The following is a 134,729-nucleotide window of genomic DNA, read 5'->3' on the forward strand; positions in this document are numbered from 1 at the left end:
TCCCACTGTCCCTTCCCACGAAGACACCTTGGATGGGTGTGTTCTGGGCACAGGTGAGGTATCTGGGAACTACATACAGGTGGGAGCCACCTGGTTTGGGCAGGTCCGGTGCCCACCCATCTTGGGAGCTGGTCCAGGAACCCCAGGTTAACCTGGACTGAACAGGTTGGAAGGGCAGGATCGGGGCCTAGGTGACTTCTTGTGGTTGGGGGTCAGGGAGAGGCCTTGAGGAGCACACCCCGAGGGAGCCCAGCCCAGCAGACAAAATTTGAGCTCTGGGTCATTTGCACCGAGTCATTTGTTCATTCATTCAGACAGCATTCAAGAAGCATCTGGTCTGCACCAACACTGGGCTGGGTCATACAGCTCATTTATCTTTTTCTTTTTTTTTTGAGATGGAGTCTTGCTCTGTCGCCCAGGCTGGAGTTCAGTGGTGCCATCTCAGCTCACTACAACCTCCACCTCCCGGGTTCAAGCGATTCTCTTGCCTCAGCCTCCCGAGTAACTGGGACTACAGGTGTGTACCACAAATTTTAGTATTTTTAGTAGAGATGGGGTTTCACCATGTTGGCCAGGTTGGTCTTAAACTCCTGACCCCAGGTGATCCACATGCCTCGGCCCCCCAAAGTGCTGGGATTACAGGCGTGAGCCACCGCACCCGGCCATTTATCTTTCTTGATACTTAATATAGACTATTGTTACCTTTGCTGATAGTTTGTTGATATTGGAATGGATTGTTATGGATAATTACCATGTTCCAGGCCAGGCTCTGTGGTGAACAAGGCTCTCATGGAGCTTATAGTTTTATGGGAGATAATGAAGTAACCAGCAAATTCCAACACTGACCTGGGGTCTATGAATGGGCTTGGAAGAGGGGTGTCTGTAAATCCTCTGCAGCGGGGATTGTGTGTGTGTGTGTGTCTCAGGAGGGGGCTCCCAGGCTAGGACCTTCCCAAAGTCCAGACACAATTGCAATAGAGTGTAATCAGTGTGATGACAGGAAGTTCAGGGTGCAACAGACGGGCTGGGGGTGCGGGAGGGTTCCCAGGAGAAAGGAAGAGTGGAGAGCAAGAATATTCTTGGCGAAAGAAACAGGCCCTGGAAACTTGAGAGGGCTGCTGGAGTTGGTGGTGGTGGTTGTGGGGTGATAGCAGGTGCAGGAACAGACGGGCCTAATCAGGAAGATATGTAAATAGTGACTTTAAGCGTGGCTCTCTAGTTAAGCACATAAGCACATGTTGGTTGAGTGAAAATGATCAGGAGACAGGAAGCTTGCACCTGAACGTCTACAAGGGAGGAATGAAAGATTCTTGAATATCTGAGGACACCCTTCCTGGGGAATTTCATCCAAACCCCCTTCTTCTGCCCCCTCCTAGCTGAAATCCCCTCACAGTGTTCTGCACCCCCACCCCTTAGGTAGCTAGATTTAGCAAGTATACAGGTCACTCAGTTAAATTTGAATTTCAGATAATCCATAAATTTTTTTTTTTTTTTTGAGATGGAGTCTTCTTCTGTCACCCAGGCTGGAGTGCAGTGGCACAATCTCAGCTCACTGGCACCCCTGCCTTCAGGATTCAAGTAATTATCCTGCCTCAGCCTCCCAAGTAGCTGGGACTACAAGTATGCACCACCACGCCCTGCTAATTTTTTGTATTTTTGGTAGAGATGGGGTTTCCCCATGTTGGCCAGGCTGGTCTCAAATTCCTGACCTCGAGTGATCCACCCACCTTGGCCTCCCAAAGTGCTGGGATTACAGGCAAGAGCCACTGCAGCCAGCCCACAAACAACTTTTTAGTGTATGTCCCGTACAACATCTGGCAACTCTACACTGCTAGCGCCTGCCTGAGCTGGTCCCTTGGCCAACGTTCCCTCTGTCCAGCCATCCCCTGGGTGGGTTAGCTGCTGAGTGAGATGGGCTGGGCTAAGCTCAGCATGAAAGCAAGAATCTGGGGTCAGAACCAGATGCAAGGAGGAGTCCAGGATCAGGAGGACACAGAGCAGTGGAGGTGTCAGGCCAGGCCTGTGAGGTTCAGAGCTGGACCTGAACAGGATGGGGCCTCCAACTCTATCACCCCCACCCACCAAAGGGCAAGCTGGACTCTGGCAAGTTGCAGGCTGAGAGTTTGGAAGTACAGGCCCAGGTCTGAGTTCAAACCCTGACCCTGACATTTATAAGCTGTGATCTTGGTTGGCCACTTACCTTCCTTCTCTGAGCCCTTGTTGTCCCATCTATCAAATGGTAATATTAATACTAAACATAGGTGGTTGTGAAGATTACAGGGGACATGGGGCACTCAACACAGTGTCTGGTGTATACTGAGGGCTCAATAAATGGTAGGCATGATCATCACGTATGCTATTATGTATCTTTACACGATAATTATTTATGACAGTAAGAAGTTATTATTCCTATAGACTGGACTTTTATTTCTGCTATCTTCCCAGCATCTAGAACGATGCCTAGAACACAGCAGGAGCTCAGCAATTATGTGCTGAATGGCTACACGATGGCAGAACGGGCTTCACCTGCAGGGAGCTGGTACGGGACCAGACACCCAGCATTCGGGAGGGTGGCCCATCCCACTCCCACGGACCAAGCCACCCATATTGCCCCAATGATAAATAAACAAGACACAAGGGGACATAGAAACCCAGGCTGAGATGTGTGGCCTCCTTTCAGCTGAGTTCTGGACAATCAGCTCCTTTCCAGCCTGTGACAGGAGGTGAGCGGCCGCAGGGGGCAGCTCTGAATCCTGACTCATGTCAAGGGCCTGTGGGGTGAAGAGTCTTGATCCGTTCCTCCAAGGCAGACAGAGAGGAGCCTGCAAAACAAATGCAGGATGAGCAAGGCACAACTGGCTGTTCTCACCTGGCCCCGCCTCTGCGGCTTCCACCACGCCTGGCTGGTATGGCCACAAGACGTCCCCAACACCCATGCCTGAGGACAGAGTACTGGCTCCATGGTTATTTGGACAAACACACCTTTAAATTCCTGGTACCCCATTGGAGATGCCCCACAGCCCTGGCATGTCTGAAACTGAGCCCTTGACCTTCTCCCGCTCCAACCCTGCTGCTCCCTGGGTCTTCCACCCCTGTGAGTGGCACCTTCCTTCTCCCAGTTCTCCTGCCAGACAGCATGAGTTCTCCCCGCTCCCATACCCTCTTTCCCCATATCCTGGCTGCTCCTGCAGATTCGACCTCCCAAATACCTCCCAACTCTCTCCACGACCATGACCACCATCCGGGTCCACGTGTGCCTTCCTTGTCGCCTGATTACTCCCTGCCACGACCTGGCCCTGTCCCCCAACCTCGTCTCCAGCAGCAGTTCCTGGGCGTGGGCCCTTGCCAGGCCACCCTCGGTCCTTATGCATGCTGTTCTCCCTGCTTTGCTAGGCTACTTCCTGCTCAGCCCACAGGAGTCTGCCTTCTGGAAGACCACCGAAATATTCAAAAGTCAGTTGCGGACACAATGACACGTCCCTTCTCAATATTTCAGCAGGTACCTTCCAAAATCAAGGACAGTCTCCTGCATGGCCAAAAGTCCATTTCCATATTCAGGAATTTAGCTTTGATGCAGGGATATTACGTAACATGCAATCCATCATTAAATTCTCCAAAAGACCCTGAAAGCAGCTGCTTCTTTTGCTTTAATGCAAGTTCCAGTCAAGAGTCACACACTGGGGCCAGGCATAGTGGCTCATGCCTGTAATGCCAGCACCTTGGGAGGCCGAGGCGGGCAGATCGCTTGAGGCCAGGAGTTCGAGACCACTCTGGCCAACATGGTGAAACCCTGTCTCTACTAAAAATACAAAAATTGGCTGGGCACGGTGGCTCACGCCTATAATCCCAGCACTTTGGGAGGCCAAGATGGGTGGATCACCTGAGGTCGGGAGTTTGAGACCAGCCTGACCAACATGGAGAAATCCTGCCTCTACTAAAAATACAAAATTAGCCAGGCATGGTGGTATATACCTATAATTCCAGCTACTAGGGAGGCTGAGGCAGGTGAATCGCTTGAACCCAGGAGGCGGAGGTTGTGGTGAGCCGAGATTGCGCCATTGCACTCCAGCCTGGGCAACAAGAGTGAAACTCCATCTAAAAAAAAAAAAAAATACAAAAATTAGCCAGGCGTGGTGGTGCACACTTGTAGTCCCAGCTACTCAGGAGGCTGAGGCAAGAGAATCACTTGAACCTGGGTTTACCTGGGAGGCAGAGGTTGCAGTGAGCCGAGATCGTGCCACTGTACTCCAGCCTGGGCGACAGAGGGAGACTCCATCTCAAAAAAACCCAAAAAACAAAAAACAAAACCTCAAAAAGAATCATACATTGCATTTGGTCGCACGTCCCTTTAGTCCCTGTGAATCCCCCCGCAGCACCCACACTCCTCACTGGGGAGCTGCAGTCCCCTGTGTACAGCAGCTTCCTGCACCACCTGCCTTCCCTCTGGACTGCAAGCTCTCGAGAGCAGAATCAAACCTGTCTTGGGTTTGGTGGCCTCTCCACCGCCCCAGAGTGCTTGACGTATAGAATATTCTTTGAAGTAGAATTGAGGAGATGACACAGATCCTGTGTGCTCATCACCGTTCCTTGCTTTCATGATAAAATCTGTCATCCAGTAAAGAGGGCTAGAGTTGTGGTTTTTTTTTTTTTTTGTGTGTGTGTGTGTGTGTGTGTGTGTTTTTTGAGATGGAGTCTTGCTCTGTCATCCAGGCTGGAGTGCAGCGGCCCCATCTCAGTTCACTGCAACCTCCGCCTCCTAGGTTCAAGCAATCCTCCCACTTCAGCCTCCCAAGTAGCTGGAATTACAAGCATGCATCACCATGCCTGGCTAATTTTTTTATTTTTAGAGACGGGGTTTCACCATGTTGGCCAGGCTGGTCTCAAACTCCTGACCTCAGGTGATCCACTCGTCTCAGCCTCCCAGCGTGCCGGGATCGCAGGCGTGAGCCACCACACCCAGCCGTGCTGTAGTTGGGTTTTAATTCAAACTCTCCCTCAGCCTAAACTGTGGAAAGTGTGAAAGTGTGGAAGGAGGAAAAGCAGCTTATCTTTGCCTGGCATGTTGTGTTGGCGTGAGATGCGATTGTCCTTTTCTAGCGTGAAGAAGGGACAAGACACTCAGGCAGAGGTGTAGGGGTAAGGGCAGGGGGGGCCAAGGTGGCAGCTCCTTTCTGGCTGTTTCTGAGCCAGGGCCTCTGATGTTGCCCATCCTTCTGCACTCAGAGTCATTCCCAGGAGGTCTGGGGAGTTATGGTGAAAAGGAGCATGCGAAGCAAGAAGACAGAAAATGCCTTCTGAGTTATCAGCCTGCGGGGCCATTTGGTCCCCAAGGCCCTCTCACTGGCACGGAGCGCTATACGCTGGCTAGAAAAACAACAGCCTGGACGGGGTCTTTGGAGGGGCAGGAAGGCCCACATGGCCCTGCGAGACGGAGAGGTCATTAAAAGTCACCAATATTTATTGACACAGCCATGACTGTTCCTGGGACAGCTGTGAATCAGAGGAACTGCCGGGAATAACATTCAAAGGCCAGACTCACACTGTCTGACCAGCCGCCTGCCGGCCTCCCTCCCTCCCCTCCACCCCCAGCACCAGGACGGGAACCTCAGCTGGGGTGGGTCCTGCCAGGCCCAGGGAGTCCTGGGTCCTGTATCAGGCATTGCAGACACAACATGAAAGCAACAGGCCACCTGCTTTCTAGAACTCACTGCATGGGGCTGAAGACAAACTTCATTCCTTCTTGTGTTCAGCACATGGACTGTGAGCCTACTGTGTGCCAGCCAGGTTTCCAAGCACTGAGCTTGGTTAGTCACTCTGCGTTGAGCATCTACTGTGTGCTAGGCATTGTCTAGACACTAGGCGTCGGTACTCATTCTTGGTTTATTTTACTTTTATTTTGTTTTTTTGTTTTTTTTTTTAAACAGAGTCTCACTCTGTTGCCCAGGCTGGAGTGCAGTGGCACAATTTCGGCTCACTGCAACCTCCACCCCCTTTGTCAACCTCTGCCTCAGCAATTCTTGTTTCTCAGCCTCCTGAGTAGCTGGGACTACAGGCGCACACCACCATGCCCGGCTAATTTTTTGTATTTTTAGTAAAGATGGGGTTTCACCATGTTGGCCAGGCTGGTCTCAAACTCTTGACCTCAAGTGATCCGCCCACCTTGGCCTCCCAAAGTGCTGGGATTACAGGAATGAGCCACCGCGTCCGGCCTCCTTTTGTTTTAGAATGCTCACTCAGGGCAACCTGAGGTGGTGAGGGGAAGCAAAGACCCAGCCTCTGTCCCCAGTCCCTTTGGGTTCTGGCAGCACTGACTCAGGCTGGGAGAGGGCAGTTTGCCCCACGCTCTAGCAGGGATCTGTGTCCCCCGAGGTCAGTCTGGTAGGGCGGAAGTACCTGGAGGGGACCGCACGCGTGAGCTCAGGCTGAGCGGCTGGCGGCTGCCCACAATGGCTCCCAGGGTACCCTGTTCCCCATTGGAGTGGCCCCCGTTGCCAGGAGACACTGTGCAAAACAGTGCTGGCTGTTCTACAAACTGGCTTTGCCCCCAGGCCCCTGGGCTGCTACAAGGAGCCCAGTCCCCTAATTAGAACTGGCCGGCTTGGCCTGCACCCTCCTCATGCCTGAGTCCGACCTCACTGGCCATAAAACCTGCAGACTCTTTCCTGCATGCTCCCCCAGGAGGCAGCCTGCAGGAGCCTCAGAGGCGAGTCACTTCCCCTGGCTGAGGGACGGGCAGGTGCAGCTGCGGCCACCCACCTCCTGGACCACAGACTTAGCAGCTTTGGGGTGCAGAGCTGGCCCTCCCAGGGCCTGGCACTGTGTGGGTGCTAGGAGGGGACTGCTAAAGAAAGAACCCCCACTGCCAGAGACCTGGCCCCCTGCCTCCCAGGCCTCTGCAGCACCTTCACCCACTTCCTGCAAAGCCGATCAGCTCAGCTCAGTCCCAGGCTGCTTCTCTGGGCCTCTGCCACATGGGCACAGACACACCGTGTGGCCATTATTTTACCTGACTATGAATTCCTCTAGGGGAGGGACTGAGTTTTGTCTATCTCTGTATCTTGGCACCTGCCCTGGGTTTGGCACAGAGCAGGAACCAGGGAGGTTTGCCGGGTAGCTGAATTAAAATCAACTGGCTCTGGCAGGAGGGTGCCCACCTCCTTTTCCAGGAGCCAGAGATTTCTGAGCTGAACTTCTTTTCCCTGCAGACCCCATGAAGCTGGCGTGGCCTGGGCCATCGAAGGCTCCAGCCAGGTGGACTGGGCTGATTCCAGCTCGTAAGCCAGCTCTGGCTAAGCCCAAGTCGAGGTTTGCACTTGGAGAAGGTCCCCATGGTTGGGCTGGCGGAGGACACAGCTCGGAACCTCTGACTAATCCTAGCTGTCCAACCTCTAGTCCCCAGTGCAAAGGGAACAGCTGCCACTGAACTTTCTGCAGCTTCCCCTTAGCCCAGCGTGTGTGAGAGGTGGCTGGGACCTGGCTTCTAGGTTGAGGCCACCCTGATGTCTTCTGGCTCCATTGCTGCACCCAAAGGCCACGTCAGTTTGCAGAAAGCCATGGTCTCAGCCCCAAGAACTGTGTGCAGTGGCTTCCAGCAGGGCTGGGCCAGGCTGAGAATTTTCAGGAAAGGTGGCTACACTTTTCTGAGCTTTGCGAGTGTTTGTCCATACCAGAGGCAGTGGGATTCCCTGGTGGGAGGCGAGAGGGGAGGGCTGTCAGCTGAGACAGGGACTTCAAAGGGCTCCCTGGGCCCCCTGCTCGGGCCTCCAGCTGCAGGATGGGCTGAGCTGCCACCCGGCAGCTGGCAAAACACAGCTCTCCTTGCCCAAAGCACCAAATAGCAAACAAGGATGATGCGGAAGCAGTGGCAGCTCTGGATCTCAGTGACAGCGGGGATCCTGCTGGAAGCGGGGGTTTGAGGGCAGCTTCGGACTACAGCACAGGCAGGGTCTGCAGCAGCACCTCCCTGGGGCGGAGCAGGGCAGGCCCCCCTCACCCCCTGCCCAGCGTCAAGTGGCCCCAGCTGGTCCTCAGCTGCCTCTTCCAGGGGCGAGTGACTCAGCTTTTGCTGATGATTTAGCTCCTAATTTGGGCCAGGTGTGGCGGCTCACACCTGTAATCCAAGCACTTTGGGAGGCTGAGGCAGGTGGATCACTTGAGGTCAAGAGTTCAAGACCAACCTGACCAATGTGGTGAAACCCGTCTCTATTTAAATATACAAAAATTAGCTGGGCATGGTGGTGTGTGCCTGTAATCTCAGCTACTTGGGAGGCTGAGGCAGCAGAATCACTTGACCCCAGGAGGCGGAGGTTGCAGTGAGCTGAGATTGAACCACTGTACTCCAGCCTGGGTGACAGAGTGGGACTCCATCTAAAAATAAATAAATAAACAAATAAATAAATAAGTTGGGCGTGGCAGCTCACATCTGTAATCTCAGCACTATGGGAGGCTGAGGTGGGCAGATCACCTGAGCTCAGGAGTTTGAGACCAGCCTGGCCAACATGGCAAAACCCCATCTCTACTAAAAATACAAAAATGAGCCAAGTGTGGTGGCGGGTGCCTGTAATCCCAGCTACTTGTAATCCCTTTAGGCTGTGGCAGGAGAATCGCTTGAACCTGGGAGGTGGAGGTTGCAGTGAGCCAAGATGGTGCCACCGCACTCCAGCCTGGGTGACAGAACAAGACTCTGTCTCAAAAATAAATAAATATAAAAATAAACAAATAAAATAGTTTCTAATTTGTCCATGTCCTGAGATGAGCCTACCAGGCATGGTGAGGACCTGGATAATCTCTGTGTGGTGCAGTGGAGGAGGGGAAACTGGCATTTATGAAGCCCCAGCTGTATGCCTAGCTTGTGCGAGGTATTGAGGATAGGATGGAGGGGGAGGCTATCATCTAGAAGCCACGGGTGAGGGCAGCAGCCCCCACGGGTGGGAGAGCAGAGGGAGGTGAGGCCAGGCCTCGTGCTGCCCTGAACTCAGCTGGGGATGGGGAGCCCCAGGCCCCTGCCCTCGTGGGTGGGACCTGGCTGCGTTTCCCGAGGATGAGGTCTTTGGTGGGCCACATGGCTGGAAAGGAGGGAGGGGTGGGAGAGAGGAAGTGGTGTCTGGGCTTGAGGCTGCAGCTGTATCCTCCTCAGCCTCTCTCCAGCTCTCCTCGCCCAGCTCTGGGCCTGTCTCTCCTCCTGCCCCCACTGGGATCCTGGCAGAGGCTGCAAAAAAAGCACCCCCCCGTCCAGTCCCCCGACCTGCCTCCTGGTCTCAGACATTCCCGTGTGACTCAGGAGGGTGGAGAAACGCCTGAAAGCTTCTCAGCATCCTCTTTCGTCCCCTCCCCGGCTGCTGGCCAGAATTCCCCACCTTTTCTATGGGACCCGGATAGCCTGCTGGACTCCTCAGTCCTGCAGGGCACATAGGGCCTGAACCCTGCTTCCACTCAGGAAAAATCTGGCCTGTCCAAGGGTGTGGCTGGCGGGCCTAGTGAGAGGCCTCTGCCAACTGAGTTGCTGCTGCACGGCCCGGACTTGTACGCCATGCACAGGGTTGGCTTCTGAGCTCTCTCATGGACTTAATTGAAAAATAATTAAAAATCTCTCCCATTGCTGGGTCATCCAGGCCTGGACAGGGGACCCTGAGCTCTAGAATCCATCCCAAGGCACACACCTGCAGAAGCCCACCTCCTCTTCCAGGAGCCAGAGGGATCAGAGCCGAATTTCTTTTCCCTTCGGGCCCCTCGAGGCTGGCGTGGCCTGGACCATCGAAGTCTCTGGCCAGGTGGACTGGGCTGATTCCAGCTCATAAGCCAGCTCTGACCAAGCCCAGGCTGAGGTTTCCACCTAGGGAAGTGGAAGCCCCAGGTCCCATAAGGCCCTTGTTCCTCCCGGAGGAAAGAAACGGCAAGGGCCAGGCCAGGTGCGGTGGCTCACACCCGTAATCCCAACACATTGGGAGGCCAAGGTGGGAGGATGGTTTGTGTCCAGGAGTTCGAGACCAGCCTATGCAACATAGTGAAACCCCGTCTCTACAAAAAAAATTGAAAATTAGCTGAGTGTGGCGGTGCATGCCTGCGGTCCCGGCTACTCAGGAGGCTGAGGCAGGATGATCGCTTGAGCCTGGGAGGTTGAGGCTGCAGTGAACCATGATTGCACCACTGCACTCCAGCCTGGGTGACTGAGTGAGATCCTGTCAGAAAGAAAGAGAGAAATAGAGAGACAGAGAGAAATAGAGAGAGAGAGAAAGAGAGAAAGAGAGAGAGAGAAAAGAAGGAAGGAAGGAAAAAAGAAGGAAAGGACAGGACAGGACAGGAAAGAAAAGGAAAGGAAAGGGCAAGAGCCATGCCCAAGCCTGGGGACTCAGCTTGCGTGAGGCCTCAGTCCCCGTGGATTCCAGTTTACCAGGACTCAGGGAGGCCCTAGGCTTTTGTGGGGTAGGCAGCATGGCAGCTTGGCTGGGGGCAGCACGCCTGCTGGGCACTGTCTTTGGGCAGCATTTTCCTTCCTCTCCTCTTCCTGGGAGTAGCTGAGAGCATCCCAGGACGTGTTTGGCAGGGCCCAGCCCCTTGTCAACAGTACCTTTGCCAAGGCCCAAACTGTCCAGGGGTGGGAAGCCAGAATCCTGCTGACCCCATGATCCCACGTTTCTTGGAATGAGGAGAGGGAGTCGCTCCTGTTGATGTCAGCTCTAGGAAGGGTGGCCTGTGTCAGGATTCACCATTCCTTTCATATCAGAAATCATTTACCTTTTTAAAAACAATACATCTTTTTTTTTCTTTTTTTCTTCTTCTTTTTTTTTTGGTAGGGATGGTGTCTCCCTATGTTGCCCAGGCTGCTCTTTTTTTTTTTTTTTTAAATTTTTTTTTGTTTGTTTAGAGACAGAGTCTCGCTCTGTAGCCCAGGCTGGAGTGCAGTGGCCGGATCTCGGCTCCCTGCAAGCTCTGCCTCCCAGGTTCACGCCATTCTCCTGCCTCAGCCTCCTGAGTAGCTGGGACTACAGGCGCCCACCACCAAGCCCAGCTAATTTTTTGTATTTTTAGTAGAGAAGGGGTTTCACCGTCTTAGCCAGGATGGTCTCGATCTCCTGACCTCACGATCCGCCTGCCTCCAGCCTCCCAAAGTGCTGAGATTACCGGCATGAGCCACAGCGCCCGGTCCCCAGGCTGCTTTTGAACTCCTTGGCTCAAGTGATCCTTCTGCCTCGTCCTTCCAAAGTTTTGGGATTACAAGTGTGAGCCACCACACCCAACCAAAAAATAAATGTTTTTTTTTTCTTGAGTCAGAGTCTTGCTCTGTTGCCCAGGCTGGAGTGCAATGGCATGATCTCAGCTCACTGCAACCTCTGCCTCCTGGGTTCAAGTGATTCTCCTGCCTCAGCCTCCTGAGTAGCTGGTATTACAGGTGCGTGCCACCATGCCCGGCTAATTTTTGTATTTTTAGTATAGATGGGGTTTCACCATGTTGGTCAGGCTGGTCTTGAACTCCTGACCTCAAACGATCTGCCTGCCTCGGCCTCCCAAAGTGTTGAGATTACTGGTGTGAGCCACCACGCCCGGCCTAAAAATAAATCTTAAGGCTCTGTATTGGACCTGGAATTCTGCCCCAAGACCGCAATGCAAGTGGAGGTGAGCAGGCTGGTGGAGTTCTCTCCTCTGCCCAGGGATTCTTCTCCATGATTTTACCTTCCTGTGACTTCCTGGAGAGCTAGGACAGTGACCTGAAATGACACAGTTCCCCTTGGGTCTGGCCACTTGGCCTCTGACCCTGCAACCCCTGGTGCTTTCTGGGGAAGGTTCTCTGTCTGCCACCGGACCAAGTGCTGGACCCTGCTTGCATAGGTCAAAGGTCAGGGGTAGGCTTCTCCACTGCAGGGGTCTGACTTACCAGACTGCCCTCTGAGGCAGGGATGAATAACTTGCTGTGGGTGAGAGTTAGGGCTTCACCATAAGCATATGCAGATGGAGGTGAGGCTAATTCTCACTAGGACATGGTAGATAGAATAATGGCCCTGTGAAGATGTTTACACAGCAAAAGGGATTTTGCAGCCATGATTCAATTAAAGACCTTGAGATGGGATTACCCAAGTGGTCCTAATGTAATGCCAAGGGTCCTTATAAGCTAGAGGCAGGAGGATCAGAAAGAGAGAGGGAGAGAAAGGGAGAGACAGATGAGAGAGAGACACACACACACATATAGAAACAGGGTCAGAGAGAGACAGAGATAGAAAGGAATAGAGACCAGAAGATGTTATGCTCTGCTGGCTTTGAAGAGGGAGGATGGGGCCAAGAGCCAAGGAATGCAGGCAGCCTTTAGAAGCGGGAAAGTGGAAGGAAACAGATTCTCCCTTAGAGCTTCCAGAAGGGACCAGCCCAGCTGACGCATTGCTTCCAGCACTTCTGGACTCCAGAACTGTACGTTAATAGATTTGTGTTGTTTTAAGCATTGATTCGTGGCTGTTTGCTACAGCAGCTGCAAGAACCTCACAGGTGCCGCCCGTGGTCTTGCCTGCCCTGCTGGGTATTGGTTTCTCTTCTCCTGGTGACAGCTCCTGGAGCTTCTTTTGGGAACCTCCACTCCCTACTCTCAGTCCCGGGTTTGGGTAGAGCTGGCCCATCATGCCCCGGCTCCTCGGTGCATGTGACAGATAATTAATTAGAAGAGGGCATCTCCCTGGTCACAGTGCAGGTGGCCTTGAGTCAACAGGGCTCTGTTCAGGGACATTTGCAGACACTGTGGGAAAGAGAAAATCACTCCTTCCTCAGAGGTGGCTGAGGATCAGTGTAAGCCCGGAGGGGCTGGCAGCTGCCTGAGCACTGTGGTGGGAGAGCCCACCTCTAGATGGACCCCACGCAGGAAAACCAGGGACCCCGAGCTGAGAGAGATGACAGGGTGGGTGCCCCCTGGCCACCCTAGTCGAGCTTCAGTCAAACTGATCTTGAGCTTTTCTGATACACAAAACACTAACGCCCCTGTTTTGCTTAACTCCGTTTGAGGTAGGATTCTGTTACTTGCAACCCCAAAAGCCCTACCCAAATGTCACTTCCATCCATTCCTATTCTCAGATGGGAGAGAGGGTGGAGTTCCGTCCAGCTGTGTGGGACCCTCGGCCCACCTTTATGTCAGTCACTGCCATTTAGTGTTTGTTGGGGGTAATTATGAACTACTGTACTGCTCTCTGAACAATTTTATTTTGGGAACTTCCATTAAAATCGGAGTATACTTCTTGCATGAATGTCTTCCATCTATTATGTCTACTGCATGGGAAAAAATGGAGAACTGCAATTTTGGAGGCCAGAGAGTCGGTGGACACGTTTAGCCTTTTCCTGGCAATCTGTAATCAGGAAACGTGTGCAGAACACAGTTCCTGGCACTCAGCGGGAGCCACTGGAGCTGGCGATCACAAAGCCAGTTGGGGGCGTGTTCACTGCTTTCCTGGACGCTGGCAAGGGGTGGTTGAGGAGCTCGGGGTTTGGCATTTGGTGGAGGAGCTAGGAAAAGATGATTTAAGCAAAACTGTTGCAAATCTCCTCGCTTTGCCCCTGCCTGGTGAACACCTACCTTGGTTCTCTCTCCTGCCAATGGAGACCCTGTTTCCTGATGTTTTGTTCCAAGATGGTCTAGAACAGCGTGTAGGCATGGGAGAAGAAAGCAAGGGTGGGTCTCTGGAGAAATCTCGTGGATGCACATGTGATAACCAGCAGGGAGGAAATAGACCAAGATGCCCACGTTCTCAGCAGCCAGTGTGACAGCCAGGTAGCCAGACAAGGGGCCATCAGGGTCTCTGTGGATGAAGTAGGAACAGAAGAGCCACAGACCTCCTGTAGACATCTGGGTGGGATGTCACTGCAACAGTAACTCTTCTCTTTTACCTTTCTCTTGTCCCTCCAGATCCTGGCTCTACCTTCCTCCCTCTCTCTCTGTGTCCTTTCCTCTTCTTCTTCTTTTTTTAGACAGTTTCGCTCTGTCACTCAGGCTGGAGTGCAGTGGTGCAGTCTTGGCTCACTACTCACTACAACCTCTGCCTCCCAGGTCCAAGCTACTGTCATGCCTCAGCCTCCCAAAGCTGGGACTAAAGGCATGCACCACCACGCCTGGCTAATTTTTGTATTATTAGTAGAGATGGGGTTTCCCCATGTTGGCCAGGCTGGTCTCCAACTGCTGACCTCAAGCGATCTGCCTGCCTCAGCCTCCCAAAGTGTTCAGGCATGAGCCACTGCACCTGGCCCTCTCCTCTTCTTATAGGGACACCCGCCATTGGATTTAGGGAACCGCCCTAAAACCAAGATGACTTCATCTCTAGATCCTTAACTGGTTACATCAGCAAAGAACCTATTTTCAAATAAGGTCCCATTCTGAGATTCTGGGTGGGTGTGAATCTTTGGGGATATGTGTCAACCCGATGCAAGGGCCCCTTGGACTGGCCGTGTCCCTTGACTGAAGGCACTGCTTCCCTGAGGCTGTCCTGCTGTGCCCGGCTTGCATTCTGGTTTGGGTAATTGCTCCCCACCATCGTCCTTTTGGGCCTAGGAGTGGAGACAGCGTGCCATCGCCAGCCCTGGTTTCCTTCATTTGCCACTTCTCTTTTGGGGCTCCCCCAGGGCCCCACCTTGTAAATAAGCCCTCCTGGAATTATCCTGAAGGTGCCCTCATTTCCTGTTGGGACACTGATGGGTACAGTGACTGGCATGGAGCACCGACTCCATCTCCTTCCATCCTCACAATTACTGTCATTCCCACTTGAAAGGAAGGGACAGAGGCCCCAGGAGGCCAAGGTGCTTGCCCGAGGCCTTGCAGCTGAGATGGGGCCACAGTTGGCCTCAAGACTTGTGCTCTTGGTCACGGGGCTTCAATGCCATGGGCAATGTCCTCCCTCTCTCAGGGTCTCAGGAAAGCCAGTTCTGTCTCTGGGAGGGGTCCTTCGGGTCCTTCAGGAGGAGGGGGGTCTGACTGCTTGGTTGCTGCAGGTGAGAGAAACCCCAGCTCCAACTGGCTTCAGCAAAAGAGAGAATGTATTGGCTCCTGTGCCTCAAGGTCCTGGGGGTGGCCTGGCCTGAGGCACCTCTGGATTCAGGTGTGCACGTGCCGGCCTGGAATAGGCGCATCCCCCGTCTCAATGCCCTGTCTCCCCCAGGAGCTGGTTCCTTTTGCAGCAGTGGGGCTATGATGCCTCCCGGTGTCTCCAGACCCTCATCCTACCAGCTCCAGAGTCTCAGCAGAAAGAGAGTTGCTTTCCCCACAGTGCCTGCGAAGGTCTCAGGGAAGACACTGGTGGACTGGGTCACACGTCTGAAAGGTGGTTTCCCAGAGGACAATCAGGGTACCTCCGAGACTTCTGGGAAGAACAGGTGCAGCCTGGGCTCCAAAGCTCTAGTGTACCAGGGAAGGCAGACAGAACTTTAATTGGTCAACTGAGGGGAAGGGGGAGAGTGGACGTGGGAGTGGGGCTTCTTCTTCCATGTCGCAGTGTAACTGTCCAAGGGGTTCACCTCGCCTGCTGCCTAGACAGAGACGATTCATCAAGACAGGGGATTGCAACAGAGGAAGGGTAATTCACGCAGAGCCGGCTGTGCTGACCAGAGTTTTATTAACTCAGATCAGTCACCCTGAGCATTCAGGGAACAGAGTTTTTAAGGATAACTTGGTGGGTGGGGGAAGCCAGTGAGCCAGGAGTGCTGATTGGCCAGAGATGAAATGAGAGGGAGTTAAGGCTGTCCTGTTACACTGACTCAGTTCCTGGGTGAGGGCCACAAGATCAGAGGAGCCAGCTTATCGATCTGGCTGGTGCCAGCTAATTCATCAAGTGCAGGGTCAGCAAAATATTTCAAGCACTGATGATTTTTTTTTTTTTGAGACAGAGTCTTGCTCTGTTGCCCAGACTGGAGTGCAGTGGCAAGATCTTGGCTCACTGCAAACTCCAACTCCCAGGTTCAAGCCATTCTCCTGCCTCGGCCTCCCAAATAGCTGGGATTACAGGTGCCTACCATCACGCTGGGCTAATTTTTGTATTTTTAGTAGAGACAGAGTTCCACCATGTTGGCCAGGCTGGTCTTCAACTCCTGACTTCAGGTGATCCAACCGTCTCAGCCTCCCAAAGTACTGGGATTACAGGCATGAGCTACGGTGCCCGGCCTCAAGCACTGATCTTAGGAGCAGTTTAGGAAGGGACAGAATCTTGTAGACTCCAGATACATGACTCCTAAACCATCATTTCTAATCCTGTGGCTAATGTTAGTCCTGCAAAGGCAGTCTAGTCCCCAGGCAAGAAGGAGGTCTGCTTTGGGAAAGGGCTGTTACCATCTTTGTTTAAACTATAAACTAAATTTCTCTCAACGTTAGTTCAGCCTACACCCAGGAATGAACAAGGACAGCTTGGAGGCTAGAAGCAAGATGGAGTTGGTTAAGTTAGATCTCTTGTACTTTCTCAGTCATAATTTGGCAAAGGCAGTTTCAGCAGGGGTCCTCCCAGGCTGAGGAGGGGTAAGGGGACAGTCAGAAGCTGTTTGGGGAGGGACATGCAAGCACCTGTATGTTTTGTGTTGGATGGAGAAGACACAGGCTGCCACATGGGAATCGTCCCTCTGTTGAAAAAGCCAAACTCTGTAAAATATTTGAAGAGATTTATTCTGAGCCAAATGTGAGGACCATGACCAAGACATAGCCCAGGAGGTCCTGAGAACCTGTGCCCAAGGTGTTTGGGTTACAGCTTGGTTTTATGCGTTTTAGGGAGACATAAGAGTCATCAGCAACACATGTGAGGAATGCATTGGTTCAGTCCAGAAAGGTGGGACAACTTGAAGGATGGGAGTGTGGGGCAGTGGGGGCGTGGCTTACAGGTCACAGGTGAACTCAAAGATTTTCTGCTTGGCAATTGGTTGAAAGAGTTATATCATCAAAAAACCTGGAATCAGTAGAAAGGAATGTCTGGGTTAAGATAAGGGGTTGTGGAGACCAAGCTTCTAATGAAGTTTCCTGGGTGAGTGCCCTTAGAGACAGTAGATGGCAAATGTTTCCTACTCCGACCCTTAAAATGTGCAAGACTTTCAGTTAATTTCTTCAAGATTGGGAAGGCATAGAAGGAGGTAAAAATTTAGTTATGTTAATAGAAATTCTTTACAGATGCAAATTTCCCCACTCAGGCTGGAGGGCAGTGGGTGATTAGGGCTCACTGCAGCCTCCACCTCCCAGGCTCAATCCATCCTCCTACCTCAGCCTCCCCGAGTAGCTGGGACTACAGACATGCTGGGACCACCATGTTGGCTGTTTATTTTATTTTTTTGTGGATACAGGGTTTCACCATGCTGCCCAGGCTGGTCTTGAACTCCTGGGCTCAAGCGATCCTCTTGCCTCAGCCTCCCAAAGTGCTGAGATTACAGACATGAGTCATTGCGCTTGACGGATTTCCTTCTTTATCTGTTTCTTTATCTGTCATGTGATGTTATGTTGGAGTCAGGTTGAAAAGTAAGCCACATTATATTGGGTTAACTAAAACCCATCTGATGAAATTCTACGGTTTCTAGGGTGTGACTCCTGTAAACCAAAGAGTGTCTGAGACAAGTCTTAATTTAGGAAGTTTCTTTTGCCAAGGTTAGGACACGCCTGTGACACAGCTTCAGGAGGTCCTGACGACATGTTTATTATACAAGGTGATCAGGGCACAGCTTGGTTTTATACACTTTAGGGAGACATGAGACATCAGTCAATATATGTAAGATGTACATTGGTTTGGTCTGGAAAGGTGGGACAATTCAAAGTGGGGAGGGGGCTTGCAGGTCACAGGTAGATTAACAGACAAATGGTTGCATTCTTTTGAGTTTCTGATGAGTCTTTCCAAAGGAAGCAATCAGACATGCATTGATCTCAGTGAGCAGAGGATGACTGAGTTCGGTCTGTCCTTTGTCCACAAGGAAATTCCTTGTGGACAAATTGTGAGGGAGGTATGTAGCTTTTTTTTCTTTTTTTTGAGACGGAGTCTCGCTCTGTTGCCCAGGCTGGAGTGCAGTGGCACGATCTTGGCTCACTGCAAGCTCCGCCTCCCGGGTTCACGCCATTCTCCTGCCTCAGCCTCCCGAGTAGCTGGGACTACAGGTGCCTGCCACCATGCCCAGCTAATTTTTTATATTTTTAGTAGAGACGGGGTTCCACCATGTTAGCCAGGATGGTTTTGATCTCCTGACCTTGTGATCCACCCGCCTCGGCCTCCTAAAGTGCTGAGATTACAGGCGTGAGCCACCACGCCCGGCCATTTAGCTTTTTTTCTTTCTTTCTTTCTTTCTTTTTTTAATCTTGGTAGCTGTTTTTTTTAAGGAATAGAGAGAGTGGGAGGCAGGTTTGCCCTAAGCAGTTCCCAGCTTGACTTTTCCCTTTAGCTTAGTGATTTTGGGTTCCCAAGATTTATTTTCCTTTCACACTCCCTAGGCCCCTTAGATAGGAATTTGGGCAAGAGAGAAAAAAGGTCAGAGTTTAGTCCTCACCCCCGACCTGGTCCCAAGGACTTCAACACCATAAACCTTCCCCAGGGACCGATGACTCAGCTCCACCCCGGCTGGCCAAGCTGTTGCTTCAAAGTGTGCCCTTCCAGCTTTAGGCACTGTGGCCCCAGATGCTCCCCACAGAGGCTCTGGAGGAACCCTGCCTACTGTAATCAGGCTATGTGACCCTGGACCGCCCTTGAACCCTCTGGGCCTCAGCTTCTCCTGCTGTAAAAAGGGGGCCTGCTCCCCTTTTTTGAGAGGCTCTAGTGGGACTTCGGATGTGAGCAGATTATCCAGGCCTTAGGAGATATTCAGCAAGTGCCATGCCCATATCTAAAACCCCAGTCTCTGAGCTTCCCCAGGGGTGCCGCGGAGCAGGGCACTCGACAATTCTCCTGTCTGTGGATGTTTCCCTTTTGTCTCCTCTCAGATCAGCTTGTGCCTGGCCAGCCTGGAGGCCCAGGAAGTCAGGGTGGCTGGCCGAATGCTGCCTTTGTCACCCTCAACATCCTCAACAAATGCTTGTTTGAGTGGCTGATGTGCGAGCTGGGAGGGCTTTGTTTATTCCAGATCGTGCATTGAATAAACACGTCTTGAGCTAACACAGTACCAGGCAGTGAGGGGCACAGAGAGGCCGAAGGGGACAAGGCGCAGCTTGGAGTCAGAACAGTCTCTGTCTGAACCCTGGCCCTGCCTCCTGCAGCTGTGAGTCATGCTTTGGTCAAGCCTTTCCCCTTTTGTGCCTCAGTTTCCCCCTCTATAAAAAAGAGGACAGAACTGCAACCTCGTAGGAATGCTGTCAGCATTAAATGAGGTGGAGTGTTCTGGCGGGCTTTGCATGGGGCTTTCGGAGCTGGTTTATGGAATAGCCTGGAGTCTTTAGATCTTTCCTCCTGTCCCTGCCTGCCAGCTGTGCAAGGTCAAACTTCTCTTCCCTGTTCTTTGACTCACAGATTTTCCTATCATTTTCTTTCTTTCTTTCTTTCTTTCTTTCTTTCTTTCTTTCTTTCTTTCTTTCTTTCTTTCTTTCTTTCTTTCTTTCTTTCTTTCTTTCTTTCTTTTTTTGAAACAGAGACTCACTTTGTCACCCAGGATGGAGTGCGGTGGTGTGCAATCTCGGCTCACTGTAACCTCTGTCTCTTGGGTTCAAGCGATTCTTGTGCCTCAGCCTCCCAAGTAGCTGGGATTACAGGTGTGTGCCACCATGCCCGGCTAATTTTTTTTTTGTGTTTTTAGTAGAGACGGGGTTTCCCCGTGTTGGCCAGGCTGGTCTCGAACTCTTGACCTTAAGTGATCCACCCGCTTCGGCCTCCCAAAGTTCTGGGATTACAGGCATGAGCCACTGCGCCCGGCCCCCATCATTTTCAAATGTAAAATGCTCAGGCCTGTGTATTGAAATGCTCTAGTCTCTTCTTCATTCTTCCCTTCTGCTTCTGTTTTAGCTCTTCCTGTGTGTTGGGGAAGGGAGGGTTGGTGACAAGTCAAGAGACCTGCCGGTTTGGTCCTGCCCTGGTCCTGGTCCTTTCTAGAGGGGCCATCTTCACCCCCGTTCTTCCCTCCATTCCTGTCCCTGGGGAGGAGGGATGAATGGCTGGTCTTCCCTTCTTTCCTTCGCCCTTCCTTGTTCCGTAACCCACTTGCGCCTCCCAGTATTTTCTCTGACTCCCCTCCTTGTAGCTGGGACGGGGAGACATCTGGTGGGGCAGGAAGTTGGGGGCGCAGCAAAGCTGGTTCCACGGCCCCCACAGGTGAGGGGACACCTGGCCTGGTGATCAGTCTCTGTGTCATGACGTGGGTAGAAGCTGGGGCCACAGGAGTCTCTCACTCGCTCCTCTTCTAACATCATTACTATTGAATACTTGGGCAGAGAGGCATTTTCTTCTTGCTTTGTGCACTGTCGGTGTAAGGGGAGAGAGCAAGGGGAAGGAGAAAAGCCTCCAGTGTGTATAGCCCCTTTCGTGAAGGCCTGCAGCCACCCCTCCATCTGAAGAGCCCTGTCCTGAGCCGGGGACTGGCAGCATGGCCCCTCCCCATCGAAGATCTGCTTGGCATGATTTCGGGAATTCCTTACTGAACATTCGGATCTAAAGATTCCATTTAGGCTGGGTGCAGTGGCTCATGCCTGTAATCCCAGCACTTTGGGAGGCTGAGGTGAGTGGATCACCTGAGGTTAGGAGTTCAAGACAAGCCTGGCCAACATGGCGAAACCTTGACTCTACTAAAAATACAAAAATTAGCTAGGTGTGGTGGCACACCCCTGTAGTCCCAGCTACTCGGGAGGCTGAGACGGGACAATTGCTTGAACCCAGGAGATGGAGGTTGCGGTGAGCCGAGATTGCACCACTACAGTCTGGGCAACAGAGCGAGACTCTGCCTCAAAGTAAATAATAAATAAATAAGCCGTTTAGATTAAGAAGGTCAGCAGAGATCCCGACAGAAGGACCCCTGCGTCTTCCTGGCTGTTGTTGAGCAGGGGAGGGGCTCAGGTGCTTCTCAGGATGTGGTGTGCTGGCGTTGACCCTCCGAGGATCAGCCCATGGCCCCCATTTTTCTCTGGCTCGGCTCTCTAGGGCCCTGCTGTCTGTGACGTGGGGGGCAGTGTTTGGAGAGCCCCAGGGCTGTGGATCAGGGAGTCAGTGTGGTGTTATCAGATCCCACTCGGGAAGCCTCCCCTCCAGGATGGGCCAGAGCACCGGATTAGAGGCCTGCATGGCAGGGACCTGGTCCCCTGGTCACTCGTAATGAAAACAGAAGCTCCACCCCATCTATAGGGCACATACGGTGTGCTGAGTCATATCCACCCCACGGCCCTATTCCCTACCTTCAGCCAGTTCCATCTTACAGAATCCTCTTTGTTCTGTGTAACTCTCCTTCTTCTGCTCACCCACTGTGCCCCGTGGCTCCCTGCACCCATAGGAGAGGCCGAAATGAAGACTCTACTGACCCAAAGGGCAGCAAGGATTTTTGTTCGTGAGACTCCATCCGAATGGGGAAGGGAGGGAAGGTGGTGCAGGGCTGCCTTGAACAGGTATTCAGGTTGTGTACTGCACGAGGGTATCTCACCCACCAGGGCGCCATTCTCAGTGTAGATGTAAACTAATCGATTGATAGCATATGGGTGAGTGTGGAGACGTGGGCCTGGGCCTGGGGCCTGGAGCAGGAAGCTCCACACTGGCCTGGACACACAGGGAGATGCCAGCACACCCTGCACACCCTGGCACACCCACATAACGTGTGTAGCAGCGCCATGGCCACTGAGCTCGGGACACCCCACTCCCTCTGCCCGTCTGCTGCCCTGAGACCCGAGCCCACCCTATGCGGCTCCTCAAGGGCAGGCATTCAGCGTTCAAGGAGCAAATAAAGGAGCAGTCAGTGAATGAGCAACGGAGGGAGCGAGGACCATGAGAGGAGGGGCGAGCAACTGAAAATCCCCACCGTGAGCCTTCGTTTCTTGGGCTGAGCACCTTTTGTCTTGGGTGTAATCCCAGACAGTCCCGGGTCTGGGTCCTGCAGCTTGTCCCAGGGCAGGTGGAGGCCCAGGGAACAGTGGGTAGAGCCCTGACTTTGGAGTTCAAAGTTAAAACCCCAAGGCTCGGCGCGGTGGCTCATGCCTGTAATCCCAGCACTTTGGGAGGCTGAAGCGGGTGGGTCACTTGAGGCCAGGGCTTCGAGACCAGCCTGGGCAACATGAAAAACCCCGTCTCTACTAAAAATATAAAAAATTAGCTGGGCATGGTCGTGCGCGCCTGTAGTCCCTGCTACGTGGGAGACTGAGGCACGAGAATTGCTTGAGGGAGGCACAGGCTGCAGAGAGCTGAGATCATGCCTCAGCACTCCAGCCTGGGCAACAGAGTGAGACTCTGCCTTAAAAAAACAAAAACAAAAACAAAGTAAAGCCCCAGATGACCACCTGGGTATCCATTGCTCAAGCAGCTTCCTCAGGCCACGTGGAATGGGGAGCTACAAGGAGAGATAGGACGGATGCTTCACCAACGCGGCCCCGGCGGGCCATTCCAGGAACACCCGCCTCCTCCCTCCTGCCCACAGGCGGTGCGGGCTCTGCCAGGCTCCCCCGGGCATGGGGTGGGGGGCAGAGCCAGGCAGGGAGACTGGGTGAGCTCTGGCACAGCCAGCCTGCAGGGAATGTGCCGGCCCCTCCCAGGCTCTGGCAAGAGACTGGAATACAAAGCTATTTTTATTTATGATAGTGTCAGTGGGCTGGCCTCCGTCTAGACGGCTGGTGTTATCATTTGAGGCCATCCTGGAATGCGCAGCCCCATTTATTGAGAACAGAGGACAGTGTACAGATTAAACAGCTCGTAAAAATAAGCTGGGAACCGACACTGGGCCAGGAAGACCAAGGTAACCTTGGCTAGGTCAATTGTCTTCATTCGTTTTGGACAGGGGAATGTTTTCAGAGAAAACAAGGAGAGATGTGGCCCTGGGAAAGCCATCACAGTCCTGCTGGTCACAGTTCTGCTGGTGCCCCCTCTGCAGAGACATTGTTGGTGTAAGGGGAGAGGACGAGGGGAAGGAGAAAAGCCTCCCGTGTGTATAGTCCCTTTCGTGAAGGCCTGCAGACACCCCTCCATCTGAAGAGCCCTGTCCTGAGCCGGGGACTGGAGGGATGGCCGCTCCCCATCGCAGATCTGCTTGGCATGGGAGAGGAGGAGGAGGGTGGGATGGAGGGGCCACCTTGCCAGGGACAGGCCATCCAGAACAGCTTAGACTCGATGGGAAGCTCTGTCTCCGCTGGCCTGGAAGCCAGGACGAGCAGCTGCCACCCCCTCCCTGGCCTCCTGCCCTTGGCACAGAGGTCATTGCTGGCTACCCCAGTTATCTGGGCTCCATAGGGGAGCTGGACCCTGGGGATTGATCAAGGAGTCCCGTGTCCTAGTCAAGTTACCACTTTGTTCATTTATCCATCCACTTGCTCAGTTTTTGGCCCAATCAGTCTACAAATGTGTGCTGAGTGCTTACTTACAAGGTGCCAGCCAGAGGCTTCCAGACAGACATGGGGAAGAGGGACATGAAAACACAGACTGGCCTGGTGTGGTGGCTTGCACCTGTGACCCCAGCCCTTTGGGAGGCTGAGTGGGAGGATTGCTTGAGCCTGGGAGGCAGAGGCTGAAAGGCTGCAGTGAGCCACAATTGTACCACTGCACACCAGCCTGGGGACAGAGTGAGACCCTGTCCCAAAAAAAAAAAAAAAAAAAAAGGCAGGGGAGTCCCAGTGAGAAATACTGGAGATGCCCAAATCTGAGCATCACTCTCTTAGTTCTATTTTTTTTTTCCTTTTATCTTTATTGTTTTGGAGACAAAGCCTCACTCTGTCACCCAGGCTGGAGTGGAGTGGCACGATCTTGGCTCACTGCAACCTCTGCCTCCCAGGCTCAAGTGAGCTTCAGCTTCTCAAGTAGCTGGGACTATAGGCCTGCACCACCATGCCCGGCTAATTTTCGTACTTTTAGTAGAGATGGGGTTTCACCATGTTGCTCAGGCTTGTCTTGAACCCCTCGGCTCAAGCGATCCTCCTGTCTCAGCCTCCCAAAGTGCTGGGATTACAGGTGTGAGCCACTGCGCCCAGCCTGATTTTTCATTTTTTTTGTAGAGACAGGGTCTCCCTATGTTGCCTAGACTACACTCTCTTAGTGAAAGAGCTGCCCGATGCCTGTGAGAGAAGGGGGGACCCCGGGGCCCAGGCGTCCTTGCTGTCAGCCTTCCCCTTGCCAGTTCCCACTCCTCTGGTCTGCAGCCCCGAGCCTGGAGATGGCATTCCTCCCTCCCCAGGGCCCATCTTCTCCTCCTTGGAGCCCCCGCTCCATCTGCTCTGCACAAGGTACCCCCAGATCCCCCCTGGGAAATCCATCCCAGAGTCCCCCCTTGGGGAAGCACTGGCAGCTGGCACCTCAGGCCGGGGTCCTGGAAGCCCATGGGCTGTAGCCACTCTATTTCTCCCTCCCTTTCTTGGAATTCCTGGGAGGCAGGGGCTGTGGGGCTGAGCACAGCATGTGTGGGAGCCCAATGGACTTGGGCTTGACCTGTGGCCTCAATGTGCATTTAGCTGCCCTGAGCCCCGGTGTCTTCATCTGTAAAGTGGTGATGAGCACAGACCCTCCGTCTCAGAGTGAGGACTGCAGGGATGAGGGGCTAAAGGAGGTTAGGCAGTGCCAGCATACACAAGGGCGTCACTGATGCCAGCCAGTGTGACCCTGCCTTTCCCTCCATCGCGCTGCCTCCTACCTTCAGAGCCTGGCTCCGAGGGTGACCCACGGGGAACAAGCAAAACTGTTCGCTGCCTGCATGAGCAACGCGAGAGGAGGAGGTCGGCTGGAAGATCCCCTCGCTTCTGGCATCCTCAGGGGACCCGTTTCTCAGCTCCAAACAGAAAAGTCAATTCCTGGGAAAGAAAAGGAAGAGAAGGCAGCAAGGGTGGCCTTGACCCAGCCCTTCCCAAGGGGCCAAGCAGATGCAGTGAAGGCTTCTGTGTGGACACTGCCTGGGCAGCACGAAGAGGGGCCCAGATCTGGTCGGGAGACAGCGCTCCCCCCAGGAACCAGCACAGCAGAAGGGGAGCGCTGGGCTGCAGCTCTGCCCTTCAGCAGAAAGTCACGGCGCCCCTCTGAGCCTCTGTTTCTGCTTCTGAGAAACAGGTACAGCAGCAGCTCCGCTGCAAGGTCCCGAGACTTGCCTGGGGTGGAGTGTGCCTAGTGTCCAGGGAGCGCTGGCTGTGGTCTGAATGCCTGAGTCCTGGCTTCTCCTGAGAACAAGACAGGCCAGCAGCAGAGCCCATGCTGGGTGAACTCTGCAGGCATGGCGAGCCCAGCACTCAAAGACAGCCTCTCCTTTGCGCCAGGGGAGAGAGGAATGTGGTCCTTCCTGGTACCTGGTGCATGTCCTGTCCCCATCCTCACCCTGGCCCTGGCTGGAGGTGCCAGTGAATTCTGCACCGCCCTGAAGGCCGCCCTGGCTTTCAGTGTGGAGTCCTCCATCCTAACCTGCACCCTGGCCTCCTCCCTCGGCCTGGGCCTCCTCAGCCTTCATCTTTGGCCAAGCCCAGGGTTTTTTGAGATGGAGTTTTGCTCTTGTTGCCCAGGCTAGAGTACAATAGCGCGATATCAGCTCACTGCAACCTCCATCTCCCCGGTTCAAGCGATTCTCCTGCTTCAGCCTCCCGAGTAGCTGGGATTACAGGTGCCTGCCACCATGCCTGGCTAATGTTTTGTAATTTTAGTAGAGATGGTGTTTCACCATGTTGGCCAGACTGGTCTCGAACTCCTGAGCTCAGGTGATCCGCCCACCTCAGCCTCCCAAAGTGCTGGGATTACAGGCGTGAGCCACTGCGCCCGGCCCAAAGCCCAGGGTTCTTTTCTGAGGTCCTCTAGAGCGAGTTTGCAGCCCCACCTTCCTCCATTCAGCTGAGCTGCTCCTGTTCCCGTCCTCTTTTCTTATTTATCCAACATACTTTTTTTTTTTTTTTTTTTGTGACGGAGTCTTGCTCTATCGCCCAGGTTGCAGTGCAGTGGTGTGATCTCAGCTCACTGCAACCTCCGCCTCCCAGGTTCAAGCAATTCTCCCACCTCAGCCTCCTGAGTAGCTGGGACTACAGGTGTTTGCCACCAGGGCCAGCTAATTTTTTTGTATTTTCAGTAGAGACAGGGTTTTGCTATGTTGGCCAGGCTGGTCTCGAACTCCTGACCTCAAGTGATCTGCCTGCCTTGGCCTCCCAAACTGCTGAGATTATAGGCGTGAGCCACGGAGCCCAGCCCATGTGCATTTATTGAACGCCTACTATGTGCTGGGATCAAGCAAGGGACCAGAGGACACAGCACCACCCGTCCTATTCCTGTGGCAGGAAAGCCCCAGGGCAGAGTTCACTGTGTCTCCAGGGTCCACATTCAGAACCCAATACACTGTCCTGCACAGAGCAAGGGCGAGTGAGTGCTGAAGGAATAAGAGCAAGACTTCTGGGTCTCAGGAAGCCCTTGACTGCCTGCAAGCTGCCTGGGATCCGCTGAGGAAGGTGGCGTAGCATAGGGTCAAGACCTCAGGGTTTGATGCCAGTGAAGCCTGGTTTTCAGTTCCATCTGTGTGGCCTTGAGCAAGCGAATGAACCTTTCTGAGCCTGTGGGGTCACAGCAGCACCTGCCACGGAGAGCTGGTAAGGGATTACATGCATTAATGCATGCAAAGTGCTTTTGCTAGACTGGGCGAATTCTCAGAATTGTGTCATTGGCAAGATGTGAATATTATAATCATGCCTGTTTGGGAGGGCAGGTTTGGAGGCTCAGAGAGGTGAGGTCATTTTCCTAGGCCCACAAACAAGTAGCAGAACTGTAGCCCTGTCTTCCACCCGTGTCCCAGGTCTTCTACCTGGATCTCTTTTTCTGAACTTACTATCCTTGGGAGGAGCAAACTCCAGCTCCTCCTGGGATCCTTCCCAGGAAATGAATTTAGGAGGATGGCGGTCGGGGTTTGCTCTTGGCCGTTCGGGAGCCTGGGAGGTGCTGAGTCCTGCTCCCATCCACTGCAATGCTCCATTGTACAGCGTCTCCGGGCTGGCCCACCACACACTCAGAGTGCCTGAGGGGCTGCCCTCCAGGCACACACAAGGTCAGGGATCCAGGACACTCTGGGGCTAGCCGCGCCACATGGCATTGAGTGGGCTCCAAGCAGCCACTGTGGCTACTCCCAGAAAAATGAAAAACCAAAGGGCAGGGCTCAGAGAGCCACCCAGAGAGGCCCGTGTTTTTCTTCTTCTTCTTCTTCCTCTTCTTCTTCTTCTTCTTCTTCTTCTTCTTCTTCTTCTTCTTCTTCTTCTTCTTCTTCTTCTTCTTCTTCTTCTTCTTCTTCTTCTTCTTTCTTCTTCTTCTTTTCTTCTTCTTCTTCTTCCTCTTCTTCTTCTTCTTCTTTCTTCTTCTTCTTTTCTTCTTCTTCTTCTTCCTCTTCCTCTTCCTCTTCCTCTTCCTCTTCCTCTTCCTCTTCTTCTTGTTCTTCTTCTTCTTCTTCTTCTTCTTCTTCTTCTTCTTCTTCTTCTTCTTCTTCTTCTTCTTCTTCTTCTTCTTCTTCTTCTTCTTCTTCTTCTTCTTCTTCTTCCTTTTTTTTTTTCGAGACGTAGTCTTGCCCTGTCACCCAGGCTGGAGTGCAGTGGCGCAATCTCCTCTCACTGCAACCTCTGCCTCCCGGATTCAAGCAATTCTTCTGCCTCAGCCTTCTGAGTAGCTGGGATTATAGGCGCCCGCCACTACGCCCAGCTAATTTTTGTATTTTAGTACAGATGGGGTTTCACCATGTTGTTGGCCAGGCTGGTCTCAACTCACCTTGGTCTCCCAAAATACTGGGATTACAGGTGTGAGCCAACATGCCTGGCTTCTTCTTTTTTTACATTTTATTTATTTATTTATTTTAAAAAGAAAAACGTTTTTATCTGTCTTGGTCAGCATGCCTCCAAGAACACCGACTTCTTTCTTTCTTTTTTTTTTTTTGGAGATAGGGTCTCACTGTGTTGCCCAGGCTGGAGTGCAATGGCACAATCTTGGTTCACTGCAACCTCCGCCTCCCAGACTCAAGCGATCCTCCTGACTCAGCCTCCTGAGCAGCTGGGACCACAGGCATGCATCACCACATCCGGATAAGTTTTTGTTTTTTGGTAGAGACAGGGTTTCACCGTGGTGCTCAGGCTGGCCTCCAACTCCTGAGCTCAAGCGATTCACCCGCCTCGGCCTCCCAAAGTGCTGGGATTACAGGCGTGAGCCACCATGTCCAGCCCATGTTCTTCCTATGAGAGGCTGGGGCCAGCCTCTCCAGGGAAAACACTTGGGATATAGACTGCTACCGGGTTTCACAACTGGAGCACCCAGTGGGAATTCAGAGTCAAGGCCCAGACCAGGAGCTGCCTGGAGGCAGAAGAACCTCTGAATTTAAACAGAATAAATGACCCTGGAGACCTGAAGTTCTGGGTTTCAGACACCTTCAAGGTGCTGCCTGTAGGAGGCAGAGAGGCTGTGGGCTTAGATAGCGTGTTATTACTGCCATCATCATCACTGTATCCACCCAACACTTAAATGGCATCCTGTGCCAGGCCCTGTTCTCAGTACCTTACAAAAAGCCACCAAACAAGGTCCCCACTTTACAGAGGAACCTAAACAAATGAGCTCACTTTCCTCCCCTGGCAAACTCCTACTCATCCTTCAAAACCTTGCTAGCACATCCCTGTCCTAATTGCCTGGCAAAGTTTATTGCTCCCTCCTCTGCATCACTTGAGACCCATGTGATGTTTCCTGGTCTGTGCCCCACACTGAACTCCTTGCTCAGAAGCCTGGTTTTCTGAGTCTGAATTTTTTATTTTTTACTTATTTATGTTTTATATATATATTTTGAGACAGAGTCTCGCTCTGTGGCCTAGGCTGGAGTGCAGTGGCGCTATCTCAGATCACTGCAACCTCCGTCTCCTGGGTTCAAGCGATTCTCCAGCCTCAGCCTCCCAAGTAGCTGGGATCACAGGCACATGCCACCAGGCCCAGCTAATTTTTGTATTTTTAGGATAGACGAGGTTTTGCCATGTTGGTCAGGCTGGTCTTGAACTCCCAGCCTCAGGTGATCGGCCCGCCTTGGCCTCCCAAAATGCTGGGATTATAGGCATGAGCCACCACACCCGGCCCTGAGTCTGAATCTTGATGTCCACATGTATCTGGCACAGACAAAAGGGTCATGATATGTTTGTCAAATGGGACGATGGAGACTGTGGGTCTGCAGTAGCACCTGCACGCCCCACCCTGACAGGACCTCTCGGACTTGGGGGCTAGGCCCCGAAAGGGAAAGGCGCTTGCTGGCTCGTAAGTGGCCAGGACGTCCTCAAGGGCCGTCCTCCAAAGCGGTGTCTGGGCTGGGCTTCTGCCTCAGCCTCGGGGCTTCCCTCGGGGGAGACAGCATCCCCAGCTCATCCTTCCAGCAAGCTGAGGGGGGCATTGCTCAGAAGGGCCCCCAGCGTCCAGGGACAGCTGCAGGAGACGCAGGAGGAGAAGCCGCTGGGCCAGAAGGAGGAGCCTCTCCAGAAGGCATAGACATTCCTAGGGATGCTTATCTTTTCCTCTTTCCCATAAACAAATTTTATTAGATTAAGACCTTGGGGCCAGGTGCGGTGGCTCACACCTGTAATCCCAGCACTTTGGGAGGCCAAGGCAGGCAGATTGCTTGAGGTCAGGAGTTTGAGACCAGCCTAGCCAACATGGCAAAACCCCATCTCTACTAATAGTACAAATACTAGCCGGGCGTTGTGGCGGGCGCCTGTAATTCCAGCTACTCAGGACGATGCGGCATGAGAATCACTTGAACCCGGGAGGCAGAGTTTGCAGTGAGCCGAGATTGCGCCACTGCACTCCAGCCTGGGCGACAGAGTGAAATTGTGTCAAAAAAAAAAAAAAAAAACCCTTGGGTAGTGTGGGCTTTGAAGCCTCCCAAGGCATTGCCCCATACACAGACCTCGTTTGATCTTCACAATGCCACAAGCTTGGCTGGAAGGTGTCATTATTCCCACTGGAAGGCAGAGGAAATTGAGGCTCCCTAAGGGGCGACTAGTCCAGGGTCCTGGGACTGGCAGCGGCTGGTGTTCTGAGTCCAAACCCCAGACCACCTGGGCTCTGGCCTGCATTTCTGTGCACTCCTGCAGGCTTCACCCCTGCAGCAGGCCAACCTGGGAGCTTGCTAAATTCCACCACCATTTCTGGGCTCTTCGGAGAGGGCGTCCTGCTCGTGATCTCCTCTCTTTCTGATTCTCAGAAGGATTCAGAAGCAAAAAAAGGGAGCAGGGGCTGGGGCTGGGGCTGGGTAGTGCAGAAAGAGTTCCTTAGGGCTGCCAAAAACACAGGCTGGAGGGGTCTTCTTTAGCCCCAAAGGGAGGCAGGGTGCTCGAGGCTGGCTGCACGCCCCCTACACCCCGCCCTGCAGCCACCGGCCCGCTGCTCAGATCGGGGCCCTCCGAGGTGTCTCCTGCGAGGGAGAGCCAAATTCCAGCCCGTAAGCAGGGGATGTGTTCCTTCCCAGTGGACAAAACATTTCTGGCGCTTTCGGGAGGGGACTGAACACTCTGTCCACTTTGGCGAGTTCGGGATTCCTGGACAGACACAAGTGTGCTTTCACATGCAACAAGATTAATGACACAACCTCCTCCCTCCTGGGCCTTGCCCGCCCCACCTCCCACCCCACCCCCTTCCCTGGTTACCCGCTTCGCTCCCGAGCAATCCTTCTGAGACGTCCATTCCAAGCGGCCTCAGGAAGTGAACACTGAGTCATGTGCCTCTCGCCACAGGCCTCCCCAGAGTGAGGAGGGGCTGAGAAACACCCTTCAACTCCAAGTGAACCCCCGTAGTCTCGCTCGGAGAAATCCCACTGGCCCTGACAGGGTGGGTCTGGCCTGGACACAGTGGCCTCCATCCACAGGTTGGTTCCACTGGTGCCTGCCTGGGGCTTCCCTGGTTCACCAGGATTTCCAGAGGATTGAGATCCTTCCAGAAGTCCCTAGCTGAACTGGGTTCCCAGCCCTGGTCCCCTGTGACCTTCCATGGTCCAATTAAAGTGGCTGGCATCAGCCAAAATGAAATGAGTGGGATGGACCTGGATGGAAGAACAGGACCTGCTAGTCTCTGCCACACCTCCCAGGCCATGCTCAAGGGGATGGGGACAGTCCTGCTATGGAGGATCTGCTCCAACGGGTGCCTCATTGCAAAGCTGTTTGTGAAATTTCTGCCTCTCCCAGAGGGCCCTGCAGGGAGCTCAGACAGAACATTCCAGAGCATTCTTAGGGTGCCCGAAGGATGTACTGAAATCGGGGCCCCAACACCACCCCAGGAAGGTGGGATGCTTCGGAAACCAGGCACCCACCCCCGCTACACTCGAGGCAGAATAGGCTCGGGCTGAGCAAGAGGGATCAGGCTGCCGAGCAAAGGACTGTGGGCCAGTGCCAGGACCCTGAACCCGCCGGGGCAAGCTGAACTCTGGCGGGAGGCAGGCTGCTAACCAGTAAGCAAGTTGTAAAAACCCAATTCAGACACAACATCTGGCAGCTGCTTCAAATAGTTCTGTCTGAAGTTGGAGTCGCTCGCAGCCCTCCTGTAAATCAAACCATGTGCACAGAGGAGCCCTGTGCCGATCCGAGGCACCCTGGCTTGGCTGGGCCCCCGCCGAGCCCCCAGTCTCCCTGGCTCTTTAAATAGCCTGGGGTTCACATTCCATTTCCTTGTACGATGAATTCAGAGCAGGCCTGGCCGCAGAAGCTGCAGGGATGCAAGCTTCATCCGTCTGTCTCAGTGAAAGATGGGGGGAGGCGATGTTTGGCACTTGGGGCATGATGTCTTGAGCTCAGCCCCTGTTTCCAGTGACTCCTGGGCAATGTCCACCCTTTGCAGGGCCCAGGACCCACTCACTGTAGCCTGTCAGAGGAGAGATCAAGAGAGAGTCCAAGTCCTCTATCCAACAAGTTTCTGGTCTGAGCCTGGTCTTGTGGCTTCTAAGCAAGCCTTTGGTACTCATCTCTTAGAACATTGACCAATTAATTCTAGAGCAAATCTGGTCTCAGGAGACTGGCTGCAAGAGGCCAGGACAGGAGGCAGATGGCATGTCGCGAATAGGATGGGAGTCATTGCCTGTCGGGCAGCACCCACCATCGGCCTGGTGCTGAGCTCTTTTCTACCTGCTTGGTTTCATCCGTCTTCACGGCCACGCCAGGAGTGGGTACTATTACGCACTCTGCCCTGAAGGTGTGTGTGGAGGGTTGCATGGTGGCTCCCCAAGTCAGTGGCGTGGGGGTAAGAAGAATTTACCAAGACAATTGTAGGTAAAGAAAGGCAAATTTATTAGAGAAAATCTGGAGAAACGTTGCAAGGGTGCAATGGGCAGATCAGCAAGAGAGGAGCTGATTGCAATGAGATAAAGTCTTGCTGGGATTTTACAGGATGATGCTTGTGCCATGTGCTGAAGAGGGCTTTGTGAAGTACTTAAATGCCAAGGTTGCAGTGAGCTAACCTGTATTTTCCTATCAGGTGAGGGTCTGGTGATAGTTGGGCACGGGAAGATTGAGAGTTATTTGTGCAGGAGGGCGCTGTGTCCTGGACCATGAAGAAAGGCAGATTTACAGCTTATCTGCTTTCTCATTTTGCTTCCCCTTGGTCCCGCCAGCCTGACTCCTTTTCCCTAGTTAGGACTCCACAGGTGTGTCTTATCCTAATCCTGAAAACTGTGAATGTGACCTTATTTGGGGAAAGGGTTTTAGCAGATGTCACTGATTTAAGAATCTTGAGATGAGATCATCTCAGATTATCTGGGTGGGCCCTAAATCCAATGACACGTGTTCTTACAAGACAGGCAGAGGCACAGAGGGGAGGAGGCCATGAGAAGATAGAGGCAGAGATTGGAGCCATGCAGCCACAAGCCACAAGCCATGCAGTCTGAAGCTGCCAGAAGCTGGAAGAGGCCAGGATGGATCTTCTTTTTTCTTTTTAAATCACATTTATTGTTATTATTATGATGATTTTGAGACAGAGTCTCACTCTGTTGCCCAGGCTGGAGTGCAGTGGTACGGTCTTGGCTCACTGAAACCTCTGCCTCCCAGATTCAAGTGATTCTTGTGCCTCAGCCTCCTGAATGGCTGGGATTACAGGCGCCCGCCACCACACCTGGCTCATTTTTTGTATTTTTAGCTAAGTTTTCGTATTTTTAATAGAGACGAGGTTTTGCCATGTTGGCCAGGTTGGTCTTGAGCTCCCGACCTCAAGTGATCCACCCAGCTCGGACTCCTAAGGTGTTGGGATTATAGGTGTGAGCCACTGCGCCTGGCTGGATCTTCTGCTAGAACTTCTGGAGGGAGTGCAGCCCTGCCCACACCTTGACTTTGGACTTCCAGCCTCCATAGCTGGGAGAGAATAAACGTGCGTTGTTTTAAGTCACCCAGTGTGTGGTACTTGGTTATAGCAGCCCCAGGAAACGAATATAATTTTGAAATTAGGGATCAGAGGAGCTGCACGAGGCCACAGAGCTCTTAACCACCCAACTCTCTGCTAGCCCTGGTGACCAGACTGATTTTTAGAAAACCGGATCTGATAAACCGAGGCCCCTGGGCTCAGGCAATTTCCCTGCAAGGTGCCCTCTAGGAAAGGGTCATTCATGGACTAGGTGGCTTCAGTGAGTTTAGCAGCATAAACAAGGGCCTCTGGGTGCCCTGGGGGGTGGAGGAGTAATTGTACTAGCTATTTTTATTGATTGCTTCCTACACCAGCGACCAGCTTCTAAGCACTTTACATACATGGCTTACTTAATTCTCACAACAACCCTAAGAGAGGAAATGTTCTCCCATTTGACAAAATAAGGAAACGAAGACACAGGGAAGTCATGGGGGAGGGGCCAGGGAGCAATTCCTTAAAAAGCCAATTGGAAATGAAAGACGCCAGACACAGAGGGTCACCTATTTGTTTGATACCATTGATAAGAAATGTACAGAATAGGCAAATCGAAACAGGAAGTAGATTAGTGGTTGCCAGGGGCTGGGGGAGGGGAATGGGGAGTGGCTGCCTAATGGGTGTGAGGTCCCCATTGGGGGTGATGATAATGTTTTGAACAAGACAGAGGTGACAGTTGGACAACATTGCGAATGTACTACACACCACACTGATGTGCATACTTTAGAACAGTGAATTTGATGTCATCTGAATTTCACCTTAATTACAAATAAAAGGGTGAGATAGGAATACCCTGGGCTCAGGCCCTGATGTGCCCAGCCCTAAGCATGTGGGTCTCAGTGGCCCTGCTGGGAGGAAAGTGCTGTTCCCATTTCACAGATGGAGATGCCAAGGCTCCAGGCTTTAAAGCTACCATCCTGGACAGGAAGTGGGAAGCCGGGCGTCAGTCCTGAAGCCAGGCCCCTTCTCCTCCGTCACTCAGCCTGCACACATGGCCAGCCTGGAAGGTGAGGTTCCTTTTCCACTGGATTTGATTCCACCTGTGGACATCAGAAACCCTGGCGGCCCCACTTTGCTTAACAGAAATCACTGGCAAAGCTGAACATCTTTCGAAAGGTAGGGCCCAGGGATGTAGGTGGGAGGGAGATTAAAATGTTTGCTTCTTAGGGTGTAAAGAGAGAGAAAGACATGCTCTGAGAGGCACAGTCCTGGGTTGATGAGGCTCTTGTCCCTACATGCTGTGCTAAGGTTGTGGGAAATACCCATGAGCAGCTCCCGTGGGGATAGCCCTGCTGGAAGGGTCTTGCGTGGGCCGTGGCTTGTAGACCTGAATGTTGTCTCCAAGCTCCTGGTTCAGCTTTCCAGGGTCTAATTTCCTTGGGGAAACTGAGGCTAAAGGATAGAGCTCAAGGTTTCCCTGCCTGGACTCCAGTATTTCTCCCTTGGACCGACTTTGTTCATTCCTAAGACGAGCACTTTTGTGCCTGGGTGAGAAGTTTTTGTGCCTGTCATTGATGCATTGATCTGCAGCTCTGGGAGTCCCTGTGCTCTGAGACACAGAGCAGAGAGAGCGGGGAGGGCCACACGAACAGAATCTTCTATACCTGTGGTCTCCAAGCTTCTGTGGGTCTCAGCCCCTAGCAGGACTCTGAAGGACCATGGGGATACAGCAGAGAGGTCTGCATAGGTGCGGCTCTGCATGTAACTGGATGCAACTCTGCATGGAATGCAACTCTGCATGGATGCAACTCTGCATGTAACGCTGGGACCCGAGCAACCTTCAGGACAATGTTATCTGAGTCATCTATGGGTGTTCAAAGATGTATATTCTCAGGCCCATCCTATTGCACATCAAGCTTACCAGGATTTTGCTTTTCTCCTCCAGGTTCCTCTGGGTGATTCAGATGCAGGGAGCATCTGTGAACTTCAGGGTGAAATCCCCAATTAGGTCCTGGTACTCACATGCATTTGTAAGACACATCTTTGGGGACAGCTGTAAGGTTCACCCCCAAACGCTACCAGGGAAGGGAGCTGGAGGAGACCTTTGCCTTTCCTGCCTATAAAGCAGACCCAGCAGAGGCTGCAGTTGGGGTGGGGCGGGAAGACAAACCCTGCACAAGGTCAGTGCCACCTCGCTCTAGCTAGCTGCCCTCAGCCTGAGCTTTTCCACGGAGAATATTCCTCTACCCAGGAAAATCATTATCAGCCCGGCAGCAACAGCAGCAGCTGTTCTCTGGCCCAGGAAGAAAGGTTCCAGAGAAGAGTTAGTTTTCTCTTTTCTTACCAAAAAAAAAAAAAAAAAAAAAAAATCAGAACCCAGGAGAGAACACCACAGTCTGAGTGCACCAGGGAGATGGTCGGCCAGAGTCCTGCCTGCCAGCAGCTGAGTCTTGAGAAACCCGAGGAGAGCCATGAGCGGCTTCCTCTGCATTTGCTGGGCCAGGACATCATTTGTTGACTCTAGAGCCCAGTCCCTAGCTCACGATTTCCTCCCTGGTTGCCATGGCCCCGTACAGAAAACACAGCAAACTCCTGGCCCTGGGCAGCTCATTTATTTCAAATATTCCTTGCAGCTGGAATCCAACCATGTTTGGGTGTCTGGACTGGAGCATGAACTAATTGCTCTGTCTTCGGCCCCCTCCCCAGCTCCCCCGGCATAGTTTATGGTTCAGTAAATTCCACATTCCTCATCTCGTGGAGGAGCGGAGAAGGCGGGAGGGAAGCTGCGTGCTGAAGGGTGGGGTCGGGAGGACTCTTCCCATCTATGGCCAAGCCCTGAGAGTCTGCTACCTGCTTGAAGGCAGGGGATTAATTACAACCACATGGGCCAAGTCTGCACAGATGGTTTTATTAATCCCACTCCCTTCGGCACAAAACCCTGCTCCCCGAGAAGTCTCCTGGCAACACAAGGGCCCTGATTTTCCCCGTGCCTCCCCCTACCAGCACCTGACCCCAACCCCACTCCTCCCCTGCTGTCCCCTTCAAAGGAAGCGGAGTTCCAACTGCAACCCAGACATGAACTCCAACCTGAAAATCATTTTAGACCACGCCTTTCATCCAACCACGTCTGGGAAAGGCATCTAGGGGACCCTCTTCCCAATACCCACCTTGACCTTTGGAGACTTTACCTGGGAAGGAAGATCACTATCAGGAAGTTGGTTTAGGAATGTCTGGTCCATTCTTTTTTTGGAGGGGACAGAGTCTCGCTCTGTTGCCCAGGCTGGAGTGCAGTGGTACGATCTCGGCTCACTGCAGCCTCCGCCTCCCAGGTTCATGCCATTCTCCTGCCTTAGCCTCCTGAGTAGCTGGGACTACAGGCGCGTGCCACCATGCCCAGCTAATTTTTGTATTTTTAATAGAGACAGAGTTACACCATGTTGGCCAGGATGGTCTCGATCTCTTGACCTCGTGATCCCCCGCCTCAGCCTTCCAAAGTGTTGGGATTACAGGCGTGAGCCACCACGCCCGGGCATCTCGTCCATTCTTAAAAACAAAGTCACAACCCAGAAACTGCCATTTTCCAGAAATGCAGGAGCTTTTAAAGCATTTGTTTGCACACTCGCTAAGACTCCAGGTCCTGTTCGGAAAGCCTCATCTTAGTCTTGCTATCCTCCTGTGAGATAGGTACTACACTAGTGACTGCTGTTCTCCGGAGGCTCGTCCAAGGCCACAAAGCCAGTATTTGAATCCAGGTCTGACTCAGGAGTGCATGCGCTCCTCACTGGGCCAACCCACCAAATAATTTCCCTCTACCCAGCAACTTTGCAAAACAGCTGACACTGTCACAAATAGTGGTGTCCAAACTCTCTTAGGCAAGGTCACCTAGGGAGTTGAGGAAATGCATATTCCTGGGCCTGGCCCTAGAAGTGTGGACTTGGTACATCTCAGGTGGGACCCTGGAATCTGCATTTTCACAACCCCCCCGATGCTGCTGATGTGTGTGATCGGAGGACAGCTGGTCAGGAGGCTCTTAGAGAAAGGAACATGGATCTTTGGGCCCAGGGATCTTGGGCCCTCAGGCCAGGCACTTTTCACGGCACCATCAGGTCCCAACACACCTTGAGAATGAAGCGTCCCCACTGCAAGCTGAATGTGCTCTTGCTAATTCTTTGGAAACTAGCCGTGACATGTGATCACATCTTAGTAAATTTCTTGACTGTCATTTTATCACCCATTGATCCCCTAAATAAGCCAGAGTTTCCTGTCCTTTCTGTTAGGGGCTCTGCCCACGTGGCTAGCAGAACAAGTTCACTCTGCAATAGTTCAGCAGACATCACCGTGCATTCAGCCCCAGGGCACACAAAGACGAATGAAGGACCTGCTCCTTCCCCTACAGCCTGGACTCTGAGGACGCCCACAATGGCTCATCCTCTGCTCCTAAAAAGCCCACGGTCAACTCAAGTTCCACAACCCCACAAACCAACCTGATGTGCTCACAAAGGTGCACAATCACTGTCTGTTAGACTCGGCAAGTTTCCGCAGCTTGGGCTGCCAAGCTGAGGAACTTCTGAAATGGGGATGAGGCTGTTCTGGGGTCCTCCCTCCAGGACTCTCCTCCTTCTCTGTCTGGGGCTTCGCCTGGCATCCCACCCTCTGCCAAGGGGTGGTAGGGAGTCAGCCCATCATCTGCTGAAAACTGTGGGCCGTGGAGCTGGCTGGACCCAGGAGGGGTCAGCCATGTCTCTTTCCCCTCGCCCGAGGCACAAACGAAGAACTCAAAAATGGTTTGATATTTTAACAAACGTTCCTTTATTAGGTTACTATTATCAACCATCATAAAATAGAACGGGAGTTTCAAAACTGTACAAGCCACAAGGCTCTGGGCTGGTAGGAAAGAAGGGTGGGGTCGAGGGTCCCAGGGCGTCGGGGGGTGGGAGATGCAGAGAGAGCTAGAGGGTCACCCGGCATCCGTGAGGACGGCTGGGTCAAGGCCATAAGCTGGGATCTGTACAAGGGAAACATTCATCAGAATGTGACCCACCTGAAACAGGAGGGAGGAAAATCTTTAAAAGTCTTACAGGTAAGGTCCCCTGCCCCGAAAAAAAAAACCCTCAAAATAATAAGGGGGTAATGTACATTTCTCACCCAGTCTTGGCACCAATTTTGTGCTTTAAAAAATATACTCCACTGGAAGATTTACTTAAAAAAAGGTACTCTACAGCAGCTGTTTAAAACATAATTCTTACAGACAAATATATATATATATGTATATATATTAAACATTTTAAACAAATAAAGTCATCTATTGTACCTGTGCAGAAATGAACCAAAGTCAGACTCTAAGAGAGTTAACTTCAAGCTCAAAGAAATGGCAAAGGCGGTGGCAGGTGCTGGGGTATGCTACGTGGAGGGGTTGCTAGGGACAGGGCACCCCTCTCTTCCAGCAGCCGAGCTACCCCTCTTGAGGCTCTGAGAGGGGTTGGGATGAACTGGGGCTGTCACCCTGGGTCCGGAGCCCCGGCTGGGGTGCTGAGCAGAGACCCGCGCTGGCTTCTGTGAGGCTCGACTCTGCTCCTGGTCTTCCCCATCCCGCCCTGCCCCTGGCTTCTCAGGGAATGGAGACCCACTCGCCCTCCCTTCTTAGGTCTGGGGGTCCTCTGGCACACCCAGAGCTTCTGAGGATGCACTTGGGAAATCTCAGCTGGAAAAGCAAAAGCAAAATCAAACCCACACCAAAAGACCCACAGAAGAATAAAGAAATGCAACCATGTGCAAGGAGGCCGGAGCCCAAGAGTTAACCGGCTACCTGGAGACACAGGGGAATTGCTGCAGCCCTTCCAGACGGGCCCCCGGAAGACACCCAGATTGCACGTGAGGCTATTTCTCCCTGAGGGGCCTGCTAGAGAACCTGGAGCAGAGCCCCCTGGAAACTGCAGGGCAAGGGACCCAAAGACATACTTGTGCCTGGGCACGTGTGCACATGTGCCCAGGGAGGACGGGCGAGGCATATATAGCTCAGGGAGGGCACAGATGGGAGGAAAGTAACAGAACAGCCAGAGAGAGGGGACTGAAACAAGGTTTCCTTTCTAGATGGAATAAATAAATGGCTTTTGTTATTGTTAAAAGAATAAATACAGGGTATGGGGCACCGGCAGCCGGGATGGATGCTGGGTGCTTATTTGCCTGCGGACAGTTCTTGGTTTCTGCCTTGGTGTCCATGGTGAGTTTTTGACGTCCTGAGCTTTATCTGCTGTGCCATGGCCCTGCTGGGCTGGGCACCCTTGGCCAGGCACCAGCCCTTGTCTAAGCACCTCTTAGTACCCCTGGTATCTGCTCTCAGAGCTCTGGCACCACCTGCCACCCCCACCACCCTGGGACCCCCAGGTAGCTGCAGCCTTCTCCCGGAGATATGGGGAGCACCCGTCCCACCCCGAGAGCAGATTGGAGCTCAATGTAGGGCTTTCGTAGGAGTTTATTCTCTGTGTCTTTTTTCAAAGAGGGGTTGTATATGGACGGCATGCAGGGATGCTGCCTTCTGCTGATGTCGGGAAGGGGGAAAGAGGAGCCTGTGTTGGAATTGGTCCTTGTCCCATGAAGGCAGCCACGGAGGATGAGGGAAGGCCAGGGACCTCTGTCCATGGCTATGGATGCTGGTCCAAGGCGCAGGGTGCGGCAGCCCCAGCAGCGGGCGGCTCAGTGAGTTGGCACCAGGTGGCTGTCGCGCTGGCGGTCTGATGGCGAACGTCACTGGTAGAGGAGGTAGGCCTTGAGGGAAGCCGGCAGTGGCAGCGTGTGGATCTCCCCCAGGCGCTCCTTCCCCAGGGCCAGGCGCACCGAGCGACGGCACAAATCCATGAGCGGCAGCGGCTCGGCTGGGGAGACAGAGAAACTGCAGGTCAGCGTAGCTTGGGTGGGTGTTCAGCAAACAATGCTAACCATGGCAGCAATATTATCACTGATTAGTATTCATTCAAATCAGTAAAGAAACAATTAAAAATGCAATGCTTTTTCATTTTAAATTTAGCATGTGAATAGCTACCACCAGGAGCCCACCCTGGGCTGGGCACCTGGGCGAGCCCTCTGCTAACACTCATTTAATCCTCACAGTGGTTTCTTATGAATGACTTAATAGTCACAGAGACACCATTACCTTCATCCCCATTTTACAGATGAGGAAACTGAGGGACAGAGTCTAAATGACTTGCCAGGGGTCGCCCTGCTGGCAGGAGATGGAGCTAGGATTCGAACCCAGGCCATCCCTGCTCTTCCCCACTGGTGACTCTGCCTGTCCAGGCAAGCAGCTGCCACTGGGGCCTGTTGGTAGGAGCACATGGGAGCCAGCTCTTCCCGGCACGCACCCCCAGCACTGGACCCCACGTAGGCTTCAGGAAGGGAAGCATATTCTGTTACCAGCTGCTCTCAGATACCGTTCTCACCTCAGTTTTAAAGCTGAAGACTAGCTGGGCATGGTGGCTCACGCCGGTAATCCCAGCACTTTGGGAGGCCGAGGTGGGTGGATCACTTGAGGCCAGGAGTTCAACACCAGCCTGGCCAACATGGTGAAGCCCCGTCTCTACTAAAAATACAAAAATTAGTTGGGCGTGGTGGCGTGTGCCTGTAATGCCAGCTACTCAGGAGGCTGAGGCAGGAGAATTGCTTGAACCCGGGAGGCAGAGGTTGCAGTGGGCTGAGATCACACCACTGTACTCTAGCCTGGGCGATAGAGCAAGACTCTGTCCAAAAAAAAGAAAAAAAGAGCTGAGGACACACAGGCACAGAGGGGACACCCAGTGTGCCAAGGTTCAGGGCTGGGATCTGAATCCAGGCAGCCTGGGCCCAGTGTCAGTGCCCTTAGCCACTAACCATGCTGCAAAGGAAGACATGGCAAACCCTGTCCTGAATCATATATGACAGGCCTGGCTGGCCCCATGGCCTGAAGGTGTCATTTCTGTGCCACATGGAGCCAGAGAAACCCTGGGTGTCTGTGTTTCTGTCTGACAGTGAGGCTGAGGGCCCACGCCAAGCTCAGGCCCTGGGAAACTGGAAATGCCAGCCCAGCTTCGGCTGATCCCCCAGAGCTGCCTGGGCCTTCTCCCCGCAACTGCCCCAGGCACATGGGGCTCTCTCACAGCCAGGGGGATCTTGGGCAGAGCTGCCTCAGGCCCCAGGGTTACAGAGCGCTTCCAGCTGCAGCCTCCCGGGCACCTCCGTCCTGTGTTCCCAGAGCGCCCAGCCTTGCCTTCCTACAAAGGAGGCGGTGTTCATTCAGCTGCGTCTCAGATGAGCCGTCAGCTTCAGATCTCAGAAGTCTGAAACTCATGCCTTCCAAGGCTTCTGAAAGTTGGAAGGCTGTGTGGCCCTGCTCACCCGCTTCGCCAGAGCAGACCCCTCTCTGCTCTCTTTCCTGAAACCAGGTACGAGTGAGCACACCTGGACCTTCATGGGGCCACCCACGCTGTTCTGCAGATGGAAAGCCCTGAAACCAATGGATCTGAGGCTTCATCCACAGTCTCCCCTTGACTTTGAGACTCCTTTGTGAGCAAAATAAAGTCAGCCTCCAAAACTAAAGGAACCCGTAAAACTCCATCCTACCAGTAAAAAGTGGATTAAAGTTCTTTAATATTCACCAATGTGTCTCAAATATACGAAAATCAATTACTGAAGACCAAACACTACAGGTGGGGCATGGCAGAGTGGAGAGAGGCTGCTTATGGGTACAGGGTTTCTTTTTGGGGTGATGAAAATGTTCCAAAATTGTTTCCTAGATCTCACCACACGAGAGGCCACTGAATTGGATACTTTAATGGGTGAATTGTAAGGTATGTGAATTATAGCTCAGTAAAGCTGTTACAAAATAAAAGAATGAACCTTAGGCTTGATAATGCGTTTACTAAACCCCAAGCTTTAAAAGAGGAGGGACCAGGTCATGCACAGTGGCTCATACCTGTAATCCCAGCACTTTGGGAGGCCAAGGACGGAAGACTGCTTGAGCCCAAGAGTTTGAGACCAGCCTGAGCAACATAGGGAGACCTCATCGCTACAAAAAATAAAAATCAGCCAGGACTTGGGAGACTGAGGCGAGAGGATCGGTTGAGCCCAGGAGGTCAAGGCTGCAGTGAGCTGTGATCGCACCACTGTATTCCAGCCTGGGCATAGAGACCTTGTCTCAAAAATGAAAAAAGGCCGGGTGTGGTGGCTCACGCCTGTAATCCCAGCACTTCGGGAGGCCGAGGCGGGCAGATTACCTGAGGGGAGGAGTTCAAGACCAGCCTGGCCAACATGGTGAAACCTCGTCTCTACTAAAATTAGTATACAAAAATGAGCCAGGCATGGTGGCATGAGCCTGTAGTCCCAGCTACTCGGGAGGCTAAGGCAGGAGAATTGCTTGAACCTGGGAGGTGGAGGTTGCAGTGACCCGAGATCACAGCACCGCACTCCAGCCTGGGGTGACGGAGCAAGACTCTGTCTCAGAAAAACCAACAAAAACAACGACAAAAACAAAAACAAAAACAAAACAAACAAAAAAACCCAAACTGAAAAAATAAATAAATAAAAGAAGAGGGACTACTGCTCTTCATCCCCCATGGACGGTCACAGCCACAGTTCCTGACAAGGAACTGAAATGTTCAGTATTTTTAATGGAGAATTTTGAAAGGGGGCCTTTCGTGGCCAGCTTAGGATGATTAAGAGGAGCTCCGCTTGGAGACGAAAGGAGGAATGAAATAACCTCAGGTTCTTTAAGGTCAAGGATCCCACAGACCCCTCATGATGGGGTGGGACTGGGTTCCACCCACCCGGCTGCTCACAGGGTTGGGTTTCCCTCGGGTAAAACACCCAGCTTGGTGACTCCAGACCCTGCCCCGCAGCCTGACCTGGAGCAGATCCCTCCGTCTGCCTGGACTTGTTTCCCCATCTGTAAGACATGGAATCAAGACCAGATTCTCCCCAAAGCCCCATGCAGCCAAGATCTTGAAGGCCAGAAGTGCTTATTGCAGCCCTCGGCCTGGCCTGGCTGTCGGGAGTGGGTCTTCTGCACAGAGGAGTGGGGAATTTGGAGGTGTGTTTTCTCTGCTTAGGAGCGCACCTACATCTGGCCTTCATCGGGGCCAAGGGGCCTGGGCTGCTCTGAGCTCCCTCCCAGTAGGATGTGGCTCAGCCCCCCGCCGGAAGGTGGAGGGGCTCTCCCTGTGGCTGGAAGGCACTTGAGAAAGCTCCAAGAGCCACTGAATGTGGTCCAAGAGCCCTGCCAGGCTGCAGCAGTGAGGGCTGAGAGGGAGTTCCGTCACTACCCTCTTGGTGTAACGGGTTTCGAATCAACCCATGTAGAAATGTTTCTAGGCTGGGCGCGGTGGCTCATGCCTGTAATCCCAGCACTTTGGGAGGTCGAGGTGGGCGATCACCTGAGGTCAGGAGTTTGAGACCAGCCTGGCCAACGTGGCAAAACCTCATCTCTATTAAAAATACAAAAATTAGCCGGGTGTGGTCATGCATGCCTGTAGTCCCAGCTACTTGGGAGTTTGAGGCAGGAGGATTGCTTGAACCTGGGAGGCAGAGGTTGCAGTGAGCTGAGATCACGCCATTGCAGTACAGCCTGGGCGACAGAATGAGACTCCATCTCTAAAAAAAAAAAAAAAGGTTTCTAAACTGCAGAGGCCCACATGAGCCCCCAGCTCCATCCAGCGCCTTATTTTGAGTGGCTGACACCGCAGCCCCAACCCCAGCCATAGCCTGTGGGGCACCAGTTGTGTGCCTGATGGGGACTGTGACCCCAACCTACAGATGGGGAAATGGGCTTGGGGAGGTGAGAGTTACAGGTCCAAGGTCTGAGAGCCATGGACTCCAAAGGGATGAGGCCCTCCAGCTGCCACAATCCATCCCCTGTGAACGCAGCTGTGTGGGGTGGAGGACTTGCCACAGCCTGGCCATCTCTGGATCTCACTGAATAAACCAGTGAGGGACGGGTCATGGGATTCACCAAGACAGGCTACAGAAGTGGCAGTGAATGGCTGCAGTGATGCGTTATGAGCTGAAAATAGGACCAGAGTCACCCAGGCATCCTGTGAATGGGTCTATTCTCTGGGGCCTCAAGTACATAAACGGGTCACGCCTCCTTGATCTTGCAGGAGGAAACTGATGGCGCATAGGGCCCGGTCTAACTGCTTTCCAAAGGCTGGGCAGAGACCAAGAATGCATGGCCACAGAAACAGACATGGGCTTCGTGCCGTGAAAAAATGCCCAGCCCCCATTTCAGCTGCTCGCTACCAGGACCAGGGAGTTCTCCCCAACCTCCACACTCTTGACTGGGGGCTGCCAGCTTTGCACCCAGCTCCAGCCACAAACCCAGGTGCCTGCTGAAATCCAGCGAGGGGGTGGGCACCTGCCCTGTGGCCTGGGGCCTCTGGCTGCTATGCCCATCCCCGGGAAGCCTAGGCGCTCATTCATTTAAATAATTTCTGTGAATGAGAGTGCAATGCTGAATGAGCAGCAAAGAAATCAGGAAGTCAATCAGGCGCTATTTCTGGGAGCAGAAGGCTGAGGAACTGGAAGAGACAATGCACTAGCTTCCACATTTCTGTGAGAAACGGCTACCTGGTGGCCCACGTGAACATGCACAGCCCCAGAGCCCCAACCCACGACTGTCTCGCCGTTCCCTGAGAGATTTCAACCCAACTCAAGCCTCAAGAGTGTGGTGCTGTGCCCAGTTCACAGGCTGAATGAATGAGCTGCAGAATGGTGAGGTCAAGGAAAAATGTTCCGCATCAGAAAATGCCCCGGCTTCCGCAATGTCCTCACTGATAGCTGTCATGGCTCCTGTGGCTGGCCCTGCAAGCAGCTTGTGGGGACCATGCTCTGGGACATGGATTCTAGAATGTCATGGGTCGGGTGGCCATCATAGGATGTGTGTGGGTTTTCCTCTACACTAAGCAGTTCTTACGAAAGAGCACAGCCAAACACAACGTGGAGCCTTTGTCCTTGTCAACTGGGGAAGGACGCCTGAGATCCATCTAGGTGATCAGACACCCTTGGTCCTCTATCCCCCACCGAACTCTGAGAGCCTGCGGTCCTCATATGACCAGACCTTCTGGAAAGGGTGGGGAATAGGGTCTGGAACAACCCCTCCCTGACATGGAAGGAAGGTAGGAAGGAAGGAAGGTAGGAAGGGACGAAGGGAGGGAGGGAGGGAGGGAGGAAGGGAGGGAGGGAGGAAGTGGAGGGAGGGAGGAAGTGGAGGGGGGAGGGAGGAAGTGGAGGGGGGAGGGAGGAAGTGGAGGGGGGAGGGAGGGAGGGAGGAAGAGGAGGGGGGAGGGAGGGAGGGAGGAAGTGGAGGGGGGAGGGGGGGAGAGGGAGGGAGGGAGGGAGACGATGGAGGGAAGGAGGAAGTGGAGGGAGGGAGCAGAGGGAGGGAGGCAGGGAGGAAGTAGAGGGAGGGAGGGAGGGGAGGGAGGAAGTGGAGGGACGGAGGAAGTGGAGGGAGGGAGGGATGAAGGGGAGGGAGGGGGAGGGGGAGGGGGAGGGAGGGGGGAGTGGGGAGGGGAAGGGAGGGGGAGGGAGGGGAGGGGAGGGGGGAGGGAGGGGAAGGGAGGGGGGAGGGGAGGGGAGGGGAGGAGGGAGGGAGGGGAGGGGAGGGGAGGGGAGGGGAGGGGAGGAGGGAGGGAGGCCCTGGTGGTGGGGCTATCAGTCTCCTGATGAGTAGCTCCCTGCAGAGACCGGCTGGAGTGGAGTGCAGGAAGGAGGCACCTGGGAGGAGGCGCTGATCTTGAAGAGACAAGCTGACCTTCCCTGAACCTTCAACCACGACAAACCACACCAAACCCATCTGGGAGCTGTTAAAGAAAATTAGAAAATGCTGAACTGCGTGGAAGATGCCTCCTCAGTGGGAGATGTCTTTAAAGCAGTGGGGGTGGAGCCAGAGGACCCACGAGGTCAGGGGCTCTCCCTGGACTGCCTGCCAGCCTGCTGCTTGCAAATAGGCCTTTCCACATCTCCAGGGAGGGTGGCGGGCAGGCCCGGGGTCAGGCCAGGCCCTGTGTCTCCCCACTCAGCAATGGCCATCTCCACTCCTGCCCCCCAGGAAAGAGAGGGAGAGTGACACAGCAGCCTCTCTGGCTGCATCCTCAGCACAAGGCCTTGTGCCTCGAGCCTTGAGGAGGAATCAGAGCACAGGGCCTGTGGCCCCAGCTGGCTGGACAGTGGGGAGGCCACACAGGGAAACGTCGAGAACTCAGTACCCCTGCTTCAGCCCGGCCACGGCCCCAGTGTAGAAGCCGGGACTCTGCTGGCGGGGGATTCTGCCTGGCATGCAGGAAGGAGGCCACACGGGACAGTGGGCTGGGAGATCCCCGGGAAGGCACACACACACACAGGGAAACTGCTTGAGCTGCCCTACAAACAGCTGCCCCTCGCTGAAGTCGAACCCAGGTGTGGCAGGGACACTGATGATTCTCCAGCTATCCCAGGGAGTGGAACTACCTCCACCTCCAAGACAGAGACAGCAAAACCCCAGATCAGGTCTGCCACCAAGAAAACAGATCCGGCTGGGCATGGTGGCTCACGCCTGTAATCCTAACACTTTGGAAGACTGAGGCAGGAGGACCGCTTAGGAGCCCAGGAGTTTGAGACCAGCCTAGGCAACATAGTGAGACCCCATCTCTAAAAAAAAAGATGACAGATCCAGCCAGGCCTGGCCACAGCCTCCACCTGTCATGCTCTGCTCCCAGGCAGACCCTGGGATTCGATCTCACCAGGACACCCCCCTTCTTTAGTTGTATTGGAAGGCAAAGTCACCTCTCCCGGGACAGGGGACTTGGGTGGCCTCTGACCTCACTATGGGCACCCCAGCATCGGTGGGGGTGATGCGAGGGGACGGAGCTCCGGGCTCATCTTTCACCCCCCACAGGTGGCAGCACAGGGAGAGGAAGGCCTCATGGAGATGGTCTACACTGACTGCCTCCACATCTGGAGCGGGTTGACCAGTGTCCTCCAATTCATGTTTGCCCAGAACTTCAGAGTGGAGCCTTATCTGGAAACAGGGCCTTGCAGATATACTTCATTATGACGAGGGCATAGTGGATTGGGGTGGGCCCTGAATCCAATGGCTGGTGTCCTTCTAAGAAGAGGAGGGACCACAGAGAGACACATACAAGGGTGGAACACCCTGGGGAAACAGAGGCAGGGACTCAGGGAGGCATCTACAGACCAAGGGAACGCCAAGGATTCCCGGCAGCCCCCAGGGGCAAGGGGAGGCCTGGGCGGGCTCCCCCTCAGAGCTCGGGGGCAGTGGAGCCCGCTACCATCCTGATCGCAGACACCTGGCCTCCTGAGCACTTCTGTTTTCAGCTGTCCTGCTTGTGGTAATGTGTTCAGCAGCCCCAGGAGACGAATACCCCGTCTGTCTTCCTCCAGCCACTCCATCAGGCTCCTCCCGTGCCCCCTGACACAAATGACTCTCCTCAAGGTCAACTGTCAATTCCTTGTTGCCAAAGCTGATGGACAGTTCTCAGCCGTCTATGTACTTGACCTGCTGCTACTTTGCCCTTCTGAAAGCCCCTTCCTCACTTGGCATCGAGGACACCAAAATCTCCTGGGTCCCCTCAGCCCCCACCCTCCTGGCCTCTAAGCAGGGCTCAGCCTCAGCCCTCTTCTCCTCACTCTCTAGCCCCCACTCCCGGTGACCTCGCCCAGGGTGGCAGCTATGAAGCCGCCTATATGCAGACAACTCCCCCCACTGACCGCTCTCCGAGACTAGGCTTGCAGGGCGCCCTGGATGTGTCAAAGGCGCCTCAAATTTAACACCTGCTCCTCCTTCGGGCTTTCCCATCTCGGGTCAGCAGCCCCCGCCTTCCACCTGCTCAACCCAAACACCTCGAGTCACCTTGGTGCTTCCCTTTCTCGTCACATCCGGTCCATGGATGAGCCCATTCCAAAGAGTCCTGGAACTGGGCCGCCCCCCCACCCGCCCCCACCTCCCCGGCTTCCATCCTGGCCCAAGCTCCCATCACCCCTCACCAGGACAAGCCGGGCTCTTCCCTGGCCTGGCCTCTCAGAGGCCACTCTTGCCCCTGCCATCCATTTCTATAGAGCAGCCAGAATGATACTTTTTTTTTTTTCCCCAGAGATGGAGTCTTGCTCTGTTGTCCAGGCTGGAGTACAGTGGTGCAATCTCGGCTCACTGAAACCTCCACCTCCTGGGTTCAAGCAATTCTCCTGCCTCAGCCTCCCGAGTAGCTGGGATTACAGGTGCACACCGCCACGCCCGGCTAATTTTTGCATTTTTAGTAGAAATGAGGTTTCACCATGTTGTCCAGGCTGGTCTCCAACTACTGACCTCGTGATCCACTTGCCTCAGCCTCCCAAAGTGCTGGGATTATAGGCATGAGCCACCGTGCCCAGCCGCAGAACGACACTTCTAAGACACAAGATGCTGCCTCAATAAGTGTCCGGAGGTGTCGGGTTAAGCGGGTTGAGGCTGGCGGTGCTAACACCCGCGCCTCACCCTGTCACTACGCTGCGGTGGAGCTGTGACAGTGCCCCACCCTCCAATGTTTTGTTTAGTGTCCCAAGAACGACCACATCTATTTTCCAATCTGGAGCCTCTAAAGTCAACTGACCACGTGGCCCAGGGCCCATTCATGTCTGACCAGGACTTGCCGGGCATCTGATGCTGGTGGAGAGGAAAAAGCATCCTCATCACTCACTAACAGTGCCGGGCTGTGACACTCTGAGTGGCCATCTAGATTCCAGCTCACAGATGCGGTTCCCAAATACTGATTCCCATTCTCTTATCCCCCACTCACCCAACACCTTTAGGATTTTCCAAACAAGGAAAATTATGAAAGCATTCAACCTCCCATCTCACGCAGAGCTAACTAAGCAGGAAATCGCCTATTCACAGGACATGCGTCTGCACCTCCAGGACTGGGTGGGCGGAACCCTCTGTTCAAATAGGCTCCAGTCCCCTCCCAGCCACTCCAGGGGTCTGTGTACTGTATTGGAGCTGTGATACATAACCGTGAAGCTGTGCAAACGCAGAGCTCATGACAGTATGAGGGGGCATGTTCCCAGAGGGCACAGGGCTGGAAATCTTCACGGAGCCCCACGGTCTCAGTGGCCAGGCAGCAAGAGCAGGCCTGGCAGTCCCCTCATCTGTCTGTCTGCAAAGAATGGACATTAACCTCCCTGGCTCCGTGACCACCCCTTGGCTGGGAGGAGGGAGGCAGGGCTGAGGGCCAGGGCTCCTCAAGATTCTAGGTCCTGGGCAGGATGTGCCCAGGGCTCCCAATCCGCACCCATACCAGTTTGAGGCAAATTTGGCTGTGGATGTGGTGCCACTCATTTCTGATACCTGGGGAGACAGACGCAGAACTCACTCTGCTGGTTCCCTCATCCATTTCCGAGGTGACTTCCCCGGGGAGGTTACCTGCTGGCTGCAGACCTGGCCACCCACCTCTTCCAGGAGTCCCATGACCTAGGGGCGCCAGGCTGCACAGACGAGGACCAAGCAGCCCTGGGAGCCTGCACCACAGATGTTGTGTGTGGCTGTCAACTCACTGCCATCACGGTCAAAGTCACAGCATAGGACCAAGAGAAAGAGGGGTAGGGAGGCTTCCAAAGAGAAATGTGTAAGCGTTTGCGCATGCCTGACTACCCCGACACTTTCCCCAGTATCTTTCAAAGGCTGACATGGGGGAGGAGGAACAGGAGGAGAAGCTGCAGGCTTGGAGACTTCAAGACAGAGTCAGCATCTGTATTCCTGACCTCTGGTGGGGGGCCTCACCCCCCTCTGCCTCTTGCCTGGCCTGCAGGGTGGGGTTAGAACTCAGGGTGCTGAGCCAAACCTGCCCTTTAAGGACAGTCAGCCCATGGGTGGATGGAGCTTTCCAGCCCACTTGCTTCCCGACGTGGGACTTGCAGGTGGTAGAAGGGACTCACGCAGGCAAGGAACTCTGAGAGAGGGCCGTACACGGGGTGAGCCGTTCTGCAATGCCAGGCCCTCCTGCTACCACGGGCTCCCAACTGGGCAGCCACAGAGACTTCACCTCCCACACCACCACAGTGCCCCTACACATGGGCTGCATTCACAGTCTGAGAAAGGCCACTCCTTTTCCCAAAGGGACAGGTGGAGTTCACTGTTGACTCAGCCTGTTTCTGATCCGCATGCTCCTCCCCAACTTCATGACTGAACAAATCCCTCGGGACTGTATCTCAAAGGAGCCCACTCAGAAGCCTCCAGCAGAAGAGAAAGACTCTAAGCCTATCTAATGAGTGAGAGAGGTCACTAGCATTCATTTACCGGAGAGGCCCTAGTATCCCCAAGGTTACAAACCCCAGCTCGATGATATGCTGGCAACTGGGCTAGAATTTGGTCAACTGAGGATCAAACCTGGAGGCAGGTCACCCAGAGAAACAAAGACCACCTACTCATTAATTCATCCATCTATCAATTCATTAGTCTATCTGCTTATCCATCCACTCATCCAACCATTCACTCATCCATCCACCCACTCATCCATCCATCCATCCATCTACCCACTCATCCACCAGTTCATTCATCCATCCATCCATCCATCCATCCATCCATCCACCCACCCATCCATCCATCCACCGATCCATCCATCCATCCACCTATCCATCCATCCATCCATCCATCCATCCATCCATCCATCCATCCATCCACTCATCCATCCACCCACCCACCCATCCATCCATCCGTTCATTTATCCATCCACTTGTTCATCCACTCATCCATCCATCAGTCTAAACACTCATCCACCCACCTACCCACCATTCACCTATCCATCCATCGATTTGTTCAACCACTTATCAATCCAAACATTCATCCATCAATTCATTATACACTCATCCATCCATTATTCACTCATCTATCCATCTATTCATCATCCATCCAACCAATTATTCATCCATCTATTCATTCATCATCCATCATCCATCCATCTGTCCATTCATTCATGAGGCACTGTTAGGTAATCTAGCAGACTCTGGGTAGAATTCCTCACTTAACCAGATGCAAAAGTTGCCTCTGAGGGTCTGAATACACTAGAATATCATCTTCAAAACACTTTAGTTCCAATGACTGTATCAACTTTTGGCCTGAGCCCAGCCAGACCATGGGGACAGAGGGAGGGCATTGCCTCTGACAGCAGAGGAGACACTTACGATCGAGTCCGTTCAAGTAGCGCATTCGGATCTCACAGTGGCCCCAGACGGCACTCACTACAGGATACAGTTTTTTGCCCTTGAGTCCCCGAAAAGCCACTCCCATGTACTGTCCATCCACAATGAAGCTCAGCGTCCCGTCGTCCATGTCCAGGGCTACCAGGAAGGAGTCAGGGACAATGAATGTCTCATCTGGTTCCAGAAAGGCTGGGTATGTTTTGCTTGGCTGGTTCTTGCCGTCGTGGTACAGCCGGTTGCGCCCCAAGTCCCAGCCCCAGGACTCGTGGTTATTCCCCACGAGGGTTGTGTACCCGACAGAGTGCAGGGGGGCGTCTGCCGTCGCCACCCCCACCACGGCGTGTGTGCCCCGCTGTCTCATGGCCCACGTGATCTGCCACACGTGCAGCCCACGGGTATACCCGACTTTGCCCCTGATAGCGTCCGTGCTCTGGGCCACCGGATGCCGGTGAAAGATGAGCTTGTCGTCCTCCTTCACGAAGACGTTGAGCGACCGGTCGTTATTGTTCCATGAATGCAGCAGCTGGACATCGTAGGACACGGGGGGCATGTCCAGTAGCAGATCCAGCCGGGTGGGCTTGCAGTAATCCAGACCCTGGAGCTCCTGCTTCAGGGGCCGGTACGTGGGGTCCCTCATGTCCACAGTCTTGATCCCTCCAGTGACCTTCTGACCCATGTTCGCCCCTGGTTTCACCTTCTCACCGACTCCCAAGGCAAACTCATCAATCTCGCGGTCTCGTCTCCAGTATTCTGATCGGGGCCAGACAGAATTCCTAAGGAGGGCTGCCAGGAGACCTCTGCAAGCTGCGCAGTGTTCAGTATTGCCTAATGGACGGAAAGACAAACAACCGGTGAGCAGGGCTGTGGGATGAAGGGGAAAGTTAACCTGGAGGGCAAGGCGACCACATCAGCATGTCCCAGCAGCCTGCGCCTGGGCTCCGTCATGCCTGACACGGGCAGGCTGGAGCCTTGGCGCAGAATGAAATCCCCCGTTCCCTGGCTAGGCTGTCACAAAGGAAAGGGTCTGTCTGTCCACGCGGCAGACTGTGTGGAGAGGTGGGCTTGGGGGCTGGGCGTCACCCTCATCTGTGTTGGGTACAGACACATGGCTGATGCCACCAAATACCTCATCAGGGTTCCACAGGGTGGAAGGCCATGGTGCCACAGAACCAGGACTCAGCCATGACAGTGGTCATTTGCTTGGTCAAAACAGAGGGAGGTGCATGGCCCTTGCCTTGCTGTTCAGAGGGGAAGTGGAGCCCCAGGTAGCAGCAGAGGCTGCTGAGGATGCCAATCCCAGCTCCTCCTCCCTGTCTCGGGCACAGCTAACCAGTTCACTGCAGAAAAGGGCCTTCTGGTGCAGCTGAACAGCTCAACTCAGGGGTCTGTGTGCGCTTGGCAGGAAAGGCACCAGGAGCCTCCTCCGCCAGCAACATTCTTCTCAAGGGAAGGCCTCGATTCAGACAGTATGGGGGGATCATCCCCCGACCCCCAGGAGTTCTTAGATGACCGACCACCTCTTTTTCCTGCCCACACCCTTCAACTAGAAGCCAGAGTTTCGCCCTCTGGGTCTCAACAGCACGTCTCGGGAGGAAAGTCCGACGCTAGGATGCCTTGTTCCCTCTCTGGCCTCACCATCCCCTGGGTCCTTCAGGAGGGAGAACAGGGACTCTGGGTTGGGGGAGAGATCTCACTGCATCATCTACACCATCCTCTTCACTGGCAGCCCAGGAAGAATTCTTTTTTTTTTTTGAGATGGAGTCTTGCTCTGTCGCCCAGGCTGGAGTGCAGTGGTGTGATCTCGGCTCACTGCAACCTCCATCTCCTGGGTTCAAGTGATTCTCCTGCCTCAGCCTCCTGAGTAGCTACGATTACAGGCACCCACCACCATGCCTGGCTAATTTTTGTATTTTTAGTAGAGATGGGGTTTCACCATGTTGGCCAGGCTGGTCTTGAACTCCTGACCTCAGGTGATCCACCCGGCTTGGCCTCCCAAAGTGCTGGCCAGGAAGAGTTCTATCCGAGGAGGAGGAGAAGGCAGAAGAAGATTTGAGCCTCATTCAAGAGAGAAGTTTCTTTCTGCCATCAATAACCTCCTTGGCCTCTGGAAGGGACCAGAGAGGCCAAGGAGAACGGCCTGGTTTGGGGTCAGGCTGCTAGGATCAACCAGGCCAGGGGCAATGCAGGCTCCTGTTGAAGAAACAGAACTAAAGGAGCCTGTGGGGGCGCCTGGGCGGGAGGCCATCGGAGCCTTGGCTGCAGGGAGAGAGTCACGCTGGGTCACTTGTTACTAGGGTGCCCGAGTAAAGGAGACAAAGAGAACCCAAAGGAACCCGGGGTGGGGGAGGCCGCAGGCTCCCAGACACAGGGAGATCCAGGGACCTCAGAGGGCTGGCCTCCCCCTGCAGTATGGGGCCAGCCAGGGCCAGGCTCTGCAGTGGGCCTGGCCTAGAGCTCCCTCTCAGCTGGGAAGAGGCCCCATGAGACCCCGTCCCCGGGGTGGCCAGGCCTCCAGGAAGTTTGGTCCTGGCAGAACCTTCCCATATGGGAACACCTGGTGCCCCAACCCCCTTATCTCAGGGGCCAGGTCATGCTTCTCGCCCTCCCCTTTCTGATGTGAGACAGAGGGGTTTTTTTCTGAGATGGAGTTTTGCTCTTGTTACCCCGGCTGGAGTGCAATGGTGCTATCTCGTCTCACTGCAACCTCCGCTTCCTAGGTTCAAGCGATTCTCCTGCCTATGCCTCCCAAGTAGCTGGGATTACAGGCGCCCACCACCACGCCCAACTAATTTTTTCTATTTAGTAGAGGCTGGGTTTCACCATGTTGTCCAGGCTGGTCTCGAACTCCTAACCTCAGGTGATTCACCCACCTCGGCCTGCTGAAGTGCTGGGATTACAGGTGTGAGCCACTGCGCCCAGCCACAGACAGAGGGTTCTGATCTCAGGGGCACGGTCATCTCTTCAGAGACAGGGCAGGACTCCTTGTGTCCAGTGTCTGCAAAGCCGTTACACAGCTGAAGTGTCCCCTCTGCAGCCTGGAGGGCCGCCCTGGTTCCAGAAAGTTCTGTGAATACTGTGACCTCACATCCATGATCTCCCAGGAAAATCCCATTTTCAAGCTTTTAGTTCCATCTCCTCTCCTGGGAGCCACTGAAACCTCTAGAACTCCCTCTATGCCGCTGCAGAGGGGCACCCTGTGGCTTTGGGGCCTGCGCCTCAAGCTGCGGGAGGGGGAGAGAGCTGGGTCTGGTGTGGTGCGGGTGTGGCCTTCCCTGAATTCCCCTCTTCCCCAACCTCCACTGGAGCATTTTCTGAGCTGTAGGAAGGCCGGGGGGGCCAAGGCGGCTCTCGAGGGGCCGGGTGGGCCGAGGTGGCTCTCTGAGGTCAGAGCTGCACGAAGCGGGGGTGCAGAGTAGCCCCCTCCCATCTGTCTGGACACCCCCTCCAGCTTGGTGCCCAGGAACTTCTCATATTCTCAATTTTGCAGGGTCCTGTGGGCACAGAGGTCAGCTCCCTGGGAGGACGGGGGAATTACTTTCTAAGAGAGTTAGGTCATGTCAAGCTTCCTGCAGCGTAGCCCCTCCCCAGCCCCCCTGCCGCTCAACTGTCGCAGCAGGGAGGACCTTTCTCCGGGGATCTGTCATGGAAGATTCGCCCTCTCTCCACGTGTGGTAGCAGGCGGGAAGAGTGAGGAGGAGCCTAGGGGAGGGAGGGGAGGGTGGGAGAGAAAGGTGGCGGGGAGGGGTCCTCTAGCAGGTAATTGAAAATGCTAGGAGGGACCATAACAGGGAGGTTGAGGGGGTAAGAGGCGAGGAGAGCAACACCTCAGAGGGGGAGAAAGGGTGAAGTGGGGTGAGACAGGGAGGGATGGGCAAGGAGGGGGAGGGAGAGGAGGGAGGGAGAGGGAGCTCTCAGGCTAATAAACCCAGGCCTGAACACAGAACGCCTGTCTCAGTGAGACCGGAGATCAGCTTTTTCTGAAATGGGCGAGATAGTAAATGCCTGGCTTTGAGGGCCAGACAGTCTCTGCTGTTGTCGCACAAAAGCAGCCACAGACGGGACATAAATAAACGTGCGTGGCTGAGTTCCAGAAAACCTTATTTATAAGGACAGGCCGGCCTAGGGTCCGCCAGCTAGAGCTTAGACAGGGGCCTGTGTCGTCTCCACTTAAGACACAGCCTTGTGGGGCTGCAGCAGGCATTAGCCGGATGGTGGGGAGGGGGAGGGATCCCCGGCAGCTGGGCCAGCCCTGTCCCAGAAAGAGCCACCAGAAAGGACGGCTTCACCCTGATGCAGGACATCCACTGTCTGTCTGTCCAGGTCGGCTCCACAAGCTCTCCTAGTTCTGAGATGCCAGCACCTCAGGTGGCCCAGCAAGTCCTCAACACCAATGCTGGGCTGAGCTCCCTAAACCTAACCTGAACCACAACCCCTCCACCTCCACCCACCTCTCCCCCACCCCCTCACCCCAGCCCAGGTCTTGGACCACATGGCTGTGAGGGGTGGGAGTCTGTGGGAGGGAGGGCCTGGGAGGAGGGAGGCTGGGGAAAGAGGGTGGGACGTTTTCCCCGGGCAGGGCAGGCAGGTAAAGGGGCCTGCAGCACTGTGGGGTGATTCCCTCACCAGGGCACCCCAGGGCCTAGCCAGGGAATGTGGCCCACACACCCGGCCACTTCTGCCATCTGAGTCACCTCCCAGGTGGTCAATCACTGTGGTGGCCCTAGGGCTACTCTTGACTCATCTGTCACCCGCCCTGTGTCCAGGCTATGGTTAAAGATGACAGTGCCTTCCCAACTTCCTGTTGTTCACACCTAGCCACCTCCTTGCTGTGCAGGAACACTGAAGCCATCCATCTGTCCTCCTCCTTCTATTTTAAAATGTGGCCGCACAGATCCACCCTTTCTGCGGGTCCCCAGAAACTGGACTCACCACCTCCCCTGGAACTGCAGCCTGGAGGGTGCTTCCCCAGCCCTGCTTCCTGAAGCTTCCAAGCTCATGTGCCGAGACAGTAGCTCCGGCCACCAAGATCCACCCTGAGCTTCTCCAAGCTTCTGCTCATTCATCTGTCACACACTTACCTAAAACTCAGTGGAGACAGTGTTCCAGAGGGGGCTGGCGTTACTGCATTTCCATTTTCATTTATTTCCTAGCCTATGCTCCATTCACTGAACAAAGATCACTGTTCTCCCGTCTTCCTGGCCACCACATCTGGCCCTACAGAGGGACGCTGCCTTTGGGCCAAGACCCAAGGACTTGGAAGGCTGGGCTAGGGCAGATCAAGTTTAAGGTCCCTTCTAAACCAGGGGTCAGCAAACTTCTTCCATAAGGGGCCAGATAGTAACTATTTAAGGCTCTCCAGACAATATTAAATCAATGGGCATGGATGTGTTTCAATAAAACTTTATTTACAAAAATAGACAGTGGGGCAGATTTGGCCCAGGAGCTGTAGTTTGCCGACCCCATGCAAAACTGGCAATACCATCATCATAATTCCTGGACATGGCGCTTAGGATCGGGGGTACCATCCACAGGTACTGAGTAACATTCACAGGTGCCTGGATGGCTCCTGTTAACACAGGACCAAGACAGACATCCCTGGGCCAGGAGGGCATCCAGCACTGGGCACTACACTTCAGGCAGGAGCTGGGAAAACAGTACAGGCCCCTGCTCTGGGACCACCCCCACTTACTGCTGCTCTGAGAAGTAAATGGGGATGCCTAGGCCTTGTGGGGCCCAGCAGTGCCACAGACGAATCAGGGCCTGGGACTGCTGAGCAGCTGGTGAGTTTCCAGGAGGTGGGAGGACTCAGCCTTCATCCCCACCCAGGAGGAGCAAAGACACAAAGGGCATGGCTCGTACTGCCCTGCAGGGCTGGAACGGGAAAGCAGAGGACAGATGTGGCCCTGCTGCCGCCACCGCCACCCACCACACACATGCATGCACGCATACCTACACGCACACACCCATACACACGCGTACACTGTGTGCCTGCACACTGACAGCAAGGGCAGCATCTGAGACTAACGAGCAGGACAGAGGCGTCACAGTCCAGGCAGTGCCCTGGCCAGCGGCGCCTGCTCTCCACTCCCTTAGTGAAAGTTTTCATCCCCAAAAGCACACTCTTGCATTCGTCACCATGTCCCCAGGACCGCACCTGCCTCCTCCTCTGCACAGCTGTCTCAGCCAGGCCCCACAACAAACCAATTCCTGGCCTGTACCCCTCCTGCCCCACCAAACCCTACTCGCTCTAAACAATGACAGTTCTCACTCTCCGCAGTCCTCAGGCTGCAAGGGTCAGCGGTCACACGCAGGGGTCCAGTGTCTGGTGCTTCCTAAAGACCAGGTTGTAACCTCATCACAGGCATAAATGCTGTGAGGGTATTTCAACCAGGAGAAAGAATGTATGTGTGTATGTGTGTGCATGTACAGGTGGTAGGTATGTGTGTGTGTAGATATGTGATATGTGTATGTATCTGTGTGTGGTGTGTCTGAATGTGTGTATATGTGTGGTGTGTCTTCATGTGTGTATATATGTATGTGCTGTGTGTGCACGTATGTATGTGTGTGCATGTAGGTACACGTGTGTCATGTGTCTGCGTGTGTGGCGTGTGTGTGTGTGTGTATGCATGTGTGTGTACAGGAGCTGTAACTGCAGGACCCTCCTCCTCATGGGTGACAGGGAGCTCACCAGTCACTCTGGGTTGGAAACTCCTAGCAACATCTTCCCACAAGTAAGATCAGATTAAAGTAAAGATCAAGAAGGGTTAAGAGAGAAAAACAGCCATAAAACGGTGGGTTGGGAGCTCCCAAAAGGACCTTCCTCACACAACTGGCCCAGAGGCCGTGAGTCACGGAAGACAGCTGCATCTTATCTGCGTCGAGGAGTCGATGCTGGTGGCGGATTGTGTGTGGCACGAGTTCTCTGACACTCGCTCAGGACATGTCCTGTGGAGAGCTTCCTCCCGAGGAAGGCAGGCAAGCCGTCCGCCCACCCACGCTCCTGCACGCCTTGTGTCAGAGATCGGCTGTCAAATCTGACGCGCATCTACGGCGCTGGCGCCAAGGCCTCAGCCTCTCACGCTCCATGTCCCTCGGCCTCTCTGGTTGAGCTCAGCTGGGACAGCCCCCGACCCCAACTTACCTACCCCAAGTCCTGGCCCGGCACAGCTCTGGCCCCATCGTGCCACAAGCAGGTGGGGGATAAAGGGAGAGGACACGGCACCAATATCAAAGTCGAGCACATGGCGGGAGCGTCTGTCTCATGCACGGGAGGGCTGGGCTCCGGGAAGCAGAGAGGAGCGCAAAACGGGATGGAGGCAGGAACCACGGCCCGGACCCTCAGAGCCAGAGAGCGGCCACCAGCCCTGGAGTCACCTTGGCTTCCCCTGCAGAGGGATACACACCCTGGAGGAGATTCTGCCTTTCCTACAACACAGTGAAGGCCATTAAAAGCTCTGGAGGAGGGGTAGGGGCTACCTGCGGGGACACCAGATGACACGAAGCCCTGGGGTTTGGCTTCAGTGAACTTCTTCCCCCAGCGGGAGGAATATCCCATATCCCATCACTACACACACACACACACACACACACACACACACACACACACACACAAATTCTTGCATGAGTGAAAGGGGATGTCCCTTACACCCTTTGAGGGCCAAAGCCCTCAACCCAGTGTCTCCAGAGCAGCCACGGGACGGGGGTGGGTTGGGGTTCCAAACACCCATCAGAGCCACGTGTCCCTACTGGATTTCCCGGTGGCAGCCTGGGCTCTAAGCAGGTGAGCTTCCGAAAGCCCCCTACTCCCATGGCCAGCTTCGAATAGCCATTTAAGGTTGTCTGGGTCCAGGGAAGAGGGCATCTTTGGATTTGCCAGGGGCCTCAGATCTTAGTAGGAAGGAAGAAAAGAACCTCGCAAATCCTCCAGTTTTGTGGGCTCCTCCAGACGGGGGCAGCCAGGTCTGCAGACACAGAGGGAAGGAAGCCTGGAAATGAATGCTGATCCCAGGGGGGTGGGGAGGAGTCAAAAGCATCCCCGAAGTGCACTGTTTGGGAGTCCTAGACCTGGGACAGGTGAAGGGCACCTGTCTTCAGCCTTTAATGATCTAGGGCAGCCATTCTCTCTGAAGGCCGAGGGAGCCTGGAGGGGCAGGAGACGCAAGGCAGGCCCCTGTGATTGGAGAACGCCTTCTGGATACAGCCACGGTTTGCTTTCATTATGCAAGGCACAGAGGAATGTGATGCTAGACACAGCACTACTAACGAGACAGGAGCGAGATAGTGCTGTGGGATGCCCAGGGTTAAAAAAAGTTGCTGTGGTGGCTCACGCCTGTAATCCCAGCACTTTGAGAGGCCGAGGTGGGCAGATCACCTGAGGTCAGGAGTTTGAGACCAGTCTCGCCAACATGGTGAAACCCCATCTCTACTAAAAGTACAAAAATTAGCTGGGCATGGTGGTGAGCGCCTGTAATCCCAGCTACTCAGGAGGCTGAGGCAGGAGAATCGCTTGAACCTAGGAGGCGGGGGTTGCAGTGAGCCGAGATCGCGCTACTGCACTTGAACCTGGGCGACAGAGTGAGATTCTGTTTACAAAAAAAAAAAAAAAAAAAAAAAAGTTGCATGGAAACTGCAAAGGATGTGGGGAAGGACACTCCTACACACTGTGGGTGTGTGTTGAAGGGGGACAGATCCTGAACTGGGACAGCCTTCTAGGTGTGCAGGTGCAACAAGGCAATCCCTGTCCATGTGCAAAACGCCCAACATTCACCCAGCAACAGCCCTTCCAGGGCTCTTGTCTACCAAACCCTATAGGCCTGCACAGGGACATGAGGATGAAGATGCTGGGGACAGCATGAGCCCACCTCATCTACACCACAGAGCTCCATGCAGCCCCTCCAAAGTGGTGATGCAACAGAAAATGTAACGCGATGCTGTCACATTTTTAAAAGCAAATCACAGAACAATATGCAGATCATGATGCCGTTGAGAGACAATTTAAAAAGTCTCTCTGTGCCTATTTATGTTTGTAGGTACAGAGAAAGGTCTAGAAGGATAAACATCAAACCTTTCACAATGGTTAATGCTGGTGGGTGGGATGGAAAAAACGCTTTTTGAATTGAATTTTTTAAAATGCATGTATTCCTTTTCAAACTAAATGATTTTTAAGCACACAAAAGAGAATCAAAGGCTGAGAAACAATGATTTCACACACTATGTTTGCAAGAACAAGTTATCCCCAAAGCAATTCCTACAGGTTCTGCACCTGTGTTGCTTTTATAAAGCAAGCACAGCGTAATGTGTAAGCACTATTGTCCTGAATGCTTTATCCATGAAGGTACGTGTTAAGGATCCGTAACTGGCAGAAGGGCATTTAAAACGCTTTTTTTTCTTTTAAAGAGACAGGGTCTCACTATGTTGCCCAGGCTGCTCTCTAACTACTAGGCTCAAGCAATTCTCCTGCCTTGGCCACCCAAAGTGCTCAGATAACAGGTGTGAGCCACCATGCCCAGCCTGGCAGAAGGGTATTTAAATAAAGGATGAGAATCCCGGGGAAGCTTTGGGGCCATCCCAAAGAAGGACATTATTTCTACAGTGATCTATCCCAAGACTTCCGATTATACTGTTTCAAAATTACAGATTTAAATCAGCCCAGTAAAAATGGGGCAGCTGTCTCTCTCTACCGACCCAGAACACAAGAGAACAGCTGGTCCGTCCCCATACCCAGCCAGGTGGCAGCTGCACAGCAGCTCTGCATGTGGCAAAGGCCAGGTGAGGTGGGCCCATCAGAAACACCGGTGGCTGCTCCACCCCTGACAGACCAACTCTAGGGAACAGGAGGATGTGAGGAGGAATGAGGCACTGAGAGCAGATCCTGGGGGAGGCTGAGACAGGCCAGACTGCACAGCACCAGCCTGCAACCCCCCGATGGTGTTTCAATTAAAGCCACAACCCTGCAGACCCCACCTTCCCCCAAAATGCTTTCAGATCAATTGTCCCCGAGCCTTGCTTCCACTACAAATTACCCGTTTGTGGTGGTCTTTAGGAAGAGGTCTGTTGAGGGAGCGGCTACACCCTCTTCTGGGGATGTAGCCAAGGCGACTGGGGACAAACAGACAGAAAGGGTAGGTAAGGGATGCACAGAAGTGGGTCTGTCACCAGGGAGTGGCAGACACTCACCCACCTCCTTACGCCCAGTTCCCCCACAGTGTGTCCGACTGACCCCAGAACAGTAAAACCATTGTTTTGCCCCAAGATGGGGAAAGAATGAAATTCAGGATGTGGAACAAGGTGACCTATTTATAAAGCCTCCTTTCACCTGAAGATCACGTAAGTTCCCTCCCTCTGCCGCCCCGTCTCACACATCAGTGGTGGCAGCCCAGGATTTTGCAAGAGAAACATGCCCCAAGCGATCTGCTATTTTATCAGAATCAACCTCTGCAGCCTGGCTCAGCCGCTGCCTGGGCTCTGCCCGCTCACTGGGGTTCTGTGCTCCCTCCAGCATCCTGAACATGAGTGGCAGGGACACTCTTGGTGGTGGAAGGGCTCAGGGCATGCTCCGTGCTGGCTGGGCCATGGAGCCCCTGGCAAAGGGGCCACCACCAGCAGGGCTTGTGACACGTGGTTACCACCCTTCACCCCGCACCCTGCCAACTGCCAACTTGAGGAGGGACCCCTCAAGCAGGGATATAAAAATAAGTCTGTGCCCCTAGAATCAACAAAAAAGAACAGGATCCTTCTGGAAAGTTCTGACAAGTGATTGTGGAGAGAAAATCCCACAGGGTCCAGAGCTCTAGTCCCTGACCTCAAAAGACCCAAAATGCACCTGCTGTAAACACCTATGGAAGGGCCCAGATGACTCATAGCACTTTCAGAGGGCTTGAATCAGTGGAGCCACGGCCTGGGAAACCAGCATGATATTCAAACAGAGACTGAAAATTACAATAAATCGCAGCTGTAGCTTAGTCAGGGTGGCGAGGACAACGGACTGTGCCTGATGCAGATGAGAAGCCAGTTCTTGGAGGGACCTCAGGGACACAGAGCAACCTTCCCACAAGGTGACCCAGACAGCAGCAGACATGCCTCCCACAGCAACAGGAATAAAATGTAGGCTATGGACCACCGACACTGCCTAGCCTTGGCGGGGGGGTAACACACTGGGTCCATCTGGTTCACACAGGAGGTGGGGCGCCCCCAAAGAGTGGAAGCATAAAGGCAGGCCCAAAAGCAGCCCCACGGCCATCTCCAAGAAAAGAGCCACCAACAGGGTACCCACGGGGACAGGCTCAGAGACGCTGGTGCTCCTCGCCCTCTGACCCCCAGCAGCTCCCCAGAAGTCAGGAGACGGGGGCTTGAAGCAGGGTGGATCAGGTGGGCCCAGTGACTCCCAGGAGGAGGCTCTGCAGAGAAGCTGGTTCTCTGGAAGGGCCTCGCTCCAGCCTAGCCTCCTGCGGGACTCCAGAACTCAGGGCCGCCTGGCCTGAGAGGAAGAGGACGGAGTGCATCCAAAGTCTGCCACTTTCCCCCAACAAGGCAGTCTCCTGGACCCAGGGGATGCAACCAAACCCAGGCTTTCAGGGTGCCAAGGCCTGAATGGGAGCCAGTGACACTCTGACCCTCTCTCCATGGGATTTGCCAGCTGGCAAATGTCACCTCTGGGAGTGGTCCTTGGGTCAACCTCATGTCCCTCCAGGGATAATGAGCAGCAGACTGACCAGGAAAGGGCCGGGGAAAGGATCTGAGGACTCAGGAAGCATCAACCCAGAGAGATTTCAGGGGCCATCACCCAGCCTATGTGACAGTCAGGGGGCCGGGCATCCACTCATCCGCCCCGTGAGGCCCAGGTGGCTGCCCTCAAACCACCTGGGGGAATGAGAAGGGCAGCGCTCATGATTTCACCGTAGAATCGCCTAACTAAAGCTCCAGGTACAAAGTAGGAGCTTCATACATGCCGCTCCCTGCCCTCCTCCTGCCGCCTCTCAACACCTGAGGCTATCAGGGGACAGCTGATAGCTTGGAATCGTGAATGCCAAGTGCAGGAGAGTGCTCAGCTGGGGAATGCCATGGCAGGTGCTTGGCTCACAGAGGTGACCCAAGTTGCTTGGTCCCGTCACGAGACCCACAGGCCTCTCTCTACCTGGCAGTGAGGAAAGGCAGATGGAAAGACCCTGTTTTACAGGAGTGGTTCTCAAAGTGGGGTCCCAACCAGCAACATCAGTCAGCATCACCTGAGAACTCAGAGATGCAAATTCCTGACCCTGTTAGACTTTCTGAATCAGAAACTCCATGGGGCAGCCTGCATTCTAATGAGCCCTCCAGGGAACTAGGATGAGGCCAGAGATTGAGAACCACTGGTTTCAAGGAATTACGGCTCAACAGTTTAGAATCTCAGATCCTTATTAAATGAAAACCATCAGGATTACACTTGTACCATAATTTTAAAAAACTTATCTTGGCCGGGCGCGGTGGCTCACGCCTGTAATCCCAGCACTTTGGGAGGCCAAGGTGGGCGGATCACGAGGTCAGGAGATCGAGACCATCTTGGCTAACACGGTGAAACTCCATCTCTACTAAAAATACAAAAAATTAGCCAGGCGTGGTGGCAGGCGCCTGTAGTCCCATCTACTCGGGAGGCTGAGGCAGGAGAATGGTGTGAACCCGGGAGGCGGAGCTTGCAGTGAGCCGAGATCCCACCACTGCACTCCACCCTGGGCGACAGAGCGAGGCACTGACTCAAAAAAAAAAAAAAAAAACAAAAAAAACTTATCTTGATATGAGATATTTCAAATGTGAGGCATTCTCATAAAAAATCTCAATACAGAAATGTAAAAAGTATAAAGTATTTCCTCTTATCCACTGTCCAGGGAAGCACAGAGGTGTGTCCTTCTAGAACATTCTGGTGCATATGAGAATAGTCTATTTACATCAAAAGATCACACTGCAGATACGAATCCACGGTTTGCTTTTTCCATCACAACATATTAACTCCTCCATCAGTTTTATGTTAGTGGCTGCATAATATCCCATTGTGTGCTATTATCATAATTTTGGTGACATTCCCTCCTAGATGGACATCTAGGCTGTTTGCTGTAATCATGGTCATGTGTGGGGAGTTAATTATTTCTCCATAACAGGATGGCCTTAAAGCAGCTTCTTTTCATTTAGTTCACGGCCACCTCTCTTCTTACCACTCTCAAAATCTTGGACCTCAGGACCATCCACCCCACTATCCACTTTTAGTAGAAGAAAATCAAGTGTCCAAGTAACCCACCTCCAGGTTCCTGATCTTTGCAACTGATTGAGGCAAGCCCAGGGTGGTGGGGAGTGTCTGTGGAGATAGCTGGACTAGAGGTTTCTTAACTGGACCTCGACTGGATCTCGGCCAATGAACCTGAGAGGATTCTAAAAGGAATTCGGCTGTGTACCTCCTTGTGCAACCCAATCACCATTCCCCGTGTGGGATTTCACGGAACTGAGCAGGATGCCAAGGCAGGGGTAAATCCCGGGGCCTCCCAGGCAGGTGGTGAATAAAAAAGGACTTCAACATACTTTTCAGGCCACAGCAACCTTCGGGCACTTCCTCTTATATGCCAGGGGCCTCCTTCCTCCAATTCCATCAACCTGGAACACACGGGTCAACGCTCAAGAGGGTCCCAGGCAGTGAATAAATTCATCCTAAACTTCCCAGGCAAGCAGAAGGGCCTGGGGGCCAGAATCGCACGGCACCAGCTCATCACATATAGGATAAGGCAAGGAGTGTGGAAGTGACTCCCCAGCTAGTGCATCAGTGGAGTATTACCCACCAAAAATGCTAATGGGGGCTGGGTGTGGTGGCTCACGTCTATAATCCCAGCACTTTGGGAGGCTGGGGTGGGCAGATCTCTTGAGCCCAGGAGTTCAAGACCAGCCTGGATAACATAGGGAAATCTCGTCTCTACAAAAAATACAAAAATTAGCTGGGTGTGGTGGTACATGCCTATAGTCTCAGCTACTTGGGAGGCTGAGGTGGGAGGATTGCTTGAGTCCGGAAGGTTGAGGCTGCAGTGAGCCAAGATTGCACCACTGCATTCCAGCCTAGGCAAGAGAGCGAGACTCTGTCTCAAAAAAATAAAAAACAAAAAACCTGTTAATGGGAAGGATCTCTGTACAAGAGGGCAAGGGAAGAGGTTTCCTATGTCAAATGAAAAAAAGGTCACAACTGCATCTGCTCTGAGACTAAAACCTAGAAAAAACTGTATCGGCATATACTCAGGAAAGAGGTAGAAAGGAGCCTGGAGAAACGAAAGTGTCGCTGTGTTTAGAGTGATGAGCTTATGAACTCCCTCCCTTTTAAATTTCTTTACTATTGTTTTGTTATTGCAAAAACATAAATGGATGAGCCCAAATGTCCATCGATGGACGCATGGATAAACAAATTGTGGTATACACACTCAGTGGAATATTATTCAGCCACAAAAAGGCACAAAGTACTAGCGCATGCTACAATGTGAATGAACCCCAGAAACTTTCTATTAATGTGAAGGAAGCCAGATAGAAAAGGTCACACATTGTATGATTCCCTTTCGATGAAATGACCAGGATGGGCAAATCCATAGAAACAGAAAGCAGACTGGTGCTTGCCTGGGGCCGGGAAGCAGGGGGATGGGAAGTGACAGAGGTCTCTTTTAGGGTGATGAAACTGTTTTGGAACAAGACAGAGGTGGTAGTATACCATATTGTGAATGCACTAAATGCCATCGAATTGTACTCTTAAAAAGGTGAATGTTATGTGAATTTCACCTCAATAAAAAAACAAACCATAAATGGATGAAAAATGTCCACCTCTCCAAGATCCACATGGACAGGGGGTGGGTGTGGATGGGGGTGCAGGGCAGAGAGAGGCACAGAGCTTACAGAGACCTGGCTGTTTCAACCGGGCTTGTTAGCCAGGGTTACACAAAAGGACGCCGTTGACGCTCGGATGTGGGGAGTGAAGAGCCTTCGAGAGCAGAATTGCTGCAGTCCAGGCCTCTGCCCCCTCCCCCTTTCTGTTCTCCAAAGGAAAAAGTGCAGGGCTGTGGTTTGGCAGCCCTTGCTGCCCCGAGACAGCACCTGTAGATCGAGTTTCTCCAGAGGAGTCCAGGATGTGTGCCTGCATCTCCACCCCTGGGCCTAAACCGTGGTCTGGGGAGGGAATGACCCTGCGGGCTGGTGGGGGATGAGGACATGGGAGAACCGATATCAGGGCGATCCCTACCCTGGGAACGAGGCAGGATGAGGCGGGAGAGGGACATTTAGATTCCTAGGCGCCTAGTTTCTCACTGAGCAGGTCAACACCCTGAGGCACTCCAAATTGGCAAAGGCCCTACCTTCTGCTATCAGGGAATCGCCCAGCCACTGGGATCCTCCGTGCTCTCCCACGGTTGACGCTGGGGCCTGACTGCCACTATGAGCTGCACCATGGAGCTTCTGCCCACAGCTAGGGGTGCCCCAGGCTGATGCACATGGTCTCTGGACTTGTCACTATGCAAACCTCTTCTCATGGGTTGCATTTCTTCATTCTCGTGGAGGGATTGTCACTCCCAGGCCTGGCACAGCCCAGGTGTCTCATGCTGGGTGCTGCCACTGCCCACAGATCCTCTCCTGGCCAGGCTCACTCACATGGAACATGGGAAGTCAGCCGAGAACTCGACCATCTGAGGCCTGTGCTCTGAGTCACTTGCTCACCCACCCCACAAGTATCTGCTAAGCCCCTAAGACAGGTTAGAATGAGCTTCTCAAGACCTTGCTTTGTTTTTCAGTCCCTGAGTACCTCAACAAGGTGGCCAATTCAAAAACACAGGCCAACTAGGCTGGGCACAGTGGCTCACGCCTGTAATCCCAGTACTTTGGGAGGCTGAGGTGGGCGGATCACCTGAGGTCAGGAGTTCGAGACCAGCCTGACCAACATGGAGAAACCCTATCTCTACTAAAAAATACAAAATTAGCTGGGCTTGGTGGCACATGCCTGTAATCCCAGCTATGCGGGAGGCTGAGGCAGGAGAATCGCTTGAACCCGGGAGGTGGAGGTTGCGGTGAGCCGAGATCGCGCTATTGCACTCCAGCCTGGGCAACAAGAGCGAAACTCCGTCTCAAACAAACAAACAAAAGCAAAAACACAGGCCAGAGTGGTCACTGTTCAGGAAGGGAGAACAGGCCTTCCCCTGAACTGCTAGAAAACATCTTCCCCAAGAGGAAACTGGAAAGAACAAACAATATGGATAAGATGTCACCGGCAGAAGTGACCCAACCCGAGAGATGGTCTGGCAATGTTCAGCTGGTGAACAGTGGGAAAACACCCAAGTCCAAATAATGTGCCTCAGGGCTGGAATTCATTCCAAAAGTATTAAGCACCTACTGGATACACAGAACAGGCAGAACTTGCTGCCCTCCGGGAGCTTACAGTCTAGTGCGGGGAAGCAGGCAACACTCAATCATTTGAACAATGAGTGCAAGCTTCAGGGGAAGGGGCTGCTGGCGGTGGTTCTGCCTGCATCTCTGAACTCTCCCGCAGTGCCTCCCCCATGCCCTTGGGAAGGGGTGGCAGCTTGGGCATAGGTCTGCAGTGTCCTGGTGGGGAGAGGTGTGTGCACCCTGCTTCTCTGTTCTGAGGCTGGGGGCCAGACCTAAGCACTGCGGGAAGTTTCTCAGAAAAGCAACTTGGATCTGGGGTATGCCTATTCCATTTATCACATTTTGAGAACACAAGGCGAAAAAAGGGGAAGTGGAAAAAAGGGAAATTGGCCCAATATCCATTGAATGGGCTAGTCCAGGACAACAATCAGGGCCCAAGGAGGAAGAGACAAGAAGAGAGGCACTTGCTTGTCCCAGCAGAGTCAGCCCAGTGTTGGAAATTGAAGCCCAGGACTGGCCTTTTGAGCTAGACCAGTCTTCTCCCCTTCCCACTCTGCCTCCCCGCACCACGGCCAGGTACACATGAGGACTACAAATGTGCATTTCATGTGCTCGCCTCGCTGGGCAGAGCTGCTCTGCGACATGAGACAGGCTGCGTTGAGAAAGGTATTTCCTCTACGAGCTGGACTTTCCATAAAATAAAAAACAGCAGCATGTTACCTTTGCAGACAGAGGGGCGAACAGGGGACGGGTGCGTCCCACGTCCCTCGGTGGCAGGTAAGGCTGGCCACATCACAGCACAGGCGGCTCAGACCACAGACCCAGGTGCTGCGGGGACCCTCCCCAGCCCCACAGGCTGCCGTCTTCCCGCCAGGCGTGGAGTTTCCACAGCTGGAGGAGGACCAAGGTCCTCTCTGCCGAACACACTAACTACTTCTAACGTGGTCCCAAGTTTCCGTTCCCATATCAAAAGCGCCTCTTTTCTGCTGAGGCAGCAAGACCTGCCAACAAAACAAACCTCTGGGACCCACGTTTTCATAACACAACGCCTTGCCTTGAAATGCACTACAGTGAATCACTGAGGTTTAATTGTATCGGCAGCTGGGCTAGTGGCAGGAATCCGTGTGAAAGTCAGACCGCGGGACTCAGGCCAGTCCCCAAACACCAGTGTCCCTGCCTTCCCCCCCAGGCCCCTCCTCTGCTGATTGACAGCACCCCTTCTCTAGGCCCCCAAATGGAAAACCAGACAGGAGTGAGAGCCTGCCCAAGGAGAGTCTGTCTGCTTTCCTGACAACGGTTCCTGTAGGGTCGAGGGAACCAGTCACCCTGCGTGCCCTGCACCCGGTGACCCTAGGGCGGCCCACAGACAATCACCTGGGAGCTTGCTGGAAATGCAGTCTCGGGCTACTGCCCCTGAATGGCACTAGCCCCAGACCTCTGGGTGACCCGCGTGCCCAGGTGGTTCAGGGCCGTCGGTGGGGGTCCTCCCGAGGTGGGGGGCTGGAGGAAACACACATCAGAAGGAAAAGGTGGAGGGGCTTCCATCCCTCTCCAAGCCAATCCTAAAATACAACTGACCTGAACCAGCCACATCTAGAGGCCGACCTGTGCCACAGAAGGAGCAGGCAGCATCCCCTGTCCTGCCACAAGGTCCACAAGAAAGGGGGGCAGGGCACATAAACAGGCTGCCGATCCCCTTGCCCAGACCCTGTAGAAGCCGTCAGTCACTCGAGGTCTGGGAAGACAGAGGTCAGGGCGACCCTCCTGGAGGCCCCTCCCCTCCTCACAGCCTTCCTGCTCTCCACCCTCCAAGCCCCTGACAGGCCCTCTCAGCTTCTCCAAAGGTCCCTTAGACACCAGTGGCCACACCAGCCCTGCTAGTCCTTAAGAACCACATGAGTTATAACGATGTTCTTTTCACTTCAAACAACTCCATCTGACAGGAATCCCATCTGTGTGGGATCTTCCAGGGCCCCCTCCTCCACGGAGCCTTCCCTGGTTGGCCTCCACTGCAGCCGTCTCAGAGCACCTCTCCTTCGCCTCCAAACTCGCCCCGGAATTACCTTAGGACCCTGGGTCCTGCCAGAACCTGGCCTGGCGGTGAGTCATGGCCCAGAGTCCTAGCTGAAATCCACGCCCCACCCAAGACCACCCACATGTGGCTGGCCAGTGAGCATTCTCAGGGTGTCCCAGATACCTACCGGGGGATCTGGAGTTCTCGAATGTTCTAGGCAAGTGCCTGGGAAAAGACCCAGGAGAAAAGCCCCACAGGTCCTCACTGCTGGGGTGAGAATGACAGAAGAGGGGTGAGGGCAGCACCTCCGGAGCCCCCGCAGTAGGGGGGCCTCCCTGTCGGGTCCCCAGGCCTGCCTTGCCTGGGCTGGGTCAGCCCTGGCCGGAGCAAGCTCCACCGTCTCCAAGGGGAAGCGGCCCTTGGTTACCACTGGCCTGGAGAACCAGAAGGCAAAACAAACACTGGAGGCCGCTCCCGGGCCCAGACTCACTGCTGCTCCTCACTGCTGGGAACAATTACAAGGTAATCGGCCGGGTTTTCCAGAGTCCTCCAGAATGGGGCCAGGGTGTCCACGCTCCTGTCCTGCGGCTGCTGCACCCTCCCCAAGACCCAGAGACCCCTCATCCCATTCAGGAAAGCACAGCAGAGCAAGGCGGGAGCCCCCCCAGGAAGCTGGGGCGAAGGCAGAATCGTGGCCCACGCCACCCACGTTTCACAGCCACAAAGTCACATGGGGGAGGTGACGCCCCCTCAGACCTCGAAAGGCGGCACTGAAGACCCCAGCCCTGCCTGCAGGGCCAGACTCAAAGGTGACGCCAGCACAATTCCCTTCCCAGACCCTTTTCCAGCTGTGACCAACTCTCTGGTTCCCAGGCAACTTGTCCTGAAATGAACAGAAACTCACCAGCAAAGGAGAAAGTATACTTCCTCCTGGGCGAGGCCGGAGCTGGCAGAAGAGTGGCCAGGGCAGCATCTGGCTGTGCCCCCTGCCTTCCCCAGCAAGTGCTGTCCTGGGGGGCCTTAGGTGCACTGACCCCCACAAGTGCTGTCCTGGAGGGGCCTTAGGCGCAGCCAGGATAGCCTAGGCATGGATCCCCAACTGCCTCCTGTCACAGCACATCCAGAGCCCCCAGACAGTCACGAACCTCCTCCCTGGGGACAGGGTCTCCCCTGGGCAGGGGCACCCCACAAAGGGGCCATGGGGAGCCCACAGCCAGGGCCTTGGCTGTGTCCCAGGTCTCCATGAGCAGAAACCTGAAGAAATGGGGTAGGGGAGAGCTGAGTGGTACCCCCCTCCGCCAACCTCCATGTCTCCAGGTCTGGGGGGAGGAGGGAGGGGACAGGGGACCTGCAGGGAGAGATGTTGGCCCCTCCCCCATCTGAGCACTCAATGTCTTCCAGGAACCAATTCAAGCTGTGCTCTCTCTTCCCTGCACCTCAGCTGAGGAGGTGGGGACATCTCCATCCCTGCCTTTTTTCAGAGACAGGTTGCTGACCTTGGTCAGGGTGTTGGCAGCAGATCCACATCCCTTCCTCACAGGAAGAGCCACCAGGTCACTCTCTTAAGTTACCCCTCCCGCCCCTAAAGGCACTCTTGGGTCTGTTTTTCCCCATGCTGGTCTTTGGCTAGAGCAGCTGCCCTGGCTTCATGGGGCCTCCCAGGAGAGAGACAGCGACAGAGTGAGGGAGCAAGAGGAGAATGAACGGAGGCAGGAACAGGGAGGCTCATCCTTACCGGCGGCTCTGCAGCTTCCACAGATATTGGCTCAGGGCCCCGGTGGCCAGGGAGTCCCCCATCAGGAGGGTGGCCTGAGGCTCTGAGCGGGTGCCATCCCCAGAGAGGCACCTAACTGGGGACCCCACCTCAGCAAGGCTGGAGGCGCAGCACTCACAGCTGAAGGGGAGAAAAGCCCGCAGAGGGCTGGGGTGTGAGGTTAGGGTGCACCCCACCCCTACCCCCAGCCTCGCCCTATTCTCCCATCCCCCCAAAGTGGGCTTCCTGTCCCCAAACCATGGAGGCCTTAAAGTTAAAACGAGTGAACAATCTCACTGGCTAGGTGGGCAGGTGGCTGGCCAGGTGTGAGGTGCCTGCCCTGGCCACACTCCTCCCCTGAGTGTCAGGAGCCCTCTCCTCTTCCCCCCACTGAGCCCCCATCCTTGGCCTCTCAAAGGGACTTCAGGGCCAACTCTTGTCCTCCACTCTGCCTCAGAGAGGGAAGGCCATTGAGCTGGAGCTAATCCCGGGGGTTAGAGGCTCAGATCCTGACTTTGATGTGCTGGTAACATAAATGGGACCGTTTCTAGGACAACCAGATGGAAACGACCAGAAAGAACCCCCTTCCGCTCTCATGTAGGCCCCTCATCTCTTCCCATTGGGACAAGCAGAACTGATGGAGGAGTTTCTTAGAATGCCAGGAGCATTTGGGGCAATGATGCCAGAGAGAGCTAGAAACATGGTCTGCAGCCAGATGCCAAGGGCCTTGAATCCCACGATAGGGAGTCAGGCCCCAGCGCTGTGAAGCAGCCCCTCAGTGGGGACCAGCAGGCACCAGAAGGGGAGGTGGCAGGTCAGAAGGCTCCTTCCCCAAACTCACCCGTACCCACCTGGGTCTCTGGACAGGGACTATAGAAAGAACTATAAATGGAGATGGAGGGCTAGTGTCCCCCTCTTTCCAGGGAGCAGTGTGGTTTCACCACCGAATGAAAAGGCAGCAAAGGGCAGTGGTTCCCTGAACACAGATACTGATGCCCTTTTATTGTCTCAGAGTGAGGGACCTGCCCGAGCCGGCCAGGAGTTGCATCCTCACTAGCCCAGCGCCACAGGTGAACCCAGGCAGTGGCCTCCTGCCCCTGCCTCTGCCCCAGACTCTTCCTTGAATGCACACGGGAAGATGATCCCCCACTCCTCTTTCTTCCTTTTGCTTTGGGGGAAGTAGTAAAGAGCCAGGAGGAGGAGCCGGAGGTGGTGGCTCATGCCTGTAATCCCAGCACTTTGGGAGGCCGAGGCAGGCGGATCACCTGAGGTCAGGAGTTCGAGACCAGCCTGACCAACATGGAGAAACCCCGTCTCTACTAAAAATACAAAATTAGCCGGGTGTGGTGGTGCATGCCTGTAATCCCAGCTACTCAGGAGGCTGAGGGAGGAGAATCACTTGAACCCGGGAGGCAGAGGTTGCAGTGAGCCGAGATCACACCATTGCACTCCAACCTGGGCAACAAGAGCAAAACTCCATCTCAAAAAAAAAAAAAAAAAAAAAAAGAACCAAGAGGAAAAATTAGAAAATTTGTTTTAAGTAAACAGAAAATTCAAAGTGAGTTAACAACCTGAGAAATAATATTTCAAACCAACAACATGAGAGAGCACTGCTCACTTTCCACCTACAGAGACGAGAACAATAAATGCCTACCCTGGAAGCCTGCAGAGAGCCTCAGAGAAGAAAACGGACAGACATGAAGAGTCTAACGGTTCCCAGCACACACTAGGTCCTCAAACAGTGCTGGATGCTTACGCAGCTCTGCATGGCGCATCTCTGAGTACCTTGTACTTGATATGTACGAATGCATTAGGTGGTAGCTATCATTATTACTGTGCACATGACATTCGGAGGGTAAAAACTCCAAAGATCATCTTCCAGCCACTGACCAAGGGACCAGAGAACCACAACATTCTTTTTTTTTCACAGACAGGGTCCTGCCCTGTCGCTTAGGCTGGAGTGCAGTGGCACGATCATGGCTCACTGCAGCCTCGACCTTCTGGGCTCAAGTGCTCAAGTGATCTTCCTGCCTCAGCCTCCCAAGTACCTGGGACTACAGGCATGCACCACCATGCTCAGCTAGTTTTTTAGTTTTTGTAGAGATGGGATCTCACCCAGGCTGGTCTTGAACTCCTGGGCTAAAGTAACCCTCCCACCTTGGAATCCTGAAGTGCTGGGATTACAGGCGTGAGCCACCACACCCGACCCCACAACGGTCTTTTTTTTTTTTTTTTTTTTTGAGACAGAGACTCGCTGTGTCACCCAGGCTGGAGTACAGTGGTGTGATCTCAGCTCACTGCAACCTTCGCCTCCTGGGTTCAAGTGATTCTCCTGTCTAAGCCTCCTGAGTAACTGGGATTACAGGTGCTCACCACCACACCTGGTTAATTTTTGTATTTTTAATAGAGACGGGGTTTCGCCATGTTGGCCAGGCTGGTCTCGAACTCTTGGCCTCAGGTGATCTGCCCACTTCAGCCTCCCGAAATGTAAAAATTACAGGCGTGAGCCACCGTGCCCAACCCCACAACATTCTTTTAAAGCACAAAGATACCTTAAAGATCACCCAGTGAAAATGCACCATTTTACAAAATGGTGCATTTTACAGGCCCTGTAGAAAACAATATGGCAATTCCTCAAAAAACTGAAATAGAATTACCATATGACGTAGCAAATCCACTTCTCGGTGTTCACTCAAATAAATGCAAAGCAAGGCCTTGAGCAGATATTTGTATACCTATGTTCATGGCAGCATTGTTCACAATGGCCAAAAGGTGCAAGCAACCTGTGTCCACGGACAGATGAACAAAGAAGCAAAATGAGGCCCATCCCCACGATGAAATATTACTCAGCCTTAAAACGGAAGGACATTTTGATACATGCTATATGAGTTAAACTTGAACACGTTATATGAAGTAAAATAAGCCAGTAACAAAAAGACAAATACTATATGATTGCACTTACATGAGGTACCTAAGACAATTGGATCCATAGAGACAGAAAGTTGAATGGTGGTTGCCAGGAGCTCCGGGGAGCAGGAATGGGGGGTCAGTGACTAATGGGCACAGAGTTTCCGCTGGGGAAGATAAGAAAGTTCTTGAGTTGGACAATGCTGATGGTTGTACAACAACATGAAGGTACTTAATGCCACTGAACTCTTAAAAATGGTTTTAAAATGGTAAATTTGGCCAGGCACGGTGGCTCACGCCTGTAATTCCAGCACTTTGGGAGGCCAAGGAGGCCAGAAGTTCGAGACCAGCCTGGTCAACATGGCAAAACCCTGTCTCTACTAAAAATACAAAAATTGGCCAGGCACAGTGGCTCATGCCTGTAACCCCAGCACTTTGACAGGCTGAGGTGGGTGGATCACCTGAGGTCAAGAGTTCGAGACCAGCCTGCCCAACATGGTGAAATCCCGTCTCTACTAAAAATACAAAAATTAGCTGGGTGTGGTGGTGGGCGCCTGTAATCCCAGCTACTCGGGAGGCTGAGGCAGGAAAATTGCTTTGAGCCCGGGAGGCGGAAGTTGCAACAAGCCGAGATCGCACCACCGCACTCCAGCCTGGGCGACAGAGCAAGACTCTGCCTCACAAAATAAATAAATAAAATAAAATCTTAATTTTATGTTATATGTATTTGTTACAATTGAAAAATGCTTTGGTTTGTATAAAAATAAACAGAAACCTGAGGCATGGAGATTAGGTGATGAAAGGAGTCCCTCTGTCCTGATGCTACTGGGACAAAATCGAAAAAATGAGAAGGAATGTGGCCAAGCATTCCCGGCCAGGCCCCACCTGCCTCTAAGCCAGCCAACAGCCAGGTCGTCTCTACCTTGAGCTGTTTTCCCAGGAGCTGTGCTGGAAAGGAAAACCAGCTGGGCAAAGGGAGAATGTTGCTATTTATTTGGCCCGTGGGATCCTTGGGCCTCTTTGGCAACCTCCTTTCCTTTCCTTTGGAATAAAAAAAAAGGACTGCTCTTCCCCAGGCCGCTCTGGGGGTCAGCCTACACTGGATGAGGCTGTTCACGGCAGGCTCACACCGCAGGCGCGTCAGGAAGCCGACAAGGAGGGCTGGGCATGGTGGCTCACGCCTGTAATCCCAGCACTTTGGGAGGCCGAGGTGGGCGGATCACCTGAGGTCAAGAGTTCGAGACCAGCCTGCCCAGCATGGCGAAACCCCGTCTCTACTAAAAATACAAAAATTACCCAGGCATAGTGGCACGCGCCTGTGGTCCCACCTACTCGGGAAGCTTAGGCAGAAGAATCACCTGAACCCGGGAGGCGGAGGTTGCAGTGAGCCGAGATCACACCATTGTACTCTAGCCTGGGCAACAGAGTGAGACTCTGCCTTAAAAAAAACAAAAACAAAAACAAAAACGAAAAAAAAAAAACGCTGACAAGAAGACAGAACTGGCAGGAAGTAGAAGTGGACTTGAAAAAGGAGATAAATGCATATAAGACCAGGCCCTAAATGGCTAAGAATTGGGGACAGGCTGCTGTCCAGGAAGTGACACATGGCTGTGCTGGTCCTTCTGGGAGCAGACACTGAACGGGGCAGACCAAGATTCTCACTGAAGAAGGTGGGTTCCATGTTTCTGGCAATTTTCCCGTGGAGTGTGCACCTGGGAGGCTGATTCTTGGACCCCGGGGGTTTGCTGGGTGCCTGACGCAGCCCACGAGGGCAGGAGCTCAGTCAGCACTTGCTGGTGGAGAGCACTGACACCAAGCCTCAGCCACGGAGCCCAGGATGGGGTCCAGGCCAGAACCACCCGCGGCTGATGCCCTCTCCTGCTGCCACCACACTTCCTGTGGTCTCCGTCACCCTCCACGCACCCAGGCTGCAGAAGCAGCAAGCTGACCTCAGGCCTAGACCCTGCAGGGGAAATGCTCTCCCAAGATTATGACCTCCTAATCGATCAATTGAACGGGCCCAAAAAACAAGCATCCTCTCTCTACCTCTCAACTGTATCTCAAAATACCACCATGCCCTTGACCTGAAACGCTCCTACTTTTGTGACAGTATGTGACTCACTGTCTAAGGTTCTGTCCCAGCTCCTCTGCCTGTTCTTCCTGCTCCTTACACACAGATGTTTTTGAGGGTCTCTCCCTCCACAGGACCTCCCTCTGTGGGATCCTTTGCTCTCATGGCTCCAGGGAGTGTCTGCCTGTGAACCTGACGTGTCCACCAAATAGCATCTCCCCAGCGGTGACCCTGCCCCCACTCATACTTCCCCTGTAGACTCAAATGGCCTCCTCCCGGCCTCTGCAATGCTGCCAATTTCTATCATCAACCTCCAGTTCATCCAGATTCAAACCCCTCATCTCCCTCAATTCCTCCTCTTCTTGGCTTCCCACATTGTAAATTGCTGCCCCCATAATTGCTCAATCCCACCTTCACTCTCACTGTTTAAGTCATCACTTACAAGGCCACTGCAAGAGTCTCCAAGTCCCTTAGATCTCAGCCCACTCAAACACATCTTCCTAAAATGCTCTCATTGAGATTTTTTTTTTTTGGTAGAGATGGGGTCTCACTATGTTGCCCAGGCTATTCTCAAACTTCTGGCCTCAAGCAATCCTCCCACCTTGGCCTCCCAAAGTGCTGGGATTTATAGGCATCAGCCACCTCGTCTGGCCAAGGCTTTTTTAAATTTTGAAAATCTGTAATTCAAACATGTACAAAAGAGTCACATATTTTCAACATTCAAACTGTCAACAGTTTGGCACGTTTGTTTTTGGTCCTTTTATTACACAATAGTCAAATAGCCAGAGGATTGGAACAGACAATGCAAAGAAAATGTAAATGCAAACAGTAAGTAAACTTGTAGGAAAAGCAGCTCAACCTCCCAAGGAGACAAAGGGACATAAAAGAAAAGCAGTAATAAGATCACACGTTGCACCCTCCAGATTGCTACAGAGTCAATATAGAGATGGTGCCTCCTGTCTACAGGAAGCGGAGAACAAATACCAACGTGGCTGGTGGGATCTGAATCCGGCAGCTTCGGGGAAATGAACGGGCAACTGATCCAACAATTCCACCCCTGGTGCATGAGCCCATAAGAATGAGTGCCGGCTGGGCATGGTGACTCACGCCTGTAATCCCAGCAGTTTGGGAGGCTAAGCAGTAATCAACTGAGGTTAGGAGTTCAAGACCAGCCTGGCCAACATGATGAAACCCGATTTCTACTAAAAATACAAAAAATTAGTCGGGCATGGTGGCGCATGCCTGTAATCCCAGCTACTTGGGAGGGAGAGGCAGGAGAATCGCTTGAACCCGGGAGGCAGAGGTTGCAGTGAGCCAAGATCGCACCACTGTACTCTAGCCTGGGCAACAAGAGTGAAACTCCAACTCAAAAAAACAAAAACAAAAACAAGAGCACCAGTAGCAGAAGGAGATCCATAAACGAGTGTTTATGACAGAGGTGAGGCCACTTCCTGCCATTCCAAATCGAATGCACGGTCATTGACAAAGGTCACGTAGGCAGACCGCTCTGATATGTTTGCACCATGAACTGTTGTTACACAGCAATTAAAAAGACGAGGTAGAACCACATCAGTGAGCCTGGAGACACTTCCACAAGCATTCAACGGGGAGAGCATGACAGAATATGAAAGGAGAGCCCATTCTAATAAAATAATGGCATCCCCAAAGATGCAGACATACAGGTCAGTGCAGGCAGGGAGGTATGGAACTACTCTGGGTATATCATCCTTCAATAAAAGATTTATGATTTTTTTTAAGTATGTAAAAAAAAAGATGCAGAGAATTACAAGTGTTGACAAGGATGTGGAGAAACTGGAACCCTTGTGTATCACTGATGGAAATGCAAAATGGTGCAGCCACTGGACAGAGTAGGGTGGTTCCTCAAGCTCAAAATGATGATCATACGATCCAGCGATGTACTCAACACTACTGAACTGCACGTCTTAAATGGTTAAGATGATAAATTTTAGGTTTTTGTATGTTTTACCACGATTAAAAAAAAGTTCAGAAGGACATGCTCCAGTCTAACATCAGTTTAGGAAGGGAGAGAAAAAGGAGGGGAGGAAAGGGAGAGGACAGGCAAACCCAAAATACTCCCCCAAACATGTCGGCGGAAGTTAGGGATACGTGTGTCCACATCCCAAGGTCAGCTGGCAGGATGTTACTGTGGTTCCCTTGGGGTGGTAGGAGTGAGGAGACTGGCAAATCTTTATTATTATTATTATTATTATTATTATTATTTTGAGACGGAATTTAGCTCTTGTTGCCCAGGCTGGAGCGCAGTGACACAATCTTGGCCCACTGCAACCTCCGCCTCCCGGGTCCAAGCGATTCTCCTGCCTCAGCCTCCTGAGTAGTAGAGATGCACCACCACGACCGACTAATTTTGTGTTTTGTATTTTTAGTAGAGACAGGGTTTCACCGTGTTGTCCAGGCTGGTCTCAAACTCCTGACCTCACGTGATCCGCCTGCCTCAGTCTCCCAAAGTGCTAGGATTATAGGCGTGAGCCACTGTGCCCAGCCTGGTACATCTTTATGTGTACATATCAAGTGTCATTCAGATTCTTCTCGATGAGCAAGCACCTAGCAATCATTTACGCCACTGACTCTGACAAACTACAGTGAGAAGAGATGCCTCGTGTCCCCAGAATGGAGGTAAGAGACCCATGCAGATGGTCAGGTTTCCCTTTTCCTCTTTGCAAAAATGTGCAGTCACCTGCTCCTGGCCCACTCTGAACCCGCTGTCCTGTCATCCACAGCAATTCTCTCCCTGGACTCTAGGAATCAGTCCCAGAAAAGATTCCAAAGGCCTCATAGTATCCAAGTTCTGAGAAGAAATGTCTGCAGTCACGTTACCCACAGAACGTTCTTCTACCTCCACACCCAAGCCCACCATCCACACGGCCCCACCGCCATTTGTCCGATGCCGAGATCTGGGAAGTCTCCTGGACTCCAGCACTAACTTCTTTCTTTCTTTTTTCATTTTTGTTGTTGTTGTTGTTGTTTTTGAAACGAGGTCTCACTCTGTCACCCAGGCTGGAGTGCAGTGGTGTGACCTCGGCTCACTGCAACCTCCCCATCCTGGTTCAAGGGATTCTCTTGCCTCAGCCTCCTGAGTAGCTGGGACTACAGGCACATGCCACTGTGCCCAATTTTTGCATTTTTTTGTAGAGATAGGGTTTCACCGTGTTGGCCAGGCTGTCCAGCACTAACTTCTGATGGGTGGCCACGCCCATCTTCCCAAAGGCTCTCTTTCCTACTCCCTTCCTCGGATCCTCTCACCTGACCTACCCACGACCGAGTATCACCTCCCCTGACCTCTCCATCACTGCCCTCCAGCCCCTGGCATGAAGTTCCTGGACTGAGACACTCACACCCGTCCACCCATCCGCCCGTCCACCTGTCCACTCATCCACCCATCCGGGATCTCGCCTTTCCTCTCTCTCCAGCTGCATTTCCCCCCACCCATAAACCCCTCAACCGGCTGTGCTCGGGCCCCATGCAGACTGAACCGCCTGCAGTGCCCCTCACGCTGCTTCACACAACTGCCCTTAGGTGTCTTCAATCCTCCCGCTTGGGAGGCCGTCCCTGCCACCCTGTCCCCCAAGCGAACTCCTACACATCTGCCAGAGCTCCAGCAGTCTTTCTGCCCTTTACTGGCAAATTCCAGCAAATGCAGGGCCCGCCCCTAGTAGGACAGAGCAGTGGTTTTCAAGCCGGGTGATTTTACTACCCTCCCTCCTTCACCCCAGTGTACCCCGGGAGATTTGGCAATGTCTGGAGACACATGTGGGGCTCACAAGTTGGGGTGGCGTCTGGTGGGTGGGGGCCAGGGATGTCGCTAAACGCCCAGCCATGCCCGACACAGGCCTCACATCGACAATTCCCCTGCCCTATGTCAACGGTGCCATGTCGGGAAGCCCCACCACAGAGTGAGCTTCAGGTGAAAAGATGCAGGGTATTCCTAGGACAAAACCGTCTTCACGTGCCCAGAAGCACCACCTAGGACCCAACACCTGTGACCCTGTGTCAACTCCATGGCTCTCCCAGGCCAGAGGGAGGTAGTGAGTGGGGACTTGGTGCTCACCCCAACACACTCATCAGCCTCTGGGTTACCCCGAACGAGATGGTTACCTCTCTGGGCCTTAGAGTCCCTGTTTATGAAACGAAGCATTGAAAGAAATCAGCTCTTCCCCCGAAGTGGCCTTGACGGATTCTTAAGGCATTTGAAATCATGTCTGAGCTGGGTTAGGAAACAGCATATCCCCTCCCAGAGAGTCACAAACGCATCAGCATCTTAAAGGCTCTGAGACGTCCTGCAGGGCAGAAACACAAGCATTCTGTTGAACTCTAGCAGTTCCCAAACTTGAAGAAAAGGGACATTCTTCCTGGAGTGCATCTTTGCACAACATCATGAGGGATGACAGTTTGGAGGACCTCCGAATGTCTTTGGGCTCAGCTGTTTCAAGATTCCATTGATGGGCCAGGCCCTGCCTCCTCCCTCAGCCCCTGTACTGAATCCTCCACACAGCCACGTTCATCTGGCTCTAAAGGAGGGGGTGTAAAGGTGTGCGGCAGAGCTGAGATGTTTACCGTGTGAGGGAAGGGGCTGTTCATCACCTGCTCCAGCTAAGTGAACTCTCTGAAAAGTCCACGCCATGGCCCCTGAAATCCTCCCAAAGCGTAAGTGTGATTGGAGCACTCCATTCACCAATCCAAGGTCAGGGGCTTACACTTTGGTGAGAAACCGAGGCTGGTCCTGGGCCCTGTTAGGGCCCGTCCTCTTAAATCTAGACCAGAGTTCGGCAAATTATGCCCAGGGGCCAAACGTGGCCCACTGTCTACTTCTGGAAGTGAAGCTTGATTGGCACACAGCCAGGCTCTCACCAGTTTACATGTTGTCTGTGGCTGCTTTCACGCTACAGAGTCGAGTAGTTGCGGCAGACACCATATGGTCTACAAAGCCTAAATCATTACCATCTGGCCCTTAAAGTTTGCTGACCCTTGGTTGAGACCTTAGGAAATGGTGAAGAAACAGGGGTCAAATCTCTCCCCCAAACTCCCCCAAGACTCTGTCCTACTGGCTCAGGTGCTTGCATCCTGGTGCACTGGGGTGGCCAGTGCTCCCCAAGCACAGACAAGGCTCAGATCCTGCTGTCTGCCCAGCTCGTGCCCAACCCTACACTCCCATTCTGCCTGCTCTGCTTCGTAAGGTGCATTCCCCATGGCACAGCCTTTCCTGGACCCCCGATGACACCCCCTTCCCTTTACACCCCAGAACCTCATTTCCAGCAGCTACTATCCTGTTTTAGTTATGCACTTGCCTGGTGATCGACTTTTAAGCATGTACCTGCCAAAGAAATACATATCCACGCGTACGTGATACTCACATGCTTCTGTATCAATAGATTATATACATTACGAAACACACATCCCAAAAATAGAAATGAAACTGGATGAGATAAAAATAGCTACCAATTTCTGCCCACACTCGGGTGGATCATCGTATGAGTGGCCACTCTGGAGGCCGTGGGCTTAGAGGACCATCCCGGGACCCTCGGAGGCGCTGCACGCTGGCACTGGGGGGTTGTGCTAGTCTCTTCCCCAGGAAACGACGGCAGATGCATCTAAGAATGAGGAACCATCCCAGTGCCCTGCCCTGAGCACCTGCCCCTAAGCCAAGACCCCCAGGTGCAAGGAGGCTGGGGTTCTCGGGATCCAGGTGCCTCCCCAATCTGGAAGTCTGGAAAAGGGCAGCAAGCAGGAAAGAAGGGGTTAGGGCCCCCCCCCCCACCTAAAAAAGGCGCCAGCTGCTCCCTCGGCAGCAAACACCCTGCTGCATCCACGGGGATTTTTGTGTTTTGACTCAGAGGCAATAAGCCTTTCCGATTAAACCAACACAGACTAAACTGCAGGAATGAGGAAGGCCCCTCACAAGCAGCGGGCTTACCATTTCTGCTCTGCCAGTGGGAGGGAAGACGGCTGATGATCAGGCTGCTGTTTTTCTCTGGAAGCAGCTGACCAAGGGTGGCTTAGCCTCAGTGGCTTCCTTCTGGGAGGTGGCACAGGAGCCACAGCAAGGCCTCTGGTCCCCCAGCTTCTTGGGGCTCTCAGACTCACACCCCACGTCCCACTCAGAACCCACCCAGCCCTCCCCCACCAGTCCACCAGGGAGAACATTCGGCCACATGCAGATAGTGACTCTGGTGGTCTCGAGGTGAACCTCCTGCCTCCCTGTTCCCTCTGGTCATGCCTTTGTCCACTGTGCCCAGGCAGTGTGAGGTGACTCCTCCGACACCACCCACTGACTTTTCTGTGGCCCCTTCAGAGACTGCAAGAGCTTCCACGGGGCCCCTGGCTGTCTCTCCCTCCAGTGCGCAGGGAGACTGAGGATCAGAAAAGCAACCTGCCCAGCCCTTGGGGTGGTGCTGGGAATAAACGCAAATTGGAAAGGGTCCCAGGGGATGGTTCTTTGTTATTGAAGAAGTCTTCTCATGAGCACCAAAGCCTCAACCATTGAAAGGCAGGGAAGACTAAATTTCGGCCCCACCAAGAGCATTCTACCTGACCTCCCCACGTGGCGGCAGCCCAGTCACCCTCCTAGGGACAGATGAATTAAGGGACATGCAGGGGTGGAGTGGGACAGGTCACTCTGACCTCACAGAGCCCACACTCCTCCTGGCCAGGACCCAGGACACTCTGTCACCTCCTTCCCCCATTCTCTCCTGCCTGCCCCACTGGTCTTCTGGCTGTTCCTGGTACCTGCCAAGCTCCTGCCTCAGGATCTCTGTACTTCCCAAGTCCTCTGCCTGGCTCTGGGCACACTGGGCCTGAGGCCCCAGGTGGCTGTTCTCCCACTTCCCTCAGTGCTCTGCTCTGAGGTCACCACGTCACCGAGGCCTTTCTCAGCCATCTTGCCCAAATGGCAAACATCCTTTGCCCCCGTGCCACGCTCTGAGCTTCCCCATGGAACTTCACAATGACGTTCACTTGGTTATCTGCTTAAGACCTGTCCCCTATGAGAACACAGGGGCTGGAACTCAGTCTTGTTCACACTGTGCCTCAGGGGCTGGCACAGTGCCTGGCACGGAGTAAGTGCTCAATACTTGCCTGCTGAGTGACTGACTGTTCCATGGTGCCACCTGCCCACACCACCAAGCTCTGCAGAAATGCCACTCCGATAGAAGCAGGGCCTAGGGTCTCCCACACCACCTTCCTGAAGAGGTGGGCAGGCATCCATCTCTCTGTCCCTGACCTGCTATGGAACCTTCCCCACTGGATCCAAAGCTCTCCTGCCCCAGGTCTGCCCTCCAGGCCCCTCATTCCTTGAGAACTCACTCCCCAAAGGTGGCAAGAGCTCAATCCTACACAGCCCAGACTGTCCCTAGCGTGCAGGGCTGCTGAGGACCTGGGGAGCGGCGACAGCTCTCCATCTGCACTGGTGGAGGCGGGAGGTGGTGGGAGGCACTGGCTCAGGCCAGATGGTGGAGTACAGGTCTTCTTGGATGCCCAGCACCCCGGCTGGGGGAAGCCCAGTCTGCAGTGAGAGCACAGGAAGCTTCATCCAACTCCACGTGCTGAGCTCTGGAGTCCCAGCTTCCGGCAAGTGCAGCCACTGCATCCACACCGGCTGTCCATTCAGGAGGCAGGGGCCAGAGAGTGGCTGTGCCTCCCAGTGGGGCTGCCTACCCAGTACAGACCCGCTCACAGGCACCTCCGATCCACCAGCGCGCCAGGCCGGGTGTCCCTGCTCCCCCACCCCACTCGGTTTTCCAAGAAAGCATGTGTCTGGTCTGGATCCGACAAGACCGTGCTGGCTCCACGGCCAGGCGAACAGACTTGTCCCAAACACGACTGTCTGGCCCAGTGTCGGCTCTAAGAAGTCCAGGGCCACAAGCGTTTTTGTCAGAGTGAGCTGTGGCTAAGAGGTGGCTGCGCTCATTCCCAGAGAGAGTCTGGGCTCCGGGAGATGCTGGCTGGCCGCCGCCTCCTGCCAGGAGCCACACACAAAGTGCCCTTTATAGGAACAAGACAGGCTGGCCACTGGCAGTTTCAGCCTCAGGGAAACCCAGGTTTGGGTTTTCTCCCAGGGCACAACCAGGCTTTTGTCTTGACTCCCCCTCCCCACCCAAGCTGGTTTCCTCATTGGACACACCGAGTCCCGGGCCCACAACCCTCTGAGCCGACTCTCCAGAGGCTGGGCACAGAGAGACACCATGGAGGACAGCCAGGGACGTGCACCCAGGCACCAGACGCCCCCACACTCATCACAGCCTCACTGAGGATCTACCACGTGCTGAGCCACAGGATCACAGCAGAACTCACCAGAGCAGAGCCACAGATGGCACACCACCAACAGCTAATCGGGACACGATTCAGATTCATCGATGCCATGAAGAGCTGTGAGTCCCACTATGTGCCGGCTCCACGTGGTAGTAAAGACAAAGTCCCTCCCACCTGGGCCCATTCCAGCTGCATCAGAGGCGCCCACTTGCTGGATGAGAAAAACCAGTGATTATCTACCAGAAATATGGCTCCCCACTTTGGTACATAAAAAAAGATACGGACTGAAAAACCTAGGAAAAAAGGTGGGGCCATGACGGAGCAACCAGGCTCAGAGCAACCAGGCTGGCCTGAGGAGGGGTTCTGCAGCCCGAGTTTGGGCCATCAAGGAGAGCTGTGGGTAGTCCCCTGCAAGTGGCCCACCTCCTCCGGGTCTGCACCCTGGCTCTCCTTCCTGCAGGAAAAGACCCCCTGAATTTCCCATAGGCCACAGAGAGGGCAGATCCAAGAGGAAGGGATGGGAGAAGGCCATGGTTCCAAGGTCCCACGTGGCGCAGCCCCTGCCATCCGTGGGCAACGGCAGAAGAAATGTATTCCTCATCACCCTGGAAACTAGCAACAAAATGACGTGGCCCTGTCTCACTGAGGCCTGGAGGACCAGCCACCTTGAGGACCTCCAAAGGCTGAATCCCCAGAATCTGCCCAATGTGGGCTCTCTGTGCCTGGAGACGTGCGGGCAGCCATGTGTGCGAGACCATCTCCATGCAGGGAGGCGCATCTGCCATTCTCCCTTCTCCGCTTTGTTTACATCTGGATTCCACGAAGACTAAACATTGAGCTCCAATGAAGCCCCTGCTTGTGGACAGGGCTCCAGACCCCCATGAGGGCGGCACAGTCCACCACTGACTTCTGACCTTCAAGGTCAGCCTTGGTACCCAGCGCCAGGCTGAGCACCCTCTGACATCCCCGGAGATCTCTGCCAACGGGCCCCGAGGGAGGCTCCACAGCCAGCCAGGGGGAGACGTGGAAAGTCCCCAGCAACTCCACGGAGGGCACATCCACTGCTGAGTGCCCCGCCAAGGGGCTAGGGCCAGAGAGCGGTCCAGTGGAGCCACAGCACCCCTCGGCTCGGCAGGAACTAGAATGTTTCATCCAGATGCTCAAAGCCGCCAGCCCAGCCAGGGCACTTCATGAGAGCGAAAGGCTGAGTGCTGGGACAGAGGCCCCGTGGGTGCCCCCCTCCAACATGGCAGCAGGAAGGAATGTCCGGCAGGTGGCTGCAGAGGCGGCAAAGTCCTCGAAGGCTGGAGCTGGGGAGGGGCGGCCGCCTGGCCCGTCCACCACCAGCATCAAAGAGTGACAGCCAGACACTGTCACTGTGGGGAAGGTCACATCTGGGTCAGTGCTGGCGGCACGGGAAGGGAGTGACCTATTTCCAAGGCCCATTCAGGAACCTCCTTGCGAGCCCAGACATCTGACGCAGCCAGACAACAAAAAAAGGGGCTGAGAAGAGCGTCCGGGCGGGTGGGGTGGGTGCGGGCTGGAGGTGTCTGGTGACCTAACGCAGCGCTTCCTTCCACGTCAGGGCTGCCTGCCCCCGCTGACCATCAGACCGGCCAGAGCAAGACCCAAGCTCGAAGTCACCATCCCACTCAGCCACCTGCCACCTTGTGTGCTGACTCTCCTCAGCCTCCAAAATATTCCAGCCACAGTGGAACCTGCAGGTCATCCTGGCCTCCCCAGAATCTGGCCCAAGATTCTCCCTAGCCCGCCTCCCACCTCTGTCTGCAACGATGCCACTTCTCAGGGGCTTGAAAGAAAACTCATCAGCTACAAACCCTGAGCCCTCATCATGATTGCCATCCCTCCTCAATTAACCATCAGATTAGGGCTTTAAATGCCTCTGGCCAAGAACCCAGTAGGTGACAGATCGTGCAGGTGAGCAGGCGCCTTTCGGGACAGGAATAACAAAAGAGAATCTGCTGAAAACGTGCAAAAACGAGAGCTAGGCACGGACTTTGGAGCTGACAATCCTGGGTCCTAATCCCAGCTCTGCCTTACCCGGCTATAACCTGAGAGACTTTCCGAACCTCAGTTTCCCCACCTGCAAACCGAGGCTAATAGCCCTGTCTCACTGGGATGATGTGGGGATTAGACAAGACGATGCTGGTACCCTACTCAGCCTGGTGCATTTTTAAGTGCTGATTAAAGAGAAGCCACAGAGATGAGTCCAAGATGAAGACGGAGCCAGCCTCGACCACCAGGAGCTAAGTCCCGGGAATGTGGGTGGTTAATAAAGAGCCACTCAAGCCCCTTGCGGGATGGGTGCTGGGGGAGCGCACATATTTACATCACCTGCCCAGTGTGATTCCCAGGTAACATCACCTGGGGATGGTTGTGGCCCATCTATAAAACAGACATTGTGGTTGTCCCCCACAGGGTTAGAGGTGACTGGAGAGCCCCAGAGCAGGATCACTTGTCAGTGGCACCTACGGGTGTTAATCTTGCTGCTGTCATATTCCCCACCCCACTCTGCCCATAAAACACCACCCAAGATACTTCTGCCACTGAAGAGCCTCTCCCGTGGTCTCTGCGGTGCCCCTGGCCAGTCTCCCAGCCTCTCAGAGTCCTCCTCCCCCACCAACTCAGTCATGTGATTCGCATCTTAAGATCTCTGCCATCAGGCTGGTCCTGGAGTCAAGGGCACATTACAGTGACAATCAGCAGCATTTTTTTTTTTTTTTTAAAGTGAAGCTCACGGTCGACAGGTCTCAGATGTGATGAAATACAGCATTAGCGAGCTGCGTATGCATCCGTCTCCCTGACTGACTCATCAGTCTCTCAAACGCCCTCTTCCCCGTTCTGAGCTGAATCCTTGGCACACAGTAAGTGTTCAGTAAAGGTCTGGAGAACAGAAATGCTGAGACACTTCTCTATCGGGCACCAAGGTGACGAATAACAGGTTAGGACAAGTTTTGTAAAATCACACAGGATCTGCTCTCTCCCAAGAATGGGCCCTGGAGCTCGGAGCCCACTCGGTAGAGCTCCACCACACACATGTGCTTTCTCTGTAAGGAGTTCTTGCTTCACCCTTGATGTGCCATCAACCCAGAAACTCGACGCTCGAAAGAGTCAGCTAAGCCCAAAGAATGTAAATGTTTAAGGCCCACCGCCTGAGACGCCTCTGCAGACTAAACTAAGAAGGTTTAAGAGCTTTTTCCAGCTTTGTGTTTTTGGGGGATTTTTTGGTTGTTGTTTTCTTTTGGGGGGAGGGGTAGAAGGAAAAGGCTGAAAGGGAAACAGGACTATTTCCAGTACCTGTAATTACACGGCTGCCTTTTCCAGCCAGAATCCCCCGCAAAGCAACTCCCACTGCCTTGGCCTGGAGAGTGGCAGCCAGGGACTCAGGAGCATTTTAAGCAGGGGACGGGGGCCTTCCACTGGAGCCTGGGGGGGGGGGGGGTTTGGCCCCTCCCCATCAGGCCAGCCTTTCATGGCCAGAGCTCACTCTAACTCCACCCTGCTAAACCCGGCGCAGGACGTTGTGGCTTCCAAACCACCAGTGACAGAAATTTAAAATCCCCCACGAGGAAACAAGAAACATGGAGCCACCCTCCAGGTACCTTCAAAAGGAAGGTCGTGGCCAGCCAGAGCCGAGAGAGGTGAGCCCGGGGTGCAGTCACGACCCTAAGTCACTAGGGTAGGGCAAGGTCTAGAAAATGATCAGAGATTTGGGGCAAGTCAGTTTCTCCTGCTCCATTGTTCCAAATACTTGCAAAATGGAAGTGAGGGCTGCGTGCTTCCTCTGTGTATCAAGGAATAACTTAGATGCACGGAGCGAGGCCACTATATACAAAACATCCCAGTAGCAGCGTGCTATGGAACGCCAAGGGAAACAGCTTCTCCCAGCCCTCGAGAGGCCTCCCAATCAAATGGGGGAGATGCGGCCACCCCATATCTGCACACACCTGGGGCAGGACAGGGGGAGGAAAGGTGAAAGGAAGCAACGTCCCCAGGAGCTTTCAGCCATCTGGCTGGGGTGGAGGAGGCAACACAGACACAGAGGACAGTCCTGGCCCAAGAGGCAATAATGGCTGATGACCGCCCTGCAGTCTGTCTTGGTCGAGCTGCAACCCCCTGCCTAGAACAATGCTTGGCACACAGTGGGTGCTCCGCAAATATTTGTAGAAGGAAGTTTCTGCCATGCAAATTTAGGAGGAAGGCAAAGAGAAACTATAGTTGGGGGTGGGGCTGGTGGGAAGCAGACGCCTGGACACCTGGGGTCCCTGGCGGCCTGCCCTGAGCAGGTCAGTCTAGCTGCACACACAGCAAGTCACCTGGCCCAGTGGGTTTGAAGCACAGACTCCCCCCTACCCCTCTGAGAAGTCGAGGGTCCTGCCTCTGACCCCAGGGACCAGGCCTGCAGGTGGCCAGCTCAGAGGCCAGCTATGGTCCTCCCAGGAGGTCTGGGGCTAGACAGGCGGGGAGGCTGCTTCCCACCTGAAGCCAGGTGGAGAGTGGCTGGGCCAGCAGCTCCAGTGGCCACAGAAACAGCGGGTGTGGATGTGAGGGCTCACTCAAAGGCTCATGGAACCAGTCACCCCACCACCCCAGGCCAACTTCCCTGTAGTCCCCTCCCTTCACTAGAGCGGACCTTTGGGGGCTGCTCTGCATTGCAGATCTGGCCGGGCCAGATGAGCAGGCTTGGCCTCCCGCAGCATCCTCTGCATCAGCCAGAACGGAATACCAGCCTGGTACGGAACATCAGCCACCGTGAGACATGGCACGCGCAGGCCAGAGGGCCTGACCCAAGCGCTCCCACCTCCTCCACTCGATTTCAGCGGGTAGCACTGTGGCCCAGGAGTCCTACAAGGAAGGCACGGGGACAGCAGGGCCTCGGGGCCTCTCCTCCCACCCCTGTACTTTAAGATCCTAGAGGCAGGAGGAGGAGGAAGAGGAGGGAGGAAGGAGGAGAGAGGAGGGAGGAGAAGCAAAGCACCTGACCCGTGGGGGCTGGGTGTGTTCCCCGCCTTGGTGTGCAACATGCCACGGCCAGGGCAGCGCACACATGTCCACACACTGACCCGCAGCCCACAGTGCTGCCTGCCTTGGTGCCCTCCCTGTGCCACCCCCCTGGTGCCCCCACTTCCCAGGTCCTACCTCCTCTTTTGTTGTTGTTAGTGTTGTTTTGTTTTTTTTGAGATGGAGTCTCACTCTGTTGCCTAGGCTAGAGTGCAGTGGTGTGATCTCGGCTCACCGCAACCTCTGCCTCCTCCCACCTCAGCCTCTGGAGTAGCTGGGATTACAGGTGTGCGCCACCATGCCCGGCTAATTTTTTTGTATTTTTAGTAGAGACAGGTTTCACCATGTTGCCCAGGCTGGTCTTGAACTCCTGACCTCAGGTGATGTGCCCGCCTCAGCCTCCCAAAGTACTGGGATTACAGGTGTGAGCCACTGCGCCCGGCCCTACCTCGTCTTTAGGACTCACTGCAGGACACCCCAGGCTGGACTCCTCTTCTGTCACCCTTGGTTACAATCACCAGCTCATGTGACTGTCCCTCATTATATGCAGTGAGTCCTTGGAGACAGGGACCCTGTCCTGCTGTACGTTCAGAGCCTGACAGAGGCCCTGAACCGAGTGAGCTGCCCGAATTGCTGAATGGACAGAAGAACAACCCTCTGAATGGTGGAAACAGCTGCCTCTGAGGCACAGGCCACACAGTCTGGCTTTGGTCAATCCTGCACGATTCTGCAAGGTAAGTCTCACACCCATTTTTACAGATGTGGAAACCAAGGCTCAAAGAGGCTGAGTAACTTGTCCAGGATCCAGCTTGGAAGCCAGATTCCAAACTCAGGGTCTTCCTTGGACGTTGGAAACCTGGGAGTGGAGGAAGGAGGGTGGTCTTGGGGACAAAGAGGAACATGGCAGGGGGGCTTCATGGGCAATAGGACAGGATGCTGTCCCCATTCCCTGTCTGTCCCCATGGCAGCCTGGAAATGCTGTGCCTCAGGCAGGGTCCTACACTGTCAGCCAAGAAAGCAAGGAGGCAGAGGCCGGAGAGAATGACCAGCAAGGGAGGCGTGGGCGGGCAGAGACCCAAGCGGGCGGAGGACCCGTCACCGTTCTGCTGCCGGCTGCGTTCGTGGTGGAGGATCTGGGGGCATCACGGGCCTTCGGGTGCCCACACCCACCTTCCCCCACTGCCCGCTGTCAGCCCAGACCCCAGGGCCCCACCCTCACTGGGCCACAGGAAACGTCATCTCTCCCCAAGCTGCAGCTTCCCAGAACAATCGCTGTGTTTCCCCAACCTGCCCGGAAAGGGGAATGAGCGCAGCTGCTTCCTCTCCCCACCTGGTGCGTCACCAAACCTGCGACTGTCCACCCAGCTTCCTCTGGCTCCACAGATGCTCGGGCCGAGCCTGGCACACAGGGGCCCTTAACAAACTTGCGGAGCGAGTGGTGGGCCAAGGAAGCAAGAAACTCTCACCAAAGTGACCAGCCAATCTGCAGGGGCTCAAAAAAAAAAAAAAAAAAAAAAAAAAAAAAAAAAATTGGTTCCCTCGCCACCGGAAATCACCTACATAAGGCTCTGAAACTGTCTTTTCTGGCCAGGCACGGTGACTCACGCCTGCAATCCCAGCACTCTGGGAGGCCAAGGAGGGTGGATCGCTTCAGCTCAGGAGTTTGAGACCAGCCTGGCGATATGGTGAAACCCCAACTCTACAAAAAATACAAAATACAAAAATATATATATATATCTGGGCGTGGTAGTGCGTGCCTGTGGTCCCAGCTACTCAAGAGGCTGAGGTGTGAGGATCCCCGAGCCTGGGAGGCAGAAGCTGCAGTGAGCTTTGTCCCCAGCCTGGGTGATAAAGCAAGACCCTGTCCAAAAACAAACAACAAAAAACCTGTCCTCACCTGGTGGTCTGAAAATCTCTACCACACGCCCCCACACCCCTTCTCCCAGATACCTAAACCAAATCCTGGAGTCAGATTGATTTTGGTGATGACTTATCAAGCACTTACTATATACCGGGTATCATCAAAGCTCCCAGTGGTTTTGCACACACATGCCACCTTCCACCAGTGACATTTATTCCCTTCTTCCCTTCCTCCTCCCTTTCCAGTGCTTACACATCCCAAGGCCCAGTTTCAGCATCACCTCCTCCAGGAAGCCTTCCCAGATTCACCTGCTGAGAGTAAACTCTGATCCCCAAGGCCAGAACCTTGCTGGCCTCTAATCACCTTTATCATCCTCTGCCTAGCATAATATATTATTTGTGAGTTCTCTCTTTCCTTTGTGAGAGCACCGGAAGCAAACCCTCAGAGGCCAGGTTAAGGATTCTAAATTCCACCGTGTGTTTCCACTTGGAAGCAGGAAGGTGCATCCGAGGTGAGACCTGGCCCTGCTACAGGCCTGGGATCTCTGCGATCAGGAGAGCACGAGGCAGCTCCCTCCACCCGGGGGCACTCTTATACCTGCATTTCACAGATGGAAACTGAAGCTCAGAGAGGTCACACGGCCCGGCCAGGTAATAGGAGCAGGGAGAACCGAGGCGGAAAGCCAGCCACCTCCCAAGCTGGGCTCGAAGCTGCTTCCGCCCCCAGACCCAGACCCAGTGCAGCTTCCGGGGCGGTCTCCTCTGGGGAAGAAGCCACGGTCCCAACAAAGGCCTGCGCTGCTCCACAGGAATCCGGGAGTCACGGCTGACCGCCTGCGCCTGTGCCCCGAGGTGGTAGGAACAGGTAGGCTCTAAGGTAGCAAAACGCTCCCAGCCTTTCATAAATGGCAGCCCCTGAACCCGCTTCGATCAGCCCCCACCTCCTCACCATCCAGCACCTCAAGGCGTGATGCCTGGCCCGGCAGCAGCCCCCTATGACTCTGCCCTATGTGCCCATCAAAGTCTGCTCTGCTTGCTGAGTACCAGTATCACCTGGTTGAGCCCGTGTGGGGACACACACAGACACACACACAAGCACATATGCACACACATAAATACATGTGCACACATGCCCCTCCCTTGTCCCCCAGAGGCTGTCTCTCACCTCTGCCCTAGCACGGTCTAGCATGCCAAGGGACACCTCCATCTCCAACTCACCCAAAGCGGGCGACTCGCCCGCAGGGAGGGTCTCCTTCCCAGGCCAGGTCTCCTGGGGGTGCCGGAGCCCCAGGGTCAGGGAGGCCGGCTGTTTGACCTGGCACCTTCCTCTTCACCCAAGTCCCCGCCCCCTGCCAGCCCAGGGCAAGGCTGAGTCAGGAAGAACACAGGACCACCGTAGTTCCCTCAGCAGGACCTGGAGACCACTGTGCCACTGCGGCCCCACCACCTCCCTGACCTTGGGCACCTGGTCCTGGCTTGCAAATGACTAAGCAATTTCCACCTCCGAACCCGTCTGCCAAGAGGCCCCGCTGGCTGCAGAACTGCACCAGGATGCCCGGAGCCGCACGCGTGAAACCCGTAATTGGCGAGCCCTCTTCTTGGGAAAGAAAACTCCATGTTTTGTTTTCTTTTGTTTTCCCCTTAAATGAAACAAATCCACCCACATAGTTACTGGAAACTCAAGCATATGAAACTGAACCGTTTGCAAAGAGAATTAGTCAGCAACCTTGTGAGCAGTGCGGTCCCTCCGTAGGTGGGGCTGCCTGTGCTCCTGAGGCCCCCCACCAACTCCCCACTCAGTGTTCTTTGCTGCACGTGATGCCCTGGTAGAGGGTCGAAACGAGGCTGCATCCCACAGGTGGAGGACAAGGTCACTGGCATCAGGCCAAGGGTGCCATGCACATCTCACCGTGGGCCTCAGAGTGTGCCTCACTCGACGGTTAGAAGCTGCAGCTCAGGAGTCACATTCACATTCAACTCCCACCCTGTCATGTGACTCGAGCCTCTCCAGGTCTCGGTTTCCTCATCGGTAAAATGGGGAGAGCAGAAACCACAAGGTGTGTGTGTTGTGAAGACTTGCAAGAGACAACGACACAAGATGCTTTGTGCCTGGTACCCAAAAGGCAGCCACAAAGTCCTGGCTGCTGCTGCGATGCCTTCCTGCGGGAGAGCTAAGGTGGGCGGGCGAGGCTGGCATGGGGCTGTGTCCCTTGGAGCCAGTATGGGGTCTTTTGTTGCAGTGGAATCTGCTGAGTTGGTTCCCAGCCCTACTGCTTTGTCCATGATGCGGCATGGGGAGGCAGACAGAGGGCCAGGCTGAGTGCTGGCAGGTACAGCTCTTGTCCCAGCCCCACTGAGCTTCTCAGCCTCGCCCTCCTCACCTCTACAGAGAGCGGAGATTCATCCCACAAGATGTTGTATTTTAAACCAGTGCAATGCTGTGTCTTTAAAAACAAACAAATAAAAATCCCATTGAATTATTTGCCAACATTTTAAAAAGTCTGGATTCTTGACTTCAAAAGGGATGCTACAGTGCCAGAGTCCACTCCCCCAGGTAAGAGAGGCCACTCCCGTGTGCAGGACATGCAGTGCTCCTTTGTCGCAGTCCTCTCCCTGCCCTGGAGCCTCCCACTGGCTGCCTCCCTCATTTGTGCCTCCTTCCTGACCCCTGGGGGCATGTGAGTTTGTGACCCAGTTTAAAACCCTACTTTTATTTAGGGGCACAACCTCAGCCACTTGCCACTAGAAATGGCCACAGGAAGTGTCCCCTGGGAATAAGGTAATTCAAGTCTGACACTCAAGGCTGATTCTTCCCGGAGAAAAACAAGACGATGTAAGAAGACCTATGCCCCAGTCTGGCCGAGGGAAACTCAGGGATGAGGCTGCCACTTTCTGCAACTCTTTGTGTGATTTACCAGATGAAGAGCAGAGGCAAATATCTGGGGTCTTGCTCTCCCTTTCGCTAACCTGCCTCTCTCTCCATTTGGTGATGAACGGCCTTGTTGTGTAGATCTCAGCCCTCTGGGTCTGCAGAAGGTGGGTGGGCAGTCGGGGTCTAGATGCTCACAAGTGGGCAGCCCGGTGCCCATCTTCCCATCAGGAAGGTACCAGGATAGCTGCTCGCAGAATAGGGAGCCCTCCAGCTTTCCAACCCAGAGAGCTGCCTTGTATATTTAGCGGTGGGAGGGAGGAAGGATTCAGTGGGGGCACAGCCAGATCTACTCCCGGCCCAGCAGAGACGCTGAAAATGTCAGGTGGGCATTTGGGGGTATTTTCCAGTTGTCCTGTTCACTTTTTTTTTGAGATGGAGTCTCAATCTGTTGCCCAGGCTGGAGTGCAGTGGTGCGATCTCAGCTCACTGCAACCTCTGACTCCTGGGTTCAAGCAATTCTCCTGCCTCAGCCTCCCAGGTAGCTGGGATAACAAGTGCCTGCCACCACACCTGGTTAATTTTTGTATTTTTAGTGGAAAAGGGATTTCACCATGTTGGCCAGGCTGGTCTCAAGCTCCTGACCTCAAGTGATCCGCCCACCTAGGCCTCCCAAAATGTTGGGATTACAGGCGTGAGCCACCGTGCCTGGCAGGAGATTCGAGATCCCCAGACATCTTGCCTCTCCAATAACACTCCTCCATTCATTCAGCCTTCACTGAGCACCTGCTAAGGGCCAGCCACTGAAGCACAGCGGGCAGGCTGGACTAGCCAGGCCTCGGCCCCTGCTGCAGCTTCCTGGGAATGTTCAATCTTACCTCCCTCCCTGTGCTCACTCGACCCCTTCCCGGGAGCACCCTCCCATGCCCTCTCCCTTTGCCTGGCTAAGGCTTCTCTCCATCAGAAATTTCTCCCCCAGCAGCCTAGGCCCACCCCTCCCAGAACTCACATCCCAGAATCCCCGCACCCCAGATCAGGAGCCTGTTCCCACTCAGAGGCCATGTGGGCAGCAGTTCGGAACACAGACTGCCTGGGTCTGCGTCCAGCTTGAGTTCTTGGCTGTGCAGCCCTGGGCAAGTTATTTTATTTTTATTTCATTTTATTTTAGAGACGGCGTTTCGCTCTTGTTGCCCAGGCTGGAGTGCAGTGGTGTGATCTTGGCTCACTGCAGCCTCTGCCTCCCAGGTCCAAGTGATTCTCCTGCCTCAGCCTCCCAAGTAGCTGGGATTATAGGCGCCCGCCACCACGTCTGGCTAATTTTTTGTATTTTTTTAGTAGAGACAGGGTTTCATCATGTTGGTCAGGCTGGTCTCGAACTCCCGACCTTGGGTGATCCACCCGCCTCAGCCTCCCAAAGTGCTGGGATTACAGGCATGAGCCACTGTGCCTGGCCTTGACTTTTTTTAAACTTTGGTTTTCCTATCTGTAAAATGGGTAATCCCCATTCCACAGGGTTCTGTGCAGCAGTCAGTAAGTTAATGTGTGGAAAGTGCCCAGAACAGTGCCAGGCACACAGCAAGCACTCCGTAGACATCAAGCAAACTGGTCTTGTTCTAAAGCCGGCGGGAAAAGGTGTGTCTGCAGGAGACACATGCTCTTGGGCCTGGCTTTGGACAATCGGCTCACACTGTCTCTGGCCACCTCACCTCCACCCCTTCCACACAGTTCCAAATGCCAACCAAGTAGCCTTCCCTGGGCGCCTTCCAAAACTGTGCCACTTGCAATAAGACTGACCAGGTTGAAAAAATCAAATAATAATAAAACCCAAAGAAAACCAAAACCACGCCAATTTAATGAGATGAGTCCATGCACGATCATCCAATCATTGCAAAATTCAGATCACGAGCTGCTCGTCCAACAAAACTCTGTGCTGGCACCTGACTGTGTTACCATCAGCACTCAGGAAACCTGGGAGAATGCGGGCCTCCCCCAGTCCCCACCGCACAGCATGCTGAGGTAGGGAGAAGAAATGAATTCTAGGACGGTGTCCATGGCTGCCTGACCACATGTGTGCACTAATAATCATCAATGTGTACATTTACAATAGGTGAACTGTGTGGCGTGTGCATAATACCTCCACAGGGCTGTTACGAAAGAACCCTGTGTTAGCGCTCACTGCCTACAATATTCAGGAAGGTCAGGGACTCCCTGCTTTGTCTCATAAAAAACCAGATAGACCGGGCACAGTGGCTTGTGCCTGTAATCCTAGAGCTTTGGGAAGCCAAGTTGGGAAGACTGCTTGAGCCCAGGATGGGTTCAAGACCAACCTGAGCAACACAGCACTGCAGCCTGGGTGACAGAGCGAGATTCTGCCTCAAAAAAACAATTAAAAAATTAAAAAATTAAAATAAAATAAAAATTAGCCAAGTGTGGTGGCATGTGTCTGTGGTCCCAGCTACTCAAGAGGCTGAGGAGGGAGGATCACTTGAGGAGTTCGAGGTGCAGTGAGCTATGATCACACCACTGCACTCCAGCCTGGGCGACAGAGACAGGCAGGGCCAATGGTTACACCAAGACAAAAACGTCATCTGCATGAGGTCTCCTGTATCTCAATACTTAGCCACTGGCTTAAGGAGAGAAAACCAGTCCCATTTTCCTGCTTTGTCTGAGCATAGCTATTTCATCTGGCAGAGGATGAAACAGGGCTCAGTGCCACCAAGAAAATTCATACCCCCCAGGGAGGCGCCAAACCCACCTTTTCAGGGAGAAAATAGAGGTCCCATCCCAAACACACAAAATGTGGTGGATAAAGCCACGTTTCACGTCTACCACTTGGCAACCCTGGCAGAAACATCCTGGGTGCTGACCCTTATCTATTCCTGCTGTTTGCCAGAAGCAGCGGAGTTAAATCTTCTACAGAATGCTCCCCTGCCCCGCAAAAAAAAGCCTAGAGATAAGAGTGAGACTGTTCTAGCTCAAGGGTTGGTTCAAGTCTGATCCTTTTCCAGGACTTCGATGCTATTTCTAAGCCTGACAGGTCTTTCCAGAAAAGAAGATGTCCCGTGCGTGGTGAAGAGACCAGTGAATATTTGTTGGTGCTGGGTGGTGTGGGTATGGGGTTCAGGACACCAGTCTCTCTACTCCACCCTATGTTTGAAATTTTCCATTATAAAAATCTCCATAAATGCAGACAGCAAAGCAAAACCTCAGCCACGCCAAGACCCATCAGGGGGAAGAAAGAAACCCCAGTCATGGGTCAGGACTCGGCTCAGACGCGGCCTCCTGGGTAGGCCCTGTCTGGGCATGGTTCTCTCGGCGTAGGCACTGTGACAGCCAGGATAGAGCGGGCATTCAGGGAATACTGGCTGAATGATGAAGGCATTAAAAAAAAAACCACACAAAAAAAAACCCTTTATCCTGCGCTGTCTAGACACCCCTGAGAGTGGCGTGGGGGTGAGGACTTGGCTTTCACGGAGCCTGGGAGGCTAGAGGTGGAAGAAGAAAGGATCTGTTCACACTAAACAGCTCAAAATTGGCCCGATAGGATGCAACTAGCAGAAGGGGGGAAGATATTTATCTTTTTGAATATTCCATTTTCCCAAAGATGGCAAAGTGTTTTTAGAAGAACCCTGACATGTACATATAATTTATATATTATGGAATTAGAATAAATTAAGCATGCTGTGGCCCCCTTAGGATGACTTCCCCAAGCTTCACAAATGCAAGGCAACCTTTCTCAGCGCTTTCTTCAAATCTCCAAATGAGAAGACCCTCAGACAGGAGAAACGCTCGAGAATCTCCCCCAATCCCCATCTGCAGAGGAATGAGGTGACAAGGTTCTGCTGCCCAGGTCTCTTTTTTTTTTTTTTTTTTTTTTTTTAAGACAAGGTCGGCCTCCCATTGCCCAGGCTGTAGTGCAGTGGTGCAATCACAACTCACTGCAGCCTCGACCTCTGAAACTCAAGTGATCCTCCTGCCTCAGCCTCCAGAGTAGCTGGGATCGCAGGCATGCACCATCACATCCAGCTAATTTTTCTGTATTTTCAGTAGAGACGGGGTTTCACCATGTTGCCCAGGCTGGTCATGAACTCCAGGCCTCAAGTGATCTGCCTGCCTCGGCCTCCCAAAGTGCTGGGATTACAGGCATGAGCTACTGTGCCCGGCCCCTCAGGTCTTTTTGATCTATCCAGGAGCTCATCCCTTAGAAATCCAGGAAGGCGCCCCAAGAACCTTAATGAGATGCCTTGCCCCTCACCAAAATTACCGTTGTCTGAATCCTGTGAATCTTGAGTTTGCTTGAGGCTTCCTGGGATCAACCCAACAGGAAAGTTCCACCAGCACGGGCCCTAGACTCTGCGGCCTTCCCATGGCACATGCAGGGGCATCATCACAGGCCCCTCACCATCCCCCACCTGAAGAGGGCTTCAGGGTAACAGGCAACACTACCCCAGCCAGAAGCCCAGGACCTCAGGCAGACCCACAGCCAAATCCCCAAGAAGAAAGATAAGAGCCCCAGGCACAGCCAAACAAAAGGACCAGGAAGTTGAATTGGGTCTCCCAAGGGAGACTGGTCAGGGCCCCCAGTTACCTCTACTCTACTCTATTCTATTCTATTTATTTGAGACAGAATCACACTCTATTGCCCAGGCTGGAGTGCAATGGTGCGGTCTTGGCTCACTGCAACCTCTGCCTCCCGGGTTCAAGCGATTCTCCTGCCTCAGCCTCCCAAGTAGTGGGATTATGGGCATGCATCACCATCCCTGGCTAATTTTTGTATTTTTAGTAGAGACGGGGTTTCACCATGTTGGTCAGGCTGGTCTTGAACTCCTGACCTCGGGTGATCCACCCATCTCGGCCTCCCAAAGTGCTGGGATTACAGGCGTGAGCCATGTGCCTGGCCTGATTACCATGTTTTAAATGCAAGGGAGAGCCTGGGCAACATGGCAAGACCCCATCTCTACAAAAACTTTAAAAAATTAGCCAAGTATGGTGACACGTACCTATAATCCCCGCTACTCAGGACACTGAGGTGGGAGGATTGCTTGAGCCCAGGAGCTCGAGGCGCAGTGAGCTGTGACCGCACCACTGCACTCCAGCCTGGGTGACAGAGAGAGAACCTGTCACACACACACACACACACACACACACACACACACACACACTCTCTCTCTCTCTCTCTCTCTGCAGGGGAGCACACAGGAATTGAGGGGGGAGTCTAGCTTATCTGCACATCTCAGGAACAACTTTGGAGGTGAATGGCGTGGAAGAGCAAGGACACCCCATGCCCACCGACGACCCCTGGGCCTGGCATTTGATGCCCTCCCTGTTACACAGCTCTGCGGCCTTCTCCCGGTCCTCCTCATGGCAGCCAATCTCCTGGCCCCCTACCATGAAACCCCCCAGCCTAGAACAAACCCTCCTGACAGTCTCAGGAGGCCCTCTGTACCCACGCAGGCCTGGTGCCCACCCAGCCCCTGGCAGGGAGCTCATGTTTCCTGCATACACCTGCTGGGCCACAGGCTCTCAGGGGCCTGGAGGTGCATCACACGCCTCCCAAGCTGTGCTTGGCAATAGCAGGTGCCCAATCAACATGACTGGCACGTTCCACTGTCACAGTAGAAAAAAACACAGGCTGTGGGGTCAGGCCCACCTTCCAGCATCCAGGGAGTCATGCCACTTCCTGCAACGCAGAAAACCTCTCTAAAAAAAAAAGTCCTTCTTTCTCATCTGTAAACCGGGAGGTAACATCTAACTCACAGGATTGTTTAAGGGGTTAAAATCCATCCACAGTGGCAAGCATAGCGTCTGGCTCATGGCACACATTCAATCAATACATGTGAAGACTATTTCGGGCAGAATCACACTCACAGCAGATGGAATCTGAGACACCCTAAACTAAATGCCGGCCCCAGCATGGGAGGGAAAAGGCAGGAACAAGTTGGGAGCTCCAACAAGGAAGGGGCCAGTGGTCCCTCGGTTGATGACAGCTTAGGTTTTCTCTCATGCCTGAGGCAACCCCACCCGTCTCCTTTCTACAAACTGTCTCCCGACCCACAGTCAGGGCACCGCGGCTCTGGGGGCCCTGAGTATGCAGGACCCACTGCTGGAGTGCCCATGACCCCGCCAAGGGTGGGCCCAGGGCAAACGGCCCCCTTGCTAGGTGCCACCAGTAAGGGCAACTGCATCACTGCCCCAAGAGCACCGGCAAGAAGCTCCTAAGCACACTTCTGTCATGCTCTCTGTCAAATGAGAGGCAGTCCACCCCCTTCGGGCCTGATATGCCTTGGAAAACACCGGAAGGAAAGGAATTAAGAAAGCAACTTGCTAAAGCTGAAGTTCTGGTCCCAGATGGGTTAACAGGATTTGGAAGGGGCACCAAATTGCAATACTGTCAGCAACCAATCCTGGAAACAGCTCCTGCCCCCCAGGAGGAAGAGCACCATGGGTTATAGACTCCCCAGCCTCAGGGTCGGTCCCCATGGGGACACCTCTGGCATCACAGTTGAGGGGGACCATGGCGAGGAGGGAGTGGCGCAGGGTAAGCCTGGGAGGGGCCACACACACCCTGAGGACCACATCACGGATTTGCAAATTCACCGTAAGAGCAATGGGAACTGTTGATGGGCTCCAGAAGGGAGCTGACAACAGGTGTCATTTTTAATAGATCAATGAGAAAAGATATAAATAAGTAACAAGATCGCTGGCTGCAAGAGGATGGTGGCTGAGTCTCTGGTGATGAGGGATATGGAAAGAAAGACAGGTGTTCATGTTTCCCAGCCAACCTCTTAGACAAGCTGTTTGGATCAGACTCTTCCGCCCCACCTTCACGCGGCCTCTACAACTGAGCCAGGACGGGAAATCCAGCTTCCACTTAGGAAATGCTTCAATCTTCCATGCAAAATTTAATTAGCCAGAAGTCAGACACAGAAGGCCATGCAACGTATGGTTCCATTTATATGAGCTGTCCAGCACAGGCAAACCTGTCAAATCAGAATACAGATTGGTTCCCAGGGGCTGGGGAGGGAGGATGGGAGGTGACGCCTAATGTGGATGGGGTTTCCTTCCGGGGGGATGAAGATGTTTTGGAACTAGACAGAGGGGATAGTCGCACAACATTGTGGATGTACTAAATGCCACTGAACTGTTCACTTTAAAATGGCTCATTTTACATTATGTGAATTTCACCTCAACTGAAAAAAGACAGCCAGGCGCAGTGGCTCATGCCTGTAATCCCAGCACTTTGGGAGGCCAAAATGGGCAGATCACCTGAGGTCAGGATTTTGAGATCGGCCTGGCCAACATGGTGAAACCCTGTCTCTACTAAAAACACAAAAATTAGCCAGGCGTGGTGGCACGTGCCTGTAATCCCAGCTACCCAGGAGGCTAGGGTGGGAGAATCACTGGAACCTAGGAGGCGGAGGCTGCAGTGAGCTGAGACTGTGCCGCTGCACCCTAGCCTGAATGACAGAGCGAGATTCCATCTCAAAAAAAAAAAAAAAGAAAAAAGACACCCTAATTAGCCTATGTCACAGAGCACATCTGCATATCCAGGACATCTTGGAGCTGACTCTACTTTCTCTTCTTGGCTCAGACACCAATCCCAACGTACCTGGGACCACTTCTGACTCTCATCAGCCCCCTGCAGCCTATTTACCCAGCCACAGTGACATTCACTCTGCTGACCTATCTCTCGGATCGCTCATTTCTTCCTCCCTCCTCCTTTGTGGCAAATGGTGCTGAAGAGTAAGACTGAGAGCCTGGCTGCTGGGGCTCAGCTCCCAGCTCTTCCCCTGGGTGGCTGGGAGGCCCAGAGTCGTCCTAGTTTTTCTCATCTGTAAAATGGGTAGTACCTACCCTATAGGTATCACTGACATTATGATGACTGAATGACTTCACGCATGCACAGCACCTGGAAGTGCGCTCAGATATGCCACATCGTTGATGGCTGCTGTCACTGACCCCACTATAGACAGACCCCAGTCCATGCACCTCCCACAGCCCCCTCCACTCCATCCATCTTCCACCTCCTCCAGGCTGGGCATCACAAAGGAAAACTGGTTATCCCTCCCACCCCAGCCCTGCTGTGCTCCAAATGCTCTCCGTGGTGGAAATCATAGAGCAGAAAAGCCGACTGCTGCAGGACGCGGCTAGGAAGGCCCAGAGCTTGGCCATCCCTCGGCACACCCGAAAGGATGAACGTGGTTGATGGCAACAGGCAATTGCCCGAGGTGACCTCAGTCCTCCTGCCCTGCGGAGTCAAGGGCAAGGCTCGCCCTCTAGGAGCCCCCATGTCTCGGTCCCTCCCGCTGCAGGAGCACAGCTGGGACCCAGCCTGCTGGCTGATTCTCAAAAACCACTGCTCTGTCCCCAACACGCCTTCGTTCCCTAAAGCACGAACCCCTCTCCCACGTTACTCACAGCTGCACAAACGTCCCCAGGTCTGTGGGCCCTCCTGCCTCTCTGCGCTCATTTCGGCCACACCTGGGCACCCTTCCCGCCTTTCCAACCTGGCCACCCCTGCCACCAGTGTCCTCTGATGCCCTGAGCGCTATCATCAGCAGAGATGGGCCTGTCTCACCCACTAGACAGAGAAAGCTTCCTCATTCTTTGTATCCTCGGCCCCAGCAGACTGGCTGCATACAGTAGGTGCTCAGCAAATGTTTGAATGAAAGCATGAATGACAAGTGGTCCACTAACAGCTCCTGAGAACAGAGGCTTGTTCGGAGTTCCTGACCTCCCACGGGGCATGGAAGGAAGTCTGGTCTGAGAACGGAACACTTGGCAGTTTAGTTCCGTGACGGGGAGTCCCCACCCCCAGCACCTACACCCTGGGCCCATATCGAGCTCTCCCAGACCCTGCTAGGATCCACTACGCCACCGGTCTTGCCGTTACTCCTTCATCCAACAGGTGTCCAAGAACCCACTGTGGACCTAACTACTGGGGACTCAGCAGTGAACAACAGCCATGTGGCCGGGTCCTGCCCTCCTGGAGCCCACAGGTCACTGGGCTGCCCACAACAGCAGCTGTCCCTGGCACGGCTGAGGGTGCATGTGTCTGGGTGACAGGGTGGACCGTGGATGGCAGGGCTACCTGCTGAAGGGGACATCCCTGGGAAGAGGGGAGGAGTGAGGGGATCCGGTTTTGGAAAATGAAGCGAGAGGGGTACGGGCCAGCCAGTGGGAACAGGCCAGCCAAGGCGGGACCGGGCAGCATGAAGAGTGTGAGACGGGGTCAGCAGAATATAGGTGACAGTGGCTGAGGCAATAAGGGACGAGAGGGACTCTCCTGAGGGGGCAGATGGGCCACAAGGGCGAGAGGGAGAAGTGGGAGAGGCCCCTGCAGGGAAGGCAACGCCAGATGGGTCTGGGTGCAGGAGGCAGGTGCAGCCCAGGGAATGGCCAGAGCCTTCTAAGCCAGGATGGGGCAACGGCACCCAAGTGGCAGAAGGTGAGCGCTGTGGCTCATGCCCATAATCCTAGCACTTTGGGAGGATTGCTTGAGCCCAGGAGTTCGAGACCAGCCTGGGCAACATAGGGAGACCCCGTCTTTGTGAGAAATTTAAAAATTAGCTGGGGGTGGTGGCGTGCACCGACAGTCCCAGCTACTAGGGGGGCTGAGGTGGGAGGATTGCTTGAGCGTTGAGCCCAGTTGCCATGTGGACACGTCCACTCGGACCACCTCCACTTGGGACAGGTTCAAAGCACCTCCATGGACCTAGTCCCCCAGCCTGTAGGTCATCATTCACGATGACCCCCAAACTAGCTGAGAACCCGAGGCATCTGCAATTCTTCACCCTTCTCTACACCCCACATTCAACTAGTTACCGAAGCCTACCCATGCCACCTTAGAGATGCCACCAGCTTCCATCCCAACTGGCAGGTCAGGGATATGAACCGCCATCTCCCTAGCCTTCCAGCTCCAGCCTCCTCTCCACCAGATTCTTAAGGCATCCATAACTGCATTAGCCAGGATTCTCCAGAGATGCAAAACCCACAGGATCGAGAGAGAGAGACAGATGAGAAAGGATGGGTTAGGGGAACTGGCTCACTCGGTTATGGAGGCTGAGTCCCACTACAGGCCACCTGCAAGCTGGAGACCCAGGGGAGCCAGGAGTGTGGCTCAGCCAAGTCTGAAGGCCTCAGAACAAGGGAGGCCAATGGGGTCATTCTCAGCCCCGGGCCAAAGACCCCGGGGACCACTGGTATGAGTCCCAGAGTCTAAAGGCCAGAGAACCTGGAGTTGTGACATCCGAGCGCAGGAGAAGACGGATGTCCAGCTCCGAGACAGAGAGCCAGGATTCGCCCTTCCTCCAGCTTTTCGTTCCATCCAGGCCACCAGCTGATTGGACGGTGGCTGCCCCCATGGAGGGCAGATCCTCCCCACCCAGTCGAGTGACTCAAATGCCAAAAACACCCTCACAGACACACCTGGGGCAGCCCGATCATTCTACGCAAATGCCAAACCACTGGGTTTCCCTGTCAGCAGAAAAGGGATGGGCTCAGTGTGTACTGAAGCATTGAGAATAATCAATGCTTTACCATCTATCCGGGTATTCCTTAATCTAGTCAAGTTGACATCTGAAATCAATCATCGCAGGTTCACCCCTTATCAACTGGCACCCACAGGCACCCATTGGCATCTCCTTAAACCGTACTTAATCTCCAAGGACAGTATCAAGGTCATAGTTCCACCTATCATGACACTACTATCCTGCACACCAAAGACACATTAATCCCTTCTCCAGAGAGGAGGCACAGTCCTTGAGTGCTATTCACTCCTCTCTCCTCTCACACTCAATAACTTAAATACTATGATGTAAAATTAATACTTAAATACTGCTATAGACTCAACGCATGTTCTAAGAATAAGGAGTAAAAGAGGAAAGAAAACAGATATTTGCCTAATATACATGTAAATGCATACAACTGTATTCTGAACAAAATAGGGAGGAAATACTCCCAGCAATTCTGGCCCTTGTTTCTGTAACTGGTCACGTGGTTGGAGCTGGTATTTATTATAACTACCTCCCTCTGTCCTGTTCTGTGTTCCTTTCGTCTGCAACAAGCACCTCAGCTGGCTGTGGTTCTTTAAGTGGCAGAGTGACCCAAACATTCATTCCTGAAGGGTCTGAGTCATTCACAGTCCTGCCTGGACTGTATCCTTGTAATTTCCCATTGACTTAATCACAGGGCATGGTAATACTAAGAGATGCCCTAAGGAGTATCCTGTACTCCAGACACAATCTTCCTTGCCTCATTGTGGAGCAGTCCAGATCAATTTCCCCTTGGTATTCCAGATCAATCTCCACAGCCAACACCATCACTCCCCTCTCAGCCTGCTGACCCAGAGGGACAGGGAGCCCAAAGTGGCCAGGTGGCAGCCTTACTCCTCGGTTCAATGGAATCACTGTTGTGTCTCCTGGTAGGAGCATTCTTCCCTCTGGAACCAAGACCTCCAGGCCAGCAGAGCATAAAGTCACAGGAAGAGGAAGCAACAATTTCGCTAGTGAGTCCCTAGGGGATATGATGCATGGTGCCGCTCCCATTTCCTCCCCTTGATTCCTGGACCCGTGAATCCTGGCTATGGGAGAAACCAGAACCATATATTGGATGCTGATACAGAGTACACAGAGCCTTTTGAAGACCCCTGCCCCAGCCCTACAAAGTACTGTCACCTATCTGGCATTGTAATCACAACTTCAAAAGACTCTACAGCCCTTCTTTCAAGTCAGCTGCTTCAGGATGGTGGGGAACGTGGTCATTCCCAGACCCAGGTCAAAGACCCCGGGGACCACTCGTATGAGTCCCAGAGTCTAAAGGCCAGAGAACCTGGAGTTCTGACATCCAAGCGCAGGAGAGGAGCATCCCAGCTCTGGGACAGAGAGCCAGGATTCGCCCTTCCTCCAGCTTTTTGTTTCATCCAAGCCCCCGGCTGACTGGATGGTGCCTGCCCGCATGGAGAGCAGATCCTCCCCACCCAGTTGAGTGACTCAATTGCCAGTGTCCTCCAAAAACACCCTCACAGACACATCTGGGGCAGCCCGATCAGTCTACACAATGTCAAACCACTGGGCTTCCCTGTCAGCAGAAAAGGGACAGGCTCAGTGTGTACTGAAGCACAGAGAATAATCAATGCTTTGCCATCTATCTGGGTATTCCTTAATCTAGTCAAGTTGACATCCAAAATCAATCATCACAGGTCTACCCCTTATCAGCTGGCACCCATAGGCACCCACTGGCATCTTCTTAAACCATACTTAATTTCCAAATAAAGGCCATAACAAGACCGTAGTTCCACTTAGCATGATAGGTGAAACCAGCGGGCTCGTGCTCACCAGCCAATTCCGTGCACAGGAGCTCACTGCCACACTTCTTTGGTTGTGAAGTGAGTTCCTTGGAAGCAGTGCTACGTGGACAGCATGACAGTGGGTAAGGTGTTCTGTGAATCAATGGATGGTGACTGTGGCAGAAGCACTGTGTGCAGGGAAGACGAATCTGTATCCAGAATAAGTGCCTGTTCCAGTAAGGACAAAATGCTGCCCCTTCCAAAACAGAAGTGGTCCAATGTGCCTTCCAGCAGGTGCAGTGATCATCCTGGGGAATGGGGCCATATTGGAGCTCAGTGTTAAGTCTCCGCTGCTGGCAGACTGGCACCCAGTGGTAGCCATAGCCAGGTCGGCTTTGGTGAGTGGCAGTCCATGTTGCTAAGCCCGCGCATCCCCTCCATCTCTGCCACCATGACCACTTTGTTCCTGAGCCCATCAGGCGATGACAGGGGTGGCGAGGGAAAGAGGCTGACTAGAACCCACCTAGGTCATCCTACCCACATAACTCATGTCCTCTGCCCACTCAGGAGGTCTATCCACATACATCTTCCCCCAATTTCTTTTTTGTTTGGTTGGTTTTTTTGATACAGGGTCTCATTCTGTTGCCTAGGCTGGAGAAATCACAGCTCACTGCAGCCTCAAACTCCTAGGCTCAAGTGATCCTCTCACCTCAGCCTCCCAAGTAGCTGGGACTGTGGGCATGAGCTACCATGCCCAGCTAATTTTTTATTTTTGTAGAGAGGCGGGGGCAGGGAGTCTTACTATGTTGCCCAGGCTGGTCTCAAACTCCTTGGGCTCAAGCAATCCTCCCAACTTGGCCTCCCAAAGTGCTGGATTACAGGTGTGAGCCACTATGCCAGGTCCCCAGATTTCTTTGTCACCAATCTTCCAATCATATTCTTTCCAAGTCCCCAAGTCCCTGACCATCCAGCCAAATCATCAGGCACAGTCCATGAATCAGTATATAATCACTCATCTGGCCATCTCTCCTTCAAAGCAAGGTGCACAACCAGATGCACTGCCCAAAGCTCTGCCCGGGAGGATTTCCCTTCACCCCTGTCCTTCAGAGATGTCCCAGCAAGGGGCTACAGTGCTGCAGCTGCCCACTTTCGGGTTGTGCCTGCATATAGTGCAGAGCCATCTGTAGCCATCTGCAAACCAGGCTGAGTCTTCTCTTCCACTGTCAACCGATCATAGGGAACTCTCCAGGAGACCATAGGTACAGGCTGGAGAGAGAAGGCAGTGGGCAAAGTAAGAACCATGGGCCTTTGGACCACTTCCTCATGTCACTTACTTGTGCCTTCAGGACCTGCTCTAGACCTGATCCCATACCTACCACTTCCACTCAATGGGAACGTTCTGCCATACATGCCCAACGTATGGTTTGGTGGGTCAGATCATAGATAACACCCATTTCATGATGGGCAGCTCAGGTCACATGGCAACTTCGTGGCTGATGGTCAAATGTTAAGTTTCTACTAGGGCCCAGTATTAGGCCAAGAGCTGTCTCTCAAAAGGAATGAAGTTATTTGTGGATGATGGCAGGGCTTTGCTCCAAAATCCCAAGGCCTGTACTGCGATTCATCTACAGGGGCCTGCGAAAGGCTTTAAGCAGCCTGCCTGTCTGCCACTGACCTCAACCACCACTGGATCTGCTGGTGGCCCAAGTGGCAAAGCAGGTTGCACAGCAGCCTGGACCTGTTGCAGTCTTCTGCTACGGGCCCCACTCAAAACTAGAAGCATTAGGGTGACTTAGCAAATGGGCTGGAGTAACACACCCAAATGAGGAATGTGTTGCCTCCAAAATCCAAATAGGCCCACTAGGCATTGTGCCTCTTTCTTGGTTGCAGGAGGAAAACTGTAACAACTTATTCTTCACCTTAGAGGGGATACCTTCACAGGCCTGACACTACTGGACCCCGAGAAATTTCACTAAGGGAGAAGGCCCCCGAATTTCAGTAGAATTTATTTCTGATCGCTTGACATGTAAATGTCCTACCAATAAGGCCAGAGTGGTTGCGACTTCTTGCTCACTAGGTCCAATCAAGCATAATGACATCAATGTAATGGACCAGCATGGTACCTCTTTTTTTTTTTTTTTTTTGAGACAGGGTCTTGCTCTGTTGCCCAGGTTGGAGTAAAGTAGCACAATCACTGCTTACTGCAAGTCTTGACCTCCTAGGCTCAAGCAATCCTCCCACCTCAGCCACCCAAAGTAGCTGGGACCACAGGCATGCACCATCATGTCTGGCTAATTTTTTTAAAAGGTTTTTGTAGAGATGATAATGGTGAAACCTCATCTCTACTAAAAAAAAAAAAAAAAAAAAAAAAAAAAAAAATTGACTGGGCGTGGTGGTGCACACTTGTAGCCCAGCTACTCGGGAGGCTGAAGCAGGAGAATCACTTAAGTCCAGGAGGCAGAGGATGCAGTGAACCAAGATCAAGCGAGACTCTGCCTTAAAAAAAAAATTAAAAAAATTTAAAAACTGTAGAGATGATGTCTTACTATGTTGCCCAGGCTGGTCTCAAACTCCTGAGTTCAAGCGATCCTCCTGCCTCGGCCTCCTGAAGTGCTAGGATTACAGGAGTGAGCCACCGTGCCCAGCCCCAGCATGATATCTGTGGAAGGGAAAGGTGATCAAGATGACTGTGAACTAAACTGTGACATAGGGCTGGAGAGCTGATACACCTATCAGCCAAGACCGTCAAGGGGAATTACTGGCCTTACCAGCTGGAAGCAAACTGCTTCTGGTGGGCCTTATGGACAGGTATAAAGAGAAAGGCATTTGCCAGATCAAAGCTGCATGCAGTAGCAGGCACCAGAGATGTGTGAATTTTGGAGTCACCACTTGGTTAAGTTTACAATAATCCACTATCAGTTTCCAAAGTCCATCTGTCTTCTGCACAGGCCAAATGGGAGAGTTGAATGGGGATGTGGTGGGGGTCACCACCCCTGCCTCCTCCAAGTCCTTGATAGTGGTGCTAATCTCTGCAGCCCCACCCCAGGGATGCAATGTTGCTTTTGATGTACTATTTTCCTAGGCAGAGGCAACGCTAATGGTTTCCATTTGGCCTTTCCCACCATAATAGCCCTCACCGCACAAGTTAGGGAACCAGTGTGGGGATTCTGCTAGGTGCTAAGTATGTCTATTTCGAATCTGGAACAGGAAATAACCCCAGGATGGGTTCAGGGATCCACGGGAGCCACCAGGAGTCAAACCTAAGCTAAAACTCCATTGATCACCTGACCTCCTCTGACTGCTGGGCCACAGTGATGTTTTTAGTTTCCTGGAATCAGTATCAGTTCAGTGTCCAGTTATCCCTGAATAGTCTAATTATTTCCCTTTCCTCAATGCATATTCACCCTGGTAAAAGGCCGTAGGTCCCTTTGGGGAAGGCTAGGAGGATAACTAATAGCATAAACTTTCTCTAGTGTACTGAGGTCCTTCTTCAAAGGGACCCAGCCTCCAATTCATTCATTCATTCATTCACTCATTCATTCATTTATTCATTCACTCATTCATTCACTCATTCATGGGGGCTTAGTTGTGTAAACTGGCTTAAGTCTGGGAAGTTGATTGAGGGCTGTGATTTTCTGTTTTAATTATTCAAGTTAGACTTTTTTTCATTTGACCTGTAAGTTTCTGCTTATACAGAAAACTTAAAAGAATCAAGTAACTTATAAGATCAAGTAAGAATTTCACAGGTTTCCTGTCTATTTCCCTTCTAGGAACACCATGATTAACTATCCAATGCCATAGATCCACACAAGTCAAGACTATTCTGATGGCAGCTTTGCCTCTGCTGTCTATTAGGTAACCACACTCACCTTGCTTTGGATGGCTGAGTACTGCCACTTGGCCCCTGCACTCCAAATGCAATTACTCCCGTTGCATTTAAGTTCTCCATTTGAGTGACTGCGGCTCCCACTGTAAGGGCTGGATCACGGAGCTCTTCAGGGATGCTGGGGCCCCCTCACAAATCTATTTCTCAACGTACTGGTGAAAGATCTGTCTTCTGAATCTTCCCAGTGTGGGTAAGTAGCTTTTAAGAGACAAATCCACTCCAGCATTCCAATGTCCCTAAGCCTATGAATCCCTAACTGTACATGAAACCTAAGCCTTTGAATCCCTAACTCTACATGAAACCTAAGCCTGTGAATCCCTAACTCTACATTAAACCAAAGGAGACCCAGAAACTCCAACTCACTCACAGTGGGTCATCCTTTGATCCATGTTCCAGTCAACCAACCAAACAGATCTCTTCTTAACCCCCTGAGCTACGACATTAAGTGCAGAATCTCTTCTTAGTGGGCCCATATCCATAAATTCGGCCGGATCCAACTTCATGTTCGTTCCACATCCTAATATCCACTCCCACACATGCTCCCTTGGTGTCTGTATAAATTAGAAAACTCAAGTGGTTCTCTTGGAGTGGAGTGCAGCTCCTCACTCTGACCTTGGAAAGGGTGTGACCAGATCGGCCACACTCAGACTGTCTGGCAAGGTGTGTTCACAACTGGGGCACCTGTCAAGCCCTTGTCACAGGTAGGTTTTTCCAACCCTGGAATCCTATATTCCTACTCAGCAGTCATTTCTCAAGTGTGGAGTTTGCATCCTAATACTTTCTTCATCTTGTGCTCAAATCACCCATTGCCTCCCTAGTTTTCCAAGAGATGCCCAAGGGTGGCAGAGGCTCTTGGATTTCTCTACCCATCGCCTACGCAGTAAATTCAAGAGGGTCAGGCTAAGCTTCAGGTCAGATCCAGAGCTTGTTGACAAACCATTCTCACAGTCACATCTCCTGACACCCAGCCCTGCCACAAATCCCATGCCTGCATTGCACAAGGTCTGGACCTCAATGGCAGGCAAGGCTGGGCTGTGCCTTGGCGGACTCTCTTCCCCATCTCCAAGAAAGGCCCCGAGAGCCTAAGCCTGTTGTTGATGTGGTCTGTCTCATGACCACTGGACTCATTTATTTTTAACGTTGGGCAATGAACAGAACTTTTAAAACACAAAGCAAACAGGCAGCTTCCAGGGGGTTGGCAGCAGGACAGATCCCCCAATGAGCTGTTGGGTTTTGCCATCCTCCCTTTGTCCAAGCAAGGAAGGAGCCTCAAGCCCAAGTCAGAAAGGACGTACATCTCCCGACTCTCGCCCCGCATAGAGTAACAGTCAACCTCTTTGAGACGTGACGCTTCCTTTAAATGCTTCTTAGGAAGAAGCTACAGATGACCTGACATCTTGTATTTGCTTCAAAATAATCCAGCGTGTGTGTGTATGTGTGCACATGTGTGTGCATATGTATGTGTGCATGCATACGTTTGTATATGTGTGTGTACACATGTGCACGTCTTCTGTAAGCATAGGTATGTATGTGCATATGTGAGTATGCGTATGTGTGTGCGTGCGAGGTGAGAAAACCTGACGGCTCATTATACTCTGCTTCTAACTTTGGTATGTTTGACATTTTCCATAATAACAAAAAATTTCATTAAAAAAATGAGCCCATGCTCCTTGAAGAAAAGGCTAAGGTGGTGGAGGTGACAAACTTACTGGTGAAGGGCTTGGGTGCCAAATCTGGATTCCAGTTTTGGCTCCACCATTCCCTTGCCGCGAGACCTTAGCCAAGTTACCTGCAATCCTCAGGAGAACAGACATGGAGGCAAAACCCACTTCCCAGGGTCCTCAGGAAGCCCATGAGTCAATGCATCAAGGACTCAGATCAGAGCCAGTACTCGCATGCACCGTGAAACCATGAAACCATTCCCCGCTATTATTATGCTTAGGACTCAAAGTCACGTCCATAAAGCACTCTGTAGCACAGAGCCTGGCACCTGGCTGCCAGTGGAACTTTAGACTGGGGGAGATGTTATCAGATAACTGGGGGGAGGGGAGAGCGCTCACTGAAAGTCCAAAATCAAAGTCCCTTAGAGTCTGGATTTCATTGATCTAGTGTTGAGGGTTGGGGAGAGGATAACACACCCCTAGGCAGACTGAGGCACACCTGTACCTGACCTGTGCTTTCGTCTGATAACATTTTTCAGAACAAAAAGATACACTGAATCACGCACACCAGCCACAACCTATTTCTTGAGAAGAATTGATACAAAATGCCCAGACGAACTCATGAACACCGTAAGAATCAGAGGTTTCACTAAATTTGAAAATGCGTCTGCAGGCAAGTTTCCATCCACCAAGGAGGAGGGGCAGGTGCAAGAAGGGAGCACGGCACATACCATGGGGGTGGGAGGGCAGCGCTGGCTTCCACGAGCTAGGCCCCCACCCCATTCCCCAGCTCTGGTGAAGAAATTAAACATCTGTGATGATTCCAAGAGGGTGAGCTTTTTACAGCAGCCCAGAGGAACCCACTGAAGGGTGGATCCAGCCTTACTAGAGCAGCCCAAGAAACTGCCTCACCCAGCTCCAAAGTGACATCACCAGGGCCCCAGGCGGGACTACTCCTTCCTAACAGCCCTGAAACCCACTGATTCTTCCCAGGGCCTGGCCTCTCTGAAGCCGGCATGGCACCGGCCTTGCTCCCTACTCGGGGCTGTCTGAGCCACTGGGGCCAATGTGCTACTGCTTTTGTTTTCTCTGCTGCTAGGGTGGTAGCCAGACTGGAAAAGGAAGACTTGTAAAGTGATTGCCTTAGTCCACTCCACACCTCCCCAACCGCAAACACACACACACACACACACACACACACACTCTCCATCTACTGGGTAAAGTGCTCCCTGCAGAAGAAAAGCAGCTGTAAGAGAGCAGGAGTGCTTTAAATGATCTAATCCAGCCCATCACTTCACAGCTGGGGAGACATGAAGTGCCTGGCCCATGACCTCAGTGCTGGGGACAGTAACCAACAGCAACAGTTTCAGGACTGGGGAGTCTTGGTCCACAGCCCTGGCTGTGCAGTCTGGGTAAGTGAACCACCCTCTCTGGGCCTCTCTAGGACAGGCTGGCCTAGACAGTAAGACAGGGCTTCCCTGACTCCAAAATTCCTCAGTGGGGAGAGACCACCTGTGCCGCTCATGCTTCCCCAGGGCTTTCACCACTGGGAGGGGGGTCTGAGGAGGGGGACAGGGCAGAAGGGAGAGGCCCCCATCCCCTTCCTTGCTTGCTGTTCTCCTCACACCCGACAGTGAGAAATGAAGTTGTGGGCCCAGCCCCCCCAACGAGAAAATTCTTCCAAGGACACCAAACCTTAGTCACCAGGGATGGCGCTTTTACCATGAACACCTGTTAAAACTCAACTCATGACCAGTTTCTGATGCTACAGACTGGAGTGTTTAATTAAATATTACTCACTCAGGAAGCAGCCCCTGCCAACTCACCCCCAAACTGTGTAGTTCATTTTCAGAGAAATGGAGAGAGGAAGAGCCTGAGCTCTCCTCGGGGGCACCAGCAGGGCTTGCCTAGTGGGGTGTCTGTGGCCCAGCATGCCCGGCTATCCAGAACCAAGCAAAGAAACCACCATGAGGAGCAGTACCTAGGAACCAGAGGGCCCCCTGGATGGTCCCCACACACACTCACAAACACACACACACACACACACACAAAGACACGCAGATACACACTTGGAGACACACATTCAGACACATACACAGACGCACTCAGAGACACAGACACAGAGACAGACACAGAGACACACGTGTGGACAAAGACACACAGAGACACAAAGACACAGCGACACACACAAAGACACAGCACAGAGACACGCATTTGCAGAGACAGACACTCAGAGACACAAACTTGCAGACACACACCCAAAGACATATACACACTCACACACAGACACACTCACAAAGACACACACAGACATACACAGAGAGGCACACACAAATACACAAAGACGCACTCAGAGGCACACACAGTCACTCAGAGTCTCAGACAGGCACACATTGACAGACACACAGACTCACACACACAGAGACACATACATACACAGATGCACTTAGAGACACACTCACACACCCACCCACATGAACACACAGCCACACTCATACGCAGCTACATATTCACAAGGACACGCACAAACACACACGCAGATGCACTCTCTGAGACACCCGCTCTTCCTGCAGACCCACACTCTCCCCTCGGGGCCGTCCCGTCCCGTCCTCACCGGAACCTGGACGCCACCGAGCCCAGTACACGCCCGGGGACGGTGACCCATCCGCGGTTCCTCCCGCGGGCCCAGGCCGCCCTTGCTTTTCTGATTTAATCGATTTCCTGACAACCCTCCGGCTCTCCCTCCGCTGCTGGGAGAAGCCACGGCGGCTCCGGCGCGGCGGGGAGGGCGGCGCTCGGGTGTCCCCGGCAGGCTCCCTGGGGGAGGCGCTGCGGGAGGGTGGGGGCGCCCCGACGGGGGCCCGGGCCGCGCCGCCAATCCCGACTCGGACTGGCGGGAAAAGCGAAACTAACTCAACCGAGCGGGGTCCCGCTTTCCCCGGGCTAAGGCGGGGACGGGTCGGCGGCCCCGGAGCGCCCCAGCCCCTCCTCGGGACCGCAACTCGTTGCGACGGTCCCCGCGCCCCGAGACCCCCGCGGCGCCTCGTCCCGGGACCCCTGCCCTGCAGCGGCGACAGCGCGGGGCGGGCCTGGGCCCCTCTCCCAGGAGCCGCGGCGAGGGAGGCGCCCCCGGAGCCACCAAGGGAGGAGCCGCGCCCCGAGTCCCCATCCCGTACTCCACCCGCTCCCCCGCGCCCGGCCCCGCGCCACCCACTCGGTCCCCCAGCGCCGCGATCCCCGCGTCCGCCCCCGCCCGGCCCCCCGCGCCTCCCCCTCCCGGGCCGGACGCCCACCCATCGGGTCCCAGGTGCCCCGCGCCGCCTACCGCGCCCGGGGTGCCGCCGCCGCCGCCGCTGCTGCTCTCCAAGGCTGAGGAGGCTCGGGCGCCCGGGCCGCGCCCGCCGCAGGGAGCGAAGTCGCCTCCTCCCCGCGGCCCCGGCGCCGGCGCCTGGAGCCTGGTTCCTGCTGCGAGCGCGCAGGCTGCCCGAGCGCGACTTCTGTGCGGAGGAGAAAAAGCAACCGACGGCTTTAAAGTGAAAAAAAAGAGAAAAGCGCCGGTGGGCGGGGCCGCCCCTGCCCCGCCCCGCCCCGCCCCCCGCCTCCGGCGCAAGGACCACTCAGCACAGCAGGGAAGGCCGGGGGCGCGGGGCGCGGGGCGCGTCAGCCCGGCGCTGGTTCGGCCGCCCCCTCCGCCCCCTTAGTCCGCAGCCCTCTCCTGAGCCGCCGCCGCCCTGGTGTTGCCGACCCGAAGCTCCGGTCCCTCCGGAGGCGTCTTTGGGAAACGCGTGGCGCAGGGCCTGGGTTGCAGCCTTGGGAGGCTGGAGTGGAGGCGGGGGTCTTACGAGGAGAAATCTTCGCGGAGAGTGGGGTTGTCCCAGGAACTCCGAGCAAGCCCTCGCCGGCCTCCTCTGAAGTGCCCAGCGGGGACAAGTAGGCAGCCGCCGGGGGTCCAGGGAGCCTTCTGCAGCGCTGTTTCGGCCGCTCACGTTTCGGTGCCCACGGGGACGGGGGCCTCGGACCTCGAGACCCTGAGGGCGCGGGCACGTGGCATCCGCAGGGCCGCTCCCTGAACAGGTCCCAGACTCTGAGGACTTGTCCTGTGGCTCTCTAGCTCGTTCAAGGAATTTTCCTCCCCCTTCCCCGAACAGAGCAGTCACTTGGGACTGGGAAGATTTTAAAGACATTGCTGTTTGGAGAGCGAAATCTCCTGGCATTCCCCACCCCTCGCTGTGTAGTGTCCATTGAAAACGGTGAGGAGTTAGCCTTTCTGGGGGAGCCGAAACAAATAGCGAGGCTTCCGTAGTTACTGTGTCTTTACCATAACCCAGTACAGTGAGGGTGGGACTAATGACACACTCACTGTAAAGGCGAGGAAACAGTGCCTGGCCCAGGGCCAGCTGTCCAGAGCTTGGAACCCAACTGAACTGTGAGATTACAAAGTTTGATGTCTCCCATCTTACGGTGCTGAAAATCAGTTTAGTTTAGCTTCGTTTGAACTCGGAATAGGATTACGGAGACTCAACCGACTGCCCTGGGCTGGGCGGGCCTGAGTGGGCGTTCTGACTTTCCAGGTGCCGGCGGTTTAGGAATGTTGAACCCAGACTAGTCAGGTGGGCAGCCATGGCCAGCAGCTTAGGGGTGCTTCCCATTTAAAAGATCAGTTGAGGCTGGAGGTGGTGGCTCTCACGCCCTTAATCCCCACACTTTGGGTGGCTGAGGCAGGCAGATCACTTAAGCCCAGGAGTTCAAGACCAGCCCGGGCAACAGAGCAAGACACAGACTCTGCACAAAAAATAATAATAATTGGCCGGGCGTGATGGCTCACACCTGTAATCCCAGCGCTTTGGGAGGCCGAGGCAGGTGGATCACCTGAGGTCAGAAGTTCAGGACCAGGCGGGGCTTGGTGACTCATGCCTGTAATCCCAGCACTTTGGGAGGTCAAGGCGGGTGGATCATGAGGTCAGGAGATGGAGACCATCCTGGCTAACACGATGAAACCCCATCTCTAATACAAATATAAAAAATTAGCCAGGCGTGGTGGCAGGCACCTGTAAGTCCCAGCTACTTGGGAGGCTGAGGCAGGAGAATCTCTTGAACCCAGGAGGCGGAGGTTGCAGTGAGCCGACATCGCAGCACTGCACTCCAGCCTGGGCAACAGAGCGAGACTCCATCTCAAAAAAAAAAAAAAAAAAAGTAATAATAATAATTTTAAAAGAGCATATGACCCCCTCCAGCCACTCTGCAGTTTGAGAACTGTCGTTTACTTGGGAGACTGGTGAGAGCCTCTGGGACAGGCCCATGGGGTGCAGCCCACGGCAGTCATTGCTGAAAATCACAGCTGCCTCTGATGGGTTCATTTCTCCTTGGGAGAGTAGCCCTGTTTGGTAGGTTATTCACTGTGTGTGTGGCATCTACCAGACACTGTCATCTCATGGGGCTGGTGCTACGGCCACGTGGCCTGGGGCCATGGTGTTGTCAGCTTTCCTAAGAGGAACTCCTCCAAGCCTCACCTCTTGCCATCCGGGAAGCTTCCAGGGCAGACTGGGGCGCTTTGGAGCTAGAGACCCAGCTTTGATATTTGAGGCCCTGAAAGACAGTTTCTGATTAAAGTCTTCAGCACCCCCACCCCACCCCCCTTCGGTGTTAATCTGGATATCTCAGCTCTTGATCCAGTTGAATAATTAGATCCTGCTGACCTAAATTTCCCAGAAGAACCCCTGGGGAGTGGGCCTCCTCTCCTCCAGGACGCTGGGCAGGTTGGCCGGATGATGGAAAGCTGGTCAGCCGGCAGTAACTGCTGCAGCATGGGGCAATGTTGAGCAATCCTGGAGGCCAGTTTATGTATCCCTCCCCAACTCCACCCCACCCCCACACACATTTTATCACTTGCATCAGCACAACTTGCTCATGTCTTTCATCTGTCTCCGGGAAATGGTGAAGAGAAACTGTTAGATGGTGAATTAGCATCAGCTGCTTTTTCTGATGATCGTTCTGAGCCTTGAGCTCTTCGCACAGAATCCTGCTGCCCTCACAGGTGTTAAGGGCTGCCATCTTCTCTGAGTCCCTTTTGCTGATTGGAGCGAATGGGCAAAGGATTTGGTAATAGACAAACCCAATGCAACCCCTAGCGCTGCCATTCATCAGCTGTGTGACATTGAGCAAGTTACTTTCTGAGATTTCCTGTTCTCATCTGTAGAACTGCTCTACACATTTCCCCAGAAATTGGGGAGGTGGTGCAATCATTCAACAAACATTAATTGAGCACAATTAATTGTGCTAGAATGAAATCAAGGATTTTGAGAATTTTCAAGATAATAGGTTTTTTTGTAAAGAAAAGCCTGGTATCCACAACACAGAATTGTAGCAAGATCCAGCAGAACATAAAGAACACTGAAGCATATTAATAAAATTTACATCTATTATGCATCCTTAGCGTAAGATGTGTACTTATCTCACGATGCAAAACAGAAATAGAGTGCTTTATATGTTAATTAAAAAAAAAGTAGAGGCAGGGTCTTACCATGTTGCACAGGCTGGTCTTGAACTTCTGGGCTCAAGTGATCTTCCTGCCTTGGCTTCCCAAAGTACCGGGATTATAGGCATGAGCCATCACAACTGACTTCTTACAGAATTTTAATCTCATAATATTCCCTAATTTAGTACATTGATTCGTTTTGTAGATCATTTGGTCATAAATTACTGTAGTGCTCACACCGGGTCACATATTGTGCTACTGTAGTGCTCACACCAGATCACATATTGTCAGACAGCGACGCCTGCTGGCAAAGTATGATATTGCACTATAGCTCTATCAGACTTTGTTAATCACGAATAAAGGAAAAGATGCAGAGCAAAGATTTGGGGAGATTTAAATAAGACATTAGATGATAAACAGGCTTGGAAAGAGTTCCTATGACTTTGGGAAAAAAATAATAAAGAGATGATATTGGGTTTGGGACAATAACTATTGCCAAGTTCTTCAAAAACACAGTGAAGTAACAGTGAGCAGACTGTGATATTGGTGCTTATCTTAAATCTTCACCAGTTGCTTTTAACAGTATTTCAGTTTATTTTTATCCATGGGACATCTTGAATATACATTATAATATAATTAATTAATTTTAGTAGTATTAATGTAGTAAAACTCCATTAAACAATCAAAGTGAAACCCCCTCCACGTATTTATTATTTGGCCCCTCAGTATTTACTTTTATTAAAAATTTAGGAACCTAATGAATAAATATGGAACAGTGCTGTTCTGCATGCTGAAGAGTGATAAACAACAGGGACCAGGCTCTGGGCCTTAGAGAATTTCCATTTCAGTGGGAGAGACCAATAGTAAACAATAAATGAGATCATTCCAGATGGTAACAGTGTTAACAAGTAATCATTTTATATAAGTTCGCTCTGTGGTCTTTTTTTTTAAACTTAGAGAGAGAGGGAGAAAGACCTGTATTCAGTGGCTTCAGTTCAAATTTTAAGACTCTATATAAATATTCTAGAAAAGGTCACCTTTCTGTCTCAAATAACAGATCAGAGACTTCCAATAGTCAGGGACACATCTCATCCTCCTGTTCCCCACCACAGGGCTTGCTGGGTTTGGTCAACACCTTGACAAAGAGTCCAAACCGACAGGTCCAGCTTCTCTGCTCCATCCTCATCTCAGGATGCCCCTGTCCCCAGCCAGAGGATCAACTGCCTCATTCATTCGGCAAGCATTTATTGGATGTAAGTTGTATGCCTTGCTCTGTGCTGGGAGGTTTTAAAGTTAGCGTTGATCCCATGAGGGACCAGATTGGAGAATGAGAGTGAATCAGCTCCCATTCTGCCTCACTCCTGGAAAAATACCCCCAGGAGCTTGGAGCGTCAGTCCTGCCACCCTTCTTTTTTCTCAGATGGAGTCTCTGTTGCCCAGGCTAGAGTGTAGTGGCATGATCTTGGCTCACTGCAACCTCCACCTCCCAGGTTCAAGCGATTCTCCTGCCTCAGCCTCCCTAATAGCTGGGGCTACAGGCACCCACCACCATGCCTGGCTAATTTCTGTATTTTTTAGTAGAAATGGGGTTTCACCATGTTGGCCAGTCTGGTCTCGAACTCCTGAGCTCAAGTGATCTGCCTGCCTCGGCTTCCCAAAGTGTTGGGATTACAGGTGTGAGCCACTGCACCCAGTCTGTCCTGCCACCCTTCTGCACAGAGCTTGGCACATTCCAGCTGAAAATTCAGTGATGCTGGCTCTGGGAGGGCTGTTTCAGTGGGGATGTCCTGGATCTTTCTCTTCAGGGGATATCAGGTTGGAAGAAGAATAATTAAGGGACCCAAACCCATAGAATGACAATAGATGTTTTCAAAGCTAAAATTTATTGAGTGCTATGTGCCAGGCACTGTGCTCTGTATGGTACAGGGAGCATCTCATGTGACCCTCCTAGGAGGTGAGTTCTATGATTATCTCCACTCTACAGTGGGGAAGCTGAGATACAAAGTGGTTACATAGATCTCCCAGAGTTGCCAAGCCAGTAACTGGTAGGGCCAGGACTTGAACCCCCGAACTCAAAAGCCAAGCTGCACGTTGGCCCAGGTCAGATTGAGAGTGACTCTTCTGAACCCAGAGCACTGGGAGTACCAAGTGGCAAAGAAAAGGGTAGGTGCTGCCTTCGCAGCCCCAGTGAGGGTCATAAGCAGGACAATAGCCACATAAAGGATCTGTGCAAGTCAGGGACAAGCCTGAACACACGACAAGGAAATGAGCAGATATTTGCTCTAAGGAGTGGCTCCGTGGCCAGACAGAAGGGTCAGAAGGTGGTCAAGAAAAGAATAGGGCACCAGATGGCCCACCGGTGGCGCCCTCCCACATTCCATTCATTCCCCCCCTCCCAAGTAACCCCCAACACTGTCCACCCTGTCACATCCTCTTCCCCCCACCCCATGCCACTCTGTATTGGGTTGAAAAGTGTGCCCCCAAAATTCATGCCCACCTGGAACCTGTGAATACGACCTTATTTGGAAATAGGGTATTTGCAGACATAACCAAGTTAAGATGAGGCCATACTGGATTAGGACAGGACTTAATCTAATGACAGGTGTCCTTTTTATAAGAGGAGGGAAATTTGAACACAGAAACACAGAGAAGAGAAGCAGAGATTGAAATGATGCGTTACAAGCCAAAGAATGCCAACGATTGCCCACAACCATCAGAAGCTGAAAGTGGCAAGGAAGGATCCTCCCCTAGAGCCTTCAGAGAGAGCACAGCCCTCCCCACACCTTGATCTTGACCTTGACAGCCATGCGCCACCATCGCCTCTCACCTGGTTGACTGCCGAGCCTCCTCACCCACCTCCTGGCATTCGTAGCCCCTCCCAATCTGTTTCCCACTCAACAGCAGAAATGATCTTTGCAAAATGCACATTTCAGACCCCCACTCACTGCTTTTAAAATAGAGTCCAAAAACCTTATGTGGCCACAGACTGTCTGTGGTCTGACTTGCTCATTGCTCCTGTGGCACACAATCCCATGAACCCCCTCATTGCACTTGTCACAGGGGCGATTTTCACACTTACTTGTCTGATTCTTTCATTAATCTACATCTTGCCAGACTGTTCATTTCATGAGAGTCTGCCTTTGCTTCCCACTGAACTCCCAAGGCTTATGTGGGTGGGAACTTGACCCATGGTAGTCCCTTGTATCAGTCATCCATTGCTGTGGAACAAACCACACCCAAACTCAGTGGCTTCAAACTATTTGTTCTCATTCTCATTTCTGCAGGGTGGCTGGAGGGTTCTCAGCGGGTCCCCCTGGGCTTGACCAGGTGACTGCTTTGGCATGTAGGCTGCCTGGGCTTGGCCCACAGAGCAGCTCTGCATGTGTTCGTCCTGGGGTTTGGGCTGAAGGGCAGTGGGAGGCCTGGAAGCTCTCCTGGTGATGGTAGAGGAGGAAAAGGAAAGCCCGTCGGAGCAAGTGCATTCAATTAGGCTTCAGTCCCATCCACTCACTTCCAGTGGCTTTGCAAAACAAGTCCTATGGTTGAGCCCCAGGCCATGGGGCGGAGAAGGATGCTGCTTCACTGGGTGGGGGGACAGTAAACATTTGAACACTAATGTAATCTTCTACTGTCCTCAAACAATGTTTGTTGAACAAATGGAGACATTTGCTTGAGCAAAACTGAGTCAAGTGGAAACGAAGAGACAGCAGGTGAAGAACCAAAGGAGGACCTTGGGAGTCTGTAGGTCTAACAGGCTCCAGCCCCGGCCTCTTGAGGTGGCCTTCAGGAAACCATCTCCAGGGGACCCTGCCAAGGTTAGCATTAGGCTTCTGTGGAAGGACATACGCATACCTGCCCACCTTCACCATGGGGTGACACACGCTGGCCCTGCCATGGCCACAGAAGAGGACTCTGGGACAGGACCCTTTGCTGCTCACTTTCCTCATGGCTCCCATGGGACCCCTCTGATCACACTGAGTCACACACCTTTCTACCTTTGCACCCTCTGATCCCTGGCTGATCCTTCATACTATACTGCTTTCATATATTGCTTTCTTTTTCCTCTGTATTTAGACTCTGTACCACCTTCTAACCTGGATAATTTGTACTTGCTGAGGTCACAGCTTAAATATCACTTCTTCAAGTAACCTTTGCTGATCTGCCCTTTGCCTTAGTAAGATTAGGTTCCCTGTCAAACACTCTTGCTTTTCCTATACTGCACTTACCACAATTGTTAATACTTATTTCTTTTACTGATTTATTTAATGTCTATCTCATTTATAAAAATATGTTAGGCCAGGCACAGTAGCTCATGCCTGTAATCCCAGCACTTTGGGAGGCTGAAGCAGGTGGATCACGAGGTCAGGAGTTCAAGACCAGCCTGACCAACATGGTGAAACCCTGTCTCTACTAAAAATACAAACATTAGCCGGATGTGGTGGCACATGCCTGTAGTCCCAGCTACTCAGGAGGCTGAGGCAGGAGAATCACTTGAACCCTGGAGACGGAGGTTGCAGTGAGGAGGAGGAGGCCAACAGGCTCCAGAAGTGGAATCAATGGGTGACCTTATATACTGGTTATATTGACAGAAAAGTCACAATTCTGTCAGTGATTCGGAGGGAAAAACTCATGTTAGGAAATTAAAAGACAAGGCAATAATTACATACAGAAAAAACAGAGAAAAAATAAACTATAAAGGAAGTTTAATCATAGTACACTACATGGCTCAGCTGTAAACAGTATTTATATACTGTTAATAATACGATGAATATTGACTAACCAAAAGTTGTAATACAACCATACCATGAAGTTGGAAGAAGAGTGTGACTCCTCATCTCTCATACCTGGAAGTTAATAGTAATAATAATAGCACCAACACTTAATTGAGAGCTTATTATGTTCCAAGCACCGAATAAATACTTACATGTGTAAACTCCTTTAATCCTCACATGAGCCCTATGGTGTAGGTACTATGATCCCATGTCATAGATAAGGAAACTGAGGCACAGATTAGTGACTTGTTCAGGGTTGCACAGCTAGTAAGTGGCAGCACTTGGAATTGAACCCAGGTAATTTGGCTCAGAAGTCAGCATCTTAACCATTATTCTGTGTAGCCTGTTAGATTTAAGACATTTAGGTAATGCCAAAAATGAAAAGATTATAAAATGGAAGCATAAGCAGGCTATTGAGAAATACAGCAGTAAATATCAGAACAGCTAAAAAGGATAGCAAGTTGTCACCTCTTGGGTGTAGCAGTTGGGCGTGGGAAGGGGTGGGGTAGGAAGTGGTTGGGTTTTTTTGTTTGTTTGTTTGTTTTACTTGTAGCACTCTGATATTTTAAAAACTATTTGCATGTGTCTTAGTCCATCCAGGCTGCTGTAACAAAGTACTGTAAACTGGGTAGCTTATAAGCAAAAGAGAAATATACAACAGAAATTTTATTCCTCACAATTCTGGAGGCTGGGAAGTCCAAGATGAAGGTGCTGGCAGATTTGGTGTTCCTTGAGGGCTGGCTTCTTTTTGTGTGACCCCACGTGGTGGAGTGAGGGAGCTCTCTGGGGCCATGTTTGCGAGAGCAGTAAATCCCGTCCCAAGGGCTCTACTGTCATGATCTCATCACCTCCCAAAGCTCCTACCTCCTAATACCACCACCTTGGGGGTTAGGATTTCAGCAGAGGAATTTGGGGGCTGGGGGGAACACAAACATTCAGAACTGAGCAGCATGCATTATCGGATGAAAACGCAAACCAAATCGAGAAAAGGGGATTCCGACAGTAAAAGGAATCCCCATTCCCCTCTCCAGTGGTCACCTGCTGGTCAGCTTCCTGGGCATCGCCCAGAGCTTTCAGACCCATCTGTGCTCTCCAAGGTGGGTACCGCACACCATACATGGGGCTCCCTCTTTCCTCTATCCTCCAATAGCCTGACTTGGAGATGGCTTCCATCAGTGCATCAGGGTCTCTCCCTAATTCCCATTGCATGGCTGTGCCTCATTATCAAGCAGGGGCTCCCAGCTGTGGGGGCCTGTGTGAGCTCAAGGGCCCTCATGAGGCCAGCCATAGATGCAGGACTAGAGCCACCGGGCCCAGGGGCCTCTCCTCTCAGGCAGAGCTCACAGCCTTGGCACTCAACCCAGAAGGAGATGCTCCTGCCCTGGCCACTGTCCACCAACTTGCTTTTCAGACAGGCCCAAGTGGGGATCTGGGGCGGGGTAAGAGCCTCGCTGTCACTCTCTTCCTTTTCTTTTCTTTCTTTTTTTTAGAGGCAGGCTGAAGTGCAGTGGCATGATCCTAGCTCACTGCAGCCTCAAGTGATCCTCCCACCTCAGCCTCCCAATTAGTGCCTGTAGACTACAGGCACATGCCACAATGCCCAGCTAGCTTTTATTTATTTGTTTTTTTTTTTGTAGAGACAGGATCTTTCTGTGTTGCCCAGGCTGGTCTCAAACTCCTGGCCTCAAGTGATCCTTCAGCCTTGGCCTACCAAAATGTTGGGATTCCAGGCATGAGCCACTGTGCCTGGCCCCGTCACTCTTCTTTTTTATGGATCATCTGGTAACTGTGACCACCTCATCCTCTGATTTCTATGTGCCACAGAGACACCCCATTCCTTGATCAAAGGCCATCCCTCTCTGGATGAATGGGGCTTTGGGATATCTGGTCAGCCCCACTCCCACCCTGCCCCAGGAGACCTTTCTCAGGAGCAGGCAAGCCCCACTCCCTCCTCCATCCTGAATGGCTCCATCCCTCCAAACTGAGGTGGCTCAGTGAGGGGGTGGCTGAGTCTGGGTGAGGTCCCAGGGTGCCCACTCGAATCCAGAAAGAGGAGCACTGGGGTGGAGTGAGCTGAGTTTCCTTTCTATTTAAAGAAAAACACAAGTCAATATTTTTAGGTGCCAGCTAAGTTGTTTCCTTTGCAGAGGGTCTGTTGTGTGGCCAGAGGTCGTGGTTGACCTGGTTGCAGAGTTGGAAGAGGGAGAGGAGGAGGACAACGAGGGGGAGGGGGAAGGAGGAAGGAGGAGGGGGAGGAGGAGGAGGGGAAGGAGGAGGGGGAGGAGGAGGAGGGGAAGGAGGAGGGGGAGGAGGAGGAGGGGAAGGAGGAGGGGGAGGAGGAGGAGGGGAAGGAGGAGGGGGAGGGGGGAGGGGGAGGACAAGGAAGGGGAGGGGGAAGGAGGAGGGGGAGGAGGAGACAAGGAGGAAGGGGAGGAGGGGGAGGAAGAGGAGGAAAAGGAGGGGGAGGGGGAGGAGGAGAAAAGGAGGGAGCAGGGGCCTCTGTCTCCCTGGGCTGGTTCAAGACAGATGCTGACATCTGGTTTTAAGTGAGGGGTCTGTTATTTTCCGCAATCAACTGGTGGGTTTGCCCAGAGCTCTAGAGGAACTTTCAGGAAATTGGTGGCAATTTGAACCCCGGGCTCCTTCTGGCCTCTGGATTTCATTCCGATACCAGACCACCCAGGCAGCTGGCACCTCCCAAGAGTGGGCTGAGCTCTGTCTGGAAGCCGCATCAGGCCGTCAGCCTGTGCTCCTTGGGTCCCAGGCTGAGGACTGCAGGAAGGTGCACGGTGTTCTGCAGCTCGGCCGGGTCCCATCTGGCTCCTGGGCCAGCTGGGGAGGGCGCGGAGCTGCAGCAAAGGCCAAGAGAGAAGCTCTGCCTCCTCTCAGAGGGCCCTGGGACCCTGCGGCTCGGGCTGGGAGGTGGAGTGTGCAGTTGTGGCAGGACCCGGGCACGCAGGCAATGCCAGTGCAGAGGAGGCGTGCTGAGCAGGCCCCAGCCTGGGGCTGGACTGCTGCTAATCTGCCTCCACAGCCTTGATTCCTACACTGACAGAGAGCCCTAAGCTTTCACGGGCCTTCCAGGTTATCAAGTAGCAGGAGATCCTCTCGGCCCCTGGGAATGTCATGGGTGTCACATCCCATCAGAGCCACAGGAACCTGAGAGAGCAGAGCTGCAAGTCCCTCTGCTTGTGGGTGAGGAGACCGAGGCTCAGAGAGGGGAAGCAGCTGGCCCCATGCCACACAGCAGGGCTTTCCTCATCTGTCTGCTCCCAGCCGAAACGTCTTTTCCATCAGAATGGAATGACGTTCTGTGCTGATCCCCAGGGTGGGCAGATGCCCCTGCCAGGCAGTCCCACGGCACACTCCGCATGGCCCAGCTCGGCCCTGGCCCTTGGGGCTGCCATCCTTTGTGCCCTTGTCTGTGTCCGCACCAGGCCAGGAGCCCTGGGCAGTGTCTTCCTTTGTGCTACCACCCCATGTATCCCAGCACCAGGCACAGTGCCTGTCACACAATAGGTGCTCAATAAATACTTGTGGTGGGATGTGAAATCAGTCTGTGGCACTTGCTGAACTTCTAATTCGAGGCCCCCACATGATGGAGATCTTTCCTGACTCCCTAACCTCCTTCCCCCACCACAAAACCACAGTCTCTGCCGAGAAACCTGTGGCTCCGACCCAAGTGCTCTCGCTACATCTGCCACCCCTGAGAATGCTCGTTGCCTGTCATTTCCTGAGTGCAGGGCCATGTCTTGGTCATCCTTGTAGAAGAGAAAGCCCTGGCATGTGGGAGCCTGCGGTGGGCAGATGAACAGGTGCACATGCAGACACATGGCCCTGCCCCCACCAAGTGGTGCTGCGGGTCTCTCGCTCAGACCCCGGGAGCTCATCGTGGGCCCTATGATAAAGTCCTCGCTGTGCGCCTCCTTTGTGGAAAGCAGTGTTTATTATTCAGTTCACAGAGGAGCAACAAGCTCACAGTGGTGAAACTGCCCTGTGCCACTCTCTCAGCAGCAGGGGTGGGATTTGAACTCAGACCTTTCTGACTCCAGAGTCCAACTCTTAGCCTCACAGGGTGCTGTCTCCTCCCAGGTATCCTGGAAAGGCCAAGGGCAACAGGGCTCCTTCCCGCCCACAGAGGGTAGAAAATGTGCCACAGGAAAAACCCAGCACCCGTGTGTTTGGACAGGACTGGGGCTCAAAGGAAACCGCTCCATCTGCGAGTTAGGTGGAGCAGGGGTGTGGGCAGAGCGCGGGACAGAGTGAGCACGCAGAGGCAACCCCTGGGCACGGGGACCCTGCAGCCGCTGCTGCTGATAAAAAACACATGGGGAGGAAACGCCCACAGGCAGCAGCACTCAGTCCAGCTGAGCCCTGACAACCGCGGCTGATTCAGTCGTTGACTCAGTCGACAAGCACTTACCCAGAGGGAGGCCTTGGGATGAGTCGTGGGCCCTTGCCCGCTGCTGGGGGCGGGGCGGGGAGTGGGGGCGGGGCGGGGAGCACGGATCAATCACAGTCTGGAATGGAAAAGGAGGGCCTTGACTGCCATGTGCATGGCTGCCTACCCCACGGCTGTCATTTGCTGAATGAATGAATGAAAGGTTGACTCCAGGAGGAGCCGGCGCCCCTCGCCCAGCCCTGCCTCACTGACCATCCCCATGCAGCCAGGCCTGACTGGACCCCTCCCGAGGGAGACACCCTCTGATGATTGCCCAGTGCCCAGGACGCGACTCTCAAACTTTTCCCCAAAAGCACCTTCACCCACCTCAAGTGGGAATGGCTTGTGTTTTCTGTTTGAAAGGGATGGAATTTTGCATTCTGCTCCAGAACATTTCAGAGTAAAAATAATATTTCCCTTCAATTCTTGGGGTACAGTTTTTGTTCTGGGGAGATGGTGCCCCACTGGCCCTGTGGCTCTAAGTCTCAGGACTTCTTGGCTTGGTCAACTTCTTGGCTGACCTTCAAGGCCTTAGGGTCTGGCCTTGGGGAGTCAGGCCTCCGACAAGCCTTCATGCTAGCTCTCTCTCTCTCGCTCTCTCTCTCTCTCTCTCGCCCTCTCTCTCCAGGGTTCAACACAGCCCTCAGTGGGGAGGCTGCTGCTGTGACCCCGGCCCACAGTTGGCCTCTGCATGACCTGAGGCCCAACCCCTGGCACTTCCTGCCTCATGTGAGCAACCTTTCGGTGTCTGCAGAGCTCCGAGCGGGCAGGAATGTCACTTGCTTCCTCTTCCCTGGAACGTCTACACTGCATTTTAGGACTTGGTGAAAAATCCATGCAGGAGCACATGAAGTCTTAATATTTACAAGGAATCGAACCATGGCTGAGAGGGGAGAGGCCACGGTGGCCCTGAGATTTCTGAGGCACTCGGGGTCATTTTAGCAGCCTGCAGTGGGGGAGCCGAGGAAGGGAAGCACTGCGGCCCATGCTGATTTTTGAGAGCAGGAAGAGGCTTCTTCCCCTCCCACCTCAGTCTCCTGCAAACTTTGCTCTCGAATGCAGGTGGGCGTTGGAGCCGACTGCCTGTGAGGCTCTGGTTATAAACACACCCCTCGGTGTGGTTTTCTTGGGGCATGACTTGCTTCTGAAATAACTTTATGATTAGAAAAACTTTTGGGTGGATGTTCCCTTCCCTGGAACATGGAATCACAACTGCTAAAGTTGTTTTGTCTGTTCACTAGGCCGTCCTCATTTCTATGGCCTGGTAGACGCTTAGTTACAAGTTCCGGGATCCCTCGGAACTTTCACCTCCAGCCCCTGCACGGATCCGTGTGGTTCTGTGCTCGGCATTTCCTTCTGGGAGCATCCCACTCAGGGCTGTGCAACACCCCAGGGATGGACAACCGGCCCCCATCCCAGTCCAGCAAGTGATCGATTCAAACGTGAACCCTACCACAATCCCCATGGGGAGGGGCTCTGGGCAGAATCCGACTGGAAGAGAGAGCACAGCCAGGCTTGAAACTGCCTTGGCACAGCCCTTGACAAAGACTGAGAAACTCTCAACCAGTCCTACCCAAGAATTGGTGGGGGAGGGAGGAGGCTGCTGGGGTTGGGGGAAGTGAGAAGCCACCCCAGGGGCTTCCCAATGTTGCAGCCACGGCATCCACGACAGACCCAGCCAGGACCTCCCTAGGGTGTCCAAGGCGCAGCCATGCAGCTTGATGGCCTCTCTTCCTCCGGCATCTTGGGCCATCAGGACGCAGAGAGCTGCTTGGAGCCGTTTTCCCTTACAAGAAAAGCCAAATGCAGGAGGCAAGAAAATGGCCGATACATACGGTGGAGTTGCCAGATAAAACAGAGGACACCTAGGTACATTTGGATTTAAAATAAACAGCAGATAAGTTTTAGTATAAGTATGTCGCAAATGTTGCAAGGGACATACTTATATTAAAACTGTATTTGTTCTTTATCTGAAATTCAAACTTAACTAGGCATCTTGAAGATTGACTTGCTCAATCTGGCAACACGAATGCAAAGGGAGCTGAACTCACAGTTTCCTGGCGACGTTGCTTAACGTCCCTGGACCCAGCTCTGCTGAAGCTGTTTCCACCCCTGGGGCCTTCCAAGGAGAAGGGCCAGGACATTTCCTTTTTTTATTTTTATTTTTTCATTTTTAAATTTAGTTCGAGTTGGGTTTCTGTCCCTTGCAACCAAAGGAGTCCTGGGAAATATAGCAAGTGATGGCCAAAATTCAGGATCAAAGTGAGGTGTGGCATGGAAATCTAGTGGCTTGGAGAGGGAGAGTTTAGAACCAGGCTGATATGGTTTGGCTGTGTCCCCACCCAAATCTCATCTTGCACTGTAGCTCCCAGAATTCCCAAGTGTTGTGGGAGAGACCCGGTGGGAGGTCACTGAATCATGGGCGTGGTTTCCCCAGTACTGTTCTCACGGTAGTGAGTAAGTCTCACGAGATCTGATGATTTCATAAGGGGTTTCCCCTTTCATTTGGCTCTCATTCGGCTCTCATTCTCTGCTTGCCTGCCACCATGTAAGATGTGCCTCTCACCTTCTGCCATGATTGTGAGGCCTCCCCGGCCACGTAGAACTGTGAGTTCATTAAACCTTTATTGCTTTATAAATTACTCAGTCTGGGCCAGGTGGGGTGGCTCACACCTGTAATCCCAGCACTTTGGGAGGCCGAGGTGGGTGGATCACTTGAGGTCAGGAGTTTGAGACCAGCCTGACCAACATGGTGAAACCCTGTCTTTACTAAAAATACAAAAATGAGGCCGGGTGCGATGGCTCATGCCTGTAATCCCAGCACTTTGGGAGGCTGAGGCAGGCGGATCACGAGGTGAGGAGATCGAGACCATCCTGGCTAACACAGTGAAACCCTGTCTCTACTAAAATACAAAAAAAAAATTAGCCGGGCGTGGTGGTGGGCGCCTGTAGTCCCAGCTACTGGGGAGGCTGAGGCAGGAGAATGGCGTGAACCCGGGAGGTGAAGCTTGCAGTGAGCCGAGATCACGGGACTGCACTCCAGCCTGGGTGGCAGACCAAGACTCCATCTCAAAACAAACAAATAAACAAACAAACAAAAAAATTAGCTGGGCGTGGTGGTGTGCACCTGTAGTCCCAGCTACTCTACTGGGGAGGCTGAGACAGGAGAATTGCTTGAACCCTGGAGGCACAGGTTGCAGTAAGCCAAGATCGTATGCTGCACTCCAGCCTGGGTGACAGAGGGAGACTCCATCAAAATAAAATAAATAAAATAAAATAGACAAAACACCCAATCTCAGGTATGTCTTTATCAGCAGTGTGAAAACAGACTAATACACAGGGGCTCAAGATCTCTTTAAAGGAGGATTTTTGGGTCTGGTGTCATGGCCTCCAGCCCAGGGCAGCCTTTTCTTTCTCTCTCACTGTGGGTGCCCTGCATCCCTGCAGCTGCCTACATAACAAGTGACCTGGGGTTTACACCTTTCTCCTGACCTAAAGCTTTTCTGGGGTCCACCTGTTCCTGGGCTATCTCGAGAGTCTTCTAAACCCTCCCTTCCTTTCTTTTTTAGGCCATTGGCTGTTATTGTGATTTAAATTATATCAGCATTTGTCTTCCATTACAAAGAAATTTGTACTTACTGGGTCATTTTATTTTTATTATTTTTTATTAGAATATTATATATACATATATATTTTATTTCAATAGCCGACAAGTGGTTTTTGGTTACGTGATGAATTTTTTTGTTTGTTTGTTTGAGACAGAGTCTCACTCTGTCACCCAGGTTGGAGTGCAGTGGCACAATCTTGGCTCACTGCAACCTCCACCTCCCGGATTCAAGTAATTCTCCCACCTCAGCTTCCCAAGTAGCTGGGATTACAGGCATGCACTACCACGCCCAGCTAATTTTTTGTATTTTTAGTAGAGACGGGGTTTCACCATGTTAGTCAGGTTGGTCTCAAACTCCTGACCTCAAGTGATCCTCCTGCGTTGGCCTCCCAAAGTGCTGGGATTACAGGTGTGAGCCACTACACCTGGCCCAAGGTAGTTTTTATACATAAATAGAAATCCAAGGGGAGAAAATTCACCCTTAACAAACTGCCTTCCCTTTGAGGTAGAAGTGAGAAGGCGGACAAACCTCGGCTATGTGCCCCCCATAATTAAATTCACAAAGAGAATAAAGGAAGAGGACAATAGAGCAGCCAGGCAATAAAAATAAAAGTTACCCATCTGGACCTGCCCTCAGGATTGGCAGACATTGTTCTAGTCTCCTAGATTTGGTGGCAGCCAGCAGGCCTTGGTGACAACTCCTGCCCCAACTGAATGACATTCTCTGCTGTGGCACAGTAGGAAGACACTTCCCGGGGCAGAAGCCAGAGCCGAGCAAACTGCATCCCAGTCTTGGTAGGAGTCCTGACCTGGGGGCCCTGGGGGCCTGATGCAGACTGGAGATGTAACACAGCGTCCAGCAATGGGGTCGGCTGCTGGTGGCTGGAGCTGCGGGTTTGCCCAGTGTCAGCTCTTCCTCTCCCTGGAGCAGCTGCCCCTAGTGTGACCTGCTGGTTAAGGGAGTGCACTAAGGGCTCGGGCAGACTCTAGCAGTGTTGCCACTTGGCAGCTGTCATCTCGGGCAAGATAGGTGACTTAAAGCCTTGGTTTCGCATCTGCAAACTGGGAGCCTCTTACCCGAGCTGTGAGTCAGCTGTTGTGGGAGTGGTGGCCTCTTACCCTCCTGTGGTGGCAACCTCCGAGCTGTGGATTTGTCCTGCAGGAGGGCAGTGGTGGCCTTTGAGATAGCGCCTTTATCGTCTTGAAAGTCTTTGGGTTAAAATGGTGAGAGCTGGCAGGGGCAGCAGAGGGTAAGGAAGACTCTTTTGAAGATGGATGGGTGAACCCCAAATAAAGGAGCAATGCAAGACACAAGAGAACAAAAAGCATACGGCCCAGGAAGACGGGGTCTTGGTTCCTTTGTATCCCCTGGAACAGTGCCCAGCCCTGAGCCAGCAGTCAGCAGTTGTTAGGACCTGAGCCCCACGTGCTGGGCAGTGCAGGGCTGTGTGGTCAGCCTGCCTGTCCACATGCGTGAGGGACAGATGGACACAGCCAGAATATGGGGCAGCCCTGGCCCCAGCAAGAGAAGGACACAGAGAAGAAGGGTGCTCCACAGGCAGGAAGACAGATGAGACGTGGTCATGCCTCCATCCTCCCGGACAGGAGACAGTGCTTGGAGTTTGGGCATTAGAATTGGGAAGCAGCCAGGTAGGAGCCCACAGGAGGCAAATCAGACAGAGCCAACAAGGAAGGAACAATGAAGGACCCTGAAGAATAGCGAGAAAAAATAATGTGCCTACAAAAATCCAGAGTTGGGGCCGGGCGCGGTGGCTCATGCCTGTAATTCCAGCACTTTGGGAGGCCAAGACGGGTGGATCACTTGAGGTCAGGAGTGTGAGACCAGCCTGGCCAACATGGCTAAACCCCATCTCTACTAAAAATACAAAACAAAACTTAGCCAAGTATGGTGGTGCACACTTGTAGTCCCAGTTACTTGGGAGGCTGAGGCAGGAGAATCACTTGAACCCAGGAGGCAGAGGTTGCAGTGAACCGAGATCGCACCACTGCCCTCCAGCCTGGGTGACAGAGTGAGTAATCTCAAAAAAAAAAAAAAAAAATCCAGAGTTGGAAAGCAGGAAATGGGAAGTGATGGAGAATCAATGTCTATATTTGTCGAAGTCAATAGACACCCCTAATCAAAACTGATTCAAGGAGTTAAAAATCACATTAAAATTCATTAAGGACTTCAGACTTAATGTTTTTCCATAAACAACTTCTTCTTCTCCTTCTCCTTCTCCTCCTTCTCCTTCTTCTTCTTGACAGAGTCTCGCTCTGTCCCCCCAGGCTGGAGTGCAGTGGCGTGATTACAGCTCATTGCAACCCCTGCCTCCCGGGTTCAAGCGATACTCCTGCCTCAGCCTCCCCAGTAGCTGGGATTACAGGCACCTGCCACCATGCCCAGCTAATTTTTGTATTTTTAGTAGAGACGAGGTTTCGCCATGTTGGTCAGGCTAGTCTCGAATTCCTGACCTCAGATAATCTGCCCGCCTCGGTCTCCCAAAGTGCTGGGATTACAGGCGTGAGCCACCGCACCCGGCTTTTCATACACTTCTAATGTTAAAGAGACCTTTTGGGAAATGATATTGATTGTGTGACAAAATATATTTCTGAAGTCCAGCAATTCCTTCAGTTTCTAGTAAAATTATTAATGCACCATTATTTATTAAGTATGAAGATTAAAATTAGCATCAAGAGGAGGATCCCATTTTTACGAAATATTTTTAATCTTCTGTTTGCATCCGTGTCTTGAAGGATATGCACCTGATGCTACGGTTGTTCATTTCTGGAGGGCTGGACTACAGTGATTTTCTTTACACACATTTGTGTACTATTCTGCAGTTTGAATGCATTTGTAACAAGCATGTGTGATTTTTACAAAAATACGTGTGTGCAGGTTTTTGCCATCAAAAAAT

At 53.2% G+C, this 134,729-nt stretch overlaps 1 protein-coding gene across 1 annotated transcript; it reads right to left on the reverse strand.

Moving 5' to 3' along the window:
• Window positions 1-38,132: 38,132 nt before the first annotated feature.
• Window positions 38,133-116,030, reverse strand: SPSB1 (splA/ryanodine receptor domain and SOCS box containing 1). The gene is made up of 3 exons (XM_055261843.2): window positions 115,845-116,030; window positions 51,522-52,364; window positions 38,133-40,219 (listed from the first exon to the last, which is right to left on the reverse strand). Exons 2-3 carry the CDS (start codon window positions 52,213-52,215, stop codon window positions 40,092-40,094), a joined length of 822 nt encoding a protein of 273 aa, XP_055117818.1. The 5' UTR covers window positions 52,216-52,364; window positions 115,845-116,030; the 3' UTR covers window positions 38,133-40,091.
• Window positions 116,031-134,729: the final 18,699 nt, after the last annotated feature.

This window comes from Symphalangus syndactylus, chromosome 22 (assembly GCF_028878055.3).
Source record: "Symphalangus syndactylus isolate Jambi chromosome 22, NHGRI_mSymSyn1-v2.1_pri, whole genome shotgun sequence".
Taxonomy (NCBI): domain Eukaryota; kingdom Metazoa; phylum Chordata; class Mammalia; order Primates; family Hylobatidae; genus Symphalangus; species Symphalangus syndactylus.

Bases quoted from the DNA above. Each gene is read 5' to 3' on its own strand.
- SPSB1 (XM_055261843.2), bottom strand. From the start codon at position 52,215: ATGGGTCAGAAGGTCACTGGAGGGATCAAGACTGTGGACATGAGGGAC. The intron at 40,220-51,521 runs GTAAGTGTCTCC...CTGTCTCCCCAG, and splicing joins CTACTTGAACGGACTCGATC to CCGAGCCGCTGCCGCTCATG.